This window comes from Cetorhinus maximus, chromosome 13 (genome assembly GCF_964194155.1).
Source record: "Cetorhinus maximus chromosome 13, sCetMax3.hap1.1, whole genome shotgun sequence".
Taxonomy (NCBI): domain Eukaryota; kingdom Metazoa; phylum Chordata; class Chondrichthyes; order Lamniformes; family Cetorhinidae; genus Cetorhinus; species Cetorhinus maximus.
The window spans coordinates 102,788,823-102,933,001 of NC_135891.1; the positions used below are offsets into that span (position 1 = coordinate 102,788,823).

Consider the following 144,179-nt stretch of genomic DNA (forward strand, 5'->3'; position numbering starts at 1 on the left):
GAGAAAGCAAAAGCCAGGATTAGACAGATTCGTAACTTTAGAGTAGAATGCTGAGCAAGAGAATGTTGCAGGCAGTTGATCCAGGCAGCCATTGTTGAATTTTTAAAAAATTTTCAAGCTGGGCCCAATTGTCATTGTAGTGGAAGCCCGCCAAAACCAGCAAGCGGGGGAAATCCGAAACAAAAACAAAAAAATGCTGGAATGACTCAGGGGGCTTGGCAGCATCTGTGGAGAGAGAAAGAGAGTTGAAGTTTCAAGACCGTGTGACTCTCCTTCAGAGTGGGGAAATTCCTTTGTCTCCAAGTGAACGGTGATATCATCTTGAAATTCAGAAAGCTGTGAAGGCAGAACCTACACTTTCTAAAATTTAACCATGGATCAGAATTCCACACTTCCTCATCAGTTTGGAATAATCCAAGGCCCAGATCAATCACAGAATTGGGGACTGTAGTAATTATGGTTTTATTTAGTGTAACGTACATTTAAGAATAATATTGGCTAAGGAAGATCACATGATCGGTAGTAACCAATAGGAGAGTAGCGTGGGCTACCTCAGCAGACAGTGTAGAGTTGGAAGTGAAAGCACACGTGTAGTTGCTGCTGAGTATATTGTAAATAAACTTAATGTTTCTGCCCAAGAAGTGTCTGTAGATCAACTCTATCACTAATATCACAGAATCACAGAATTGTTACGGTTCAGAAGGAGGCCATTCGACCCATCACGTCTGCACCGGCTCTCTGAGCATTTTAACTTAGTGCCAATCTCCTGTCTTTTCCCTGTAACCCTGCACGTTGTTTCTATTTAAATAATCATCCAATGCCCTCTTGAATGCTTCAATTTAAATAATAATATTTAGTAACACAATATAATAATTTAACATATAATACTGATAGCACAACTTGGCCACCCTACAACAGGGTCTTTGGAGGAAAAGATTCCTAAGATACATCATCACTTTAGGTTTAGACAAAAAGTCAGAAGCACTGTAGGTCAACACATTGCTTTACTCAGTAGGCCCACTTGTGGATGACATTATTGCAAAGCAGTAAACCGACTGCTAAATTTGAAGAAGTTCTAAAATTATTTGCTATTATTTTAATCTAAGAAGCAATAAAATACTCAAAAGGGCTAAATTTAACAAGTGAGTGCAGCAGCCATTGACAGGAAAACCTGTCGCTTCATCATTAATGATCTGTACAGGATGGCAGAAGATTATGAATATGGAAACTTAAAATTTTAATTCATCAGGGATAGAATAGTGGTAGGAATGGTGGATGAGATACTTTCTTACCTCATCCAAGCAAAAGAAGATCTAACCCTGGAAGAGGCAATCTAGATAGCTGGAGAGTCAGAACTCAATGAGCAGCACAAAACCATTTTCAGGGGGGAAAATAAATCGTGGTGCAGAAGCCAACCCACAGTTCAGCTAGTTAAGCAACAAAGGCACAGGGACACTACAGACCAGGGAAAGTAATACCTGAACCAGGCAGCAGAGCGACCGTGCCAACACTGTGGAGCAAACCATCCCCAAAGGCAAGATCAATGTCCTGCAATTTTGGCCCAATGCTTTCAGTGCAACAGGAGAGGACACTACGGCAAACTGTCCAAGACAAAAGCTCTGAAAAGCACAGAAGGAGCAAAGATCATCCACTAGGTTGAGACTGCAAGCCCAGAAGACACACAGCCATGCTTCTTGGGTGAGGTCAAAGATCTTGGTTTCTCATTTTGGAATGTGGAAATTTCATTCAATGGCCATTTAACAAATTTTAAATTAGACACAGGAGCCAGCGTACCAGCCCTGTCAGACAAAGAACAATGGCTAAAAGACCTCTGGCTTCGAGCGACAGACGCACCACTCTATAGGCCCAGAGGAATCCAACTTCCAGGCATAGGCATGATTCTGGGCCCACCTAAGGTATATCAGCAAATAAATCTTTGAGCTAATGTACATCATCCATAACGATCCTTCGTCTCTCTTGAGCAGAGATGCTTGTGTAGCCCTAAACCTCCTCAAAACAGCAGAAGATGTCAAGGCAACCACTGCCAGTAACCAAACAGAGCTGCAAGTTCCTAAGAGCTCAAAGAAGAAAGAGTATCCTGGCTGGGACTTAGCTCTGTACTGTCTTATCTCTTTGTGGAGCAGGTTTGTCCATTCTCGTTACAGGTACAGAAAACCTTCAATGGTCAGACCAGCCAACCACCCAGGAGGTAACCATGATGCAAAAGAGAGCAGCCAGCAGTCTGATGAGTCTCAACCTCCAGTTCTGATGACGGTACAGTAGGTCAACGCTGCAACTCCCAGTCAGCAAGCCAAAGTAACAGAAGATGCTGGAACCTGGTTGCAACTGTCCACTGCCGAGAGCGAAATGCAGAGGTGACTGTATCACTAAATCTCATTCTCATCACAGAGGACATTGCTGCGACACATGACAACAACAGAAGCAAAAGAAACAATAAGAAGATGAATACATTGTCTGAACAACCTCAAAACCTACAGGAAGAACCTGCAGTGACAGAGCCTACCACACCTCTGACAGTAGTGCAAACAGGATATGGACGGGTTATAAGGCCTCGAGGCCACCTGAACATTTGAGTTCAAGAACTTGAAGAGGGGAGATGGGGTAGTGGCAATGTAGTAATGACAATGTAGATGTATTATAGTAATAACAATGTAAGACATAAGGTAAACTATAATAATTGAAAATACATTGGATAAAGACTTGGAGGAGGTGTAGTATAAGGGTCTGGCACATTTAGCATTAAGGTGGGACCGAGTGCAGTAACACCCTCACAGTGATGTAAGACATCATATGACACACACCTAGGGTCAGCCTAGTGTTGGACAGAGTTGTGCGTACCAGCAAGCGTGGAGACAGCTCCTAGCTTACATCCTTTGCTGTATATTTGTAAATAGTTCTAAGAGTCAATAAAGATTTACAGTTAACCTACGTGTGACTATGAAGCCTTGTTCAGACCTACTGAACTCTAACCAGCGCCATACAATGAAGATGTTTACTGAACCACCTCCACCTGTTAGTTGCTAAATTATACCCCATCATTCCTGGTTGCAAAGCTTTGACCTGATCTATCAGTTGTAGGATCACATAGAAAATAAGAGCAGGAGTAGGCCATTCAGCCCCTTGAACCTACTCTGCCATTCAACTAGATCATGGCTGATCATCTGCCTCAATACTATTTTCCCATACTATCTTCATATCCCTTGATGTCATTAGTGTCTAGAAATCTACCGATTTCTGTCTTGAACATGCTCAATGATTGAGCTTCCACAGCCCTCTGGGGCAGAGAATTCCAAAAATTCACTTCCCTCTGAGTGAAGCAATTCCTCCTCATCTCAGTCCTAAATGGCTTGCCGCTTTGTCTGAGACGGTGTCCCCTGGTTCTAGACCTCGCTTCCCCATCCCAGCGAAGGAAAACATCTTTTCTGCATCTTGCCTGTCTAGCCCCTTAAGAATTTTGTAAGTTTCAATGAGATCACCTCTCATTCTTCTAAACTCTAGAGAATACAGGTTCTTAGCTCTGTTTGCACTGTTTAGCATGCACGTGGCCCTGTTTGTAGCTTCTGCAGGTCGGTACACTATTGTTCAAGTGCATCTAGTGCTGTTCCCAGCTGCCTCTTCTACACCCCTCAGTGAATCAGGATTGGTTATCTGGCTTGATGGTAATGGAGGAGTGAGGATTACATCAGATCATGAGATTACAGATTGTGGTATAAAATTCTGCTGCTGCTAATGGCTACAGCAGCTTATGGGTGCCCAATTTTGAGCTGGTAAATCTGTTAAATTTAGCTTAGTGGTAGTGCCACATGACACAAGGAAAATTTAATGCAAAATTTTGGGCAGGTCAATGCAGTGGATTTTTGGTGAATTTTGTACTTGGAGATCACCATTTCTGGTTCCACTCTGCAGGGGTTCCAAAATCAACACTGTCACCTCTAATCTTTTTTAATCCTTAAACTGTTGACTGGACAATGGGTACGAAAGTACCCCTAAAATGTAACATTTTCCAAGCTTTCAGTTCACATACCATATAACTGAAATAAAACTATTACAGTAATAAAGATGCTCCCATATAATCTGTAGCTAATTACACTAATATTGGGTATATAGAACTATATACACAATTTCAATTTTAACACACTTTAATTTTGCTTACTTTCTCCTTCCTATTTCTCCTATTCTTTTGTTCTCAACCAGATTTTTCTTCTACCAATTTGTTTTACAATTTTTTCCCTAAAAGGTTAAATTTGAATCCGTTGTGTTTACCCTGCTGTGTCTTACAATGGACTTTTGCACTGAAAACAAGTTTTAAATGGATGAATTGTCATTGGTAACTAACCAACTCCAACAGGCTGTTTTCAGTTAAGTGAAAGCTCAGATACATTGAAGCTTGATCTAATCAAGGCACTGGCACAATCTTTGGCAAGTTTTAACTTGTTGAAGTATGGTAGAAAGTACGCCAACAAACATACTCATCCTTAGTTCGGGCAACTGGCTGGCTGGAGGAGTAAACTCATCTGCAGCAGTGGAAGGGTTAATTAGATCGCTGGTGGAGCAAACATTTTTAAGCGCTTGTCACTGGAATTATTGTATTTCTTGAAATGAGTTTCCATATATTCAGCAGCACAAAAAGTTGGAAACAATTTTGTTTATTGCCCCCAGCAGAATTACAACATATTTAGTGGATTACAGCGAAACCGCAATAATGATGAACAGTACAGCTAAATTGGTCCTTTTAAACTTTAAAAATTGTATCCCCACGTTGGATCCCCCTCTAGCAGTATCTCTAGAATCCATAAGGTGGCTCCAAAGCTCATCAACTGAGAGGCCTAGCCGCCGAATCGGTCTGTGCAATGTCATCATTGTCTTTGTGTGATCAGCTCATAGAGGGTATGCTCGTGTAGTCAAGAGAATAAAGACGACATTGGCTAATTTATGTTCCAAAGCTGCAGTACATTATCATTATGAGTCATTCCATTTAATGGTCTGAACAGTAATTAATTAAACTGAGTAAGAGAGACAATCCACAGCCGCTGGTCTGGGAAGTGACAACCTGCTGCTTGTGCCAGGAGTAATAAACTCAAATCACTGATTGTTTTAAAGGTCTTATTAATAATATAATGTATATCCTTTTGGTGGTTAAATGCCTGTCCACACAGTTTAGACACATGGGGGGGGCGGAGAGTGGAATTTTACACCCCCCCCACCTCCAGGTTAAATTGGTAAAAATATGAAAGCTGGACCAACCCACTGTGAACATGTCTACTTCCCCTTTAACTGGGGAATCAGAGTAACCTGCTTAAGGAAAGTGGACCAGTCCCCAGGGTTTGACAGACATTTAAATTTAACAGCTACAGAACCATAGAACACTACAGCACAGAAAAACAGGCCATTCGGTCCTTCTAGTCTGTGCCGAAATATTATTCCGCTAGTCCCATTGACCTGCACCCAGTCCATAACCCTCCAGACCTCTCCCATCCATGTATCTATCCAATTTATTCTTAAAACTTAAGAGTGAGCCCGCATTTACCACGTCAGATGGCAGCTCGTTCCACACTCTCACCACTCTCTGAGTGAAGAAGTTCCCCCTAATGTTCCCCCTAAACCTTTCCCCTTTCACCCTAAAGCCATGTCCTCTCATGTTTATCTCTTCTAATCTAAGTGGAAAGAGCCTACTCGCATTTACTCTGTCTATACCCCTCATAATTTTGTAAACTTCTATCAAATCTCCCCTCATTCTTCTATGCTCCAAGGAATAAAGTCCTAACCTGTTTAATCTTTCCCTGTAACTCAACTCCTGAAGACCCGGCAACATCCTAGTAAATCTTCTCTGCACCCTCTCAATCTCACTGATATCCTTCCTGTAGTTAGGCGACCAGAACTGCACACAATACTCCAAAGTTGGCCTCACCAATGTCCTATACAACCTCACCATAACATCCCAACTCCTATACTCAATACTTTGATTTACAGGTTGGGTTTCCCAGGGTTTGGGAAACACGGCAGCTGAATGGATGTGAGAAAGACATTTTCCAGCACTGCTTGTTAGCCTAGAGGAACAAGAGTGCCTCCCCCTGGCAACCCGCCCACCCCCACAAGCAAACCTGCTGTGGCTTCCCCATCGCCCTCTGTGAAGTGGTCTCTTCTACCTCGCTTCCCACAATCTCTTCCTATGATCTCTTGCCCCGTCTCCTAATCCACGATTTCTCCTCTGTTTCTTGTTCCCAATCTCTCCCAGCCTCCATGATCTTTCCTCCCCTCTGACTGCCCATGGTGATATCTCCTACCCTGTGATCTCCCCTGTGTTTTCTTCCCCCAACTCCAAGCCCACAATCTCACCCTCTACTCAGTTTCTTCCCTGCTCCGATCTCTCCTAGCCTGGGAACTCTTTCCCTCCCTCCTCGGTGCTGCCTTTCGAGGCTTCAACATCCCACTGTGCTCCCCCCATCTTCTAGATTGCTGGGGACCAGACTCAAAGATCTCCACCCGCTGCCTTTTGCCACAGACTTCCCCACTGTTAAGGTGGTCAGCCTTTCTCTCTGATTGTCTACAGGGTTGGAAATTGAATAAAAACATCCTAATGCAATCCTGTGGTTAAATTCAGCAGTATTCCTGGGTTTTCCAGGTCCATCGGCTGCTAACACATGCCGACGTCTCGTCCCTGCCTAACTGTAAATATCAGGGTCATTGAGTTCATGGACAATGAGAGGAAATCAGCCAAATCTGCAGGTTGGAGTAAATCTAATGAACCACCAAATAGATCAGCAGGTAAATGCACCAGCTGTTGTGGTATTGAGCAGTGCAGCAAGGAAGGGCCGATTTCGTGTCTGTATTGCGTCACTGGTCTCAGATGGGATAAGGAAGGGGCACCCCATATGTAGTGGTCACTGTGATGAGGCCAAAATCAGGCACAAGTTTGATCCCCTCAACTGGAGCCACTGTCGAGGATCAACCATGACTAATGGTCAGTTAGACAAGGTAATGGAAGCCTTTAGGTAGCCTTGGCCTTAGCTAGTTTCTTGAAACAGCTTGAAAAGAAAAAAACTGGGGAAAAGAAGATACATTTGCATAGCCTAAGTTTACAGAGGATCAAAAAGGGCTACAGATAAAATATCTGACTAAATCTGATGCATGCACAAAAATTTAACAGGGGTAATATAATAAATGGGTTTGATTTGTGAAGGTTATAATTGGTGAATTTTGTTTTTAGCTAGGTCCATTGGAGTCAGCGGTTTACAATAGTTCTGAATCTTTATGATGTTATTTCTTTGCAAACTGGAGGAACTTCAATATTACCTCGTGGCTGCAAAGTTCAAATGACAGACTGCATCGTGTTGCAAGAATGGGGAGCCTGCCACGCTTTTTATTTATCATCATTCATCATTCGAATATGTTACATGGATAAGCATTTGCTGTGTATTGTATGAGGGTAGTTTTGTGCAACTGTTTAAATTGCAAAACGTTATGTTATGACACAATAACAGTAAATGACAAGCCGGTAACGTGGACATTTGTTTAAATTTTCCACCTCTAATTTTCTTATCCCACCCCTTCTCTACTAAAGGCAGTAACTCATTCAACTGGCCCGGTTCACTTATTTGTGGTGTGATCTTAACCGAGCTTGATTCTGCCCTTTTGCTCACTTGGACCTGCACCTTGGATGGTTAAATCAGCTGCAAAACTCCTTTGGTTTTATAGCTCAGTGGCTTGGCGGGCTGGATATTTATTCACTAGTCCATCAAGGGGGCTCCTCAGTTTACTGAAATAGATATTTTCATAATGTCCCTATCTTGCAAATGACCCGGTCAGAACTGCCATGGCGTGTTATTGCGAAAGGTTTCATCAGATAATCTTGGAGGTCCGATTGATTTGCCTCCCTGTATATAAGCCACACATTTTGCCACAATATAAAAGGAAAATTACTGAAACAGAAAGAGTAAATGCTGGAAATACACAATATGTTCATCGCTCTTTGAGGGATCTGCTGGATATCTCCAGTATTTTGTTTCTGTTTGACACTTGCAACCTTACTTCTTTTTTAGACCAGTGTTAGACTAACACACTCTTTGACCAAAAAATGAATGGTTCTGAAATAGTTCTCAGAATCTTTTAAATGGAATCTTTTGATAATATGCATATTACAAACCCTGCATCCAAAGCTCCCTTCGAAGATTTGGAAATATGATTGAATTGAAAATTGTCACAGGGCTGCTCCAGACATACCCCTTGGTTCTGTTGAGAAGGCAGCCAGTTTTGGAGAGAACCCTGGTTCCTTTGCAACAGGCTAGTAAATTATTTCTATCACTGAGATAAGGATGTGGATCACAGTCCATCCCTATCTGGAATGATGTTAACTAAAGCCTGGCCCAAAACAAAGATTATTGATAGTTCCATTACACCTCTTAATGATTTCCTGCAACAGAGATCACAATTCAGAAGTACTTCATTAGTTGTAAAGCAATTTGGGACTTGCTGAGGTTGTGAAAGGTGCTATATAAATGTAAATCTTTTTTTTCTTTTTGAGCAATTGCAGACCAGACACTCCATTTCTGCTCAGAGTAGAAAATTTGCACACATTGTCAAAAGTATTTGTCAAACAACTTTGACCAGATAAGGAATCATCCCCTAGCAATATATAAACAAAGGCAAATTGCCATCCTTTGAAACCAGTAGCTATTTTTTCAATCACAGAATAGAATCACAGAATTTCAGAATTTGGCCTGTCATGCCTATGACAGCTCTCTGTGAGAGCAGTTCATCTAGACGCACTCCTCCACCTTTTCCACGTAACCCTGCAAATTTTTCTGTCTTTAAGATAATCATCTAATACCCTTTTGAAAGCCACGATTGAATCTGTCTCCACCACACTCGCAGACGGTGCATTCCAGATGCTAACCACTCACTGCATGAAATAGTTTTTCATCGTAAATGAAAACAGAAAATGCTGGAAAAACTCAGCAGTTCTGGCAGCATCTGTGGAGGGGGAAACAGGGTTAACATTTTGCATCTGTATGACTCTTCTTCAGAGCTTTTTCCCTCATGTTGCCTTTGGCTCAATCACCTTAAATCAGTGCCCCCTGATTCTCAACATTTCTTCCAATGAGAACAGCTTCTCCCGATCTACTCTGTTGACATTCCTTCATGTCTGCATTTTCATCGCTTCCTTTGCACAAAGACAAAACAATGGTTTTCAGAGGGCCGTTAACAGAAGCCCAATTTAAATGAACAACATCTACATGAAAAAAATGAAGCAACTGTTGGCATGTTGTTTGACACGGGAGGCAGTGCATCCCAATTTGATTTAGTATGGATTGTGCAACATAATTGGATTATATGAATGGAAAAAGAGAAGGGCTGCGGAATTGGGCTCTGTAATCTTCCTGGTGCCATGGAAGTCCAAAGCTGTGTAATTGCCAGCTGAAATGCTCCTGGCACATTGTTTCTTTCTTATCAGGGCGCTAGCGCAGGCATATGCTGTATGTGTCTTGTTTAAAGGGCTAACCATCCAACTTTCAGGTGACGAGCTTTTGACGTTCGTTTGCTGCTGCAGTGTCAGTGGAAATATTCCTTTCGAGTTATTAACAGTCACAGATTGCAACTCTTTCGAGTACAATCACAGTTCTTGGTTTCCGGGAGTGGGACATGAACCCACAACCCTCTGATTCAAAGGCGAGGGTGCTATGAACTGAGCCACAGCTGACACCTCCCATGCAGAATAAGTGGGTCTTTTTCAGCTGTGACTAATGAGATACCACAGGGATCAGTGCTTGGGCCCCAGCTATTCACAATATACATCAGTGATTTGGATGAGGGAACCAATTGTAATATTTCCAAGTTTGCTGATGACACGAAACTCGGTGGGAATGTGACTGGTGAGGAGGATGTTAAGAGGCTTCAAGGTAATTTAGACAGGTTAAGTGAGTGGGAAAATACATTGTGTTTTGAATTTACAAGGGTGTGGTGCCGGATCTTGCCAAGACAGTCGGAGGAGTTGGGAGATCTGTCAGGAGAAGGCCTGTTTCAGTGATGGCAGCTTACTTGCAGTCCCTTTAGGGCTGCAGTAAATTGGACATGGAGCCCAGGCAGCAGAGAAGGGAAGCTGTGTGCAGAGGCAGGAGAACAAGGGCTCATCATAGGAGGTCCTACCTACCAAGGATCTCGGGAGCACTTGTACTGCCTCTATCTCAGCCAGGAGCAGGGTCTGAGGTGCTTATTTTTCACCAAGAAGGTGATGATTGAACTGTGCTGCCTCCTGCAACCTGAATTGCAACTGCACAGTAGGGTGAGGATGACACTGCCATTAGCTGTCAAGATTATTGTGGCCCTAAACTCATGAGCTAATGGCTCCTTCCAGGTGGAAGCAGATATTAGCAGCACCTCACAGTTCACCATCATTTGCTGCATTAGTGAGGTGACAGAGGCTCTGTATAGGAGAGGGAACCTCATTGTCTTCTCACTGACTGTGATTCTGTGACTAGAGAGAGTCAGGAGGGGAGAGCACATGGCATTGTGGGATTAACCAATGGTACAGGGTGCAGTCAATTGCAGACAGATGGACTCCACATGGGGAGATGTACTGGAAATGCAAGAGTTACCACTATATTAATGTCCAGCTGATGTGTGGCAATGCCCAGTTGATCCACTTGGTGAATGCCCGCTATCCTGGCACCAACCACAATGCATTCATCCTGTAACAGTCAGGCACACCCGTGAACTTCGACCCTCCACAAGGCACCAGAAACTGGGAAGTCCACTCTACACCCAACTCCTAATTCCTCTCTGCCACCTGACCATGCATGGACAATGCACTTACAATAGGAGCCATGCAGCAATCAGGAACACCATGGAGCAAACAATCAACCTTCAGAAACAATGATTCTGCTGCCTGGGCTACTTGGGGGTGGGGGGAGGGTGATGAGGTTGGAATCCCTCCAGTACTCACGGAGCACATCGCCAACTTTGTGGTGGACTGTTGTGTCATCCACAATGTTGCTATCATGAGGGTGCAGTCCTTGCCATCAGGTTGTTGGAGGCCATCTGAGGAGTACAAAGAGGAGGAGGAAGAACAGGAGGAGGAAGGGAAGAGGCATCCATGACCTCTTTTCTCTGGATAAAAAGCCGACGGTGAACGGATACTCAGACTCTGGTTCCTCTGAGATATTGGCCCCACAACAGTTGTAGCACAAGAGTCCAACTTGCCATTCGTCTTCTACTTAGCATCACAGATTCCTTTTGGCCAAAATCCTGAACTAAAAGCGCCAAGAAAAAGAAAATCCATCATAGCTTTATCCAACAACACATCCAATAATGTTCACCCTTGTGCATTTCCATTGTACCTGTCTTGGTTTTTGTTTTCCTGTTCAAGTGTTCCTATACAATTCTATTCCAGTGGCTGGAGGATAACTGCTGCATTTCATGAGGGAGATTGAAGGACAACCTCGAGCAGTTCTCGGCCTTGTGAGCCTGACTTCGGAATCCTCCCCTTGAACATGAGCGTATAAGAATTGCTGGCTGCAAGTGTCAGATCAAGTGATGGTGCTTCTTCAGAGGAGGTTTGGTGTAGCTCTCACCCTTCCAAACCCATGGCCACTACCACCTAGAAGGGAAAGGGCAGCAGTTAGATGGGAATGCCACCACCTGGAAGTTCCCCTTCAAGCCACTCACCATCCTGACTTGGAAAGATATCGCTGTCCCTTCACTGTTGCTGGGTCAAAATCTTGGAAGCCCCCTTTCTAATAGCACAGTGGGTGTAGCTACACCACATGGACTGCAGCTCACCACCATCTTCTCAAGGGCAATTAGGGATGGGCAATGAATGCTGGCCGAGCCAGTGATGCCCACATCCCATAAAAGGAATAAAAAAACCATTTCTCTGACTGTAATATATATTAAACAGTAGAACATATCTGAAAAACTGATCGGAAAAAGCTTCCGTTTTTGAAAGTAGCAGGGGCCATTCAAACTGACAATATTTAGCAGAGGTTCTAACCCAATATCAGATCACCCTTTGTGATCTGTGGATGTGACAAAGTGAAAAATTGATTTTAACGTGACAAAAGTCAAGTATTTTTGTCCTTGATATTATTGATCTCCATTTTATTCTTATTTCAATATTTCTCAGTCTTGTTGTAGTTCAGTAGTCTGTCTAGAGCCCTCACACAGCAAGGGACTAAAAATTGTGCATTTCAGCAATGAAGATCCAAATAAGTTTAACAATCTTGTACAAGATATAACCAAAACTGTAGTTTAGCACTCGTAATTATGTGCCAATTTCTGTTGAATAGTAAAATTAGATTTTGTAAGCTCCATAATGTGTACCATGGGTAATGTTCACTTAATCTACTATTCTGTGGGCTTATAGCATATATAAAAACAGAAAATGCTGGAAAAACTCAGCAGATCTGACAGCATCTGTGAAGAGGGAAACACAGTTAATATTTCGAGTCTTTGTCACTCTCTCTCCACAGATGCTGCCAGACCTGCTGAGGTTTCCAGCATTTTCTGTTTTTATTTCAGATTTCCAGCACCTGCAGTATTTTGTTTTTATCTTATAACATAAACACGGGCTTCATGTGTCAGCCATGGCTCAGTGGTAGCATTTTCACCTGTGTCAGAAGGTTGTAGATTCAAGCCCCATTCCAGGGGCTTGACATTCAGTGCAGTACTGAAGGAATGCTGCTCCTTTGGAGGTGTTGGCATTGAGTGACACATTAAACCCAATATCTGCCTGCCCTCTCAGGTAAATCCCATGGCACTACTTTGAAGTAAAGATGTGGGGTTCTCCTTGATATCTTGGCCAATATTTATCTCCCAACAAACATCACTATAAACTGCAATGGATAGAAAAACATATGGTTTGCTTCTGATGCAATCATAGATAATGAACAAAACATTTAGTATTTACTCACTCTTCATACAATATATAATTTTAATGTGGTTCATGTACACATCCTTTACATTATACATCTATATCCATTCACTAATTGTTACCCAATCTTTCTTAAATTGTCAATATATTAAAATAAGAATTTGCTCGTCATTGAAATGTGGACAAGACTTTTAAAAAATCTTTCTATTCTTCTCATCTTGCATTTATATAGGTATTTCATTCTTTAAAAAAAAATAGAATTACAGTTTTACAATACAGACCAAAAAAAATCCAAATAACTTTCTAAACTATATAACAAATATTGTCCATTATTTAATGTGCCAGGGAAAGCATTTTCCACATTTTGAAAGAGAAACATAAAGCTGGGTGTTGTTTCATTTCTCTTCTTTTCACAACATTCACAAGAATAATACACACAGTGTAAGTTTAAATTGTTTTTAAAGTGGTGCGAGACACTACTCTATTATATGAACTGAAACACATCCTGTAAGGAATGGATCAACCTTTTGAATCCCAGTGGATCAATTTTTTTAATACTTTTTTCTTTGCTAAACACTACATTATGCAGATGTGCAACAAACAAGCCAATTATATTCTTCCATATCCAACTAGAAGAGATGACCTACATTGCAAATGAAGAAGTGGAAATGAATATATACGACCCGTCAATGAACAGCAAAATCAAAAAAAACACATATTAGCCTCTCCCTCTAACGAATGTTTCAGAAAGAAATTTTCAATATTTTAAATTCAAAAAGTGCTTAAAATCTGGAATCCAGCAAGCAGATCCTTAGCTTACATATGCCCAAACATCTCAAATGTACCCAACATAGGAAAAATAGTACTTTCTACTTTGCTGTTTCAGGAGTTTTCTTAATGCACCTACTTAAAAGGCAATACTGGCCTTCAGGGCATCCATAGCCAATGTGTTGTTTTAGTTTTCCAGATTAGATGCTGCACCAGATATGGGAGGACGGGTTTAGGAAAGGTGTTGGAAACCCTGTACTAGTTCAGAAGTCCCATTCAGTGAAACGAAACACTATCCGTCTTACAATGTTCTGTGCTTGGTCATCTTCCTTCCTTTTTGTGCTCTACGTTCTTAATGGTGGTGAGTCATACTTTAGTTCAGTGGGCACTGATAGCTTTCTAGTACTTTGTTCAAATGACCACATTTGAACCAAGACTGAGAATCCCAGTGGGCTTTACAACTGTCTACACGCACACACCTTCCAGAAGTCAATCAATGAATAACGATTAGGAACGACAGCTGACTTTGTTGATTTTTCTCCTCATTAGTCACAGTAAGTCTCGTCTACCCTGGCAGATGTTGACCAACATACAGGGCTTGAATCTGGGCTGTTTAGGCTCAATTTCACCTCGCTCAGTGCATTTAATTACAGAGCACATCAAAAACTTGGAATGTTCCCTTGTATGTGTTACACACAACCCAATCTGTGACAGATTCCAGAGTAACAATCAGGTTTGTGGCATCTGATTTGCCGTCTTCCATTTCAACTCTCTGTTGATGCCACTTCCTGTGCACAAGTCACTTTCTATGGATCTTCATCACGGCTATTGAACTGCACACATGCAACATATGTCTGCAACCTCCTAGCTGCTAGAATGGGTTCTTTTTCTTCGCTGGCCCCCCTGCAACTCCATCAAAATTTAAAATCACATTTGTGCTGAAAATCCATCACTGTATGTAAAGCTACACGCTATAATTGAACCAATAAATAATTAAATTAAGCAATTTTGCTTGTACATTGTTATATATTATTCCCTTAAAGGGTATCAGTAATGGAAAAAATAGATTACAAGATACACCAAAACAAGCGTGATGCTTCTAAAAGCCAGTTCTTTCAAACATTGTAAGAATGTTCAACCACTCCCGTTACATGTTACGAAGGAATGGGTGTCCCAGAACTTTGCAGGAGTGTGCTAGACACTATACATTGTCTTTGTGGGAAAATTAGGTCATGGATGATGAGTTCCCTTAAGGTTTAGCAATGGTTGTAAATAATATTCGGAAACTATTCTTGATCTGGGATATACTGGGTTGAGCGAGGGGGGTAATATGTCAATTTTCAGTGAGAAAAAGTGCATTTTTAGTTTTAAGGGTGCACACTGATGTCTGTTGAGCATAGATCGGCAGTTAACATGAATTTTATTTTAACCAGTAGTTCAGCTACATTAATTTAGTTTTCTGGGTGCCTACAAAGTCAGAGGCTAAATGTCACTTCATTATTGTGCTCTACGGACTGACGGATGGTATTTCTTGAAGATCACAGCCATCTTACAGCAGACTATAGAGAAACCTTTTCAGAGATTGTGACTGCATTTTTCGTCATTTTGTTAAGGGTTCTTCAGGTTCCCCATAGCCTGGAATAGTTTGGCTCCCTAATAGTAAAATATAGAAACCCTAATGCTTACGCATCTAATATGCTTCTCCAGCAGTTAGCCCAACAGGCCATTTTATGGCTACTATGGGAAACACTGGATTTTATTCTAAGGATAAAATAAAATACATTGCAAAGCTATGACTACTGTCCACTAACATGGTCATAGTGCTAATGGACACCATAACCTTTTAATTATTATTACATGCAGGTGTCATTTTGACCATTTCCTAAAGATATATATTAGTAATATAAACACATACACATTTACATGTATAAGATTTCAGAGTTTTTAATTGCTGGCTTCAGCATTGTTGTAATTTAATTCCAAGGAATTTTGATGCACTCCTTCAAAACTTCACCATGTAGTAGCACCGCTGAAGCAAACATTGCCTGGAAAATAAGTCTAACATCAATGATGAACCACAAGAACAACTCTGAAATCGCTGAAAACTCAGAGTAAAAAGAAACACCCTTCATAAAATATATAAGTTTGCATTACAGATAAAATACTATCTATACTCCTTTAATTCACTGTTCTTTTTACCAGCAGAAACAGATTTTAGACAGAGCGTTGGAAGGTCGGTCTTGCAATTTTGAATTAATTCTGGTCCATGAACACAATGGAGCTGCTTTTAAATGTCATGCACAAGGTTTTTCCACTATTTAGTATCCAGTATTTACATTCTTTTGACTGTTGCGGTGAAACCATATGAAGTGCAATACATTCATCCTAGTGCTATTGCAATTGGTGATACAGGAGTTTAAACCCATTAATTTTATTCACTTTGGGAATGCTGTGTTGCACGGAACTGATAAGTTTAGCTGTTGGTGGAGTCTGGATACTGCATCTCTGTGCTGAATACTTCCTTGTAGAGTGGCGGAAAGTTGTGCACTGTTTGTGGGTGTAGCAATTTGAATAGCTGCAGCTTATCCACATGAAGGTTGCACACTGACTTCACCATAGACAACTTGGAGATCAGCTGTTGAGGAGGAAGAGAAAAGACTGCATTGAGATGTGAGAAAACAGGACGAGCTTCTTGAATATATATCTAAATTATGTCAGAATAGTAGAATTTTTATTTTTAGGCCTCAAGGCCTAGAAATTACTGCTTGGGAGACTAACATATGAAGTCTTGACACTTTCTAATATATTTCTATTATATCCTATCATTCCACTATTTTAAAAGTGATGTGAACACCCTTATTAAAATAGTGAGCAGAGAAATGTGATAAAAAATTTCTAGGCTCAGATGTCATGTTCAAATAAAAAGTATATACTGAGTAAAATTGGACAATTCACTCTTAAATGGTGTTGAATTCACATTGGTTCAGGTACATGTGTGGTCTAAACTGAACCTGATAGGCTGGAAAATATATCAGAGTAATGCAGATTGTGCTGGTAACTGAAGAGTTGGTATTCATTTGGCATAGTCTGCCTGACTTTTTTTGTGGTTTCAATGAGGTCAATTTAACCTAATTCTCCAGAAGGAAGCCCACAGGGTGGAACATTGATTTTATAACCCGCCCAATATCACGCTACACTGACTTCAAAACCGGACAGGATACCAAACCAAAGAATTGCACCAGATTCTGTCAGCTTCCAAATGGACGGGTTAGGTTAAAATCACCTTTTATATCATGGATTTTATACACAAGCAGTGTACGGGCAATAGATCAGCAGAGTAGGCTGACCGACCGCCTGACAGTTCCAACATTGGGCCGATTTGAAGAGTTTGGCCTCATTGGCATAAGGCCGCTGGGACTGTGGGTGGGGAAACAACCTTCTTGGGGCAGCCTGTGGACGTTGGCCTGCTGCAACGCGAGGTGGCCTGGCTGGTGTGGATTTGTCATTGGCGGGGAGTGGGGGGGAGCGGTGCAGCAAGTCATACCACACTCTTTTCGAGGAACCACCACCTTGTTTCTGACAGACTGGAATGCTTAAAATCCCCCCTACACTGCTAACATAGTTATGCATATTTTGGCACGATGTAAGTGTTAACTGAAGACTTTTAGAACCAATTTTTCATTGTTTATGTGAATTGAAACTAATTACATTTGAAACATGGGATTTACAACAGGATGAAATGGTACCAGTTCACTGTAAAACAACCAGTGTATAATCCAGCAGCCTGGACCTCTTGTAGTCCTGTTGAATGTTTTCATGTATGATCCTTTGCAAGAGACATTCACTCAGTTTGACTTATTAAAGCCTGTGAAATATTCAGGATGTCACTTGTTTTACGTTTACTGACATTTTAAAAATAGAACGTGATGGAGATTGTGCTCCAGAGACTGAAGTTAAGTGTACATTGTGTCTAATTTCTTGATTAAAATTGAAAGTTGCCATGATTTTATTGTTATAGCCACTGTGGTCATTATTCACTGAACCATTTTAGTTGTTTACTTTTGATAACTGGACAAATATTTGCAAGTTCCTCAGGAGTGAAATGATTTTCTAATGTTGAATACGGTACATAACGAATCATTTTGTGTGGGATTAGACATGCTAGGCTATTTCAGTTGGCGGTTAGGTTTGTGATGTCAGTTAATTGATGCCGAGTGGATGTGACAGTAAGCAGCATGAATTAAGATAAATTTTCAAGTGCGTAGAGGAAGAGATGATCAGGGAATTCACGGACGTAACAGGCAGCACCGGGGGGATTTTAACTCCCCAAAGCGGTTTTAATGGAGGTGGGTTGGGAGTGCGGGCGACCAATCACTCTCAGGATGTGGGTCGGTCACTAAAACGTTTTCAGGAGGCTGCGTGCCTCTCAAACTTTTATTTTTAACACCCGCTTGCCAGCTTTCCCAGGTCTTGGGAATCCTGGCAGGTGAAAAGTGAGATGTCCCAAATACTAGATGTGCCAACTTTACTACGAATGCTACTTCAGAGATAAGGAGAAGTTTTTCTCTCTCAGAAGGTTGTGCAACTTTGGAACACGCTGCCTCAGAAGGCAGTGGAGGTGGGGCCATTGGATATTTTTAAGGCTGAGGTTGATAGATTCTTGTTAGGCAAGGGAATCAAAGGCTATCGAGGGGGTAGATGGGAATGTGGAATTCGAAACACAAACAGATCAGCCATAATCTTATTGAATGCTCGAGGGGCCGAGGGCCTACTTCTGCTCCTGCTTCTTATGTGCTTATGTACCACCACCACCTCTATTACAACAGCTTGCATTTACATAGCACCTGAATCTAGAAATATGCAGAGCTGCTCTGCCAGATGAAGATTATATTTGGGATTAGGATTACTAGAGTGGAAATAAAAATAGCCATATAATAAATCTTTCTTTAAGAGCTCAATTAATCATTCATTCAGTATTTCACCAAAACAAAATACAAGCCACATAAGAAAAATCCATTGTCTTTGTGTTGTCTAGCCGCTTCTATGAAATGCAGGCTTGGATAAACTGCAATGACCTTTAGCTAAATATAAGAAATATAAATATAAGAAATAATGAAGTCATTATTTTCCAGCCCTTGCATGAAGTCTATATCCTTGCCAAAGATGCCTGTTCTTGTTAAAACTCTCCCACCAGGCCCCCATTTTTTTGAGTATACAGTGGTAAACCAAACTAGTAACAATCTTGATACTCCATTATATACTGAGCTGAACTTCCTACTCCATATCCCTCCCCACCTCAAAGACCATCTACTTCCTCTGTAAGATTGCCTGCTCTGCAAATCTCTCATCCCTTTGTGACCTCAGACTAGCTTATTCCAATACTCTCCTGGCCAGTCTTTCATTCTTCCCCCTCTGTAAACCTTGGGTAATCAAAACCTTTGTTCCCTGTGTTCCATCCTGCACCAAAACCTGCTTGTCAATCTACCCTCACTCGTTTATATTGTCTCCAAGCTCCCCAATGCCTCAGGTTTTAAATTTTCACCTTTTTGTTTCAGACCCCCCCCCCCCGTTGTTGTAACCATCCTCTGGCACTGTAACTTGTCTCTGAACTCTGCTTGCAGTCTTGTCGATTTCTGCCCTTCACTCCACCACTGGCCAATAGGCTTTCAGGCACCTTTCTGAGATTTCAAAACTTTCTCCACACCCTGACTACTTTTCATTCCTTAAAATACATCTCCTTGACCAAGTTTTTGATCACCTCCTGATACCTTTTGGTCTTGCTGGCTCCCTTATGCTTCTGTGATCTACCCTCAAGCAATCTTCTACATTAAGGTGCTATACAAATGCATGGTGTTTGTCTATAGTTGATTGTGCTTAATCGTAGTAATTTCTGCGTTTATGAAACAGATCCGTATACCTTTGATAACTTGTCATCATCCAGGTGATTTTTGTGAATGACGTGTTGCAATGCCTCAAAAATCTTATCCTGTAGCTTCTTGACTTTCCTCGCTTCTGTCAACCATGGTCGGTCTAAAAGAAAGAGGCAAAGTGAGATAAAAACAAAAAACTGCGGATGCTGGAAATCCAAAACAAAAAATAGAAAATACCTGGAAAAACTCAGCAGGTCTGGCAGCATCGGCGGAGAAGAGTACAGTTGACGTTTCGAGTCCTCATGACCCTTCAAGGGTCATGAGGACTCGAAACGTCAACTGTACTCTTCTCCGCCGATGCTGCCAGGCAAAGTGAGACATTATTCCACACCTATTAAAGGAACTGTTTAGAAAGATAATGGTTAGAAGTTCCTCTCGGTCAACAGCGCAAAACTAGTGATATCAGGTTGGCTGCCTGTTATACTCAGTGCCTGTTATTAGTTCCATCGCAGCTAATGGAATGAAATATCAGATGTTACATGGAACAGGCGGCCAACCTGATACTACCCGTTTTGAAGCCACTGCGAGAGAAACATTTCAACCAATGGAATGGCTGCTCATGAAGCCTCTTGCTGGTTTTTTTCTATGGCAAACTTGATGGCTACTCGTCCAACGTAGGGTCTAACACGTGCGGCTCACTTTAAAAAAAGGTCACTAAACATCATTCTGCATTCGTTTGTTTCTTTTTGTTGCTCAGAGCTCCATGCAAACGTTGAAGAAATAGTCAACTTTCAGCTACGACATTACACAAAGCCCCCGTCGGCCTTTGAAAAAGATTCCTTTTTGAAAGTGAAATTCTCGCAACGTCCCACCAAAATTCCTCCTCAGCCAACACCTCCAGAAAAGGTTAACTGGCTTTTCAAACTTGCTGGCCGTTTGTGGGAACTTTCCCGTGTGCAAAATGGATGCCGGGTTTGTCTACGTGACAACCACGACTGCACGTCAAAAAAAAAAATTTGGCAAAGAACACGTTGTGGCCATCGCAGGAATGTGATAAGCCATCTTATAAACTGAAGTTCTTTCTTTAAAGATGTAGCATTAACTTGAGGCTTTGACCTACAATTTCAGTCAACACTATCGTTATTCAGTAGGGTTGCTCCGTTATTGAGATGGTTGCTAGGCGGGTAATGGACAATAACTCAACATAAACAAAAATACCCGGAAAAACTCAGCAGGTCCGACAGCATCTGCGGAGAGGGACACAGTCGACGTTTCGAGTCCGTATGACTCTTCATCAGAACTAAAGAAATATAGAAATGAGATGAAATATAAGCTGGTAGAGGGGGGGTGGGACAGGTAGAGCTCGATAAGGGGCCAATAAATGCTGGCCTAGCCAGCGACACTCACTTCCCTTGAATAATAAAAATTAAGCAAAAGAGGAACAGCAGCCACAAAACAGTTAAAATTTGGAACAACCTTGATCAGAAAGTACCGACAACAAAGAAACTCTTGTCCTCAATTTTATCAGTGCTGGATCAGATCAGTTAATGATTTTTTTGATATGACATTGTCTTAAAGTATTGGTGGGCCAGTTCCCTTGGAATGAAAATACTTGAGTTCTGGACTGATGACATTTCTACTGTCTAACAATTAAGAGATCCAACAACATGACAAGCATTTCTGAGTCTCCTGTTTCCTTCAAACATTTCAACACGTGGTACTCATTTTCCATTTTAAAACAATGAAAATAAATTGTGCAGTGTTTGAAATCCAAGATGTTCATACCAGGGTCCAGCCATCAACTGGATAAACTATCTGATCACACATGAGATAAAATGAGCCAACTTACATCTTCCTTCCACCCTCACCCCACCCCCACTACACATCCCTTTCAAGAAGCACTTTGGCTCCACTGGTCAGGTGGAGCTGTTCAACCAAGGAATCGTGGAAAAGAACCCATTATTTAGTTCAGTATTACTGAGCCAACAGACAGCACCACCAGACGATACACAATGAAACACTTTAAGGTCAGGATACGGCCAACAGTCATTGCATTTTCCAGCTCAATGCTTTAACATCCATATTTTACATACCTGGAGACAATAAGATGCCAGCTGTGAACAATGCAATCTCTTCCTCCGTCAAATGCAGGCAGCACAAGTTTTTTGCCAAGTCAAAGACAATGTTGATCAAATCATCACAACCTGAGGAAAAGGGGAAGCATTAGCCCTGTAAATCCAGCTGCAGAAACTTGTGCAAAATAGATTACGGGTAATGGAGATGCAATCTGTCACCATCATCATACAACAGCTGCAAGAGTAAATTACTTCTGTAGATTCCTAAATCTGAATGAACGACTTAAAGCAACATTTGAGAATCTCCTGAATTTCGAAACTTTTTAAGATAGATTTGGGTCTTCACTCCCTGTGGTGTGCAACGGTCTCAATTTTCCATTCTTGTAGCAGGTGAATTTCTTCATCGTGGGCGAGAGCTGGGAACTTGACCTTATTCCGATTCATCTTACTCCACGACTAAAATGGAAATTCAAATCTAAGGTTTAACCTTATTTTTGTGTCTATACCAATAAGGCAGGTGACGGACTCCTGGCTTGTATTGACTTCCATAGAGGAAGCCTAGGTGCCAATTTGACTCTAAATTTCTATGCTAGTTGCATTTATTTGTGATACCACCCTATTTACATGCGAATCAAATCTTACCCAATGATTTGAAGATCTGTGTGCCTCCATACTTTCCTTCAAAAAACAGCGTATTGTTCAAAGGGTTATATGCTCGACACATTCGAACCAATAAGACCTCAAGGCAACCTAGAACAGGAAGACAGAAAATTCTCTCTCTGATCTCACAAAATTAACACTTTTTAATTTGGAACAGAAACTTCAATGTCTGGTTAGAATTTTCCAGTTTGACAGCAGCATTAAAATAGACATTCCAAACTGAATCTTTAAAACGAGTGGAAAAAATCGCATTAAAAAGTTGGGTTGCTTCAACTTAAAAGGCTATTTATAAGCGTACCTGGGGTAAAAAGGTTAGTTAAAGGTGGTGTGTATCTGACAACTGGGAGAATGGTAGAGAGTCAGTAAGTACTCTCGGGGGTAATTTTAACCCAATCCATCTAATGAAGAGAAATGCTGTATTTACACCCAGCCTGATTTTACTCTCTGTTGAAAGTACAGTGTAGTATTTGGGGGAAGCAGGGTGGGGGGGAGCCATTATTTCTCCCAATCCCATGAGCTTCCTGTTGGTAAAACAGGACCAGCTCCGTCTCTGTTTTCACTGAGGAAGTCGAATGTGGGACCAACTGAAGGAGGAGATGTTAAACATCCACTATTAGAAACCCTCAACGGAAAAGTAGAAAAAAGAGCAAACTAACAAGAGGGCTCAAGTTCACAGTTTTTTTCCAGAAGAGAAAAGATATAAGTTAACAGAAAGTTTTTCTATTCAGAATGTTTTTAGCATAACTTTACTACAAGTTGTCATTGAGGCAGACATGAACGATATTTAAAAATGGAATTGGATTAAGTATTTGAAAAGGAAGAATGTAAAAGAATGAGGGAAGAAATGGTGTTCAAATAAACAGATGGTGCAAGCACAAATAAATGTGCTAAAATTCTAAGATTAACACAATCATGTACATCAGCTCCAATGTTCCTGGTTTGTAAACAGTACATACCCGGCTTGGCCCTCCCATCCACTGACAGGTCTACTATTTTCAAAACCAGGTGTTAAATCCAGTCTGTTTTTTCATTATTATTTGCTTTTCACATCTGCAATTTATTTTGTAACAAAAATAACTTCAGCTCTGAATAGCTCTAATAGCTTATCTCTGACATACCCTAATGCTAGATCTTCCATTTTAAAATTGAATGTTATTATGCAGAGTGTTATCAGTTTTTATGAAGATGCTCTTAAGGACATCCAAATTTTCCACAGACAGTAATATAGCTGCTGTGTTGGTACGTCCCTACATTCTAGAACATTCATGTGGTCTACACATTTACAACTTGCCACTGAAGTGAAGGAAATTTATTACACAGGAGTGTTCGCTGGTGGTTGTTTTGCATTACAGTCTCAAAGGGATAGCTTAAGAAAAACACATCAGTGAGAATGATAATTAAAAACATCTACCTAGCCAGAGCGCAAATTATAAAGTGTAAAGAACATCTGAGAACTGTGCACAGCAGTGTAAATACCATTATTTCACTACAGTTTTTAATTCATAAATCCACACAAATCTTGAAATATATAACTTCTGTTAAAGATAAAAGGTGCAAGGTGCACTTCACCTTTGTAACATTGTTGAATTACTTTTCCCCCCAGATACCAGAAAGGATCATCCACTCTTGCAACTAAGGTCTACTGGACATATCCCTTTTTCTCTGCTTCAGCATCAGTGGTAGGACCTTCAGCCATCACATCCCTCCTTTAAAATTCTGATCCTAAACCTGTCTATCTTGCTCTCTTCCCACCTTCATGAGCTTCCTTAAACCTTTCAATCACCTCCCTGACTTCTGTTCTTCTTCCTGCTCAGGTTCCCTGAGCCCCTTGAAAAAGCATGGAGACATTTTATAAACTGAAAGACACCCAATGGCGCAGTGGTATTGTTGCTGGACTAATAATCCAGAGACCCAGGATAATGCTCTGGGGACCAGGGTTCAAATCCTGCCACAGCAGATGATGGAATCTGAATTCAATAAAAAGCTGGAATTAAAAGTCTAATGATGACCATGAAACCTTTGTCAATTTGTTGTAAAAACCCATCTGGTTCACTAATGCCCTGTAGGGAAGGAAATCTGCTGTCCTTACTCGGTCTGGCCTACATGTGACTCCAGACCCACAGCCATGTGGTTGACTCTTAAATGCCCCCTAAGGAGCAATAAATGCTGACTTAGCCAGTGATGCCCACATCCCATGAATGAATTTTAAAAAAACACTCTAGAAGTGTTATATACTACAATAGGGTCCTTCTGTAGTTACTAGTTTCCTTCCACACCCCCCTCACCCTTTGCAATAGGCTCATCTGGAATAGATATGTATCCTGTACTTAATTATCTTCATTTCTCTGAATCAAGATAATTTGTCTTCGATTGATTAAAACTTTGGGGGAAGAAGCACATTTACAGACATACTCCCTGTCAACTCATAGCAATGAATATTCCAGGAATAACATTTTCATAATTTTCAAGCATAGGCTAAAAATAAACTGGAAAGTAGTCTACTTGATGCTGTTGAGTGGTGAAGCCCTTCATTACAGTCTCTTGAATGATATCCAATAGAGGGCCTGTCATCCCACTTGGATTCATAACTGACCCAGGAGGTGACAATACAGGGTTAGGATTCTTAGTCCCACTCAGGCCCTCAGCTTTACTCCTACTTTGGTGCTACTGTTTTCCGCTGTGGATTTTCATTTGTTGCACACTGCTGCTGGATATTCCTACCAAGTCCCAATGCCCAAATTTCCTAAAAACAATGTTCTGTGCTCATCTCCGCCTCAGAAGGTGGTGGAGGTGGGGGTCATTGAATATTTTTAAGGCAGAGGTAGATACACTCTTGTTAGGCAAGGGAATCAAAGGTTATCGGGGTTAGATGGGAATATGGAAATCGAAACACAAGAAGATCAGCCATGGTCTTATTGAATGGCGGAGCAGGCACGAGGGGCCGAATGGTCTACTCCTGCTCCTATTTCTTATGTTCTTAGTCCCTTGCTATTTTTGTCAGAATAGGATGTGATATGTACCTGCTTTAAGGAGGATGATCTGATCATTCTGACACAGGTCCATGAATCCACTGATCCGCTTGGCAAATTCCACCACATACTGGATCGCATTTGTCACTTGGATTGCACACTGCTGCCACATGGCCTCACAGGACTGTTCAAACACAGAATCAAACTGAGTATACTGTACAAAAGACATCACCAGATTTTACACTGTACATTATACCTGCCAAGCAATACTGACTGGGTGATCAACATGCTTCTTTATCTGTACTTTTAAAAAAAAAAATTAGGTAATTCTTATAATTTAGTATACAATTGTTAGAAATCAAGCTTTTCGCCGCTGTCCAGAAGATATCCTGCAGCAGCAAACAGCAACATCTGGAAACTATCACAACAAAACTCTGTGGTTTAGTTCTACGGGCAGAATTTTTCACTGGTTGGGCGGGCACACGCCCGATACAAACCAGCGTAAAATGACGTGTGATGGCGTTGGGCGAGCATCCTGACGTCATCACACACTTGCGCGATATTTTGGTCGGCGGGCGCGCATGAGAGAGTTGGCAGCCCGCCTGCCAACAATTCACAGGCCTATTAAGGCCATTAAAGTACCAACTGAATTACATTTCTCGCTGCCCATCCCACCTTATGGTGGGACAGGCGGGCGAAAAGGCCAAGCGGCCTTTGGATTTTTTAAGGAGGCCTCGTCCACGGGCGGAATGAGGTTTCCAACAGCAATTAAAAATTAAATAAAAATTTTAACATTTCAGTCATAACACGTCCCTGTTCATGTGACAGAGTCACGAGGGGGCTTGCTTTTTTAACATTTTAAAATTGATTTATTTTTCATTTTAAAAAAATCTTCAGCTCCCTGAGCCAGCTCTGTGCCTCAGGGAGCTTTCATTGCGCACATTCGCACGCATGTGCAAACTTGCACGCTCGCCCTCCTCCCGCCCCCAACCCAAGCAGCACTGAGTGCTGGAGCACACGTTGGGGCCCGATTGCGGGCAGGCTTTCGCAGCCACTCCCGCTCGCCCCCGCCCGACTAGGGGCAAAATCCTGGCCTGTGTTAACAAATCAGGTGCAGTGCAGCCCAGTTCCGCTTGTACTTATTGTGACGATTCCTGTGGCTTTAGTGATTGCAGTAATGGAGCTTAATGCCTGTGCTGCAATGTGACAGCATAAAGAAAGCACTTAAGCAACCCCAACTGTCACAGTGTAATGGCTGAGGCAGAGTTTCCCATTAATTGAATGAGAAAGCAACAACAAGAACTTATATTTAAATAGCACCTTTAACATAATAAAACGTCCCAAGGAACATTATAAAATATGACATAAGGAGACTTCAGATCAGTGGCCAAAAGCTTGGTCAAAGAGGTAAGTTATAAGGAATGTCTTAAAGGAGGAAAGCAGGTATAGCGAGGGTATTCCAGAGCTTCAGGCCAATGATGATTGTAATAGGGGATGCAAACGAGGCCAGAATTAGAAGAATGCAGATATCTTAAGAGGGTTGTGGGGCTGCAGGAGGCTGCAGAGATAGGGAAGGACGAGGGGAGGAATTTGAACACAAGGCTGACAATTTTAAAATCAAGAAGTCGCTTGACTGTAGATCACAGGAACACAGGGGTGACAGGGGAATGGTGCGAGACAAGACATGGCAGCAGAGTTTTGGATGACCTCAAGTTTAGGGAGGGTAGGATGTGGGAGACCAGCCAGGAGCGTATAGGAATAGTTAAGACTAGATAAGCACAGGAATACACTCTCATTACTGTTGATGTATATAAAGGGTAAAAATTAGGAATATAATGTGTTCTTATTGTATTGTCTCTATAAACAGATTCTCGTCCCGGTATAAAATATCTTTCCCCCCCCACCATATTAGTGCGGAGTGAATGAGAATGTGATTTTAAATTAGCCTTTGTGCTTTTAACGGTATGAAGATTTTAACTTTGTAATCGTAGTAATTATTGCTTAAAGTAGGTTCGATCAGTACCTTATTCTGAAAGTTCCTGATTTCCTCCTGTGTATAGGGCTGCCAGGCAAGCTGCTTTAACTCTTCAACTGTGTACTGGCAAGTTTCTGAATGTGATTCCACCACATTCTGCGCTATCTGATCTGGAGAAGAGGATGCAGGTTTTAAAAGGATGGTACGTGACACTTGGCTCAGAACCAGCAATATTCATGAATTTAATCCAATGGATCCTATTTGCAAAACCAAAAAAAAAGGCATTTCTAGGCACTCGTTTTGGTTGCTCTCCTCGGGGGGTCAGGACATAACGTAGCAGAGCATCATACGGCATCCGCTGTTAGTTACGCTTGTCGCTAAACCCTCCAGCTTAAAAAGAATTTTGCCCACAAAGTTGGAAATCCAAGCTGATAACGGCACAAAAACAGAAACAGGGTATCTGCGACTCGGGCGAATAGGGCAACCAAAAAGAAGTCTCATTGGTTAAGGAGAGATCAAGGATTGGAAATTCACTGTCAAATCAGATACAGGAAGAGAAATAAAAAGAGAAATAAAGAAACATTGGGCTAAGGAAGAGAAAACATGCAAATAAAATGACGTCACGGTCCACAATGTGCTCTCAAAATAACGATGAGGCTGGTGCCACTCACCGCTATTTATACCGGGTAAGGAACAAACCAGTAGTTAAGTGCAACAATCCAAATGTTGCTGTCAGAGTTGCGCCACTCTCGTCGATAGCTTTATCAAAATGGCATTTTGCTGCCTGGTTCTCCATTGAAGGTCATGAAATTTTTTATTTCAAGACAGACAAATGAAACCCACCGCGGTTATTTAGGGGGAGGTTTTCAATAGCCAAAGTATACTTCTAATGACATGATAATTGTTCGTTATCTAGCGCTGAAACACAACTGTTACGTGTGGAGTCTCACTCCTTCAGGCTTTGAGTTTTCCAGGGAGATTTTAAAAAAACGTCAAATTTGAAAAAAAGGAATTTTTTCTTATTTTTCCTTTGTGTTTTTTTCTCTCTATTAATCCAACTTTTCTTTTCTTCTCTTTACTTCTCTTTCTGTCCTTGTTTTGATGTGGATTCACCTTCCTTCCCAGTTCTCCATGTGTTTATATTTTAAATGGTTTTCATTGGTTGAGCAGATACCCCAAGCAGCATATTACAGTGGGGGAGGTGCAGACAGGTCATTGCACTGCAACCCCCTCCCACCCAACAGAAGCAACATCAGCGTGGAACTGACTCACTCCATGCCAGCCCGACCCGCAGCCACAATGCACCTTCGGGCGGGCTAAATCGCTTGACAGTGGGACCTCCGCCCCCTCACTGGGGCAGGAAGTTCGGCACCGGGGAACTGCCGGACACTCCGGTGGGCTGGCAGCACCAGGGGCCCCAGCAGCGCCAAGAGCGCATTAGTGGGCACTGCTGGGACTGCAAGCAGGCCCAAGAAGAAGGCCCACCAATCCCGGAGCATGATGTCCGGGGCCTTAAAGCAGAGAGGGTTTAGGCAGCTTAGGGATGGGGGATAGTGCGTTTTATAGAGCAGGAGGGGGCACTATCTTAGGGGGTCTGCCCCACAATGCGCAAAGATCACCCCCTGAAGATAGAACCCCCACCCCCCTTCCTTCACACCCTTTTAAAAGGCCCTTTTAAAGAGACAGCCTTTCCACCCCCGCCCAGCTGCCCATGCCAATTGTATTAAGGCAGCATATTATCGATTATCTTGATTATTTAAATGTGGTGGGCGGGCTGCCAATTTCGGTTACTATCCACCCTCCGGATTATGGGGGTGAGCAGTAAGCTGGTAGTGTTGGCACCCGTTCTATTTTACGTCCCCCCCTACCCTCCACCACTGCCAAAAACACACCTGGCGGCGGCACGTAAAATCCTCTGCTGCTCCCCCTGTTCACTCAGGTCCCAGCTCCCCTTATCTCCCTCGCTGTGCCGTTACCACTTTCAGAGACTCAGTAGGCAAAATCTTCATGAGCTGGAACAAGTCAAACTGACAGCACATACCACAAGACGATGGGCGACAATCTGACCACAACACATTCAGTGCAAGTCACTGGTGACACAGAGTAAAATGCTGTTTTTGCAAAGCTATTGGTGGAGAGGCGGACAGTAGCTTTTGGTTATTGGCACACCTGCTTCCCCCTCCCACTTGAAGCCGCTGTCGCATTTTGCGCATAAGGAACAGAGAAGGCTAATGAGCTCAACGTTACCTCAACAGCAAATTACGGCCCATTATGAAACTTCAATTCCCTAACTTACGATAGTACAGCAGCTCTCCGTTTCAAGTTATTAGTGGGATGCAAGAATATTTGGACAGGATCACTGGAGCACATCTTAATTATTTCAAAGAGAAACATTCATTTCACAATACAGCAGGTAATGGGAAAAAATTGAGGATCTCTCAGGATGAATGAATTAGAATGGACCAAATGGTGTTTCAGAGCTATAAATCTTGTCATCTTGTGAGCAGAATAAGTAGAATGTCAGCCCACATTTCTAGCAGATATCTACATACAGACTTGATAAGGAGTAGTGATACATACCTATCTCTGCCATTGAAATTTCTGTGGTGAGCTGACCATTCTCTGGTGAGGGATACGAGAACAAACTAGGCTCCAGCATGATTTCATATATGGACTCCTGTTTAATATGTTTAATATCATTCACATCTATAGCAGACTGATCAGGAGACGGTTCAGCGGAGGTTGAAAGATCAAAGTTATAAAAACTATTCCCTCCGTCAGGGGTCAGTGGAAAGTCAAACAGGAGTCCGTCTGAGAACGTGCTGCTGATGTCATCCAGATCTCCCAGTCCGCTACTGACACTGTTTGTATAGACTCGTGCAAGTCCCTCGGAATCTTCCTTTGTTGCCAGCTGCTCCTGGTGCTGTTGATGTTTCTGTACCTCTGCGTAGAGGCTGTCACGTTGCTTTTTGGACATGCGACCAAACTTCACAGCTGTAGGAAAGTAAGGGAAAACCCTTATTAGCAATTGTACGGTCACCAATTCCCTTTATTACTAATTGTACAGTCATGTGATTACTAATCCAAGAGTTGTTGCAGGTCCTTAAATGAGAGAAATGCCTTTATTTAAAAAGGAAAAGTATTTCTTAAGAAATCAGCCTATCTTAGTTGTTATTTTGGTCCTCCATTTCTGCTTTTGTTTTGAAAATTCTGTTTCTCCTGATCTTTATTGATTAAAAAAAACAGAATATAAAATGAAACATTACACACTTCCCTTACAATTAAATGACTCCCATTCATCCGGGTGAGAGCAAAACTCTTTGCACCTTTGGCAAACCCACACATTCCAGTTCAGGTGGCGTAAGCTACGCACAGAATAAAGACCCCTTCCCCCCTGTTCCGACATTATGCCTGAATTCCAAGCTTAAAATGAATGAGAGTTGGCAGGATGGAAGACAGACCACTGCTCTCCTTCTGACTGGCAGTAAAAATCAGCAAGAGACATTTTCCGATTACCAAAGGAAGCCAACGAATTGCCTTTTGTTCTGGCAAAACAACTTTCACCCGCTTATTAACCTCCTTTCATTTTAGGGGCTTTGCTTTTTTTTAAATTTGTGAAAATGGACTAAAAATCCCAATACCAAAAGTTACCTTTTTACTAAATTCTGCTGCAGACAATAATTTTAAAAACTGCCAACACGCGAGAGCAGCCGATTTGATTTTTAAAACGAACACTTAAAAGCGGACATCCTTCCAACATTCTTCCAATGCAGACATTTAAAAGAGGGACTGAACAGCGATACAGAAGAGTGGAAAGCAGGGGGCTTAAAAATCAACAGTTTTATCAAATTACGTCTTAATAAAATATAGCAACAAGAAACTGGTGAGAATGCTGCCTATTGCTAAAGCGCATTCCATTGCCCAGTTCCACAGCAACTTTCTATCAGCAGCCTGTCAGTAGTCAAACCCTGATAAACACATTACCGCCCTACCAAGAAAAGCAGTGCTTATATCATGAGGGTGCTCAGGGTTTCTGTTAACGGCAGATAAAAATAACCAATTGGGAAGACTTTGGACTACTGTCCGCTCAATCGCTCACTCATTTGAAGAAATGAAGAAAAGCCAAACTGGACAAATTTCTAAAACGTGCTGCTGCCTGCCGGTGAAATCTACGATGCTGAGGCTTCAAGTGCTGCTTCATTAAAAAAAAAAAGATAATTGGGGAATACATTAAGCCTGGATCGAGGAGGATGAACAGGAAACTGGGGTGTTTGGTTTTATGCCTTGGAATTCAATACTTGAATAAAATTTATAGCTTGACCAGGAATATGTTTACTTGGGTCCAACGTACTGAACTTATACTAGCAGATAGAGACGCGTACAAACCCAACATGATCTAAATCCAAATCTGGCTGTCTCACAAGCAAACCTGAGTCAGTCAGAATGCCAGAATGGAGCCAGGTTCTCACTGAAGTGCTGCCAGTAAGTGTTGCCAATGAGAATCAGTTGAGCAGCTTGTTGGACCTGGGGTCTGTTTTGGGTCCAAAAATCAACAAACTACTTGAAGCATGGCCAATTTACAATTTCCCAATTGTGGATAATTCCTAAAGCACACGCGTACACATTAAAAAAAAAGGTTAGTAACAAATACAGCATTAAGCGAAAAAGACTCAGCCAGTTCCAGTTTTCTCTCTTACCGTCACGTGACATTCCAAGAGTAAGACACTTCTGCAGTCGGCAGTGCTGGCAACGATTCCGATTGGTCCGATCAATCAGGCAATTCCTCTGACGAGGACACGAATACGCAGCGTTATTCTGCTGGCTTCTCCTGAAGAAACCCTGTTTCAGAAAATGAGTTTTTTAAAAAAAAAACTTACAAGACTGTTACTAATAGTGTCAATTTACGATAGCACGCAGCATTTCCATTGCCTCTTGGCTTCAGACCTAGATACTGTCAAGAAATAGCAGATATCCCACTGCTTGGGACCAGTAATTGACACAGGTTCATAACATGTGCCCGCTTTCCATTTATTGATTAAACACCTACGTAACAGTGAAGTGCGCTTCAAAAGTAAAATGAAACCTGCAACTTGTGGATCGCTTAGGGAATGGGGTCTTAGTCTTAGGTCCTCCGGTCCTGTTTGGGACAATGAGCAAGACTCCATCATCAGCCCATTGCAATTTCTTTCACTTCAGCCCAAGTGGTGTCCCACTCTTGAAGGTCCTCCTTAAATGTTCTTCACCAGGTCTTCTTTGGCCAGCCCTATCTTCTGTTTCCATCTGACGGTGTTCATTCTACTGCGACTCTACTGGGGCATATGTCAGGAGGGCAAAATACATGTCCTGCCAGTCTCAGTCGTCTCTCTGTCATGATGTCCCACAGGTGCTTCTGACCAGTTCTCTGTAACACTTATTCATTGGTGATGTTGTCTCCATATGATGCCCAGGATCTTATGTAGGCAGTGCTGATGAAAGACGTCCAACTTACCTGACACCTTTGCTGTTCACTTCCATGTCTGGCATAGACTGCAGCTATGGACATGTAGAGTCGCAGCTTCAGTCCTGTGTTGCTGGTGTTGGAGGCCTGGATTGCATGGAGCCACTGAAAACCAATGCTGCTTTGCCAATTCTTCTGTGGACGTCGATCTCTACATCCCTGGAGATGCTGCTTCCTGGGTAGGGGAAGTGGTCAATGTCCTCGATGTTCTGTTTCCCAATGGCGATGGGAGGGCCTTGTTGCTGTCCAGCCATCACTGTCTTGGTCTTCTTGCAGCTGATGCACAGACCAGCCTTGGCACCGCAGTTCCCAAGACTGGCGGTCATGTCTTAGAAGGCATGCAATTTGTTGGCCGGCAAGGCGATGTCAGCTGTGAAATCCAGGTGGGTCTAACTGGTGTTACTGCCACAGGATTCCAAAATCTGTGCTCACCATTGCCTTCCTCAAGAGGAAAAGGAATGGGGAAAGTAAGTAGCCTTGCCGTACTCCTGTGATGCTGTTGAAGGAGTGTGTGGTGCCCGTGCTGGTCTTGATGCAGCAGCTGGAATCGCAGCATAAGGCTTTGAAGATGTTAATATACTGCTCCAGGATGCCGTACTGTCTTGCAACGTATCAGAGTGACTGCTAATGGACGCTATTAAAAGCCTTCTTGAAAATAAACAAAGTTGATAACAAGTGATCTCTGATGCTACAGGTTCTGCTGTATGGTGTCCCTGAGCATAAAGATCTGCTTGCTGCATGATCTGCCAGTCCGGAAACCTGACTGTAAACGTACTGTCTACTTCTGCTTTCAATCCCTTCAGCAGCACCGTGCTGAAGACCTTGTCAGTTACTGGGAGCAGTGTTGTGCCCTCCAGTTGTTGCAGTCGCTGAGGTTCCCTTTCTTTGGCAGCTTGATGCTTACTCCTTGCCTCCAGTCGTCTGAGATGTCCTGAGCAGTCCAGGGCTTGTTGAGCAGGTTCTTGAGCTCTGTTGTGACAGTGTTCTTGCCACGTTTCAATAGCTTCCAATACGGAATGAGATCAGCTGTCCTTTATTTGCAGCTGTCCTTATTCACAGAGTGGCCATTGTGTGCATTGTAAATATTTTCAGTAGAATGGGGAGCTCTGTCCCCGGAATCCATAGTGGCAGAGAAACTGTTCTATCCTTCGGATAGAGCTGTGCAAGCATTAAATCTCAGAGCTAAAGCGGTTTCTCTGCTACTATGGACGCTGGATAAAGACACCCCCCAAATCCCATAAAAGTCGTTTGTATCACAAAAGCTGTTGCTGCCACCTCGAGCTGACCTGCATCCCCTGTGACTTACAATGGAAAAGGGCTTGGTGCATTGAAAGCAATCCAGAGTTCATCATCTGAGCAGGGACATGTTATTAAATGAAAAATTAAAGTTTTTATTTTATTTGCTTTTGGAAACCTCAGCTCGCCCGTGGGTGAGGTTTCCAAAAAAAATGTAAAGGCCGCTTGGCCTTTTCGCCTGCCCGTCAACTGTTAGGTTGGACGGGCAGCAAAAAGTTTAATTTAATTGATAACTTAATGGCCTTAACAGGCCTTTCAATTGTCGGCAGGCGTGCTGCCAACTCCGGCGCACGCTCGTAGACTGAATTATCGCGCGACTGAGTTGGCATGCTCACCCGACGTCAACGTGCGTCATTTCACGCTTGAGTGGGTCGGGCGGGCAAAAACTTCTGACCTATATTATTGTCACATTGTCTTTATAATGCCGAGCTTTTGCAAGAATTATTCTTTTCTTTAATATATTTTCTCTCATTCCTCTTCCTGTGAACTCCTGGTTCCCATGCATTATTTGTAGCTGAGAGAGGCTCTGACCTGGCTATTCTTAACCAGAGATCTCGGAGGGTTGTCTGGTTGCAGGAGGTTACAGGGGTAGGGAAAGGCAAGGCCCTAAAGAATTCTGAGAGCAGGGATGAGCATTTTAAAATCATGGCATTGCCAAGTTGGGAACCAAAATAGGTCAGCGAGCACAAGGGTGCTGGGTGAACATGACTTGCTGTGAGTAGGCAGCAGAGTTTTAGATATGCTCAGGTTTATGGTAAAATGGGAAGCCTGGCTTTGGAATAGTTAGTGACAAACGTCAAGATGAAATGCTAGCGTAAAACACTGAAAGCTGCACTGTCAGGTGACTTTCAGGTGAGATACTAAACTGAGGCTCCATCTGTCCTCTCCAGTGGACATAAAGATCCCATGGCACAAATTCGAAGAAGAGCAGGGGAGTTATTCCCAGTTAAAAGCAAAAAACTGCGGATGCTGGAAATCCAAAGCAAAAATAAAAGTACCCGGAAAAACTCAGCAGGTCTGACAGCATCTGCGGAGAGTAACACAGTTAATGTTTCGAGTCCGTATGACTCTTCATCAGAACTAAGGAAAAATAGAAGAGAGCTGAAATATAAGCTGGTTTAAGGTGGGGTGGGACAGGTAGAGCTGGATAGAGGTCCAGTGATAGGTGGAGATTGCCAAAAGATGTCATAGACAAAAGGACAAAGAGGTGTTGACGGTGGTGATATTAGCTAAGAAATTTGCTAATAGGTGACATTAAGGGTAGAAAGCAGGACGAGCAAGGTGCAGATAGCCCTAGTGTGGGTGGGGTGAAGGGAAGGGATCGAATAGGCTAAAAGGCAGGGATAAAACAATGGATGGAAATACATTTAAAAATAATGGAAATAGGTGGGAAAAGAAAAATCTATATAAATTATTGGAAAAAAGGGGGGTCGGAAAGGGGGTGGGAATGGAGGAGAGAGTTCATGATCTAAAATTGTTGAACTCAATATTCAGTCCGGAAGGCTGTAAAGTGCCTAGTCGGAAGATGAGGTGCTGTTCCTCCAGTTTGCGTTGAGCTTCACTAGAACATTGCAGCAGGCCAAGGACGGACATGTGAGCATGAGAGCAGGGTGGAGTGTTGAAATAGCAAGCGACAGGGAGGTCTAGGCCATGCTTGCGGACAGACCGAAGGTGCCTTGGCTGCTACCTATCTCTCAAACAACATGACAAAAACAGATGACCTGGTTATTACTTCTTTGCTTTGTGAGAGAGCTTGCTGCGCGCAAATTGGCTACTGTATTTCCCATATTACAACAGTGGCCATACTTCAAAGGTACTTCATTAGCTGTAAAGCACTTTACGGTGTCCGGTGGTCATGAAAGGTGCTATATGAATACAAGTCCGTTTTTTTATTGCCCATTACAATCATCTTTTGTGAGACACTCTCACTCTGTCCGAAACCTTGTGCACAACTAAACTTGACAAGACATGTTAATGTATATGCAGTTATCAGTTATTTTCTCCACATGATCCAGAATGAACAACAGCGTAAGTCAAGATTGAATGATAGCAACTCACACAGAGATAAACTGTTGAACAGTCTTAACTACTGTACAGAAATTCACAAAAACTGAGCATCTTTGAGCCCACAATTTTCCTGTTAGCAATTGGGCAAGTACTTCAAAACAGTTCATAACCACCTGAAGAGCAATGCATGCTGCTGTGGGGAACCAACCCTATTCCTTTTGGACTTCTGTCTTCATGCAATCTGTATGGATGAAAAAAAGTTCTCCTCCATCAGGCTGTGGTTCAGCAACCTAAATCAGTTATCAGGGTCGATAGCATAGAGCAGATCAGATGATTTTGGCAAATTCCAAGTATACGAGCTACAGGTTAATGAACTGAATCAAATCTCGGTTTGTGGTTAGGCTGCAGAATCAACTTTCACATTTTGTATTGCATTGAGAAAAGGAATGGTTATAACAGTAGCTATTTCCCAGCAGAAGCAACTCCACATCACACAGTGCCTGTGACTTGGCACTAATGGAGACTTTTCACCCTAATCCAGTCATATGTTTCTGGTCTCAGAAACATAAAAGATAAAATGCGGCTGCATAGTGTGCTTCACTAAGCTAGAATCAACACAGATTGTGGGCTTCAGTTTTTCAAATGACACAAAATTCATGTCACTCATAAAATCATATAAAAGGAGCACGAATAAGAAAGATGTTTTTAAGGTGATCAGGAAGCGTTGCAACAACATCAGAAGATTTCAGGCTGATGTCCACTATTGTCAAGTTCAACCCTCCAAGTGCGCCTCCTGGTTCCACATTGAAATGGTAAACTGCTGTTGGCCATTGCCCTCCTGCGCCAATTTTTTTACCTTCCCCCCCAGGTACAATGCCAGTATCCCCATTGGCTAATTTTTTTATCATCTTGATAGCCTCTTGGGGAGCAACTGGCATCCCAAGCACGCCAGTCATGTCCCAATGATGTAAGAGGAGCACAAAGACTTGGAGGACAGATTGATAAGCTGGTAGGAATCCTAGGTTATCTAATGCGGCATAGCATCCAAACGTAAGAACGTAATACTAAATCTGTACAAGTCATTAGATATGGCTCAGTTTTAATACTGTACCCAGCTGATCATCTTACTTTAGAAAGGATGCTAAGGCCTTCTAGAGCCCCAGGAGGGATTCAGTATAATATTAGGAATGAGAAATGACAAAAGAATGGAACCTCTGCATTAGAACAGAGAATATTATTAGATTTTCTCTCAGAGGTGCTCAAAATTACGAGACACTTTGCTCAGGTAAAACTGGGCAATATTACTCTCGTGAGCCCAAGCTAGAGAGCATGAACTGAAGATTGCTACATAAAATTCAGGAGATCTTAAGAGAATTTTTTTGCATGTGGTCGGGGGAGGTGGTGCTGTTGAGCGGAAGCAGAAACCATAGTAGCTTTTACATGGGAAGTGGGTAACTATTTGAAAATGAACCATTTGAAAAGGATGTGGGAAAAGCGCAGGGGAATGGGTCTAATTAGACAGCTTTTTCAAAGGTACAGGTGAAATTGTCACGTTCTGCAACTCTTTATTTTCAGGCTCCAACTAATCTGGGTCCTTCCCTCCTGACTAAGAAAGCTGAACAGAGAAATGGCAGGGAAGGTGCAGTTATAAATTAGGAGGGATTAAATATGTGCTTTAGTCTCACTTACTTTACATCCTTCACAAGTGATGACTCCATAGTGGATTCCTGAAGACTTATCTCCACAGATTTTGCATGGTATCACTTCTATTTGGGCTGAAACGAAGAGAATGAAAAAAAAAAGGTAAATCAATGAAGTGATAATTTCTTAATGAATTAAACGTAGTGACAAATCGAGCAAGCATTTTCTAAGCAGGAATTAATTTTTCTGCATCTCCAAATGTTCCTCGGGAAATTACACTGAATCACTCTGAGCCCTTTATCCAGGGGGTCACGAACATGCATTTTTCCTGCATTTGAAAAACAAGCTTTGAATTATTTAGCCCGCAATTTCAAGCCACTGATCCCAGGCAGTACAGATACCGTAGGTTAGGAAAAATATACAACCTACTGCCCGGGAATGAGCATAGCCTGTATACCCATTACATTTACAAAGAAGTGTCTCCACTCTGGTGTGTGTATTGGAATCCATTTTAGAGTGAACTTTGAAATACAAGCCCAGAGTGTGTAAAAACTTCCCTCCTCTGCCTACAGACTTTATAGTGGTATGAAAGCAATATTTGCACCTTCGCCACAATGCTCCTATATGGGCAACAAGAGCAATAGTGTGGTAATGCAACAACACAGAACTGGCATGCACCTTTCGCTTGAATAGATTTGAAGGGAGGACATTTTGACATCCTGCAGATAAGCTTTGGGTCATAAAAGTAGAAAGGAAAACAAATTTTGGAAGTTTACAACTTCCCATTACCCAAACACAATGTTAAAAAGCTGATCGCCCTTTGAATTTGAGAAGACTGCAAGCCACAGATATGACGAACATGGTTGTTTGTTCTCCGATGATACAGACTTGAGCAAATTAAATACTATAGTTTCTTGTTAGAAACTGTTCAATATTTCCACAGCAAATATATTTTCAACTAAGACAGTTTTGTTCTGAGAATACAAATACCCCTTGTGCATTATTAAAGCAATGCATGATACCAAGTCATATGCCTTTACTTTGTTTACTTCTGACATAGTTCTTTGTATATTTTTTTTTTCACACACTCTATTTAGTGCAATCCTAACAGTTTATGTTCTAAAATACGTCAGTAATTTTGCAATTGTCCGCATGATCACAAATAGGAAATATATTTTTAACTGTACTGGTAAACAAAATGTAAAGTATAGACTGTCTGACGATATGTTTCTTGGGGGTGGGGGGAGTAGGTGGAGGGTACGAATGTTAATAACGATGGGCGTGTGACTCAGGTGCAACATCGCACTGAGATTGGATTTGCACAGGTAACAGAGCGAGGTGAAAGGAGGGGTCAGTAGTAAGGTGACTGGCTGTAAAGACAGTCGAGACATTCTAACAATACAAACAAAACATTCCAAGTTCTGGAGGTCCGAGAATGAAAACGGAAAAAGCTGAAAACACTCAGGTCAGGAAGAAACCATGAAAAGAATCGGCAGGGGACATTGCAAGCCATTTGCCCTTCCTCAAGCTACTCCATTCCTAAATGAACCTGGACCTGTACTGGACAGAGATTAAATAGAAATAAGTGAACTGAATCAGACACACTAGGATATGTTAATATTGATCTTCTTTCTACCTGCATTCTCTACATAATAACAGTGATTGCGCCTCCAAAATAAACCACTCGTTGTTATATGTTACTGGGGTGTCCCGTGGACATGACAAGATATAAAATAAATGCAATCTCTTCCTTTTACTCTAATGGCATAGACCATTTATAAACGGATAGCTCAGCTATACAAATTCACGTCTGTTCCCAATCAGCTGGGCTTGGTGACAGCAGCTGGTAGGGTTGCTACATTTGGTCTCAGTGACTTAGATCAGGAAGGAACAATAAATGTTCAAAAAAATGAAAGATGGCATGGATCCTCCTCCCTTGCCTATTACCAGTTTGACAGAGATTCTGAAAGAAAGGAGAGGAACTTATACCTTATCTGAAGGGAGGGAACTATTTAGAATATCAGCAATAAGGTAAGTTGAGTGAACAACAATTTAGTGAGAACGGGGTCAAGGGAGCTGGAAGTGGGTATCATGGACAAGATATACCTGGTGGTGACTTTGCCTCCCATTTACTTTCATGTAAGGGGGATGTGGGTTCAGGGATACTTGTTTCCAGCCAGTGAAGATAGAGGACCACTTTTTCAGGTTCACTTGCTATCTTAAGGTTGATTTTGAGTAACTGCAAGCAAGTGCTTTGGCACAACACAGTTTACCTTGTTGCCAAACCCCTCCTTATTCTTTTCAACCTTTCTTGACACCAGTCTCAAATATGTCTGATATGCCTGTTGGGACAAGCACAGATATCTTGCTGCTTGCCTCTGACAAGTATATTAGATTGGTCTCATTACCCTGTATTGAAAAGACTCAAGATCATTGCAATAGCCTGCAGCTCAACTCTGGATTTGGAAATGAACAACCTTCCCTGTTGTGAATCCAATTTTTTTTTAGCATATATGCAATAGCAGCTTGGAAGGTAAAACCTAGCTGATTATTTGTTTTCAGAAGCACATTCTATAGGCAATTCAGACTGATATATCATATTAGTGTGATATCTCTCTAATGCTCCAATTTTGTTATAGTAGAAATAGCCTTTGAGAAATTACTCCAGTTCAGATGTTGAAACATCAAATATATTTTTTAAATAATTTTAATTCACAATCAAAGGTTTAGGACAAGTGGATATGGAACGTAACATAATAACAATCTGACTTAATTGTTTCATGGGTCTCTCAACTCAATAAGATTGTTGGTGATTTTCTACTTTAACTCCATCTTCCCACACTATTCCCATATCCCTTCAATATCCAAAAAATGTATCAATCTCTGTCCTAAATATATAACTTTTCTCAGGATTTAAGTTACATTTACAGGGGAACATTGATTGCTCATGCCTAGCTGGACCAAAAAGACATTTGGGTCAAAGCTTGAAACTGCCGTGGAGGCGGGACCAGAGCAGGTCAGGGCTGCAATTTCCTGCCAATGTCCTAGCGTGCCAATTTGCCGGCCTCCTTCCACGTCCAGGCCCCTTTTTAAACATACTGGTTTGCCGGGGTGATGGCTACGAGTCCGCAAGCGGAGGGTCCATTAAGGCCATCACGCAAATACCGTCTGGAATTTTCCAGGCACCAGTCGGCTCTCCCCACTTGCCATCGCTGAGGCAGAATCCCAGCAAATGAGTGAAGGCGGCCTCCCAGTGTCATAGTGGGGAAGGAGCCAGGACTTCAGCTAGCATTTTTAACTCCCACCATGGAGCTGTGGCCTCTTTTTATTCTTAAAGTTTTTTAAAAGTCTTCTCTTCCGCTACCTACACTGGCAGCTCCCGTCGTCATTGTACTGACCCTCCAGCTTCAGAACCCATTCTCCGTCCTTAATTGGATGGCCAGTGTGCATCCTAGCTATTAACTGGCCCGCACTTCAAAACCTGCTTTAGGCATTAGACGCCAACGGGGTGTCAGGGCCCAGAAATACGCCCGATGTCAGGGTCGCGACCCCAGAACTAAAATTCAGTCCATTAAGTGTCAATTACAGCTGGTGGCAGGCGTGGATCAGACTGGGGTGAGGTGGATCGGTTTACCACAATTGGAAAGCTTTTTACCATCATTTTTTCCTAGAGTCTGCCAGCAAGTTGCCAGATTTATTGAATTTAAATTTCACCATTTGTCAGAGTGGGATTTGAACTCATGACCTCTGGGTTGATAAGACCTGTATCATAGCCAAAACATGGGGCAGAATATGGAGCTCGGCGGGTGGGCGGGCGTGTGCCGGACCAGGCTGAGCACAAAATGACGCGCGATCACATCAGGCGAGTGTCCCGATGTCACCACGTGGTCCGGCAATATTTCGTTCGGCAGCGCGCCCGCCAATAACTAAAAGGCTTATTAAGGCCATTAAAAAGGTAATTCCTTCCAAATTTACGTTGTCCATCCAACCTAACGGTTGGCGGGCAGGCAAAAACACCAAGCGGCCTTTGCACTTTTTAGGAAACCTCATCCTCGGGCAGGATGAGGTTTCCTAAAGCAAATAAAAATAAAATAAAAATTTCACACTTGAATTAAAAACATGTCCCTGCTCAGGTGACAGATTCGCATGAGGGGACACGTTTTATATGACATTTTTATTCTCTTCATTAGCTTTTTTTTTAAACAGCGCCTCATCTCTCTGAGGCAGCGCCGTGCCTCAGGGAGATCAAAGCGCTCTGTCGGGCGCATGCGTGAAGTTTGCGCTAGGCCCGCTCGCCTTCCTCTCTCTCTCTCTCTGCCCCCCACCCCGCACAGGCAATGCTGAGCACTGCCACTCGTGTTCCTCACTGGGGTCTTAATTGGCCGGCCAGCGTGAAATCGCGGTGCGGCGCCAATCGCGGGCGGCTGTCAGCTTCCCGACTGCACCCCCACCCCCCCCACCGAGCACCCCACCCAGGGCAAAATTCTGCCCCTGGTACTTTAGTGATTATCAGCCGGAAAGCAGGAAGTGTTATCCATCTGTGCCTACATTATTGAAAAACCACAGCTCACTGTAGAATCAAAAGGTGCTTCATTATGTAATAAAGACAGAAAGTGCTGGAAATGCTCAGCATGTCAGGCAACATCATTGATGAGAGAGAAATAGAGTTAACATCTCAGAACAATTCTGATGAAAAGGTTATGAACCTGGAATGGTAACTCTCTCCCTCCATCCACAGAGGCTGCCTGACCTGCTGAGCGTTTCCAGCACCCCCTGTCTTTCTTTCACATTTCCAGCATCCACAGTGTTTTGCTCTTGTATTAGTATTTTGTTATTTGCATGAATTTTCTGCCTCACTTTTGGAATATCCTGGCCATCAAACAGCAGCTCTAAGCTAGTTAACTAGCAATTCTAGCCGTGTTACACAAGGTGCTGAAATACGATCTGTAAACATTCTGCATCTAACGCGTGATTTTGTCCATCAGACTCTGGTAGAAGCCGAATAACTTGCTACAGTCGCAAAGCCTCTTAAAGCTGGAAAGAATTTCCTGCCGCCTCCTTCTAACCCGAAACTTACTTGTTGCTGCAATTGCCTTGCTCCAGCTAACTTTCATACTTTACAGCCACCAATAATCACTGTGATTTGTACATTTCAGAAACTTTTCCAGAGAATATATTGAGCACTATCCTTAGAAAAATGGACAGACCGGGTTAATCAAGATCATACTCTAGGCCCCTAACTATCCATGAACAACTCCATGGGTGATCCCTTGGCCAAAGTTTTCCGTTTGGCGGGTGGGCGGAGCAGGTGCTGATGCGGGCGCCGCCATTTTGCGCGGGCAGGCCAATTAAGGCCCGCCCAGCGCATTTTTGACTCCTGTGGAGAGCGGGAGTCTGAAGTTTGCGCTGGGCGTGTACAGACCAGCGGGTCCAATGGCGACCCGGCAGTCTGTATAAGTAAAGGCCTGGCGATCTCCTGTAGGCTGTCCTCTATGGCCAGCTGCAGGTGGCACTGCAGGGGGTCTGCACAGCAGATCAATGTTGAGGGAAGGCCAGAGGAGGAGGGCAGGCTGCAGGGTAGGCCAACGGCCAATGTGCCCCTCACTTTTCTGATGATTGCCTTGCTGCCCTGCTCGAGGAGGTGGTAGCACGGCGGGAGGTGCTGTTTCCCCAGGATGGGAGCAAGAGATCCCCCCCACATGACGAAACGTGCCTGGGAGGAGGTGGTGAGCTCCAGCTCCCGCGACGTGGTGCGACACACCTGGATCCAGTGCCACAAGCGCTTCAATGATTTGTTGCGCTCTGGAAGGGTGAGCGCCATGTTGGCATTGGGCATTTAACCCAGCAGGTAGCCTTAGCCTTTGAGCCTCCCCCCCCTGAGTCTTACTGTCGTGACTGCAGTGAATCATGTTGGGCATTTTTCCTACGCTGGGTGGACAAGCAGATAGTGCCCATGCTTAGATCAGCCTCAGTGGTTCATGAGAAGATGGGTTCTCCCCGCACCATGTGTTGGTCTTAGTCGCACTTGAGTAGTCTGGGGGCAACCGACAGGAGATGCAGCTAGGCGCATGCTCAGAGCTCCAACACATGTCCTATTCATGGTGGATTGTGGAAGGGGAGCCTCAAGGTCTCGTGGCCAAGAGCCATCTGCTGCCCTCAATGCTGCATGTAGTTGCGCCCCCTTGCTATGGGAGCAAAGACCGTGTGTTTCTGAAAGTGATGGATGCAGAATGTGTCCAAGGTGGCAGAGGAGGAACTGGAGGCCTGAAATGGGCCAGTGTGGTTAGGGTGCAGCGTGCGCATGCAGAGTCCATGTGCAATTAGCCACAATGAATGGTCTTCTCTGTTTTGCAGGAGAAAAATGTGCATATTGTGTGTATGAACATTCGCCCACTGGAGGCGGCCAGGCCCAGCTGGTGATTTTAAGCCGTTTTGAGCAGGAGGCCCTGGAGCTTGAAAGGCGCCATGCACCCACATTAACAGGTGTCGGTGAGGCTGGGGTGGAGTGGCCAGGTATTTCAGATCCACAGTCACATCTGCTCTGTCTTCCCCACCATCCATAGCACTGATGATTGTTTGAATCGTTATTGTAGCAACATTGCTCATTCACAGACTGATAGAGTCAGACGTGTGGGTCATAGACAAAGGTCCCTCAGCCCTTCGAAGATGCGTATGTCCAGCACTTTCCAAAGTCGCCTTATCCCATTTCTGACCACTATCCCCTTGGCCTTGAATCCAATGGCATCGCAACTACACACCCAAATACTTATCACATGTTAGGGCTTCTGCATCCACCACCCTTACAGCCAGTGCGTCCCACATTACTGTGTGCAAAAGTTCCTCATCACCTCACCTGTCAACCTCATGCCCCTTACCTTAAATCAATGTCACCAGGTTACTCATCCCTCCGCCAAGGGGAAAAGTTCCTTTCTGTCGACCCTATCTATGCTCCTCATAATGTTATAAAGCTCAATAATGTCACCCCTCAATCCCCTCTGCTCCAGGGGAAGTATCCCCAGTTTATGCTGTGTCTTCATAACTCCAACTCTCCAGCCCAGCCAGCATCCTGGTCAGCGACCTCTGCACTCTCTCCACTCCAATCACATCCCTCCCATGAAGCGCTGATCACAAATGCACACAGAACTATAGCTGTGGCCTCGGCAGCGTTTTCTGCACTTGCAACATGACCTCCCTGTTCCTACATTCTATTCCTTGGCTAATAAAGGCAAGTATGGCTTTTTACCTTGTTAAACGCCTTATGTACCTGTCCCGCTACCTTAATGGGCCTGTCGATATGCCCAGCAAGGTCCCTCTGATCCTCCTTACTTTCCACAGTCCTACCATTTCTCATGAATTCCCGTACCTTGTTTCTCCTGCCCAGGTGCATCACCTCACACTTATCCACATAACATTCCATTTGGCGTTCCTTAGGCCATCTGACCAGCCCGTCTGTATCCACCTGTAATGTTTGGGGCTCCTCCTGACTATTGGCCACCCCACCAATATTCGTCTCCATAGGTTTTGGAAGGTTTAGCGCATAATGAGCCTGGGGGGAAAGGGATGAAGTGTGTCACTGTGTGCACACTAACTGATCCACTGCCCTTGTTGTTATTTTCAGCATCATCAGAGCCTGTCCACCAGGCTCCATTACAGATGCCGCCTCTCACACCTGAGGGTCGTGAACTGTCACCAGCGTCACACCATTTCTGTGAGGCAGGCACCAGCGCAGATACTAGCACATCTGTGGGAATGGTAACATCGGCTAGTGTCCTGGGGCACAGTGGAGAGGGCACTTCACACTCACTGGAGGAGCTGGCAGGGACAGAGAGTGCCCATGGCGCCAGCAGCCAGAGGACTGCAGGGGACCAGGCACATGCTCAGTCGGTGCCTGATGATGTGCCTCTGGAGTCGTCCGCGACGCAGCAGCTGCAGGAAATGCGGCCGCGTGTGCGGGAGCATCTGGGGGAGATACATGAGGTTATGCTTGGCTTGGTGTCCGTGGTGGAGGAGTCTACGTGGAGCATCAGTGATGCAATGAGCCTCATGTCAGAGCATCATGCTTCCTCCATGGAGAGAGTGACGACTCTTGTGGAGAGGGGCTTCCAGGAAAACAAGCAGCTTCTCCTGAAGTTATGCTCGGACCTGCAAGCCCTCACAGAGCCAGTGGCCACAGCTGGTCAGTGCCAGTGTGGGAGATGTTCTGGGCACCAAGTTTCCCAGCTCGGTGCCCATCCACCTGCGGTGAGCAGGGAGGTCCGAAGCAACCTCACGTTGGCGCAGCAGCTGCCTGTCGACTCTGCGGGCTCCTCTCAGGGCGCTCCGGGTGAGGGCGGCAGCTCCTCCGCCCCTCTCCCAGTGAGCGTTTCATCCGGTGAGGCTGCAGCGACTGAGGAGATGTCAGCTGTGGAACTGGCAGCTCCCTCCCAGGCGGGGCCAGCACAGGCTCCACGGGCCAGAGGACGCCCATTGAGGCTAACAGGACAGCAGAGTCAGCAGGCTGTCTCAGATGCCACTCCGAGCGATGGGGCGGCACCAAGACGTAGCACCCGGAAACGTAAACATAAGGCACCTTAGGCACACCACGGGTTTCTCACTGGTGCTTTTGTGTTGGCCCGAGATTAGGGAATTTTTTTTTTTTGCAGTTGTAAAAATGTTTTGGATTCATTTTGTTGGATCATATGATAGATCAAAACAAAATCCCGATGTGTTCCCATGGCTGAGGGTGGCTCCTTTGTTCTGCATTTGTATGTTTTACATACACATCATGAGTGTTTGAGTGGACATTGGGTTTATGTCCAAACCCTTAGTTGCAGATGATGAAGTGGCAGATTTCGCACTGAGGTGCCAAGTATGGAAGTGCCAGGCAAGGCTGGTCCTCCTGATCCATTTGTGTGGAGCTAGCTGAACCACACCCTCAATGTCTCTCTCTCCACCCCCCCCACCCCCCCCGCCCCCCCACCCACCTTAAACCAATTTATATTTCTCCCTTCTTCTAACTATGCTCCAGTTCTGCCGAAGGGCCATGAAGGCTCGAAACGTTAACTGATTTCTTCTCCGCCGATGCTGCCAGACCTGCTGAGTTTTTCCAGGTAATTCTGTTTTTGTTTTGGATTTCCAGCATCCGCAGTAGCTTTTAGCTTTTTGTTTTTAGCTGAAGGTTCATTGGATTAAAGTCTCCCGGGTGTCCGTGTCTCCTTGGTGTAGTCCCAGGTCAGCATTCAGCCCCTCATCATTCCCCTGTGCTTCCTCATCCTCAGACTCACTGCTGGACTCATCGTGTGCAGCCGCATCCACTGCGTTAATGTCTTCATCGTCCACTGTGTTCCCCCTTTCCAGCGCAAGATTGTGGAGAGTGCAGCATGCAACCATTATCACTGAGACACGATCTGGAGGGTACTGGAGTGCGCCCCCCGAGCGGTCCAGACATCGGAAGTGCATCTTGAGAAGATCGATGGCTCTCCACCACAGCCCTTGTGGTGCCGTGGCTCCTATTGCACCACTGCTCAGCTTCTGTTCTTGGATGGTGGAGAGGCGTCATGAGCCACCTTCTGAGGGGATAGCCCTTGTCACCCAGCAGCCATCCATCCAGTCGGGTTGGAGCACTGAAGAGCCTCGGCACCTGGGAGTGTCTGAGGATGTAGGCGTCGTGGAAGCTGCCTGGGTACCTTGCACAGACTTGTAGAATCAGCATTCTGTGGTCACACACTATCTGCACGTTCATGGAGTGGAAGCCCTTCCTGTTGACGAAGGCACCAGGCTCACCTGCTGGTGCCTTGATGGCCACATGTGTACAGTCTATAGCACCCTGGACACGGGGGAAGCCAGCAATGGCCGCGAAGCCTCTGGCTCGCTGTGTCTGGCTGGCATTGTCCCAGTGGAAGTGGATGAAGGTCAATGCCCGTCTGAACAAAGCGTCTGTAACCTGCTTGACACAAGTGTGGACAGCTGATTGGGAGACACCACAAATATCACCCACCGAGCCCTGGAAGGAGCCAGAGGCATAGACGTTGAGGGCAACTGTGACCTTCAGAGCCACTGGCATGGGGTGTCCGCCCACACAGTTAGGAGAGATCTCAGGGCCAATCATCTGACAATGATCTCCCTTGACAGTCGGAGCCTCCTTCGGCATTGCACCTCAGACATATTGAGGTAGCTGCTTCACTGTCTGTAAACCCTGGCAGCAGGATAGTGGCGTTGTCTGCAGCTCCTTCCACCTTGGACTACCTCTTGGCCCTGCGCCCCTTGTGCCTGCGCCTGTCCTCCCAAAGGTGGCTCCCCTGGAGGCTGATTGTCCACTCCTGGCCTCCTCCTTATTCTAGCCCTCCCTTCCTCCTCAGAGGAGCTGCCTCCAGTGGACATGTCAGAACCCATACCCAGGCTAAAGGGAGGCCCCCGGAAAGCTGCAGGCCCGATAAAGATGACTGACTGCAGAGTGCTGACCTGAAGGTTCAAAGGACAGAGAAAGCTGCTGGAATTCGTTCTGAACTACTGCAGATCACACAGGCCAGTTTAAAAAACTTTCTGCCATAAGTACTCACAGACCAGATTGACAACCCCACTGAGCCTTCTTATCCCGCCCATGGATGAGTTTTATTAAAATGTCTCTTACCCGCCTGCCCATTGCGCCAAGCCGAAGATCGCATGGGCGCCTGAAAATCAGCGTTGATTGCCGATTTAAGGGCCTTAACTAGCCTGTTAATTAATGGCGGGTGCGCGTTGAGCTTCATCACTCGCCCGCCCAGCGAAATATCGCGATGGCGCGCAGTGACGTCGGGACGCTCGCCCGATATCGCCGCGTGTCATTTTACACACTGACGTGTGGAGCCTGCCCCCTACACGTCACCCAGAAAATTCTGCCCCATGAGTTACTCGCAAATAAGATGAACAGTAAATGTCACAGCAAATATAAATCAGATTTCAAGAAAATCTCAAACAATCCTGAAGTTCAGATATACATTAGTATAATGTACAGATTGTGATGCTTAAATTAAGGGTAAGGGTGGAACATTCTTTTAAGCTCTCCGGACTTGGACCTAACACCAGTTTTTGTAGTCAAGTTCAACATAATACTTTCTGCTTAAAGTAGTCTTTGCTAGTCTTTGACTCATTAGGTTGGGGTATATTTACTTGAGGTTATATTAAGAGGGAATAAATAAGTGCCAGATGTAAACAGAACACATTTGAAAGATTTACTTTCCCGACAACTACGTGACCTCAGTATCTGGGACACAAGTCACTAAGAAGTTGCTCTAAGCAACAGCATATTTTCAGTTAACTGAAATTATTAGAAGCAATTAATTGTACAGAGTACAAGTTTAACCCTGCCCAAACCATATTAAACTCTATATTTAAATTATACTGGGTGACCTTTTCTTGTTTATATTTTATTTTACAAATTCAATATTCTTATATTCATGGCCTGAGGAACTAAACCAAATCAATGTTGGTTGAGGTTCCCTTCTGTCTCAATGCTGTATATCGAGACTTATATTTAACTCCACAATCCCCAGAAAAAACAAACATGAAACAAAGATCAATTTTAAGAAGGAGTGAAGGAAACATCCAATAAGTTGTAGTTTTAGAGCACGTTTAACATAGTGAATGCCTGATGGTTCTTCACACGAGCGTAATGAGACAAATACTGACACACAGCCAAAGAACATTAGGAATCGTTAGAATTGATGTGCAAAGGCTTGGTCATAGGGGGGGATTTTGAGGTGCATCCTAGAAGAGGAGAGAGCAAGAGCAAGAGACAAAGGGCTTTAGGTAGGGAATCCCAGAACTTGGATGGCTGAAGACAGCTACCGCTGGTGGGATGAGAAAACGTGGGGAGGTCAGAGGGCCAAAGTTTGAGAATCGCAGAGTCCTTTGTAGATTCTGGGCCTGGAGGAGGTGACAGGAATTAGGAGGGGCAAAGCCATGGAGGAATTTGAGTGTGAGGATGAGGATTTTAAAACCAAAGTGTTGCTGAGCCAGGAGACAAAATAGGTCCGCAAATGGGCAGGTGGGGCCTAGTTAGGGTTTTGGGTGAACTTGGGTTTAAAGAGCGCGGAAGATCGGGAGATAGGCTAGGAGCACATTAGAATAGCTGAGCTTGAGGGTAAGAAAAGCATGGATGAGGGGTGCAGCTGCAGCTGGACAGAGTCAGGCAATATTATAGAGGTCCAAATAGGCAGTCAAGCTGATGGAGAGGATATGGTGCCAGAGACTCAGCTTATGGTCACAAATAGGATGCCATAGCCTTTTAAAAATGTCTCACATATAAAATTTTATCAAATGTCTTTTCAGAATACATGCTACATCTTCTGGATCGTGCTTACCCTATCTTTTTAGTTATTTTCTTACAGAATTGTTCTTTATAAATCCATGCTAATTACTCCTTAGGGCACTATGGTCTTTATATAAGCACTAATAGCATCTTGTATAATGGTCTTCAACATTTGCGCCAGGACTGATGTTACAAGTCAAGACCAAAGATACAAGCTGAAAAAAAATGACCTTCTGATGAAGAAAAACAAAATTGCTTTAAAAAAAAACCTCACAGCAAGATGAACAGGTAAATAAAAATAACAGGAAACTACAAAGGAAACAAAAATATTTCCTGTTCAGTATTACAGGTCTTGTCTTAAAAACAAATTTCACAGCCTATTTTGCTGAAAATGCAGAAGGAATTTTCTTACAAGGGCACATGATCAGGTAGCCAATTATTTCCAGAATTTCTCCATTTTTTACAAATGTGGTTTCAAACTTTTTAACGTTCGGATGGAAATAGATTAGGAATGGATTTTCTGAAATCGAGACTATGCAGATATACATTGCAGATTTTATAGACAACCAACTCTATTATAGTCGGACCACTTGAAAGCTGACAAAGACTAGAAATGAACATTTTCTTGATGAATTCATATTGACGTGTACAGTTAAAAGTATTCTGTATTTCAAACAAAACTACAAGGTTTGCTTTTATTATTTTTAAAAAATTTAAACAGGAGCTTCAGTCTCAAGACGGAGCATGAACATTAGTTGTGAATTACATTTAGCGCTGTAGGACGGAGGTCTGAGTGTGCAGGACTTTTACAGGACTTATTGGTAAAGCCTAAAATCTATAAAATTCTGCCTGCATCTGAATCACACTGCTCTTTGGAAAATGTTACTGCAGGATCAAAAGAGATTTAACGGCATTACTGGAAAGTGCTAAGCTAGCTTTGCTGAGATTATTTCGTACAGAGACCCTTCTTCAAGATTTGGAAGGCATTAATATTCTGCATGAGAATACACAATTAAATCTCAATACAGTAATACAAAGCAAAATGCTGCGGATGCTGGAAACCTGAAATATAAAACAGAAACTGCTGGAATGGTCAGGACAGTATCTGTGGAGAAAGAAACAAAGTTAACATTTCAGGACCATGACTTTTCATCAAAGCAGTAGCACTACGGGAAAAAAACCTTTCATACTGATTTATCATTACTTCCCATTATCCTTTCTCAGCATAGTGCTTACAGCTATTTTGATGTAACTACTATATAATTCAAGGGAAAAAAAAGTGAAGTTACACCCATATGTATTTATTGGCAGTTGACATTTGATTAAACCTGCAAACATATATCTCATCATTATCTACATGTCATCAAACAAGTTTTTCCAGCTTTTTCTCGAGATGTGCAGCAATGCCCTCTTGATGAACATAGTCAACTTTGAAGCAGTGCTGGGCTGTATTTCCTGCTCGTTTTTGTGCAGAAATATACATTAAACACTTAGCATAAACGTCTACTGGAGAAAACAGAATATCAAGTTTACCTCCTGCTCTATATTAGTAACTTCAACAAGTTGATACTTACAGTGGGATGGGTTCTTCATTTCAAAATTGCACTCAATACTCCTCTTAAACCATATCTAGCCATTTACAAGCAGTACCTGCCACCCTCTATTTCCCATCATGCAGGGCAAAGCAGTGCTTATACTAATAGGATTTAACACGAAAGCTCTATTCAGCTTCTTTCAAACTGCATTACTCAGCTTTCAATTCCACAACATATCTAATGATCGGCCCTAAACCAAACTCAACAGCAATGTTTTGTTCAGGTTTTTTTTAAAAAAAACTTTCAGACCCTGGAGGCGTATTACCAAATGCACCTGCAATCGCTTCCTTCTATCTTACATAGTCATTCTAGTCACTTGGTCTGCAACCTGATTCTGAAGGTAATTTTCTCCTTCTAGTCCAGTTGCGAAGTCATTGAAAATGAGTGACAATGAAAGAGCTCTGAAAAGCTGAATCATTTCGCCTGGCAGTAACGCAACTCCCAACTATAAATGGTTACTTGCCAAGTTTAAAAAAAAAAGGAAAAAAAAAAATCAATTCTCAAGACATATGGAAGAAATGTTTTCAATCTCTAAATGAAAAAGCAAAACGCTGGCAATAGTGATCAATTAAGGTCTTTGAGACGAACCTAATTGGCTGAATCGCTGTTAGTTCATAACTAATAGAAGCTGACCATAAAATGAACTAGAGAAAATTTTAAACACTGATTTTCAAAACCTCATCTGAATGGAAAAATATTTTTTTTCCCAGAAATATATTTAAGTATACTGGACATGGGTTGTTTCTACATTTTTCCTGAACACACCTTTGTCTAACAGCCTCTCTTCATAATGAATTCTGATATGGCCTGTGAAAATCTGAAAGGCCAATTAATTTACTGCTGACTTAATGGTAGATAACTTTTCACTCATTACTCTTCCAATTTGTCACACAGATCAATGGAAGCCAAAGTGTCTGGGTAAAAGGTACACTAATTTGGTCGCCATTTATCTTTATGCACTTTTGCAAGGATTAATTCCACTTCGGCCAGAGGAGACAGGTCAGTCTGAAGATTGACCTTTCTTTCTCATACTGCAAGATTCAAACTAGACTGGCCAATTGAAAGAAAATGGAGATTGATTCAGAGCCTAATCTAAAATGTGAAGCAATGTGGAAAATTGCCATTTCAGGTTACACTCAAAGTTTCTTTGTTTTATCAGTGGTAACTACCCAGTTAGCCTATTCTTGATAAAATTAAGCTCCTGACAGGTAACATATTGAAAAATTTAAACTAGAACATGAATGAAACTGTGCTACCTGTGCAGTATATAATAATTAAGATTGTCCAATTCCTATAAATTAGTTAACTTACTGCAATGCTTAGTCATTAAGACATATTTGGTACTGATAACCCATCCAACTTGGCTCTAAGTGTGCCCAACTTATATCTTTACCAGTGACCAGGTCAAAGTTTACAGGTCAGGGGAGGTCCTGTGATTTCAATGCTTTCGCCAGGCCAGGGAACGCCGCTCTTTCCTCTGTAAAAGCAAGAAAGTGTGGCTTGAGAGCCCCAGGCAGTCCCCCAGTCCCGATTCCACCCCCCACTATCCCCCCACCCCACTGGCACCCAGGAAACATGTCAGAGGTTCTAGTGCTGTAACGGTGACCCAAGACCCCACTTCAAGGCCTACCTATGCTGACCCAACTCCCGAAGGTGAGAGGCAGACAGAGGCTCCAGATCTAGAAGGGGGTCATTCCAGAAATTTGGGACGCAAGGTCAGGACCAAATATACCCAGGTCCCTGTAGACTCCTGTTGGAAAGGCTGCAAATTTTTGGGGCCTGAAAAATGGCACCATAGATAATTACTCAAGTTGCAATTAAACTGAATAAAGCTACTAACTAAAATCTCAACTAACAGCAGATAAATAAAGCTTTTTCCCATGACTATTCATATATCATTTAAAAATAAGTGCCTGGGGGCAGGGTTGGGTGGGGGGGAGGGGTGGTAAGTCCTCCTCTATGGCAGCAGGGGGACAGTAAATCAGGCCTACGAACATATGAATTAGGGGTCGTTGTCCGCTCAGCCCCTCGAGCTTGCTCCGCCATCCAATAAGATCATAGATGATCCGACTGTAACCTCAACCCCACATTCCTGCCCATCCCCAATAACCTTTCACCCCTTTATTAGCCAAGAATCTATCTAGCTCGGTCTTAAAAACATTCAAAGGGGAGAGAGGGAGAGTCGGGGCCTGTGCTTTCTCGAGCATGCGCACGCAAAAATCTCCCTGAGGCATAGAGCTGCCTCAGGGAGATTAATTTCATTCCGAAAAATTGGAATAAGGAACAAATGAAATTACTCAGACATGTCCCCTCATGTGACATTCTCACACGAGCTAGGGCATGTCTATGAATTTAATCATAAACACATTTTATTTAATTAATAAACACTTCATGAAACCTCATCCCGCCTGTGGATGAGGTTCCATGAAAAATGCAAAGGCCGCCTGGGCTCTTCGCCTGCCCCCCCCAGCCTTAAGGTTGGACGGGCAGCCCTGACAAGTACTTTAATTACATCATTAATGGCCTTAACAGGCCTTTGATAGTTTGGTGGGTGCGCAGCTGACTCCGGTGCACGCCTGCTGAACTGAAGATCGGAATGACGCGCGGTGACATCAGGACGCCCAACGTCACCGCGCGTCATTTTACCTGTCGGTGTGCGGGGCCCGTGCCCACACACGCTGAACAGAAGACTTTGGCCAAAGACTCTGCTTCCACCGCCTTTTGAGGAAGAGAGTTCCAAATACTCACTACCTCAGAGAAAAAAATTTCTCCTCATCTCTGTCTTAAATGAACGACTCCTTATTTTTAAACAGTGACACCTAGTTCTAGATGCTCCCACAAGAGGGAACATCCTCTCCACATCCACCCTGTCAAGACCCTTGGGATCTTAAAGGTTTCAATCGAGTCGCCTCTTACTCTTCCTAAATTCCAGCCTAACCTGTCACCTTCCCGCTTCTGCCCTGATTAAGTCTGTGGTGGGAGGTCTGTGAATGGTCTTCCCTCCCTGCCGCCAATTGAGGACCTTAAGTGGGCAATTAATTCACACTTTAGGGCCTCATTGTCGTTGCTGATATTCACCCAGCATCTTGCATGGGACTCACCATATGGGAAGCCCAGAAAGTAAATCTTTCCAGGGTTTCTTGCTGGGATGGGGGTGGGGTGGTGCTGGAGGCAGGGTGTGAAGGGGGATTGGAGGATGGCTCATTCAGTGGGCACACTGCCTGATCGAGGGACTCAGCATTGGGAAGGGGAGACCCGCAGAGAGCCACACCCCTGCCCTTGCTGCTGACTTACCCGCTCCCTCCCCACCACATCATGACCCCTACTCCATCTCCCTCCATCACTCACGTGTGCATCGGTGATCCTGGGCCCCAGGTGGGTGTAGTAGCAGGAGCAGCCACCACCTTCCCTTGTCCTCGATCATGGGGAAGGCCCACTACTGCCCAGTTAAGTACCTGATTGGCACTTAATTCAGCTAAGCCTACTCTTAAGAAGCATTGCAGGGCTCTCACCAGCTCTCCAGCAAGCGGGCAAGACCCTCGTTGTCTCCATTAAATACTGTGCCTGATAAGCATACACAACTTCAAATCATTGAAGGGCAATGCTGGCCACTTAAAGCCAGTGAACCCTGTGAAAGAACTTTCATTAAATGTTCTTAGTTAATAAAAACACTTCAGTTCAAGAAGAAACTTTATATTTTTCAACATGGCACATGAGAAACCTTGTACCAATTTTGTGAAAAACAATCAAGCTGAATGACACCACTAGAACGGAATTAAATGAGACTGCCCTTATTACTACTGAGGACAAGCCTCCTGCAAAATTCTGAAGACAATTTTCCAAACTTAGTGTTCCTCAGTGCTAAATTATTTATTGTCTGAACTTAGCATTGGCAAGAACAGGTTTAGTGCTGATGTAAACGTAATGTCTTGTTCCACAAGCTAATGATGTATGTATGTACCGAATGCATTTGTGACTCAAGTCACTACTTTAAAGTGCTATTTACTGTATCTGACTGCAAACTCATTATATGGTCTTTGATGTGACACCTATCCAGTCATATAATAATTCGCAAACAATCCAACCCTTCCAAACTCAGGTAAGGGCACTGACTCCAACTAACAAGGACCTTTAGTTAGACAGGACTCCTTGTTTACCCTTCCCACCTAAAGCCCTGGGTTCACTGCCAAACCACGTGCTCAGTGGTTAAGGGCACACTGTTGCCAGTGTGTGCTTAGCTATATTTTCCTTGTAGTATATTTTCTCTCAAGTATGTTGCAGTCAATGTACAATTCTTCACAAAATTTTAGGCAGGATTTTATGTCCCGCGGGGGGGGCGGGGTGAGCATGCCAGACCCGAGCGGGCATAACATCACACGTGACGATGTTAGGCGAATGTCCTGACGTCATTATGTACTCGCGCGATATTTTGGTCGGCGGGTACATGCGGGAATCAGCAGCGCACCTGCCGACAATTAAGAGGCCTATTAAGGCCCTTAGCCAAATAACTGAAAGCTATTTTTCGCTGCCCATCCAACCTTATGGTTGGCGGGAGGGTGAGTTAACCAGGAGGCCTTTGATTTTTAATGAAACCTCGTCCACGGGCGGGATGAGGTTTCCAGCAATAATCAAAAAAAAAACATTTTTACACATAATTTTTAAAATGTCTCTGTTCATGTGACCGAGTCACATGTGGGGACATTTTTCTCTCTTTTTTAAAAATGTTGATTTTTGAGTCCACAATTCTTCAGCTCCCTGGTGCAGCTCTGTGCCATGGGGGAGCTAACAGTGCGCGCTCCGCCGCACATGTGCTGACTTCAGCGCTCGCCCTCCTCCCGCCCCCCCCACCCCTTGCAGCGCCGAGCTCCTCAGTGCGCCTTTCCCGCTGGATGGCCGTTAATTGGAAATCGCGGTCAGGGGCCGATCACGGGCAGCGGACTGTTTCCTGGCTGCACTTGGGACCACCTGCCCGACAACTGGAAAATCCTGCCGGTGAGCCTGGATGTGTACTCTAGAACGCTCAAGAAAATCTTTACAAAAATTAACGTAGGAATAGATCTGCATTGCCATATAACTAATATGTTTCAGCTTGGACTAAGAGGAGGTTATTGAACTTTATTTACCTTCAATGTCCTTCATATTTCCCATTCTAATTGGTAACATCACGTAATTCCCTGGGGAGGTCCAGATCAGCTGGTGCAGTGGGACAATATCCTTTCACCTCTGGGACACCAGCCCAAGTTCAGCCTGAACTGATGGAATGTAAATGCTCTGTCTGCCACCTTCATGGTTCCTATGGTTAAATCAGCTTGCTCAGTCTCAAACCAGTTCCTATGGAAAGTCCAGCTCTATTGCACAAAACTCCTCAACTATTGCAGCATCAGAGTCCAGGTCGATGGCTGCTCTGGAAAATGGAAGGTACTACAGTTTCATAAGTAGGGTCTGATTTTCAGGAGATTTGGGTTAGCTTAGTGTAGAATGAGCACCCTGCAAATAGTCCATGGGCTGAATTTTCCCCCCATTGTGGGGGGGAGGGGGGGTGTTGTGTGGGGCTGGGCGGGAGTGAGAGCAAACCCGAACGGCGCCCCCCCAATCGGGTGTGTGCCGCCATTTTACACGGGCCCCGCCCCCGCTCGCCGACCGGAAAATTCTTCTCCCACGTCATCCCTGGCCTGGAAATATCTGACACTACCAGAGGGTATAAAAAACACACACAATATAGATATTAGTCACACTGATAGTCACCAGAACAGCTGAACTGAAATGGGTTTTTTTTTGGGCTCAGACATAAAATTGGTATGCCAACAATAAGATTTGATCAGAATAAATAAAAGTTTAAACAAGCCACTTAGGCAGCGCCACAGTTAAGCAAGCCTAGTTTTTGTTTAGGGCATGGTCAAACTTTAAAAGTAATCATCAAGGGCGAAATGTTTAGCTTAGCAGGCGGGCGCGTGCCCGACCCACTCGAGCGTAAAGTGACAGGCGGCGATGTCGGGCGAGCGTCCCAACGTCAAAGCACAGTTGGGCGATAGTTTGGTCTAGCGGGTGTGCGCCGGAGTTAAAGAATCAATTAACTCAAATCTTTCACTGCCCATCCGACCTTACAGTCGACAGGCGGGCAAAAAGGTCAAGCGGCCTCTGCATCGTTTTGGAACCCTCAGGCGGGATGAGGTTTCCAAAAGCAAAATAAAAATAAAAGTTTTTAAATTTTAATTAATGACATGTCCCTGCGCGTGTGGCAGAGTCGCATGGGGGCGCATGTTTTATTACGTTTATCAATCCTTTATTTTTAAACAAGAAGAACTCTTCATTTCATGCGCGCGAGTGTGTATGTGCTTCAGGATGCCTCAGGGAGATTCTGAAGTGTGTACGGGCACACATGTGCCAAGTTTGTGCTTGTCCTGCTTCCCCCCCCCCTCCCCCACACAGACAGCGCTGAGCGCTGCTGCTCACCTTTCACGCTGGGCGAGCGTTAACTGGCGTGAAATTGCCTTCCGGCCTCAATCGTGGGTGGCAGTCGCCGAGCTCACCCAACAAGGGCAAGGTTCTGCCCCAAGTTATTAACGAAATGCGTAAGCCTTATGGATGCCAACCACAAGAGGTGATATTTTATCGACTGCACAATATGACAATGGTCAACTAAAAATAGACCATATAAAAACCTGGATTTAGCTATTCCAGGCAGGAGAAATGTAGTTTGAACTTTTGTTTCTGTGTCTATTGTAGCTGTATCAGCAAAGTATTCCCCATCACAAAGCTAAGCGAAAAAAAGCAACAGTGGCTTCATCCCTTTGATGAGCCAAATTATGTAAGCAATGGACAGCAGACAAGTTTAACACTGCAACCAGTTCCTCTGGAACTCCCTAATGGCTTGGTGGGTAATGTGTCACATGAGGCGTCACTGAGGCACACAGATCAGGGCTGAAATGTTCAAATGCCCAAATCCGTGTTGAGTTAGCCAGTCCTAAAGCAAGAGGCAGTGGGCATGTTTCAAGTGGCTTTAATGCCCCCAAGCTAGGGAGCAAAGCAGACTCTGTTAGAGTTCCAGCTGGTCCAATGACCCCTTTTGGAAGTGTGAAGGTATCGGGTACAGTCAGGATTGAGTTTCTCTATGATAACCCCCGCTGCTGGATAATCTGATACGTAACTATTGTCCAAACCGGCAAATAAAGAGCAGGAACTTGGGCAAGGTCCCAGAAATGAGAAATAAAATCTTGGACAAATCTTTTAAGAGAATGAGAATAAGAAGGGGTGTGTGGGGGAGAGGGGGTGGGGGGTGCATAGAAGATAAGTGCAGTAAAAGAAAAGATTGCCCTAACAGATCCATGCTCTGACAAACTTGGTTATTTCAAAGTTTATTTTATTTTGGCACAATCTACAACAGAGTTGGAAGAAAACAACTTTCATTGCTGTATAAAACGGCCTAATTTATCCGCTCTTCCTCCTCTAAATTGTTTTAGGCTTGAAATAACCTTTTTTGTGATTTCAGAAAATAGCGCATAGGGAAAAGATGCAGCAAAACTGATAAGAAGCACCCCCTGAAACACAAACATTTGCTGCAAGTCCTTGCCTGTGCTGAGCATCAGCAGAATTCAGCGGCAGGTGAAACAGCAAAACCACAAGCATTGCTAGCAGCTTCATGAACAGCAGGGCCCAGACAAAGAAATTCAGACCTTGGAGCAAGACAAGTTACAAAATGTTTTCATTTTTAAAATGTACGCATAGTTAAGTGAATTTTCTCTGTCCACCTTATAGTATGCTGTAAGATTTACTGTAGGAAATCAAAATGACACAAGGATGTAAAGATGCCTTTTTAAATTCAGTCTTTATGTTAACCACATCGTCTGAAACCACACACTTCTAAAGAGGCCAACTTGTATCACACCAAGTCATTACTAATTTTTATGTGATTCAAATGTACAATTTTCTAGTTTTATCACCCTTTTAGCTATTTAGATCCAGTATACTATTCCCAATTGTTACACTATGTCTCACACTATTACTTAGCCAGTACATTGGAAACTTATGCAAGAAAACAAACCACAAATTATTTTTTTAAAAATGAGTAGACTTACATGAGGACATCTTATATTGCCCATGTGCTGCAATATAAAGTATTGAGTGCTTCCTATTTATTTAATTTGATCACCTTCCTTGATGTGTACAACCACAGTGCAGTTACAAAAAGTGTACTGTGGTGAGCACTTCCTTTAATTCAACAATAAGCAGAAGTTATGCATATTTATTTACAGGCTAGGTGGATGAACCACAGTCATGTGGTGTGCTGGATTTCTTACACAACTATTTGAAGCCATTTTGCTATAATTTATTATCCAATTTGAACAGAGTGGGTAGTGGGCTTGCACATTATGCTTTCACCTCTTGATTTGAATCCAACCTGAATGAGAAGATGATAATCTTCATTCTCTGTTGGTTGTAAAGGTCACTTGAGAAATGAGTTCGTGGACAGTGTCAACCCACAGTCTGGTGAATTAAACAGCAAGTGCTCAGAATTCACCACAATTTTACTATCTTACTCAACAGGACATGAGGATCACTAATGTAGGAAGTAGGGTTTTAATTTGCAGCTGGCTATGTTATGAAGGGACCATGATTAAGTACACTAGTATTGATAGCCCCTGACTTTAACAAGCTCAGAAATTCACCCAATTATTGCAGGAAATTCAATGATATATTTACTGTTTGCAGAGCTCAGATCATGTTGACATGACTTAAGCCTCTTTAGAAAGCAGAGCTATTCTCACAGTCATGGAGTTGAAGGACATAAAGGAAGGAAAAGACTTGTATTTATAAAACTACCCTTCACAGGATATCTGAAAGTGCCTTACATCCAATTAAATATTTTTGAAGTGTAATTACTGTTGTAACAAAGAAAGAATGCACAGAGAGGAGCCACAGCCAGCAGTGAGATATATGACTGAATAATTGGTTTGGGTGATATCGGTTAAGGAATAAATGCCAGCCAGCACACTGGGAGATTTCCCCAGCTCATCTTCAAATAATGCCATGGGACTCCTTATGTCAACCAATGTTCCTCAGGTTGGCATGATATTTGAAAGATGGCACCTTCAACAGTGCAACACTCTCTCAGTACTGCACCACAGCATCAGCCTGAATTATGTGCTCAAGGCTCTGGAATAGGTCTCGAACCTACAACAACGGACTCAGACGTGAGAGTGCGAATAAAAGAGGTGCGGCTGTGGTCAGATGCTGGTTACAAAAAAAAACTGCTCCCCTTTTCTCGATGCTAATATTCCCTTATGGAATTAGTGGCGTAAGTCTGTGAACAGGAAGAGGCCATTCAGCCCAACTTGCCCATTACATTTTGTTAGATTTCAATCTTGTGGTCCTGGACATTCAGTTTCAATCTCCTCTTTCTTCACAAAATATATCTAGTTATCTCTCAACCAGATTTATGTTATTTATTACAGTGGGTAAATTATTCCAGGTATCTAGTAAGCTGCATGGAAATGCTCTACATAAATTCCCTACTTATGACTATGTTCCTAACTTTTAAATTACTTTGAATCCTGTCAAGTGCGAACAATCTGACTTGTTATTTTCTAACAAAGTTAGAATGTAACTTTCTTAATCATTCAGTGCCGCTTACATTTCCTATCGGTGGATCATCCTGGTTATGCTGTACTCCTCTCAATAGCTGTAATATCTCCTATGATGTTGTGATCAATACTTCACAGAGCATTAACCAGTGTCAAGCTCCAAGTCCTAATATCCCTGTGAAGTACCTTGGAATGTTTTACGACATTAAAATTTGCTGTGTAAATTCAAGTTTTTGTTGCCAAATGTATTAATAACATAATTCTCAATTGGTTTTCGGTCCTTTAGGGAATGAAACTGAATGCATTGCACTGAGCTGACATGGCTCAGAAATGTATTTCCTGATTCAACATGCTTCATAAATTTCCAGACAAGATATTTACTCCTTTCTTTAAAAAAGGACATTATTTCTATAATTTACATGTTTGGAAATCCCCTTGATGTCATCCATGGTTCACTTGAGTCAGCAGGTTGTGCATTCAAGTCTCACTCCAGAAACACAAGTACATGTTGTAGGTTGACACGTCAGTGCCACTGAGGGACTGTGGGAATGTTGGGTGTGCCATCTTTCGGATGGAGACGTTAAACCAAGTCTCTTTCTGCCCTCTCAGGGAGATGTAGAAGATCCTATGGTCCTATCCAAAGAAGAACAGGAGATTGCTTCCAGGTGTCCTGGCCAACATTTATCCCACAACTGGTCTCTATTTCATTGCTCTGAGAGATCCTGCTGTATGCTAAATTGGTTACCATGTTTCTTGACAACAATGAACGCACTTCAAAAGTACCCGATTGGCAGTAAAATGCTTTGGGACTTTCTCATGTTGTGCAAAATGCTACACTAATGCAAGTTCTTTCTTTCTTATAATTCAGAGAGGTTTTCAGCAACTTAAGTATTTCTTTATTTCTTTTTGCTCCTCTATTTAAATGTTAATTTTAATCATTTATTTTATTCCAGCAATCTTCCTCCTGTCATTAAACCTCCTCCTCCTAATTTTACAGCAAACTTTCATAAGCGTCAAACTTGAACCATCGAAGAGAGGAAAAAAAAAGCTATTGGGCTAATTTATTGTCAATTGGTTTATTTTTATAAGTGAGTGAGTATCTGCAGATTATATGGGCAAATTAAATATGAAGGAAGGATGGAAAGAAAAATCAAGCACTGTAATTATTATTTTCTATTTATTTCTAAAGAAAAACTCCATGGGGGAGGAATTTGTTCTTGTGCAGACTTATGTTGATTTTCTAGAGGCCGGTGGCCTTGATATCTTTGAATAATGGCAAGCAGCTAATGGCCCACAGTGAATCGCGGCAAGTCTGTGTGGCACTGCAAATTAATTTCTCCTTCCATTCAAGTATTTTTCTCTCCTCTATTCACATCATTATTTCCCAAGTTAGGAGGCCACTCAGCTCAGCTAATCCTAGGGCTCTGCCAGCGAGATTCTTGAATCAATTGCCAGAATGAAAGACTTGCATTTATGTAGTGCCTTTCGCAATCTCAGGACATGCCAAAGTGGCTTTACAGCCAATTGATTATTTTTTGATGTGTAATCGCTGCTGTAATGTGGAAAAGAACCAATGGTCTGAAGGTGTACAAGAGTTATCCAGTGATTCAGTATCCATAATGAAAGTCAATAAATATCTTGAACAACTCAGTGGAAAATGCACATCTGTGTTGTAATGTACCTGTATAAATTGGTGTCCAGGAAGGGTTGAGATTAAGCACATGGACAATTGCTGTGATACAGAGATGTATTACTCCAAGTGCTGTGATACAGAGATGTATTACTCCAAGTGCTGTGATACAGAGATGTATTACTCCAAGTGCTGTGATACAGAGATGTATTACTCCAAGTGCTGTGATACAGAGATGTATTACTCCAAGTGCAGTGATACAGAGATGTATTACTCCAAGTGCAGTGATACAGAGATGTATTACTCCAAGTGCAGTGATACAGAAATGTATTACTCCAAGTGCAGTGATACAGAGATGTATTACTCCAAGTGCTGTGATACAGAGATGTATTTCTCCAAGTGCAGTGATACAGAGATGTATTACTCCAAGTGCTGTGATACAGAGATGTATTACTCCAAGTGCTGTGATACAGAGATGTATTACTCTAAGTGCAGTGATACAGAGATGTATTACTCCAAGTGCAGTGATACAGAGATGTATTACTCCAAGTGCTGTGATACAGAGATGTATTACTTAAAGTGCAGTGATACAGAGATGTATTACTCCAAGTGCTGTGATACAGAGATGTATTACTCCAAGTGCCGTGATACAGAGATGTATTACTCCAAGTGCAGTGATACAGAGATGTATTACTCCAAGTGCTGTGATACAAAGATGTATTACTCCAAGTGCGGTGATACAGAGATGTATTACTTCATCGCTGTGCAGAGTACTGAATGGTAGGAAAGAGCTTGCCTTTTCTAATTCTTAACATAAATGAGTTTCCAACATTTTCTTTACTGCGACGCTATCTGAGGAACCAGAAAAGTCAATTGTAAGCTAGAATGGAAGCAAGGGATGGGATGTCTTGTCTACTTTCTGGCAACTGTTTCAAGGGCTTCAGTACAGATAGTTTGGAACAGATAACTTCAGTGCCAGAGAACGGAGGGGAGAAAATCTATTGGAAAATATGGATTTAAAAAAGATAAAATACCAAGATGAAAAGAATTAAAAAAGCAATTTGATGTAGATCTGAGCCATAGAGGCATCGTGGTCTTAGGTCTGCTCCCTAATCAGTGCTGAGGTTTTGTTTTGAGTATGCCTCTGTTAAGCACACGGGCAGTTTACTACATGATCTAAATACAACCTATCGACAATGAGTGGACACACCTCAGCTTGGGCAGTGGTGGGAACAAAATCGATTTCAGTGTCCCACAAAAAAAAATCAATGGGAATATTGCCCACAGGTCATCAACACTTACTGTCTAGCCACCTGGGAGAGGTTCAGGCAGCTACCAACTCCTGTGGATCCATCCTCCAAAACAGGGAATAATCTCGAGAGCGCAAATTCCGATGGCAAAGTGATCAGGAAACTGGGTGCTTCGTAAACAAAGTGCTAAAGTTGGAAACTTAATGCAAGTGGGATCTTGGTGCAGAGCAGGAAAAGGAAATGCTCCAGTTTATTTTTTTTTTACCTCCAGTAGCTGATCGGAATGGCTCAGGGAGTTTAATAATAATAGTGCATCAGCGAATAAGACCCACATAAAGCATAGCGAGAAAAAAATAAAATGAAAGGCTCTTTATCTGAATGTAAGGTGGTCTTGTGGTGCAGTGGGTAGTGTCCCTGTCTCTGAGCCAGAAGCTCTGGGTTTAAGTCCCACTCCAGGACTTACTTGATGACCAAGGAAGGTTCATAATGTGGCAAAACTAGTTGATAATCAACTTGTAAATACTTCCAATGGCAGATGGTAAAAGGGGAGAGATTTCTGGTCAGCCATGTGATGGAAGGAAATTGGAGTCTCAACCATGACTATCCAAAGCTCCAGATTCCAACATGCATGTAAAAGTGTATGCTGCCACCACAACTCGCACTCTTTTGGGTGGGTGGGGGGAAAGTGGGGGATGGTGGAGAGCTGTGGTGGTGCAGTTAGCTGAATGGCAGGTGTGGATCACATTGGTGCCAACAGCATGGAGTTCGATTTCCGTTCTGGCTAGGATGGATTCAGGACCTGCCTCCTTGATCCAGCCATGGTGGAGGTCACGGCTCTGTGGATCGGACTTGCCTTTGGGCAGGGAGCTCAAGAAGAATAAGAACCTGAATGCTTGAAACAATCATATTAAGATGGACAGACTAGCTACACAAATAGAGGTGAATGATTTGATATAAATCGCCATCACAGAATCCATTGTTGCAAGGTGACCAAGGTTGGGAAATAAATATTCCACATACATATTTTGAAAAGACAGGTAGAATGGAAAAGGATGAGTAGCCCTGACACTAAAGGATGACATAAGGACAATACTAATAAAGAATCTGAACTCAAATCAGGAAGTAGAATTAATATAGGTGTTGAGTGATTAGGAATAAAAAGTGGTAGAAAACACAGGTGTGGGTAATGTAAAGCTCCTTAACAATAGTTATAACGTTGAACAGAGCATTAAGCGAAGAATAATTGGAGCTTGTGGGGAACTTTAATTTTTGTATAGACTGAACACATCAAACTGACCAAGATAGTCTAGAAGATTAGTTTGCAGAGTTTTTTTTGTGAATTCCTCCCGGAAAAAGAAATTGCAAGACCCAGCGAGGGACAAATTTATTTTAGATCTAGTATTGTTTAACAAGGCAGGGTTAATTAGTAATCGCAGTCAAAGGTCCTCTGGAAAAAACTGGTCCTAACACAACTGAATTCTACATTAAATATAAGAGCGACATATAGAGCCCAAGACAAGAATCTTTAAACTTAAAAAAAGTCAATTATGCAGGTCTGAGGAAAGAGCTGGCTAAGATTGATTGGGGTAAATAGACTGAAAAGCATAATGGTAAATAACAGTAGGAAACATTAAAAGGATTTAAAGTTTTCCACAAAAGTACATTACATTAAAAAGGCAAAAACTGGGCGAGGAAGATCCATCCGTGGCAAACTAGGGAAATTAGGGATAGTATCAGATTAAGGGAAGAGGTTTATAATGTTATGAAGAGTAGCAGTGAGGCTGCGGATTGGGAGAGATGTAGAAACCAGCAAAGGGTGACCAAAAAGTTGAAAGATAGAGGGAAATTAAATGAAAGTAAACGAGTCAGGAATATAACAAATGGATCAAAAACAGAAATTGCTGGAAAAACTCAGCAGGTCCAACAGCATCTGTGGAGAGAAAAACAGAGTTGACGTTTCAAGTCCGTATGACTCCTCTACTTCATACGGACTCGAAACGTTTAACTTTGTCTTTCTCTCCACAGATGCTGTTGGACCTGCTGAGTTTTCACAGCATTTTCTGTTTTTGTTTCAGATTTCCAGCATCCGCATTATTATGCTTTTATATAAAAATGGATTGTTGGAGCTTTTACAAGTATATAAAAGGGAGGTAGCTAAAATAAACATTGGCCCTTTAGAGGCAGAGACAGGTGAAATTATCCTTGGAATTGAGGAAATGGCAGAGTCACTGAACAAATATTTTGTGTCTGTTTTCACAGTGGAAGACAGAAATGACATTCCAGAAATAGAGGGTAACCAAGGGACTGATCAGAGAGAAGAACTTCAAATATTTATCCACAGTGAAAAAGTATCAGAGAAACTTAAGGAACCTGATCACTACACCCTAGGCATCTAAAAGAGGTAGCTGCAGAGGCAGATTTTCCAAAATTCCCTAGATTCTAGAATGGTCTCAGCAGATTGGAAGTTTGAAAATCAGAGACCAATATCCAAGAAAGGAGAGAAAAAAAAACAGGGAATTAAAAGGTCAGTTAGTCTGACGTTGGTTGCCAGGGAAATGTTGGGAATCATTTTTTTAATTCATTTATGGGATGTGGGCGTTGCTGGCTAGCACAACATTTATTGTCCATCCCTAGTTGCCCGTGGGAAGGTGGTGGTGAGCTGCCTTCTTGAACTGCTGCTGTCCATGTGGTGTAGGTACACCCACAGTGCTGTTAGGGAGAAAGTGCCTGGATTTTGCCTCAGCGACAGTGAAGGAATGACTATATATTTCCAAGTCAGGATGGTGAGTGGCTTGGAGGGGAACTTCCAGGTGGTGGTGCTCCCATATGTCTGCTGCCCTTGTCCTTCTAGATGGTAGTGGTCGCGGGTTTGGAAGGTCCTGTCTAAGGAGCCTTGGTGAGTTCCTGCAGTGCATCTTGTAGATGGTACACACACTGCTGCTACTGTGCCTCAATGTGGAGGGAGTGAATGTTTGTGGATGGGGTGCCAATCAAGCGGGCTGTTTTCTCTTGGATGGTGTCAAGCTTCTTGAGTGTTGTTGGAGCTGCACCCATCCAGGCAAGGGGAGAGTTTCCATCACACTCCTAACTTGTGCCTTGTTGATGGTGGACAGGCTTTGGGGAGTCAGGAGATGAGTCACTCACCTCAGGATTCCAAGTCTCTGACATGCTCTTGTAGCCACAATATTTATATGGCTAGTCCAGTTCAGTTTCTGGTCGATGGTAATCCCAGGATGTTGATAGTGGGATCTGTTGTTAAGGAAGTCTTAACAACGCACTTAGAGTCAATATGAGTTTGCAAAAGGGAAATCATGTTTGAAAAATTTAATAGTTTTTTTTTTGAGCATGTAACTAGTAGGTTAGATAAAGGGTAGAGAGTAGATGTGGTAAACTTGGATTTCCAAAAGCTATTCAGTAGTTGCCTAATAAAAGGTTAATTTGCAAGATAAGAGTTCATGGAGGTGGGGTAATACATTAGCATGGATGGAGGACTGATTAATAGACAGAAACCAGAAATTAGGGATAAATGGGGCATTTTCAGGTTGGCAGGTTGTAACAATGGAGTGCCATAAGGATTAATGCTGGGCCTCAGCTATATACAATCTATGATTTAGACAAACAGACTAAGAGTAATGCATCTAAACTTGCTGATGATGCAAAGCTAAGTGGAAATATAAGCTGTGAAGGTACAAAGAGCATGGAAAGAGACATAGGCAGGTAAAGCAAGTGGGCAGGTGTGAGGTTATTCAGTTTGGTTGTAAGAATAGGGTAGAAAAGCAAAATAGTTTTTATAAGGCATGAAACTTTTAAATGTTGATGATCAGAGAGACTTGTCCGTTCTCGTACTAGGAACACAAGAATTTAAGACCACAATCAGATCAGCCATGATCTTCAATGGAGGAGCAGGTTCAAGGGGCTGAATGGTCTATTTCTGCACCTACTTATGTTCTTATCTCATTGAAACATACAAGATTCTGAAGGGGCTCGACAGGGTGGACACAGAGACTGCTTCCCCTAGCTGGGGAGTCAAGAACATGGAGGCACAGCCTCAGGATATGGAGTCAATCGTTTAGGTCAGAAATTAGGAAAAATTTCTTCCCCCAGAGGGATGTGAGCCTTTGGAATTCTCTACCACAAGGGGCTGTGATACTCCATCATTGAGTATGTTCAAGACTGAGATAGACAGACCTCAGGGGAATCAGGGGATATGGGGTGCGGGTGGAGAAGTGGTATTCCGGCAGAAGATCAGCCATGATCATATTGAATGGCGGAGCAGGGACAAAGGGCCACATGGTCTACTCCTGCTCCTATTTCTTACGTTCTTATCTTCAGCAGTGTAAAAGCGGGAGAGAAAACAAAATTAACCGGACATTCCTCTTCAACACAGTACAGTCCACTATGTAGGTCGGAATTATATTGAGCAATATTCCCTTAAACTTTGCTCACAATCCCAAAATCCATACCTATGGAATTTGATACTTTCTAACCTCACCATGGTCAAGCTTCTCATTTACTTTTCAGTGAAAAGTGGGGCAGGCAAGATAAATAATACATTTAGTACCTGATGATCTAAGTTCAATGTGGATAGACTTCAAATAGACCACAAAAGCAGTACGCAATATGCAAATATAATCTTCAAACACTGATGCGCTTGAAAAACTGCAAAATTTACAATTTGTGCTGCTGAGTCAAGTCTTTATTAATTATTAATGAAACACGGGCTGGGTGGGGAGGCTGGGGGGCGGCTTCTCATTCAAAAGATGACAATCTTCTCCCACTGCTAAAATTTTACACCCTGAAGTAAATTACAGTTGTGATTTAGTAAGTGAAAGAGGTAAAACAGCAACTACATACAGGTGACAAAGTGTTACAGCACCTAGAGGAACAACTGTGACATGGTGAGTTAGCAATTCCTCCATCACGCTCCAAATTAATTGCAGCTGTTTTAATTCTCATTTAACTCCAGAAATGCAGATGAAAGTTGGGAATTTTGGGATGAGTGTATACACACGATTCTATTTCCCGCTGCATTTCAGCATGATGTTGGGTGGGGCAGGTTAAATTTGAGACCTCACCTCACAAGTCCAATGACCTGGCCGCAGTGTCTATCCAGAACCACGTTCAGGAGGTTCAAACCATCTTTAGGTTTGGATCGCAAGTGAATTTTTTTTGGCAAGCTGTGCCTTAGGCCTGGATTTTTACCGGGTCTGGTTGACTCAAGAGCCCTTTAAAAATGGCAGCTGGATACCTGATTTCAGGATTCCCGACCTCATTCCTGGGGCTTCCGATTTTCGGGAGTGCCTTTTAAGGGTGTGGGTTAGTTCAGGTCATAAGCCTGAAAGGCCAGTTTTTCAAAAGGGTTGTGGTTGATGGCACCTCAGATGTGTTGTGGACCATAGTCTGCAAGAGGGGATTTTTTTAAAAGTTCCTCCTCATGCCCCCATGCCAAGTTATGCCCCCTCCCACTCCCTATGGCCATCATGCCCATGCCAAGCTTGGCCTTAGATAAAAAAATGGACAGAAGAGCTGAGCTCCCGAGGTGAGGCGAGAGTGACTGCCCTTAATATCAAGGCAGCATTTGACCGTGTGTGACTTCAAGGAGCCCTAGCAAAACTGGAGTCAATGGGAATCGGGGGGGAAAACTCCGCTGGTTGGAGTCATACCCAGCACAAAGGAAGATGGTTGTGATTATTGGAGGCCAGTTATCTCAGCTCCAGGACACCACTGCAGGAGTTCCTCAGAGTAGTGTCCTTGGCCCAGCCATCTTCAGCTGCTGCAGCAATGACCTTCCTTCCATCATAGGGACAGAAGTGGGGATGTTCGCTGATGATTGCACAATGTTCAGCACCATTTGCGACTCCTCAGATACTGAAGCAGTCCATGATATCAATGATAGTCAACTACAGCAAGACCTGGACAATATCCAGGCTTGGGCTAACAAGTGGCAAGTAACAGTCGCACCAGCCAAGTGCCAGGCAATGACTATCACCAGCAAGAGAGAATCCAACCATCGCCTCTTGATGTTCAATGGCATTACCATCACTGAATCCCCCACTATCAACATCCTGGGGGTTACCATTGACCAGAAATGGAACTGGTCTAGCCATATAAATACTGTGGCTACAAGAGCAGGTCAGAGGCTGGGAATCCTGCGATGAATAACTCACCTCCTGACTCCCCAAAGCCTGTCCACCATCTACAAGACACAGGTCAGGAATGTGGTGGAATATTCTCCACTTGCCTGGATGAGTGCAGCTCCCACAACACTCAAGAAGCTTGACACTGTCCAGGACAAAGCAGCCCGCTTGATTGGCAACACATCCACAGACATTCACTCCCTCCACCACCAATGCATAGTAGCAGCAGCGTGTACCATCTACAAGATGCACTGCAGGAATTCACCAAGGCTCCTTCGACAGCACCTTCCAAACCCACGGCCACTACCATCTAGAAGGACAAGGGCAGCAGATAGATGGGAACACCACCACCTGGAAGTTCTCCTCCACGTCACTCACCATCCTGACATGGAAATTATCGCCGTTCCTTCACTGTCGCTGGGTCAAAATCCTGAATCTCCCTTCCTAACAGCACTGTGGGTGAACCTACACCACATGGACTGCAGCTGTTCAAGATGCAAGCTCACCACTACCTTCTCAAGGGCAACAAATGCTGGCCTAACCAGTGAAGCCCACATATCGTGAATGAATAAAACAAAGCTAAGGCACTTCCACGTCCATTCACCCACTATACACTGTATGGAACCAATGAACCCTACAGCGATAGTAGGATGTGTAAATAAAGCTTTTTTTTTTAAAGTCACTGATTGATAACTTTCCACTTACTTTAAAAAAAAATCCTATTTACTACAGCCCAATAACAGTGTCAATGTTTTCTCTGGGGCTCAGGAGTTTTAGCACTCTAACGTCTAGGTTCTCAGCCAAGAATACATAATAAACCTTCGCTGAGAGCCCAGAAATCTATTAGCCTGTTGAAACACTTGAGCCTCAGAGAAAAGACTGCCTGATTGACAGCTCTGGCCCTCTTACCTATGCTGTTAGTTTCACAAAGTTTATTTACACAAGATAAAGAGGTTTCAAGTGCTTGCAGTTTCAGCTACTGAAACTATAAAGGGTCTGGATGGTCGATACTAATATTGGGCTGTAGCAAATGGGAGTTTTTTTTTTTAAACAAAGGAAGTGGAAAGTTATCAATGAATGACTTAATTTATTTTTTTACAGGTCCCACCATCACTATAGGGTTCATTGGCTTTATGCAGTGCTTAGTGGGGAAATAGGCATGGAAGTGCCTTTGCCTGGCATGGGGGGGGCATGTGGAGGGTGAGGGGGTGTGAGGGTGAGGACTGGAGGGCTTGTTTTTATTTTAACCGGGATGAAGTCCCACAATACCAAGGAGGGCCTTTTAAGCAGCCCACCTCCTCACCCTGTTTGAACCTCTCCCTGGCTCGGGCTGCAGCCCATTCCCGCTCCCGCTCCTCCCACGTGGAGAAATCACATCTTTGCGGGCACTTCCTCCCAAGGCTGGCGGGCTGAGCTGGGAATTTTCCCCGACTTCCGCTACCCACCTCGAGGATGAAAATCCAGGCCTCAGTGCGTATTTTGACATCTGGGGGACTGATTGACGGGATGTGGTCAGCTACTCATTCTGGCAGCAAAAAGGCAAACTTTTCCTCATCTCACAACTCGGCTTCAAGTAGTTCTAGGGATTCACCCTTTTCATACTTTTAACTACCCCATATACCTCAAAGGGATCACCTCTTGGGCACTTCCACTCAAGGTTGAAAAGCACAAGCCTCCACCGTTGTTCCTCACAAGCCTTCACCGTTGTTGACTCAAACCACTGACACAGAAGATCGAGCTCCTGATTCTTTGTAGCGTTTCCAGGACCTGAATGTGCCGTTGGAATCACTGTAACCAGATTTGGACACAATGGGCTGGTAGCCCAAGGCAGCGGGAACCACAAGTGTCTGGGCCCACGCAGGAGAAGGCCTGGGTCAGGTTCCTCATGGTGGGAACGCCTCTCCCGATGAAGTTGGAGGGGGTTGACATGGAGTTCCTAGCTGCTGCCGGTGGACTGTTAATGAGGCTCACTAACGAGAATATTGATATCCATTATCCCTGAGGCCACCACAATTTAGTGGTGCCTCAAGGAGTGAACAGCCACACACACCTTTCCCTCGGCCTCGGAAAGCTGCCCATGTCGTGTTTACCCGTAGCCTCCTGGGGGTTTGTCTCTCGGTATCAGGCACTAGGGAAGTGGGGGAAGCGGGTGCTGAAGGCTGCCCCCTTTCTCTTGCCTCCCAACCTTCCCACTCACCCTCAGGGCTGGGGTCCCACGATATTCCTGGTCCTCTGGCGGGTGCAGTGCCACCAACAGCCAGCGCTCCTGCTGGCACCGAGTAGCAGCAGCAGCCAGTCTCCAATTGGCTGGAAGCCCCTGGCGGGCAGAACTTCCACTGCCGAGGGTCTCTACTGTGGGGAGGCCTGATGGTGGTCTCAAGTGCCTGAAGGGTGCTTCCATTGGGCTTTCTTCACAGATTTGACAGGGGTTCCCCGTCGCTTTTCCAATTGGTGGACAAGACCCCCCCTCCCCCCATCGGCTCCACAAAATCCAGCTCAGGATTCAAGGTGTGTTCTGTCCAAAGGACTGTCCGTGACTTTGAATTTATATTCTGTTTGGTCCGTATATTTGATTGCTGTGTAGAACTTGATGAGCATTCAGTCTGCTACATCTCTCAATATTTTTAAGACAGAGCTAGATAGGTTCTTGATTAACAAGGGGGTGAAAGGTTATCGGGGGTGGGCGGGAGGTTACAAGCAGATCAGCCATGACCTTACTGGATGGCAGAGCAGGCTCGAGGGGCCGAGTGGCCTACTTCAGCTCCAAATTCGTATGTAATTTAACCCTAAGCTATTTAAACACTATTTATGCACTATGTCACCCATTTTCCCTTCCCACATGCGGTACTTTACATTTGCCCACATCTGCCATTGCCCATCCACAGATTTAATCCAAATGACTGGTGATTTCCGAGCTGCCTCCTCTAATCCCATTGTCCCATCCACTTCGGCATCTTCTTCAGGTTTGACCAATTGTGGGCTTTGAGTTTCTGAATCCAAGTCAGTGGTGTGATCCTAACACCACTTCTGGGCACCCCATTTACATTCCCCCAACATAGCTAGTCAGCGTTTCCAATGCTAGTGCCTTATTCATTCCCGAGATTCCTAGGTTCTTACAATTTTGAGCTTAATGAATGGTGTTGGCTTAATGGTAAGACACCAGGCGTTGACTCAGAAGGCCCAGGGTTCAAACCCGGTTCCTATCAGTCTTGAGAAGTGGAGATCAGACACCTGGCTCTGAATTCTGGGCTGATGCCCAGAGGGTATTCATTCCCAACAGGGATGGCCTGCCCCTCATCACAGGTGTTGTTAGAATCCAGAAAATCCTCCTGCTGTACAGAACTAACCGACCTATCGGATGGTAAAGATGGTTATGGCAACAGAAAGACTGCTAACGTTGCCGCCTGCCAAACTGTTAATCAACCTGCAAATCCTTCCATTGCTTCAGACTATTTCCTAAGAGAAGAGAGTCAAGATATGAAAACAACTACTGACAGTAAAATCATAAAGTGGATGTTAAATGAACATTAATTGTATTGCTGTAAACCTCCAGGCTTCTTTTCACAAAGCATTTTCTATAGCAGATAGTAAAACAACTTCAATGTCCTAAACACTTGGATAATCACTTTGCTATTAATTGTCTATTTTACAATTTTTTCAATTGTGTCTGGAACTTCATCACTTATTATTTACCTAGTGAGCGCGTTTCATTATTTTGAGGCAATTTAAAAATAGAGTATGGCCTAAAACATACACATCGATAGTCGTACAAGATATTATTGGAAATACATGCATGTGATCTCTCTTAATGGATTCATCACCACTTTGCAACCTACTGCTCTTCTACACAATCTTAGATGAGATTAATCATTTTTACAGGGCATCTGTAAATACCTTTGCGTTGAGCACAGAAAGTAACTGCTGAATGGCCTTGCTAGGTTTTGTTTACACTGCATGCATATAGCGGTTAGTGCTCACTAACAACTACATAGGCAGAACTGACACACAATTAACAAACTAGTTTTTTTTTTACAAAAAGCCAATGCATTTACCAGTACACCAATTTAGAAAGTCATAGATAATGATCTCAAATTATATCTGAAGTGAGCTTGCGGGAGATGACAACTTTAGTACATTAAAATTCTCCTTATTGTTTTCAAATCTGTTCAGGGCCTTGTCCCTGCCTGTCTCTGTAATGTCCTACAGACCCACAACTTTCAGGATTATCTGTGCTCCTTTACTTCTTGCTTCTTGAGCATCCTTGATTTTAAGTACACTATCATTGGTGGCTGTGCCTTCAGCTGCTAAGTTCTGGAATTCCCTCCCCAGACCACTATACTTCTCTTTCCTCCTTTTAGATGCTCCTTAAAACCCACTTCTTTGATGAAGTTTTTGGTCATTTGCTCTAATATCTTGTGGCTCTGTGTCAAATTTGGCATTGTAACACTCCCGTGAAGCGCCTTCACATTGCTGTAATGATAATCCCAATGGATCAGCTGATACTTTTCATTCACATCTTATTCATTATCAGTTCTTGACTAATTTCCCACCTTGTATTGTGAAACATAACAGTTCATTATGAGCTGCATTTCCCGGAGAACTTGCATTGTATTCTAGCCTCATAACTGATGGCCTCTGTCTCCAATTCACAGCCTGTTGGACAATGTCTCCTCGATGGTGGAAACCGAAACAGCATCATATAGTAAGGTTTGAGCTGTGCTGCACCTCCCCCTCAGCCACCCTGTCGTGTACATTGATAGATCAAGTAGGTGAATCTAATTGATAGCCTTATTCATCTCAACATTTGTCCATTAGGCTGCTACTATTCAAAAATCATTCATTAAGATCAAAACTGCCCAAAAATTCAGCAGCCATAATAGAGATGTGTATAAATGAAATACTAAAAAAAACACGTTTGTGCACCCGAGTCATCATTTCAGAATTCAAGCTCTCTCACAAACCTTGCAGTTTTCTTCATTAGACCATTGATATTCCTAATGGGGTAGGTGCTAGGTACCACAAGTGCGAAGTCATTATTGTAATGCTTCAGTTATGTTCTGCCTTCATCTACGGAAGTGATTTTTAGTTGTAAGATGAAGTTTGCTGTACTCCCATAATTTTTAATTCTGCCACAATTCTTAGAGATTAGGACTAGGTACTCTTTGCAGGTGAAAGCTTTTGCAATTTTGCCGGGCTTGAAATTGTCCAAAAATTGTAAACATGAAAAAGGTGTGAATTTTCATGAGGTTGGCCAACTTGTCCAGTCTGAGAAAGGTTAGGCAGACAGGTGTATTGCTGGCACCTGGGGTGGTGCATCATTGATGTTACTCAGTCGGTCGATTACTTAAACTTTAACCTAGGCTGCAAGGAGTTTCTGTGGTGAAGAAACAAACTCTACCCATGCTCTGTTTAAAATGAACTTTCTGACAACTGGCTCCAAAGCCTCTGAAGCAATGACCACAAACAAGTCGCTATCACATCACCATCTTAGCACTGGGTCATATAACCTGCCGGAGGAGAAAAATCTAACCAAACAACAGAAAAAAAACTGGAATATGAAAACAAAGACAGCAGTCAGCTTTGAAACTGCACCTCAGGCTTGGCTTGAGATTGGTGCTGCAATTCAGGTGTTCCATGAAAAACATCGAGGCAGGGAAGGAGTATCAGCTATGGTGAATTCAAGAGGACTTTTGTTTTAATTTAGTTATACACCCTTGACTTCAGCTATTTTCCATGTCAATGGTGAGAACGGCAACCTGAAACTGTCATACACAGCACCCACAAACCAAAGAGATAAGTGGCCGACTGGCACAGAGAGAGATGTGAATTACTTGGCGTGCACAGAAACCACACACAGTCTTTTCAAAACTGAGTGGCAAAGGAAGTAAATAGCTTTTTAAAATGTCAACTCGGCTGTTTTGCTTCTTAGAGTATGGCCACAAGAAGAAAGCGTTCTTGCAGCCAGCGTTTCTACTTCAACAAGAGAGATAACTTGCTGCGAGTAGATAATTACATCTGATCCTTTGTACTGCTCTTTTTCTTGAAAACTGCTTACCCTTTAAAGGGAAAATTTTGCTACATTAGATACTACTTAGATGATCCAGCTCCGTTAGAGTGGCATTGTAACAAGATGAATGTCTCTTGAGTGTCGTCAAAATGTAAAAAATGGTTTTAAAACTGCACAAAATAAAATCTGAAAGTAAGAGGTTGTCAGAGAGAAGGGCCAAAAGCGGTAAAGTTACTTTACAACTTATCTTGATCTGATTAAAAAGGTGGTAAGGCAACACTACAGCTGTTAAAAACTGTACAAACTGTACATTGATGATCCAACTGTTTCATGACTGTGGCTGTCCAAGTGCAGAAGCTCACTAAAATCTATTTACTTTCACCACACCGTTCTGTGGCTCAACACTTAAGCAGCTAAAACACTCGTTTCGTACTGGTTTGTAAAGCATTGGGCGTGGAGGGTTTCCCCCTGTAGCCTCCTAACTGGTGAATTCTCGCTCTAAGGTGGGCAGTTTGAAGGCCAAGAGACACCGAGGTGGGTGGGGTGGGAGGGTGGGGAAAGGAATGAAAAAAAATCACGTAAGTCAACATCTGCAGAAACAGCTCAGAAGTGGCACTGGCAGAAATCTTCAACTAGGTCACCACTTAGTCAGATTAGACAGGAGTGCTCAAGCATTTATTGTGTGTGCTAAAAATGTCCTTTTCCAAATCTCTAGGGCTACAAAATTCAAACAGGACAAATCAGTGAATTAGAAATAAGTGCAAAGAGAACAGAATTGCTTGGGCTGCATGGTCCAGATTGACGGAATTCACAAGCATCAGGACTACAGTATTGGGGAAAAAGGGCTCTTTAGAAAAAAAGATAGTAAAGGACTCCTGTTGGTTATGTCAATCTTGTCTGGAAGATTAATACTGTGCAGCAAATCAGCCCTGTGTTGCAGTATCACACCAATGGAATAGCAGAGTTTTGAAACACTTGTGCTACTTTCCATCCTGATCCATTAAAGTTACGGATGATTGGTATTCCCCTATTTGGACATGAACCAAACTAACATACCAACTTCTGCAGATCCAGGGCTGAATGTATGGCTGTACTAAGAAAAATCAGGCAGAACGCCTGTAGTAATAATAGCCTGCTCAGAAAGCAAGGGCTGATGAGTCATCCTGTCTCCCAGAACAATCTCTACTTGCACGAGTGACAGCAGGAGAGAGCAGCATCAGTTTACTGAACATCATTGGGCAGGAATGGAGATGGTGCTTCAGGTAGACAGTATTTAAGGTACTGAATTTTAACCCTGGTATTTAATTAATTGGAAACAAAAGTTGTCCATTCATTAATTGTTTGGTGGTTAAAACAGCCAGTTAGACATGACTTGCCCGAAGGATGCACTACATTGTCTACCACAATCAAAGAAAGCTTTTCGAGCATACTAAATGAAGTTTCCAGAACCTTTGAAACATTTTAGTAAGAAAAGAGACAATGTTGCATATTAATAACATGGGGTGCAATTTAAGTATTGCACACTAGGTGGTGTTAAATACCAATTCTGATCATGTGGAAAAAAAGCAATAAACAAGGTTACAGCAATGCATATAATCTGTAGTCATTGTTACCCTCTTCACAGGAGGATAACCGGGGAAGCTTTATATATTTGCAAATCGATGGAAGGTTCCAAGTTCAGTTTAAGAAATCTCTATGCATAAACATTATGGCTACTGTGGGGAAGGATGGGAAACGAGCTGAAATACAATTAGGTCAGAATATGAATTGACAACAGATAACAAAAATTATAATTAAAATTGATTCCATGTGTACGGGAGATGACAGAGGAAAATAAATTAAGTTTTACTTTAGAAAATATGGCCCTCTGTGCACTCACATTTGTTAAAAGGTCCTGCACCCCTCCCCTTGGCCATTTTCCCTTCTCTCGGTCCCATAACAAATAAAACCAAGGAACATAAATAGAAAAAATGAAAATAATACTCTCATCTCTCTGGAAAGTTATGATCAGAAATTGAGCTTAATAGTGCTTTTTTTGGGTGCTCCAAGTGCCTTAGAGTTCCAAAGTTGCGCCTGTGGCACATTTGCAGACTTATATTTGGGGGGTGAGGTGCGCTGGATGCCATACTGGTGCAATTTTAGCTGATGGGAAGTGTACGTTTGCTGTAGGCATTGGCATTATGACCTGCCTGCTCTGCAATCAGCACACATCACTGATTTGATGCCACTACTGCCATTCTTGAGCCTCACTATTCCAGCCAACACCCTCTCTTAACCCACACAACATCCCGCCTGCCATCAGTAATGAATCCCTTTAAATAGCATTATCTACAGGTTCGCGGATAACTGATTTCTTCTGGCTGTTGCTACAATTGTTCAAGTGCTGCTTCCTGTTGCAAGTTGCAAAAGTCCACGTGAGTGGTGCAACACATGCTTAAGAACTTTTTTGCTGACTCCAAGGCTTCTGCATAACCATTGGCTTCCAGGCATTCCCTTTGGAATACTGCAAAACTTTGAGAAATTACAGGTCCTGCAAAGCGGGACAAGCTGTTGGAAGAGGGGGGGGGGAGGAGGGGGAAGAGAGAAGGGCTTTCATCAGGGGGGCCATAGCTGCCAGGGTGCTCTGGGAACAACTCTCCGAGCTGAACCTCAACGAGGGGAAATATGCAAGATGGCTGTACTTCATTAAGGACATCCCCACTGAAATCTGCCTCCTGCTGCAACCACAAGTGCAACCTCAGGGTATGGCAAAGACTGCATTGCCCGTGGCTGTGAAAGTGATTGTGAAAATGTTTATATGTCTAGCTCCTCCCAGGCTGGAGCTGGAGATAGATGAAACGTCTCGCTTTCTGCCATTCACTGATGCTTAACAGAGGTCAAATGAGGCTCTCTATCCAAAGACAGCTCCCTTGCCAAAGAGAAGCAGGAAGACTGAGCAACGTGACTTCATCAGGATTGTAAGCTTTCCTACGGTGCAGGGTGCTATTGGCTGCAAAACCTCGCTTTGGGTGCACAACGTACATAATAGGAAAGCCGTGCTACCGCACGAAATGCGATAGAGCAGCCCACTGGTGTGCTGAAACAACACTTCCCCTACATGGACTGTTCTGGAGGAGCAAATGTAGATGTCAAGATTTGTGATGGTCTGCTCCATGCTTCATAACTTTGTCATCTTGAGGGGGAAACCCTTGCCACCAGCAATACCACAGGCAGCTGAGGAGCAGAAGCGTGAAGGAGAAAGAGGAAAAGGGAGACAGGAGGCAACCTAGTCAGCCCCTTTCTGCCTGCGTTGTGTGGGAAGAACTTAACAGAATATGATACAGGTAAATGCAATCCGAATTCTCCATCGACCAACAGTCTCACACCCTATCTACCTTCTGTCACTGACCATCAGAGCATCCATTTGGTCACAACACAAAAAGGAAAAAAGCACAAATAAATATTTCAAACCAAATTTACACTTGAAATCCGGTTAGATTGCATACAAAATTGACTACTACTAATCACTACTGTGCCTATCTCTTGTTGCCTATCTTCTAAAAGCCTTTGCCTGTCCTAGTGCTCCTACACAGTGCTAGCCCAATGGCTGCAGAATGACTGGGGGAAAACTACATGGTTAGCATCTTCTCAATCAGTTGATTCTATAAAACCTGCTGATCAGAAAGATGGAGCTCTTACTTTCCTGAGTGATCAATCTGTCATTGGAGAACAACCTCGAGCAGCTAGAAAATTCAGCTTCAAAATGCCCCATCTCGACATGGACAGCAGCAGCATGGACCCCCCCTGCCCAACAAGCAACAGCAAGGGCACTGGCAGTGTGGGATGATGAATGTTGTATCCCTGAGAGAGGACAGCAGGTTTCTGCTCCATGGGGCAACACATCAGCAATCCTAAGGTTTTTTTTTTATATTCATTGACAGCATGTGGGTGTAGCTGGCTAGTTCAGCGTTAATTGCTTGTCCTTAATTGCCCTTGAGAAGGTGATAGTGAGCTGCAGTCCCTGTGATATAGGTACACCTACAGTGTAGTTAGGGAGGAAGTTCCAGGATTTTGACCCAGCGACAGTGAAGGAACGGCCGATATATTTCCAAGTCAGGATGGTGAGTGACTTGGAAGGGAACTTGCAGGTGGTGGTGTTCCCATGTGTCTGCTGCCCTTGTCCTTCCAGATTGTAGGAGCTGCCGAAGGAGCCTTGGGTAAGTTCCTGCAGTGCATCTTGTAGATGGTACACACTGCTGCTACTATACATTGGTGGTGGAGGGAGTGAATGTTTGTGGAAGAGGTGTCAAGCAAGCGGGCTGCTTTGTCCTGGATGGTGTCAAGTGGAGAGTGTTCCATCACACTCCTGACTTGTAGATGGGGGACAGGCTTTGGGGAGTCAGGTGGTGAGTTACTCACCATAGAATTCCTAGCCTCTGACCTGCTCTTGTAGCCCCAGCTATACGGCTAGTCCAGTTCAGTTTCTGGTCTGATGGAAGGAAGGTCATTGATGAAGCAGCTAAAGATGGTTGGGCCTAGGACACTACCCTGAGGAACTCCTGCAGTGATGTCCTGGAACTGAGATGATTGACCTCCAACAACCACAACCATTTTCCTTTTGCTAGGTATGACTCCAACCAGCAGAGAGTTTTCTCCGATTCCCAGATCCTCCGATCCTACCTGTTAGAGGACAAATTGCTGGATCGCTCTGACCACCCTGCCAACCCCTTTGCACACTATAAGCAACAGCCATGATAGCAGTCTGACCTCACGGGACAGCAAGCTGACCCTGTATGGCAACAATCTGAACTTCTGCTGCAGCACTGAGGCACTAGTTGGCTTGTGCTGGTCTTGCAATGGAAGCTGTAACATCGGCCATCAGGCACTGCATCATGATTGGGTCCACAGGTGTGTGGACAGACCTGAGCGTCACTTCCTTGCTGGCAAAGGTGGACTTCACACTCTGTACAAAACCTTGTTGTGACATTCCCCTTTCTTTCCCACGTCTGATTCTCTCCAACTACATCTACTCCAGAGACAATGCACCTTCTCTCTTGGCTGACCAAGGTGTCAGCTGTGGCTCAGTTCATAGCACACTCGCCTTTGAATCAGAGAGTTGTGGGTTCATGTCCCACTCCCGGAAAACCAAGAACTGTGATTGTACTCGAAAGAAGTTGCAATCTGTGACTGTTGGTAACTCGAAAGAGTTTCCCTCTTGGATGTAAAGCTTAGCTTTATGTGGTGCTAGCCACGCACGGTAATGGCTCCCAGCTGAAGCCCCTGGCCGATGAACAGTGCAGTTAGTCCTGGCCATACACAGAGATCATTCAAATGATCAGAGAGCACAGAGTTAATGTGCTGCTTGCATTGCAATCAATTAACTTGTGTTAATCTAATGATCCCTGTGCCTATTTTCAGGGGCTTTCCAATTTAGTCCCCTTGGGTTTTATATGGCTCAATGTGACTTGTCCTTTCATTAAAAAAAATCACAGGTAAAATCAGCAGAGGTACAAAGGTTCAGTAGTTGAAAAACACGCCTGTGTGTAATCTATTTTCACAGTTGTGATTCCTAGTCAGGACTGGACTAGTGAAGAAGTCTCTTGTCATGGATTTTTAGTTTTGGAATTTCATTTCTGGGTTCATGCTGTGGAATCATTATGGAATTCTGTAAACTGATATTTTCAAAGGTTTTGCCATAGAGTTAGCTACATCTTTAACATAAAATACATGATAAAGGAATACCTGGCGCAACTGATGCTTGATCTGGTACAATTAACCCAAGTCATTATTCCAAAAGGGAAAGGAAATGGCATAATTTGGATTCATTATGCACAATAAGGTTTTGCAGACAACAATTTGATCACATTATTGTTCAGGCTGAAGGATTCTTGTGAATTACTTTGTTTGACAGTGCTTACACCTTCTTCTGCCATCTTACCTTTTATAAGCCACTTTAAAAAAGTTATTCATAGTTTCCAGTTCTCACACAAAGTTAAAACAGAGACAAGTTATTTCCAGTAAATTGACAATAAGCAGCAGTTCACAGACCTTCAACAACAGTTTCAGGAATTGAAAATTACCTCTGATTTTTTTTTTGGGGGGGGGGGAAATGCAGGGGAAGTTCTGAAAATACAATTCACTACAGAACTCCCCCTCACAACCCCAAGTAAATGCCATTGTTGGGTATGAATATCTAAAGCAAGTTAAATTCCACCACAGTATATTCCATTTCTGATAACAGGTTTCTGTTACACTTCTGCTGGGCACTGTATATGCTTGTAAGCAACATAGTATCTTTTGCAAAATCTAACTGTATCAATTGAAGTTGAGTATAAACAGATGGAGGGTATTGATTGGATGGTTACTTGAGCACATATAAAGAGACACCTACTGACACAGGGAGCAGAATCTTCTTCCCTCCCACATGGTGATTTAATCAGCCGGGAGGATGGCATGTGGTGGCCCCCACCATCTTCTCACCTCCACCCCACTTAAGTCCGTGATGGGAAAGCCCATCGACAGGCTTTCTGCCCTGCTGCCAATTGAGGCCCTTAAGTGGGTAATTAATGTCTACTTAAAAAAGTCCTTAACCCATTGCCAGTGGTATTAAACCAGCAGTGGGCAGGGGTTCACCATGGGGAATGCACAAGCACCAACTCCTGCAGGGCTGCTTCCAAGTTCCCGAGGGTGGGGGGGAGGAAGGTCCCTTGTTCAAAGGTGCTCAGTGCCTGATTGGGGGACATGGAATTGGTAAGAGGGAAGAGTGCTGAGAGCCACCTCTTACCCTTGCTGCCGACCTCCCTCCCCCCGGCAACTTCCACCCCCCCCACCGCTATCATTCACTTCTGGGATCCAGTGATGATCCAGGGCTCCAGGTGAGTGCCATATCGGCAGCAGCCATGATCTCCCCAGTGGCGCTGCCGTAGAATAGAGCTGCCGGTGTCTGATTGGCTGGCAGCTCTTGCTGGGCAGGACTTTCACCCCCAGGGTTCTTGATTCCGCAGTAAGGTCCTCGCTGGCCTGTCAAGTGCCTGAGTAGCATAAGGCATGGAAGGCCTTCCCTAAAAGAGGTGGCACGGTGTTCTTACCAGCTCTCCAGCCAGCACCCATCACAAGATTCCACCAGGGGGTGGGTCGTGTGAGGAGATATAAACCTGTAATGGTTTACTCTGTGACTAAGTCTATTCCAGCTGAAAACTGGCTCTGGTTTCTTCCTTCACCAACTGTCTATCAGGATTATAACACAAGTACCATTTGTCAGAGCATTAGGTCTGTGCTGCGAACATATCTCAATGCATTAAAAGAATGGGGCAAGTATGGTGTTATCCATATGGACAAGATTAACATTACGTATAAATACAGGGGACAGAACTAAAGCTTGTGAAGAAAGAAAAAGATTTTGATATTATCGTGCAAAACGTGCTAATAGTTCATATCCAATGTTGGGAAGCTATATGCAAAGCCAATGGGGTAGCAGTTGCATTCACAGGACTATTCAATATACAAGAAAACCTACCATTTTTTCCCTTGTACAAAACCTTGGTTAAGCCTCATTTTAGAATACCAGGGTAGGAATGTAGCTTGGGTGGAATTGCATTACTGTATACATCAATGGAACTGATTATCAGGTGGAGTGTGTAACAGGTGCCTAATGTGATATTGCCCCTTTTACAATGCAGTACTACCCAAGATGAACTTCTAACCCTTTTTCTAACCCTTTGCGTCCAGTTTGGGTCCACACACACACACACACACACACAGTGGAGGGTTTTATGGTTTTGGAAACATTTCAGAGGAGGGCCATGAGATTGATTCCTAGTGAAAAGATATTATTAACCCAGTTAGCTTGGTCTTTAGGGCAGTATTTCCTCAGGGGCTGTTTGATTGAGGTCTATAAAATAATAAAGGGTTTAGATTCCATCCATAATGACAAAATTATTTCAGTTAGATAGATTGGATAGGTTACAAAGGTAGAACTAGGTTAAATATTAGGTGGTTTGTCTTTTCTCAGAGAATTGCTGAACTTTGGATCAAGCACTGTTTCAGTATATACTTCAAAAGGAACTGGCCCTATTGTGGCTGGGGCAGAGAGCAAGAGGCAAGTGCCAACTAATCTGAAGTGTAATAAATGCAATCTGTTGGACTAGTTTTGATTGCCAGGGGAGGGGTTGGAGAGGAAAAGATTTTCCCTGCTTCCCTCCCAAGCGACCTTGGATTTTTAATCTACTTTTCCGCCTCTCCCAGCAGTTTACGTGGCTCTTTATAGATAGTGAATGTCTGTTCAAAATACGTCCATATCATGACCGTATGGTCGAGCTGGGTATTTCCTGTCTGATATTTTGTTACGTTCTCAGTCACATGATCAACAAGCTATCTGCAAGGTCACAACTTGCATGTATTAATGTCACTTAACAACTTAAAAGATTTGCATCAGTTGGCTTGTATTTGTTCCATAGTTTTCCCTCATAAAGGACCAGGGGCAGCATATTGCAGGGCTCCCAGAAGCAAACTCAGCACCGAGCCGGCTCACTCCATGCCAGCTGACCCACAGTGAATAACGCACCATTAGCGGAGCTTAAATTCCCCTTCACTGGGGAAGTTCCACCCTCAGGAACTCTTGGCCAATCGGATTGGTTGGTAGCTCCAGCAATCCCAGCAGCACCAAGTGGCGCATTAGTGGGCATTGCCAGGACTGCAAGCAGGCCTAAGAAGGCAGCCCATGGATGCCAGAGCCAGGTAAGTCTGGGATCTTGGGCAGGGTGAGTTTGGACAATTTAGGGAGGGGGTGGTGGGCTTTTATAGAGCAAGTAGGTAGGTAGGTAGAAAGAAAGAAAGCAGGGGCAAATGGATATCACCCTCCCCCCCTGTAGATTGTACTCCCCTTCCTTCCCGCCCTTTTAAAAAGATGGCCTGCCCAATCCCGCCCAACGGCCCATGCCAACCATATTATGGCAGGACCAGCGCATTATGAGGCTCAGTTGGCTTGTTAATAAGCTCAACTGGTCCTTGATTATTTATTTAAATATGGCAGGCAGGCTGCTGATTTTGACACCCGCTCACCACTGTCCCCCCCCATATTATGGGTGTGAATGGGAAGGTGGTGGTGGGGTTGGCACCTTTCCTATTTTACATGCGCTGCCCACTAAAAAATCACACCCGGTGGGTTTTCTTTTAAACAAGATAAATGGTAATGATGGCAAGTCTCCAGAGATGGACAGGACAGATGTTCACAACAAAAACAAAAATACCTGGAAAAACTCAGCAGGTCCGACAGCATCTGCGGAGTGGGATACAGTTAACGTTTCGAGCCCGAATGACTCTTCAGAAGAGTCATTCGGACTCGAAACGTTAACTGCATCCCTCTCCATAGATGCCGTCGGACCTGCTGAGTTTTTCCAGGTATTTTTGTTTTTGTTCTAGATTTCCAGTATCCGCAGTATTTTGCTTTTATCCAGATGTTTACAACTTGTGCATCTTTAGTGAACTGACATACTAAAGCATGCGGGCATCAGCAAACTGCTGGTTACCTGTAACTCAGCCTCAATGGGCAGCTCTGTGAATTTGGCCATAGCTTTTGCAATCCAAATAATGACTCCAAATCTACATAACAAATAAATGAGACATTTTACAGTAATACCAAAAATGTATGGCAAAACAATTTGCCATGGCTTGATTTTGCTGGCAAGTGAACTAGCCACTGTGGTTTATTCACTGGGCTATTTAGATTAAGACAATTTAATTCAGCCCCAAAAGATCCAAAGTAAAACTGTCATTACTACCCAGAGTGTTGTTTTCCTTTTGTTATCAAATTTAGAAATATAGTTCTGTCAAATCCATGTTAAAAAAATAAAATTTTAAGTCGAGATTCACTTATGTTGTGAAAAACTAGCTTCTTTGTGGCTCAGTTGCCTTGCATTCATTTTACTGCTTTTCTGTCATAAAGATCGTACTTTTGGTAGAAGCTCTTATGGAAGTTTCTGTGAGGGGTAGTGAAGACATTGTACCAAAATAATGCATTTTACAAAATAAACCCACTGGCTTTAGCATGCATATGAGAGTCAACTTTTCATTAGAAATCAAAAAGGAGTTTGTCATTCACTTCCAATCATTCAGCTATTGTGAAAATATATATTTTTTTAAGCTTTACTTTTCCTTTCTCAATATCCACTCAGAAAACCCGTGACCCCGGTATTTACAGGGAGGGCACAGGGGAGTCTAGAAACAGCCAAAGAACCCAGCCAAACTCGGAACACTGAGGTCATGCCGAATTTAGCAGTATATGTGGCAGGTTAGTGAGACACTGCCACTTTTTAATTTTTAACCCCAACTGATTCTCTCCCGCCTATAGTTGGGTTGGGGTTGAACTTTCAGGCCTCAACTCTTTGACGGAATAAACCGAGGGAAAGTGACTCTCATCTGAATAGTGCATTCAAAAAAAAAGTACAAGCATTTAACATCTTTTACTGAATACAGGGCAACAATGACTAAGCTTTTGAAGTACTTAATTAGTTGTAAAGCGCTTTGGGATGTCCTGAGGTTATGATAAAATGCTAAATAAATCCAAGTATTTCTTTCAAATTTCCAGTTCTATATTCTGTACCCTGTAATTGAATTCCATATGTCATAACAAATGATTTCTTTATTGCTTGCTTTCATCCAGAATGCACGTAGCTGTCCATTAAAAAGGCATCTTTCCAGAAAAATAATTTATTTTGCTAATTGTGCACTGGCTGTTAAACACATGGTAATTTTACTCTGAAAACTTTACATTCCCATTACAATGAATTGCCCATCACCCAAAATGTTTGGTAACATGAAATATGCACTTTTGATAAATGTGCAAAGTATCACTAAATTCTAATTTTACAGAATTTCTTGGGTCACTATTTAATAAATTAAAAATGTTTTGTGTTGATTTTTCAGTATAACTTCAGAGATGAATACTGCTAAAGTGATTAAGTCTATAGGGTTAAAATTAGCTCAGCTTTGAAGGACGATGAGAAAAAGCCCCAAGAAAAGAAGTCACAATATAAAGAACTGAAATTAATCCTGGTTGAGGAACCATAAACACAAATCATAATTATTGCTGACTTCAATCACACTTGAACCACCAATGAGAATTCGTAAAGCTATGCGCCAAGTTTTAGTTTTTTTTTTAAATGATATAAAAAACGTCAAACCGAAGTATTAGAAAGGTCTCATATATATTTTAAAAAGAGACCACATCTAGATTTCATTCAGAATACAGCGACGCGGGAATAAACAAGTCTGTCAAAATATATTTTTGAATATACATAAATTAGTAAACACCTTCCAGAGATTGATTTAGACTGTCAATTGTCAGTCATTTGTGAATGATGCTACGGTAATGAGCTACCAATCGGTAGGTGCAGTGTGCAGTGACAGTTCCATTGTAGGCAAAAGCATTGCAAATCCATGCCAGAACAGATTAGATTTCGATTACCAGGACCTCCATTTTGGTTCTGGCTCAAACCTGATTTCCCATTCATGAAGACAGACGTTCACTTCTCATCAATGCAAGAGTATCTCCTTACGCTGTGCTGGTTCCTTATAGATAAGTGGCCTTCTGAATGCTGTTAAAAATATTTGATCCCTGCCTTTACTATCTTGTTTATCATCTGACACCATAAATTTCTGTTCAAAAATCTTGCCAAGCTACTCCCTACCCTAAATGGGTAGAACACGAGTATAATGGAACGGAGACAGCAACATGTGAGAAACTCAGCCTGGTACCTGTATCATCCAATTCTGTGCAAGGTGTCTTGCAGCTTGTACGGAACCAAAACTTTGATGGGAAAAAGATAAAACTTCATCCCAAAACAAATTTCACAAAGAAACAACTCCTCACAGCCAACACACTACTCTTGGTACATTACCTCAGCAAATGTCTATTTTTAACGGAAAACATTCTTTCTCTCCTGCCAATCTGAATGCTTTTAGATGAGGGTCAAACTGTCTTCAGAATCAAGGCTGCTAGTTTTTGATTTCTTTTATAACCAAATGTTTGAAAGATCTATCAAAAGGGCCTGCTGCTATAGATTTCTCCTGCTGCAGATTAACTCAGTTTACCGGGCCTCCATTTCAAAAAAAAGTTTTCAAATTACAGCCCTTTTTACACCAGAAAAGCAAAACTGCTGAGATCTGCGTGTCCATTTTTCTGATAATTGACAGTGCTCCGAAGAAAATCTTTCCAACAACTTTGACAAAATCCCTGACTCTAGTTACATGGCTGCAGCTCTGATTTTATTTTCCATGAACAGCTGTGGCAGAAGTGAGCTATTTTTCTAAATTATGCTCAAAGAGGAGCCCTAGCAAGTGAGAGTTCACTTTAGTAAGGGAACATGTCGTGTTCTCAGACTTCAGTATGTCAATCTACACAATTTCCCAATGCCAATAGCAATTGATCATTGTGTAAAAGCTTCAGAGCACCAAGAATTAATATTCATTCTTGGCATGCTGCATATACACTTTAAAAAAAGTCAATTAAGAAAAATAAAACACCAAAGGCTGAGTGGTAGCACTGATACAGTGTACATTGGCAATTGCTATATTCTTTGAAAGTGGTAATTTTTATTTTTAACACTGTCAACAAATTAAATTCAATATTCAAAAGTTAATTAACTAGCATGAGATGGCAGAAGGTGGATAAGAAAAAGGTTCAAGCTGTCAGACCAAAAGAAAAACAAAACAAAAACTGGAAAAATACAGTACATCATCCCAATGGAATCATCTGTGTAATGCTAAATATCTCCACAATAAATGTATCAGTAACAGACCAACCTTGGCTGGGTTCTGACTACATGGTTATATAACCAATGACATGGCAACACTCCATTTTTATCTTAACCATCTGTGCAATTCTGGTGCTCGTGCAGAATCTGACTCCACCCTAGTTCTGCACTGACCGACTCTATAGAAGGCGTTGATGGTTTGTTTAATATGTTTGGTTCTAAAAGCCGTCAATCAGTTGCATTTGATGCAGTGAACTTTGAAATCTGAACAGCTCCAGAACAGAACAGACTTGAAGAGCAAACACTGTGGTTAAACCCTGGTATTGAGATTTTTAAAACATGCTAGTACAGAATGAAATGGCATTCTGATTAGATAATTTGCCCCAAAATCTGGTGCACAAATCACCAAATTTTGCAACTTGTATTTTATTTTAAAAATGTGACTTCTGCATTCTGACATCTATTGTCCTACTTTGTACAGGCGAGCAGCTATATACTACTGAAGAGACTCCAGTTTAATTAGGCACTTCAAATCATACTTGAAGACCTAAGGTCAATTAATTTTTCAATTAATGTAGCACAAGTTGTTTTTTCACATCCTTGGTGTTCAGGTAGTAAGGAAAAATTTCAATATTGGTGATGTAATCTAAATATGCTCCACAAAAAAGGAATGGCAGAAAAGGTAATGGCACTGATTTCAGAATAAGTTACTACATGCTCTAGTTTCTCGTTGCCAGGTGTCTTTCAGGCCATGAGGTGAAGGCTCTCGCAAATGATGTAATATTTACATTTGGGAAAGGGGAGGGTTAAAGTGGAGAAGTCTAAAGCAGATCCATTCACTCCCCAATCGAACGATACTTTGTGTGAAAGAACCACATCTGGTGGGTTGAAAAGACGGGCAAGAGGGAGAGGGATTATAAATCCTAGTTTACAGACTCTATGAATTTCAAAAATCTACGATTCTGCTCATGTATCATCTTCCCTATGTCTTGCAGCTGGTATAAAATAGAATATGTATATTCTGAACATGCAGTTCACTTTGAAAGTGCTTTTCATTTGTTACTCTGAGTAAAACATCAAATGGAAAATCAAAATGCACTAAATCCAACATTTAAATACCATGGTTATCTCAAAGTAGCTTAATGTCTTCACTCCCGGAAATCTAATTAGAGCCTTTCCTTCTCTAACATTTAGATTTTATTCACACCTATTGCACGTCACATCAGATGGAGTCGAAACCAACAGGGCTCCATATGCCTCCCCAGCAGAGGATTATAACAGCCATTCTCTTAGGATCGCCAACCATGCAGCATCCTACATTTTGCACCACCCATTATTCTGATAGTATTGCTATAGTCAGAAAATAATTAGAACTGTGCCGCTGATGGGAAAATTCACAGGGTGCCCAAATGTAGCAACTAAAGGTGCTCAGGCAATGTACCAACACCTACAAATGCCTTCTTCATTCTATCCATCTTCTTACCCTTCATTTTATGTTGGATGCCTGTGATCTTAAAAGTGTACAACTACATAACAGATGCACAGACCATACGATTGTACAAACAGTGAGTTAGGAATTTTCCCAAATTCTCAAAGTATTTTCCCCAAAAGGTGTCCACATATTTTACACTGAACATTATCAAAATTTGTTCAGTAGGATACAAAATAATGGAGAATGCTGGGCAGGTCAGTCAGTACCTGGAACAGAAACCAAGGTAACATTTCAGGCTCCGATGATGCTTACTTTCTTATATTCTGACTTCAGTTTCAGATTTCTAAAATCCATTGTTTTGTTTTTTAACTTCAGATTTTGTTTTAAAAATGTAACAAGAGATACCAAACATGGTTAAATCTTTGCCTTTTCTGAGAAGTACGTATAAATAAATGGTATTTGTGCACGACTCTCTCTCTCCTTCCCAGGATATGAACAAAGATTGAAGTTAGACTGCACACCCAATCCTATGACTGGTGATGAACGCTGTTGGACTCCTGGTAAACCAGTGGTGCAATTACTAAAGTCCAGCGCTAATCAATATTATTTTTAATATACAGTTGAGGAAATTGAGGGTGGAAACTCCTTGAACTTTGATTGCTTTGAAAATAAAGTCACGCTGAGGAGACATTTACTCCATTCTGTACGAGAAAGCTGCAGTAGGCACGTCAGTTACAGTATGTAGGTGTATGTTTTTCTTTGTCTGCTCTGATTGTGTACATCATTGTTCGGTACACACAAGGACTGAGATACACAGGAGCACTTAAGCGACCCCCACCCCGCATCCACACATCCCTCTCTCACCCCACCACACACCCTTCCTCGGACTGATCCCCTCTGACAGATCTAGGTCACTGGGACGCTCTCGCAGTCTGACAGCTGATCAGCACACACCGCCTCGCCTTGATGCAGTGCACACGCCGAAATGATCATTTCAAATAAACCCCTGCAAAAAGTACGCCATTGCAAAAACGTGCACACACAGACATCAGAAGTACATTTTAAAACCAAACGGAACTGCACGGGATGAGCACACCTACAGGCAAATAAACAAAAGTTCCAGATCAAAACAGATCAGTAGAATAGCAACGTCCTTGCAGATGAGACAAAGTTTACAACCCGCAGGTTTTACATCCAATATTACAGGCGAACTTTGTAACCCGCTCCATTCAAATATAGATATATAAATATATATATAAATCTGGAAATCAGCAGTGACCTGGGTTGCAAGGATGCAAGGTGAATAATCAGCAAGAACAACCCCTTTAATGCAAAGACAACAGAATTGGATTAAACCTACATGGGGGTAAAATATACAGAATGGGTCGCGCCTTAAGTGAAATGCAAACGGACAGTTTACCAAAAAGCAGCAAAAGGCTGACAGCTCGCTCCAGACACCAAAACTAGTGAGTGAGGAAATAAAACAAATTAAGGCTCATCCTGAGAGGTAGAGCCGCGGACTAAAAGCGTCGGGACTTCAAACTTAAATCCTGTGACTATTTATCACAGGGAATTTGCGGGATTGGACCCACAGGCGCTGGCGTTAAACCATCTCCCCGCTCTGGGGGGGTGGGGGGGAAACAGCAAATAAACTACAAACTCTCCTCAAACGCACAGAATCGAAAGTAAACGTTTTGTATTAAAGTTTCTTTTTTTTAAAAAAAGGAGGAAATCGCCCCCCCCCCCAGCATTGCTGGGCTTACCTCTCATGTCTGGTATTTGCCGGGTGATCTCCTGGATCCAGGGGGGGGGGTGTTCAGGTGGAAAGGGGAATAAAACACTAACAGGGAGAGCTCGGAGCCAGTCTCCCCCGCGCTGGTTTGTTTGCTCAGTTTGATGTGAGGGATGGAGCTGGGGACGGACTCTCTCTCTCTCTCTCTCTCTCACCAATTCCAACCCCAAACTCTCGCCCACTTCTCAGCGGCCGCGGGCGGCATGTGCAACCTTCACATGATTCGCCTCTCCAGCCGCACTCGCTCCGCCTTCGCCTCCTCCTATCTTTACCGGGAGCCGCTCCCCCCCTTTCCATGGACCTATTACCACACAGCTCACCCACTCGGCACCATCTCCTCACACCCCCCCCCCCCCAAACCCGGGCTGGCAGCCGGTGTCCCCCCCCCCCCTCCCGTTCAGACACTTCTCTGTCACCTCCCTTCATCCCTTCCACCCTCGTCCTCTCCCTCTTGCCCCCTACAACTTGCCTTCCCTCCCGCCCCCATCTTCCCTCCTCCCCCTCTCCCCCCCTTGTCCGCCTCCCCTGCCCCCTCCTCCTCCCCCCTGTCCCCCCCACCCATCTCCCCCATTCTACCCACCCATCTCCCCCATTCCACCCCTTCTCTCACTGTTCCCCCTCCCTCTCCCTCGTCCCCCCCTCCCTCTCCCTCGTCCCCCCCTCCCTCTCCCTCGTCCCCCCCTCCCTCACTTGCTCGCCCTCCTTCCCCACCCCCCCCACCTCATCCACCCTCATCCCCTGCCTCGTTCGCCAACCTTCTTCCTCCCCCCCCCCACAACCCCGGCAGCCCTCCTTCCCCCTCTCTTACCCTCCCCCACTCTCTTGCCATCCTTGCCCCCCCACCAACTCCCTTGTCCTCCAAGTCCCTTTCCCTCCTTGCCCCCCCCCACTCCCTTGCCCCTCCCCCCTCTCCCTTGGCCCCTCCACTCCCTTGCCTTCCTTGGCCACCCCCCCACTTCCTTGCCCTCCCCCACTTCCTTGCCCTCCTTGGCCACACCCCACCAGTCCCTTGCTACGCTAGGAGAAAAAATGATTTTTATGTTTAAAGGAAACTTGTTACCATAGTAGCAACTTTTTGGATACAATCAAGGAAGTCAAATGTTACCTGTGAACTTTTGTAATATCCTACAGTAAAATTGTTTTCACAAGGACCTGAGATGTGTTTTTAATGTTCGCTTAAATGGCAAGTGATGCTTGTATTTATTTCTATATCCTGGAAGTTCATGTGATTAGATTTAACATGATATTTACCTGAAAGGCAGTAATCAAAGCCAGTTTTATTGTTTAAAACCATTGCAAATCGTGTGATTTCCACGTTGAAAGGCAAGTGATCACATTGACAGCGATTTGGAAGAATCTTTTAAATCACATGAGTATTCATATCAAAGGCTCCATTCCTGAGAACACCCCGACCAAAACTGGAACTGGAGGTGAAGATCAGTCAAGTCCCGCCTGTGCTTTTAATTGGCCCAATACGAATTTGTTTTTTGAGATTTAAGTAAACTAATAAATTGGAGGAAATAAAACACTGCACAATTACTTGTCGGCATGTGGCACAGTACAAAGTGATTGCAGACACATTTTGCCAGGTATCGGAGCACCTTTTCCTCCAGTCAGATCTTTATGTATTGCAAATTCATATTTCATCAATCATAGTTAAATAGCAAGTTTCAGTCACAGGCTGAAACCAACGTCTTTATAATCATAACACTGTTGAACATAGAAAGACAAACCGCTGCCCAAATTTTCTTGGCAGCGCTGAGTGCAAAGTGCCCATTGTTTCCCAATGCAGAGATCAAAGGTAAGTGAATAACCAGTGCACAGCAGTGATTACAATTTACTCCCAGAGTTTCAGATTGTTATCAACTACAGTGGAGAAAATGGTTTGATTTATAACCATCAATTAAACACTGGTGATATGCATTCACTTTTGGATAGCATAGCTTTTATCTATACAGTAGACTTTCTAGGATTAGCTTTACTTAAATTGTAGATTTTGATTCTCATCTCAGTGAATACCAATTGTCGGTGCATTCTGAGACACTAACTGCAGAGCAACATGCAAAGCAGGCAATAATGATTTCTGATCATTGCAATTAATCATATAACAAGCAACAATGATCACCAGAAATTATAATAAATTAAAAGCAAAAAACTGCAGATGCTGGAAATCCAAAACAAAAATAAATATAAAAATAAATATAAATCCAAAACAAAAATAAAAATAAAAATAAAAACTGTGTTCCTCTCCGCAGGTGCTGTCAGACCTGCTGAGTTTCACCAGAAATTATGGTCAGTATAGCATGCATATTTGATATTTCTGTTCTTAGGGTTAAAGTACTACAAATGTAGAAATACAAGTTTATTGCTGAAAAAGAGACATGCTATCAAAGCTTTTTGTCTTGCACTCATCAGGACAGCTCACAAGAAATTACCAACAGTAAAGGGGAACAACAATGTATGCTGCATGAGAATGGAGAATGCAGCATGGAATAGTTTACTGCACAACTTTGATCACATTCAAACAAAATCACATCAAAAAGCACGTCCCTTTAGCTGATTGTAACAGGCTAAGTACTGTCCATACCCAATACTTGCTAAACAATCCTGATTGTGCTAAGAATTACGCTGAAACCAACTTAAGATAGTCAGGTTCTCAGCATAGCTCACTTACACATGCTAGAGGCCACGTATATTCACACACAGGGCCCTATCTTTTGCAGACAGAAGGAACATGTCCACACATTGCGTCTTTTTCAACTAAACAAAAGCTTGGGGAACAATCACTTCCTGGTTCATTCCCCAGGGCAATGCCTTGACTTATCATAGTTGATCCGCTCGATTTGAATTTGAACAAAGCTGGGCAGTTAACTGGTCCATGCTGCATTCTCCATGGCGATGCCTCCACCAATCAGAATCCACCTGCCAACCAATCAGCACTCTCTTCTCATGCAGTATAAATTGTCGTTCTTGCGAGCTGTCCTGATGTGTGCAAGACAAAAAGTTTTGATAGCATGTCTCTTATTTCATCAATACACAAGTTCAATACTACCAAATGACTTTAACTAAAAGTTTACATTTGAAAGCATTCAAAAGTTAATGTGATGTCTATAAGGGCAATTTCATAATTATATGGTGCCTTATAACATCATTGAAGTATCTTAGCAGGCTTCTCAATTAATCACTTTTGAGATGCAATGACTGTTTTGAAGGAAAAAGAGAGTTTCAACTCAGGTGACTATTAAACCCCTGAGTGCCAATGGTTTCCAAAGACTATCATAAATAAGGAATATAATTCTGCCTGACCTCACATCTTGTGTGCAATATGAGTTCTGAAATGTTTTACTCACAGTTCAAGATTAGTTTATTGAAGGAGGAATCAACAGTGCAAAGTCTTCCCAAACAAATAGATGCCTGTTAAATATCGCCAGGAATCTAAGGTGACACTCTAGGAGGCTGACTTTTCATCCCTTTGATATTGATTTGAATCCAGCCCAAATTCATGGCATAAAAGTCGTCTCACTTTGTAAGTTGGGGGGACCCTAAGAAGATTTGAGTTGTATCAATATAATTTCCATTGGGTGCAAGCCTACAGTAAAAAGAAATTGCAGATAATTCAGCAACATGAGACTAAATTAGCAGTGCCATTTACACCAGTGCTAGGATGACTGGTGTGAGAAATGGAAATATATTGGCTCTCATTTAAGCAATGACGTGATTTTTTAAAATCTTGTTTTTAAATCCCTCCATGGCCTCGCTCTTCCCTATCTCAGCAATCTCTTCCAGCCCGACAATCCCCTGAGATCCATGCTTCTCCAATTCCGGCCTCTTGAGTATCCCTGATTTGAATCACTTCATCATTTGCGGTCTTCTGTTCAGCTGCCAAGGCCTAAAATTCTGGAATTCTCTTCCTAAACATTGTCTACCTCTCATTTCTCCTTTAAGATGCTCCTACATCTATGACTGAGATTTTGGTCATCTGCCCTAATGGTCTTGTGAAGTACCTTGGGACATTTTATTCCATTAAAGGTGCTATATATATGTGTTGTGCTTTGTACCACATTATTGGAGTCATATCCCATAGACCGATGAATAGGGGTACATTATTGGCACAATGATGAAGGCAATTCACCTTACCTAATCCCAAACAGCACTAGGATTGAGTGGGAGTGCTTAATGCTGACACAGGTTCTTACCCCAGCAGTGAAAATACTTGAACTCGCATAAATGTATCTTTGGATGATCGTCAGATTAAAGCTAAGATTTACTAATAGTAAGGAGGTAAATCTACATCAAAGTCACTGTTACATTTTACACCTTAGACTAACTTGCTTAAAGTTGTTTTGAAGTCCATTGGGGCAATTTACCTGGATACTTTTGGTGCTAAAAACCCTCTAAGGTGGGTGAGGTGGGGGTCTTGGCTGAAATGTTGGTTTAGCCTGCATTTAGCACATGACACCATCTTGGCAAAGGAGTTGAATCTTGTGCTTGAAGCAGCCATCCAGAGGATTGTTTTAAGGTATGATTGACACTTAAATTGCCTGTTAGCACTCATTAGGAGGCTGCATGGCATTTTGGTGGATAGCACTTGACCGAGTGCCCTCTCCTGACAGTGACCGGCTGATTGGGAGTAACCAAGTTGTTTCTGAGAATTCTTACTTAAAAGTATATCACCTTTTACTGCTCACTTACTGCTGGAGAATCAAAGAGGGCTTTTGAAATACATTGGAGTGGTTTCTGTGATGCTTTGTCAAGACTTCACCAACATTTATTCTGGAAATGCACCTAAAAAAGAACAGTGCCGTGCTTCTCCCCCTTATTGGAATTTGTATAAGAGTCACCTGGAGAAAGGGGTGTCTGGCCATGAGCATTTTGCTAAGGGTGCCCTTTAGCCTCCAGGGGGAACGGGAGAAGGACATGAGGCCATGCAGAGCAGCACCAGCTGCTGCAGAAGAGAAGGACAGGGGGGGCAAGATGGATCCCTCCCATCACTCCACTTCCCCACCCCAACCTTGCAGGTATAGAATGTCCTTCCTCCTCTGAACTTGACTCACTAGGACCATTTCTGAGCACCTGTGCACCCTCTCACTCAGTCCCTGAAACATGCTGCTCAGCCAGAACACTGCAGTGGAGGTGGTTGAGTGGAACCCACATATTTTTTGAGGGAAAAATATACTTTATTCATAAAATATCTGAAGAACATTACAAAACATTTCAAAATGGCCATCACAAAAAGCGCAATCATATTCAACTTTTCTACATAGATCATGAGATGCTTTCACAGATGAGATGAGCCTTACAGGCATTTCAACATGGTCATTACAGACAGTCAATGCAATGTATTCAAGTTATCGACATAAATCATGTTGCACTCTGAGGTGCTCCAATACAATTATGATACATTTAGTATTCACTGCATACATTCCTTGTGAGTCATACAGCCCGAGGGGTCTATACAATTCCCAGCCCCTCGGTGCACTTAGACAGTGGCCTTTCCCCATTGCGCCTTTGCGGCGGCTGCCCCAAGCTTTAGTGCGTCCCTCAACACGTAGTCCTGGACCTTGGAATGTGCCAGTCTGCAACACTCGGTCGGGGACAGCTCTTTGCACTGGAAGACCAACAAGTTTCGGGCAGACCAAAGAGCGTCTTTCACTGAGTTGTTGATCCTCCAGCTGCAGTTGATGTCTGTCTCGGGTGTGACCCTGGGAACAGCCCATAGAGCACAGAGTCCTGTGTCACAGAACTGCTCGGGATGAACCTCGACAGAAACCACCGCATCTCTCTCCAAATCTTCTTTGCAAAGGCACAATCCACAAGGAGGTGAACCACGGTCTCGTCCCCACCACAGCCACCTCGAGGGCAACGTGCAGAGGGGGTGAGACTCCTGGTGTGTAGGAAGGATGTGACGGGGAGGGCCTTTCTCACCACCAGCCAAGCTACATCTTGGTACTTGTTGGAAAGTTCTGGCGATGAGGCATTCTGCCAAATGACTTTGACAGTCTGCTCGGGGAGCCATCTGATAGGATCCACCATCTCCTTTTGCTGCAGGGCCTCTAGGATGTTACGTGCTGATCACTGCCTGATGGACTTGTGGTCTAAGGTGTTTCTCTGCATAAATTTTTCCATGAGGGACAGATGGTACGGCACGGTCCAACTACTTGGAGCATTCCGCGGCAGCGTGGCCAGACCCATCCTTCGCAACAGCGGGGACAGGTAGAACCTCAGCACGTAGTGACACTTGGTGTTTGTGTACCGAGGTTCTACACACAGTTTGATGTAGCCATGCACAAGTGGAACCCCACGTATACTGCCTCATGAAAATTCTATCTTATCGGTGCTGGTGTAAACCTGCTGGTGTCTGTTTTAGTACCTCCAGGCACGTTCACATTGGTAATGGTAATCAGTATTTAGGACTAAAATTGTGCACTAAAACCAGACCTTCAACCATTTAATCCTTATTAGCACAGCAGCCATTCAGCACATATTTTCACCCTTTCACCAAAATAACCCCAATGTACTGTGAAGCCATAAAAAAAGGACGCTAAAGGAGAAATGTAAAACAAGATGACCATTTTAGTACATGAACTGTAAGGGTGCAAGGAAGTCTGATTCCATCCAAATTCCAACCATCTTCTGCTAATATGTATTTTCTAAGTTAGCTACTTGGCTTCACAGTTGATGGCATCTAACTATATTGGAGTTGATTTGGATGCTTCCAGATGCCTGCCCGTATAAATTAGCTGTTGCACATGTCAGAAAAATTCCAACAACTGTATAGGGAGCTCAAGAATGCTGGACACCGGACTTCATTCTCTCTGTCAGATGCAGGGCACATTATACAGTCTCTGCTTTGAGTTGAGTACACCATGCCCTTTCCCCACAAGTTTTCCCATCAGCACGGCAAGCGTACCAATTATACATTGGACAATAATTTGAGAACTGTAGCTGGAATTTTACACATTCATACATTGCCCTACTGATCACCAGGGTGCAGCCACTTAACACCTCTCCAGATGGACTGACGTGATAAACCTGACAATAAACATCAACCCGCCTGGCCGCTGGGAGGTCGCAAGCAGATTCTGTGTCTATCGCGACCTCCACAATGCAGTGAACTCGCCTCCACTCTGCCGGGAGTCCAGGCTGCTCCCTGGACACCAGCACCAACACTGGCTAAGAATAGTAGGCCACGAACCTGGCTGACCCGATTGTTCTTGGATAAAGGCTTGTTTCGGTGCGGGGTGCATGTAGAATGGAGGAATGGACAGAGAATAGAAAACAAAAGGGTTTCAAAATAAAACTACCGGACAGAGGACAGGCCAATTGAAAACCGAACTGTCCAGTATAAAACTGGATGCAAGTCCACTGTACCACTGTAAATCAGTCTAGTATTTGAAGGAAGGAGGATAATTTCTTACTGTTGCATCATAGTTAATAATAGTTTGCAGTGGAAAAGGAAAGTGGGCAGATATCTGGCAATTGTTTCAGAAAGTGCTTGATAGATTTTTGGATAATTTGAACAGTTGAGTTTATTGTCCTTTTGGAATAATATGCATAGTAAAGTAGACGGAGATCCTATACAACAACCAGTAAGGGGAGAGCAGAGGTAGAAACATAGGAAATTTCTGTATAATTCGCCATTGCGCGTCCTCTGTGGAAATAATGGATATATTTAGCATATACTGGACCAGTTTTATCAATGTCAGTGCAGAGACTGACACTGATTTCTTAGACTTAAGACTTAACATTAAATGTTTTCTACAGCACAGTTGTGTCTACACTTCCAAAGTACTCCACTGGCATTTTGAAATCACTCTAGTTAAGATTTTGCATTGTATCAAACACTATTACTGACCAAGTAAATTGTCATGTAATACCCTCCTACTCAGCATGCAAATGTGGATAAATATTTTGGGTGATACAAAATAAATTGGAACATAGTGCTTGATACTAAAACTCTTTAGGCACAATAATGCATACTTAGAAATACAAATCATGTGAGAAAGAAAGGAATAGATGAAATGTAAGCCTGGAGATATGTATGTTAATAAATTGGCATTATTCAGTGTTATATTATTAATGCATAATCCCCCGAAGATGTAATAATTAACATTGTGGTTTCATAGTGTACAACATTCAATGTATTTATTTATATAATATATATATTTATTTTTGGGGCTGGTTAGCTCTGTTGGTTGGGTGGCAAGTGTGTGGTTCAGAATAATGCCAACAGGGTGGGTTCAATTCCCGTTCTGGCTGAGGTAGGCTCCTTGCCCTGTACCTGAGAGTGGAAGGCAATGGTAAACCACCATTGCCGAAAACTGCTAAGAAAACAACTTAGGCTGAAGCATCAGCAGACAATGATTAAAGGACCAGCCTTTGGGCAGAGCCTGCACACTCTCCCAAATATTTATTATATAAATAAATATATTGAAGGTTGTACGCTGTGATGAAGGGAGGAACCAGCAGCTGACAGGAGGAACAATGGGTGAGCAGGCAGAAACATGCATGGATGAATATTTTTTAATGCATCACGTGAATCACAGAATTGTTACAGCACAGAAGGAGGCCATTCAGCCTGTCGGGTCTGCATCGGTTCTCTGAATGAGCAATTCACCTGGTGCTATTTCCCTGCCTTCTCCCTTTAACCCTGCACATTTTTCAGGTAATAGTTCAATTCCCTCTTAAACACCTCGATTAAACCTGCCTCCACCACACTCTCAGGCAGCGTGTTCTTGACCTTAAACACTCACCATGTAAAACAGTTTCTCCTCATGTCTCCATTACTTCTTTTGCCAATTGCCTTAAATTTGTGCCCTCTCGTTCTTGCACTTGTCTCACCGAGCTGAACACGGTGTTGGTTATGATAAGGTCCTCGTCAGACAGAGTTGATAACTTCAAGGAAATGTTGAGGGTGACATTTATGATGCAAAAAGAGCCAGATTATAAATTGATTTAAAATATATTAGCTTTCAAAAGAGATTTGTGCAAATACTGATTTTTCTTAATAAAAGCGGATGCTGGAAGTCTTAAATAAAAACCGAAAATGCTAGAAAAACTCAGCAGGTCGGGCAGCAACTGTGGAGAGAGAAACAAAGTTAACGTTTTGAGTCTGTATGATTCTTCTTCAAAGCTGAAACGTTAACTCTGTTTCTCTCTCCACAGATGCTGTCAGACCTGCTGAGTTTTCCCAGCATTTTCTGTTTTTATTACTGATTTTTCTTATTCTGTTCAGGAATGTGGGTGTTGCTGGCCAAACCAGCATTTATTGCCCGAACCTAACCGCCCTTGAGAAGGTGCTTGTCAGCCACCTTCTTTTACCTCTTCAGTCCATGGTACACCCACAGTGCTTTTAGGAAGGGAGTTCCATGAATTTGACCCAGCGACAGTGAAGGAATGGTGTTACAGTTCGAAGCCAGGATGGTGCGTGGCTTGGAGGGGGACTTGTAGGTGGTGGTGTTCCCATGGATCTGCGGCCCTTGCCCACTGAAGTGATAGAAGGTGCTGTCGAAGGAGCTTTGGTGAGTTGTTTACAGTGCATCTTGTAGGTGGTACACACTGCTGCCATGGTGCATCACTGGCGGAAGGAATGAATGTTGAAGGTGATGGATGGGATGCCAATCAAGCAGGGCTGCTTTGTCCTGGATGGCGTCAAGCTTCTTGAGTGTTTTGGGAGCTGCATTCCACCAGGCATGGAGAGGATTCCATCACACTCCTGACTTGCGCCTTGTAGATGGTGGACAGGCTTTGGGGAGTCAGGAAGTGTTACTTGCCACGGAATTCCCAGTCTCTGACTTGCTCTTGTAGCCACAGTATTTATGTGGCTGGTCCAGTTCAATTTCCGTCAATGCTAACCCCCAGGCTGTTGAAAGGGGGGGATTCAGCGACAATAATTCCATTCAATGTCAAGGGGAGATGGTTGGATTCTCTCCTGTGTGGCATGAATGTTACTTGCAACTTATTAGCCTAAGCCTGAATGTTGTCCATGTCTTGCTGCATATGGACATGGACTGTTTCAGTATCTGAGGAATTATGAATAGCCCTGAACATCGTACAATTAACAATGAACATCCCACTTCTGATCTTATTATGGAGGAAAGGTCTTTGATGAAGCAGCTGAAGATAATTGGGCCTAGGACACTGAGGAACTCCTGCGGTGATGTTCTGGGACTGAGATGAATGACCTCCAAGAACCACAACCATCTTCCTTTTTACTAGGTATTACTCCAACCAGTGGAGAGTTTTACTGCTGATTTCCATTGACTCCAGTTTTGCTAGGGTTCCTTGATGCCACACTCAGTCAGTTGCTCTCACCTCACCTCATCTCTGGGATTCATCTCATGTTTGACCAAGGCTGTAATGAGGTCAAGTGCTGAGTGGCCCTGGCGGAACCCAAACTGAGTGTCAGTGAGCAGGTTATTGGTGACTATGTGCCACCTGATAGCACTGTTGACGACACCTTCCATGACTTTGCTTTAAGATCATACCTTAAAACCAAAATAAGTGAATCCAATTCGAAACAAGTGAGATTTGACAATTTGAATATACCTAGTGGAAATGGCTCTGGCTGATAATATTGAAAGCAATGTTTTTTCCCAACTCTTTAAAGGGTTTAAAATACAAGCACATGGGACATATAATTCATCTGCGGTTTAACTTATGGTTAGTGACAATGCTAGAATAATGCACCAAGTAATTTCATGCAAATCCATTGCCCACTCTCTACCCCTCAGTGACTAAAATAGTTTTGAAGCCACCTAATTATCATTTTACACATGAAAAATGTTCCCTGAATATTAATGAGAAAATTAATATGATATGCATTTGTTAAGGAGCTGGTCAGTAAGGTGTCCAGTTGATAAAAGAAATGCTTAGCCCTGAGTATGTGATGATTTGTTAAAATGAAAAATTAATATTGGGTTGTAAACAACTTACATTGGCCTTCTGCAGGGCAGTAATGAAGGGCGGAATTTTCCATTACTGAGACTAAGTGCGGTGGTGGGCGCTAGCCCCACTGGCTGCAATGGTGGGAACTCACGCCCAATTCCACGCTTGGAGGGTTATTAATTATTCACAGATGCGTATCGGTCCGATACGATACTTGGGAGTGATTCATCTGCTCGCCATCAGCTGGCTGGTTCGAAGGTCCAGGCACTATATTTAAAGGCCAGTTCGACACACAATCTCATTCGCTCCAGCCCGTCAGAGATGTCTTGCAGCCAGAAGAAGGGCGGCCAAGAGCCTCAAGAAGAAGGCAGCACCTCACTTCACCCACCAGGCCCTCCAGGCCTTGATCAGAGGGGTGCAGACGCACAGGCAAGTGCTCTATCCCAGGGATGTCTGCAGGAAGTGCAGCAGCCTCACCTCTCCAGCCCGGGAGGCTGTCGCAGAGCAGGTCAGTGCGCCTGGCAACTGCACCCAAAATGCCACCCAGTGCAGGAAAAGGATGAATGATCACATCCGCTCCACCAGAGTAATTCATCCTTCAACTCCCCCAATATCAAACTCTCACCAAGGCAGCATGCACTCAAACGCCTACCCTCTTCAGGGATCTCACGCAACCATTAGCGGGGGACAGATATCAACATCATTCTCTCACCGAGACTTTCACAACACCACCATCCCAACTAATATGTAGCTCACATTCCATCCTCTGGCTCTTCTGGGGAGGGGTCACCACACACAGGGGATATGCATCTCACCCAACCTCTGATCCATCCCTTCTCATCACATGCCTTTCTTCTTCATACAGGCTAAGCTGATGCACAACAGGCACAAGAGATTACAGACCTGGGGAGGGACAAGTCGACATCATTGTCCTCACTGAATTTGAGGAGGCTGCAGCTGAGCTGGCTGGGTAGGACGGGGATCACTCCAGTGGGGAAGGGGGGGATTGGGTCTCCCAGCACCTAGTACGGATCACAGCTCCATCACCTCATCAAATCCTGACAATGACAGTGAGTCACGTGCAGTCTTGTCTAGCTCATGATCATTAACTGAAACTCTATTTTCTATTTTCTAGGCATCAGCAGATCGAGGCCCCCAAGCCAGTCCAGCACCTGTGCGAGCCCCCAGACAACTTCCAAAGAGGAAGCTCTGGAAGAACCATCATGGCGCTCACATGACTGTCAGGAAGATATAATAATTCTCTTAATGCTATTGGAATTTATTGTAAAATAGTGGTATCTGTGTCTGAGTGTGTGTGTGAGTGTGTGACTTAATTGGGTTAAAGGCAACTGGTCTGAAGGCTTTGATGTAAACAAAGTAAACATGGGGTGAAAAGTAAGTCTTTTGGAAGAATTTAAAGATTCAATTCCTTCAGTAGTGAGAACTCATGTGGAGGAACAGAGGGTTCCAAGGGTAAGACAAGCAGCAGAGAGAGCTGATAATTATGAGTTAGTTCATAGAGCTAAACCTATTTTTCATCACCCTTTTAAATCAGAAAAGGATAGAAAGTGGGAAGGTGAAAGGAAGGTGGGTAGTCAGGGATTAGAAGAAGTGAGTGGAAATTCGCAGCAAGTTTTTCTCAGAATAAACAGGAAGGTGCTGAGAGTAGAGTGATGTTCAAAAATTGAGGTGTTTTTATTGTAATAAAGTTGGACATACAAAATCTGTGTGCTAGAAAGTGCAGGGAAAATCTGTTGGAATTATAGGGGTGCAGAAAAGTTCTGGAAGTAAAAGTACTGTGGGTTCTGAGGTTCAGGCACAAGAGAAACCAGTGGTTTGTGTACAGGTAAAACAGGAAGAATCAGTGAAAGGTAAAGAAGTGGGAATGTGTTCACAATTTACCCAAGAGAATTCTGAGGAGCAGGTTGCAGAAATATTTAAAGATTTTGTGTGTGAAGGGAAAGTCATTCCATGTGTACAGGGTGGAGTAGGTAAAGATGTTAAAAATAGAGACACAGGGGCTAATCAATGCTTAATAGTGATATTTGTTGTTCAGAGGGAGTACTGCAGGAACAGGTGATAATAAGTGGGGTTCATGGGGATGCGAAACCTATTCCATTGTAGAAGATAAATTTAAAAGGGCAGGATTTTTACCTCGTTGGTCGGGTGGGCCCAGGAACGGCCGTGAAACCAACCACCGCCCACAATTGGGCCACGGCCACAATTTCACATTGGCTGGTCAAATAACGGCCAGCCAACATGAAAGGCGCGCTCAGAGCCTCAGCGCTGCCGAGATGGGGGCAGGAGGAGTGCGAGTGCTGAAGTGTGCGCATGCAGACCTCACGCTTGTCCACACCAGTTGCAAGCATCTCAAACTTGTTTGACAATTGCAAAGTATGAGGCTCTTCCACTATTGTCTGTCGGTCCCTTTACCTGCCTCACTTACAGGCACACCTTCTTGGATGCAATGGGGAAAGGTCGCACAGAGCTGCCTCAGGGAGTTGAAGATTTTTAACATTAGAAAGAAAAATTTTATAAATAAAGAAAACATGTCCCCTCATGTGGTTCTGTCACATAAGCAGGAACATGTTAAAAATGAGTTTTAAAATTTTTTATTGTGTTTTATTTACTGTCCGAAACCTCATCCTGCCCGTGGATGAGGTTTTGTTTAAAAGCAAATGCCGCCTGGCCTATTCGCCCACCAGCCAACTGAACGGTTGGATGGGCAGTGAAAAATTCCATTTAATTAATTGATTAAGGGCCTTAATAGGCCTCTTAATTGTTGGCAGGCGCACTGCCACCTCTTGTGCACGCCCACCGAGTGAAATATCGAGAGAGTATGTGATGATGTTGGAACGCTTGCCCGACATCATCGCGCACTATTCCACTCCCATTCGGGTTGGGCGCATGCCTGCCCACGGAACAAACATTTCTGACCAAAGAGTAAGTGGAAAACAGGTGAGGTGATTGTTGGAGTAATGGAAAAATTGCCCATTGCAGGGTTTCAGTTTATTCTGAGTAATGTTATAGCTGAATCACAGATGTGGGTGATGCTTATGGTAGTTGAGTAGCCTGTAGAGGTGCCTTAAACAGAAGTGTTGCAGAGAGAGCATCCTGGATTGTTTCCAGATTGTGATAACGAGATCATAGGCTCAGAGGTTGAAACAAGAACAGGATGTTGAAAGGCAGGGAGAAGGTGTGAAAATCCAATTAGCTGACACTGTGTTTGATAAGGTTGTTCAGGAAGAAAGATTGGAAGGCAATTCAGCTGAAGTGTTTAACTCAAGGAGGTTAGTAGAGTTAGAGAAAAAGGACTTGCAAATAAAACATTTATATCGGACAGCTTACTCAGAAACAGAGGCAAAACCTATTACTTCCATTTAAGGAAGTAATGAACAGTTTGGGAATAAAGCAATTGAAGTCAACAGCTTATCATCCAGAGTCACAGTGAGCTTTGGAAAGATGGCATCAAACTCTAAAAACTATGAAGAGAGTGTAAAGTCAGAATTATCCACAGGATTGAAATAGGGGAATTCCATTCTTGCCGTTTGCTATCAGGGACTCTGCTAATGCATCGACTGGTTTCAGTCCTTTTGAACTAGTTTATGGTCATGAGGTAAGGGGACCACTGAAATTGATTCATGAGAAATTGGTGGGTCAAAATTCAGAAACTATTCTCCTGGATTGTGTATCAAGTTTCAGAGAGTGATTGGACAAAGCATATGAGTTATCTAGGAAACATTTAAAGATATCACAGCAAGTGATGAAAGTGAAAGCAGACAGGAAAGGTACCACTCATAGTTTTGTTGATGAGAGAAAGTGTTCGTTCTGTTACCAGTACTGGGTGACTCATTAAAGGCAGGGTTTAGTGGGCCTTACAGTATTGAAAAATAATTGAGTGAAGTATATTGTTTAATAAATACTCCAGATAGAAGAAAGAAGCAGAGGGGTGTCATGTAAATATGCTTAAAAATACTTTGATGTGGAAGAGGGCCAAAAGGAGGTGTTAGTGGTAGTAGATAATGAGAAAGAAGTAGAAATGCAGTATTCTGAGATTTATTTTCCTCTAATCAAATTGGATAATGAGGGGGTAGTTGAAAATTTAAGTGTAAAATTGCATTACTTTCTGGACAAGTGTCAAAGTGATTTGAAAAACTATTGCAGTCACACAAACCTATTTGTGGAAATAAGGTGGAGAGGACAGATTTAACCAAACATGATGTGTCTGTAGAAATTTCGTCATCGATAAGGCAACATCCTTATAGATTAAATCTGGCAAAGTTATCACAAGTACAGAAACAAATAGAATTCATGCTTCAAAATGACAGTATTGAGTCTAGTTGCAGTAACTGAAGTTCACCTATTGTACTGGTACCAAAACCAGATGGAACACAAAGATGGTGTGTGGACTATCAAAAGATGAATGTGGTGACAAAAGTGGATTCATATCCTATACCATGGTTGGAAGATTGTACTGAGAAAGTGGGACAATCAAAATTTATCGCAAAGATTGACTTGCTAAAAGGGTATTGGCAAGTACCATTATCGGAGAAAGCAAGGGAGATGTCGGCTTTTGTGACGCCAGATGCATATATCAGTTTAAAGTCATGATGTTTGGTATGAAAAATGCACCTGCAACATTTCAGAGATGACAAACAACGTAATTGCGGGGCTGAGCAATTGTGCTGTTTATATTGATGACCTGATAGTTTTCAGTCAGACGTGGAAGGAGCATTTACAACACCTGGAAGAATTATTTACTTGATTACAAGTTGTGGGAGGAGCATTTACAACATCTGGAAGAATTATTTACTTGAATACAAGAAATTAATTTGGTGGAGAATTTGGCTAAAAGTGAATTTGCAAAAGCACAAGTTATGTATCTAGGCCATACCATTGGACATGGTAAGGTGGCTCCGAGACATGTGAAAGTCAAGGCTATTTTGGATTGCCTGCAACAAAACGAGAAGTTTTGAGATTTCTGGGCATGAGTGGGTTTTATCAGAAATTTGCACCAAATTTTAGCAGTGCAGTTGCTCCACTGGCTGAACAATCAAAAAAGAGCAATACGTTTCAATGTTCACAAGGCATTTGACAATTTGAAAACTGTATTAACTACGACACCAGTTTTGGCAGTACCCAATTACGCCAAGCAATTTAAGTTGGCCGTTGACGCCAGTGATATAGGCATTGGGGCCGTACTGTTACAAGGTGAAAATGGAATTGAAAAACTGATAGGGTATTTTTCACGAAAGTTGAATGTACAATGGGGAAGATATTCAACGATCGAAAAGGAAACTTTGAGTTTGGTGTTAGCGTTGCAGCATTTTGAAATTTAAGTGGCAAACAATTCGTCAGAAATAATTGCTTATGCAGAACACAATTCTTTAAAGTTTCTGGACAAATTGAGGCAAAAGTGCAAGGCTATTCAGATGGAATTTATTACTGCAACCATTTAATCTACAGATTATACATGTAGCTGGATGAGAAAATCTGATTGCAGATGCTTTATCAAGGGTTTGAAGCTTAAAGGGAAAATTGGACATTTAAAAACCTGGGCACTGAGCTGAAATGATTTCTGTTGATACGAAGGATTTGTACATATATTGTTATGTTAATACATACATCTGGTAATGTAATAGCAGAAGTATATAGATAAGTATAGGATATGCCCTCACTTATTTCAAGGTTTAGCCCTCCTCCCACCCAGTGATAGTGTCCCACTGTGAGATTCACATTCCTGTGATGTCAGCCTTAGTTGAACTAGTCTCCGCACCCTTGTGTGATGTCAGGGAGATGTGTTTAAATCTTTATTGGAAATATGTGATGTAAGCATTTCTAACCCTTCTTCCTGAAGGAACACCATTGAGTGAGGGCAGTTCATCGGTGTTAAGTTCCAATAGTTGTTTAGAAATGAAGACTGAAACCAAGACAGACTCCTTCAGACAGATTTTTATAGCTTGTCATAAAACTCTTCACAGACAGAACTGGTCTCAGCTGTTATCCCTTTTATACAACCAAATGGATACTTAGTTAGACAACCTAATAATTAGCAGTTGAACTTCTTTAACTGTTTCCTTCCCTGACAGATTCCCCTCTTCTTAAAAAGAAAGTAACCCTGCGTTTATATAATCACACAAAAAAATGATAACAAACATCAACATATATTTTTCATTCAATAAATTGACCTTATTCCCCTCCTTAAAAATAAATAAAAACACATATGACCACACAAATTTTTCCTGTGAAAAAGATGTCCCTCTTTGAGGATCTCTAGTTACTTCTTGAAGCTCGCTCCTCTTTTGGTGAAGCCATCAGACAATCGGTAGCTGCTATCAATCCTTTTGACCTTGGCAAGCTCCTTTTTCTTGAGCATCTGTTTTAAGCTCGCAATGTCAATTCGCAATCCCTTCTCGTTAACGCACTTTGTAGAGCGAACCTTTCCCCCAATGTGACTTGTTATCTATAAGATATTCGATAGGTACCGTTCCTGAATACCCTTTTCCATTTAAAACTTCTGCCAGTATCTTTGATATAAAGAATGCCATATCTACTGCCTCCACAATCTTTTTGATTCCCATGCCAGGGCCAGCATTTGCCTTGATCCCCCATGAGAAATATTATAAATCCTCCCGCACTCGAAAATCCATCACATAGATTTGCGTAAGACGCATCACTGAACACAAAAACTTTAATTTTTCTAACATCGCCCAACAATATAGTATATAGATAAGTATAGGAGATGCCCTCACTTATTTCAAGTTTTAGCCCTCCTCCCAGCCAGTGATAGTGTCCCATTGTAAGATTCACATTCCTGTGATGTCAGCCTTATTTCAAAACGCACTGCTCCATTTTTAATTGTGTCAATGTTTGGTTTGCTCTAATGATTTCTTCAACCTTGGGATTGTTCATTTTAGTGCTCAATTCCAAAACATCAAAACTGACGTCTGGCTTTGTTTGTTTGCCTAGCCAGTTGAGTTGCCCAAATAGACTTCTGAGTTCCTCTTTTTCTGTTTCAGAAGCTGCTGTCTTTTTCTGGGAGGCCCAACCACAACTAATTGCAATGAGATTGACATTCTGTAAATAGGATTGCTGATGTAAAAGGACGTGTGATCTGCTCTGCCTGATTTCCAATCCAATGTACTTAAATGCACCAGAAGCCGGACTTCCAATTTTAAACTCTGTTCTGAGCCCATTAATGACTGTTGTTTCAAATTCGCTACGACCACCCCACAAAAAATCATCCACATGCATCATAAAGATGCCTGAAAGTTTCTCTCCATGGTGCCAATAAAACATTGCCGGGTCTGCTTCCAACTGAAGACAGCTCAACTTTAACAAAACTGACCTCACTGAGAAATACCAAACTCTGGAGGCATTATTTAAACCGTATACACATTTATTTAGCTTCCAAAGAGTTCCTTCTACGTTTGGTGCCTCTTTTGGTGGACGGAGAACAACTTCCCTTTGAAGTTGGTGTCCTTGCACAAAAGCAACTTTAAGAACATAAGAACTAGAAGCAGGAATAGGCAATTCAGCCCCACGAGCCTGCCCCGCCATTCAATACGATCATGGCTGATCTCATTTCGGCCTCAACCCCAATTTCGCGCCCTCAATGGACTTACATTCCCAAGCATTTGTAGCAAATAGAGCTAAAAAGATCTTCAGCATAACTTTCCCTGCCGTAGGTCAATCTACTCTTATAGCCTGGTCACTCAATTTTTCTTCCAGCTTTCGTGCCACCAGCCTGGCTTTAGCTTTATAAGTCCCAGCAGGAACCCTTCCTTGTAACAATATATATTTCACCACATTTTTATTTCTCTTTAGTTCTGAAGAAGTCATACGGACTCGAAACGTGAACTCTGTCTTTCTCTCCACAGATGCTGCCAGGCCTGCTGAGTTTTTCCAGCGTTTTCTGTTGTTGTTGATGTAGATCTTGCTGTTTGGCATCCTTTATTAATTTATTGTCCAATTTGTTTGAAGCTACTAAGACTTCTCGATCACATGGGCTTCTGCTCCTAGTAGCGTTACCAGTCTGTGCCATATTCCTTGACCTTGTTAAGCTGCGCCCTCCATCCTGCCTTCTATCCCACTCCGGATGTTACTGTTTGATCTCCCTCTCCCATTTATAGATGTTCTTGCAACAGTTCATGACCTCTTCCTAGAGACATGTTAACTCCCACGCCCACTGTCTAAACTGATACTGCGTTTCCATGCCTTCTATTTTTGTACATGTTCCAAATCTATAGGCCTAACCTCCTGCCCTTTCTATTTTACATTTAACCAGTTTTATATTTTCCAGTAGCCTTCCCTGTTCTATCTACAATTGTCGCATCCCGCCATTGACTGGCCCCTTCTGGCAAGTATGTAACTTTAGTGCCAGCTTTTGGCAGTTGTCCTCCAGGACAAATCGCTCCATCTTCTTTGTCCAAATTGCTGTCTCCATCTTCAGACACCCTGTCAACTTCAGCTAACTGGTCCTCACAGCCATGCAGCATATGGGTGTGAGAAGTACATGGTTCCTCGTCCCTTCCTACTCTTTCCAGACACACAAATTTGTAACACAAAAACAGAATTACCTGGAAAAACTCAGCAGGTCTGCCAGCATTGGTGGAGAAGAAATCAGTTAACGTTTCGAGTCCTCATGACCCTTCGGCAGAACTGAGTATAGTTAGGAGAGAGGTGAAATATAAGCTGGTCTAAGGTGGGGGGGCGGGGGGAGAGAGAAGTTGAGGGTGGGGTGGTTTAGGGATAAGCAGGCAGTGATAGGAGCAGATAATCAAAAGATGTCACAGGTAAAAGGATCAAAGAGGTGTTGAAGGTGGTGATATTATCTAAGAAAAGTGCTAATTAAGAATGGAAGGCAGGATACTCAAGGTACAGCTCTAGTGGGGGTGGGGTGGAGGAGTGGACCAGGGTGTCCTCCATCACCCCCTACTCCTCAACCCCCACCTATGGCACCTCCCCATGCCCATGCAGAAGATGCAACACCTGCCCCTTCACTTCCTCTCTCCTCACCGTCCAAGGGCCCAAACACTCCTTTCAAGTGAAGCAGCATTTCACTTGCATTTCCCCTAACTTAGTCTACTGCATTCGTTGCTCCCAATGCGGTCTCCTCTACATTGGAGAGACCAAATGCAAACTGGGCGACCGCTTTGCAGAACACCTGCGGTCTGTCCGCAAGAAAGACCCAAACCTCCCTGTCGCTTGCCATTTTAACACTCCACCCTGTTCTCTTGCCCACATGTCTGTCCTTGGCTTGCTGCATTGTTCCAGTGAAGCCCAACGCAAACTGGAGGAACAGCACTTCATCTTCCGACTAGGCACTTTACAGCCTTCGGGGCTGAATATCGAATTCAACAACTTTAGATCTTAAACTCCCCCTCCCCCCATCCCCACCCCGTTTCTCCCCCCTCCCTTTTTTTTCAATAATTTATATAGATTCTTCTTTTCCCACCTATTTCCATTATTTTTAAATCTAAAACTAAAACTTTGTTAGTCTTTCCACCCCACCCCCACTAGAGCTGTACCTTGAGTATCCTGCCTTCCATTCTTAATTAGCACTTTTCTTAGATAATATCACCACCTTCAACACCTCTTTGATCCTTTTACCTGTGACATCTTTTGATTATCTGCTCCTATCACTGCTTGCTTATCCCTAAACCACCCCACCCTCAACTTCTCTCTCCCCCCGCCCCCCCACCTTAGACCAGCTTATATTTCACCTTTCTCCTAACTATACTCAGTTCTGCCGAAGGGTCATGAGGACTCGAAACGTTAACTGATTTCTTCTCCACCAATGCTGCCAGACCTGCTGAGTTTTTCAAGGTAATTCTGTTTTTGTTTTGGATTTCCAGCATCCGCAGTAGCTTTTAGCTTTTTGTTTTTATCACAGAAATTTGTCATCTGCACCAACTAACCTTGATGAGTGTACCCAAATAGTCTGGTTCCCATGTTGTAAAAGGACTGTTTTACCGTCTTTGCCTATAATCTTTCCCGGAACTTTCCACTTATTAAGCCCTTCTCTTTTATAGTATAGCATGTCTCCCCGATTGAAAATAGTTTCCAATGGTTGTACATTGTATCTTAGAGCTCGCCGAATTCTTTCTGGAACTTAGGCTTTAAAGAACACTCTTCTACCCGCGTGTAGTGCATTTAAATGCTCAGAAAAGGTAGAGCTAATCATAGTTCCTTCCCAAGCTGGGGGACAATCACTCAGGACTGAAGGAATTTTTGGGTTTCTACCAAAAACCAACTGATATGGATTATAGCCCCCAACTATCTGCAGTGAATTCTTGGCCTGGACAACCCATGCTAGAGCTGATGTTAATTTACGGCTTGGTCTATCTGCCAATATTTTATGAAACATCTCACCTATAACCGCATGATTCCTTTCACACACTCTGTTACTAAAGGGCCTTTCAGCTGTGGTGTTCATAACTATGATATTCATGTTTTCGCACATATCCTGAACTCACCATTAACAAATCCCCCGCCCCCCATTATCAGTGAGGAATTTTGCTGGTGGCCTCAATCCAGACCCTATCCACTGCTCCATTACCTGATCCAATTATTTTCTTTTCTTTACTGTATATGATTGTCGACTGGCTAAACTTTGTTGCCAAATTTACGAAATGTAAAATAAAAATGTTACTTTCTTTATCTCACACATTTAAATCCATCGCCACGACTTCATTGAAATCCCTTGCTAAAGGTTGATTCACTATCGGCCATGACAGTGTCCTTCTGTATTTCTCACATATATCACACCTATCGCTTATCTCCTCTATAAGTTTAGTGTACTCTTCATCCCTTAGCAAAATTTTTATTCTTTGCGAAGGATGGTGGGAAAACCGATGCAATTTTAACACAATTTGTTTTTTGTTTTCCAAATTTCTATTCCCTGACACTAATAACACTTCTTTAACCTCCTTAGTAGAAAAGTTAGGTTTCATTAAAGGAATACAATAGCGTCAGATTATGTAAATTGTAAATCCACAGGTTTTCCAAATGCAATAGCCTTGTCATTTTCTATGTCCAGCTTCATTTGCGCTTTCGTCATTGATGGTCTGCTCAACAGTAATGGTATTTCACTAGACACTACATCCGTGCTGATGAAATGATTGACTCCAGCTATCTTACAGGGAATCGCTACCTTTTTTGAAGGTTTTAGGATATTATCATCTCCAAATCTAAAACTGGTGGAACTCTCAAATTCCTTAACCTTGGTCCGATCCTTGTCATTTAAGGAGTCCGGGTAGCATTTTAACCAACCTATTCCACAGACTGTAGACATGCATCCACTATCTAGCACCGCACGGTTAAAGGGCACTGCCACCAAGACATTCATCACCGGACTGAAACTTTTTGTAATTAATACAATGCCCTCTCTTTGGTCAATATCTCTATCTTCTTCTGAGTCTTCTGTCTCATGCTTAATTTCAAAAACTTTACTATATCGTTTAGGACAGTTCATTGCATTATGGTATTTTAAATCACATGTAAAACACCGATTGACCACACCCTGGGCATTTCTGGGATTCATTCTTTTGTCATAAATCGCTAATTCTTTTCTCTTGCCATAATTGTCCAAGGTGCTTCTGTCCTCATTGTTTCTAGTTACAAATCTCCTTTCGTACTGACGCCTCTGTCCTGTTTCTAAATGATCTCGCCATCCCGTTAACACTGTATCCTCCATTTCCTGTGCTGCGTTTGGCTGCAGTAGAGAGCTTCAGTTGGAGATTGGTGATTGAGGGAGTTTAAGGGTTAAATTCTATCTAAAGTCTAGTCTTTCTTTAATTTAGCAATGAATTAAAAGTTGCTGTTAGGGTTGGAAGGGAGTTTTAGTCCAGCCTTAAAACAGGGCTCATACAGGCTCTGCTTGCAAAGGTAACTAGTTAATTAGATAACTGGCTTAATCAGATTTTCAGAGGCTAGGTTCAGAGAGTATAAAAGTAGGCTATCTTATATTGCCGACTTTTTCTGCACTGCAGTGTTGTGTTTGGCTGCAGTAGTGAGTTTCAGCTGGAGATTGGTGACCGAGGGAGCTTAAGGGTTAAATTCTATCTAAAGTCTAGTCTTTCTTTAATTTCGCAATTAACTAAAAGCTGTTGTTCGGGTTGGAAGAAGGTGAGTTTTAGACCGGAGAGGAGAGGCCAGTGAGAGCGGTATAAAAGGGCCCAAAAAACAGAGGCCGAGACCAGAGAGGAGACCTCTCAGGACCCTCAGGCGGTGGAGTTTGAAGTGACGTCATGATTCCAAAAGTGACACGATGCAGGGGAGGCAGCTGATTGGCAAGTAGGATCAGGTGAGTACTTCTACTAATTAAACTGCTGCAGTCCATTAGCTTAAACAAAATAAGGTGAGGACTTTGGACTGTAGTGGGAGTGTTTGGTGTGGAATAAGGCCCCTAGCATAGTTAGTATTCTTTAAAGGGAGTAACTAATGAGCTTAATCTAAAGGGAAGTCATGGCCACAGAGCTCGCACACTTGATATGCTCCTCCTGTGCTATGTGGGAAGTCATGGACACTTCCAGTGTCCCTGGCGACCATGTGTGCAGGAAGTGTGTCCAGCTGCAGCTACTAGCTAACTGCATTTTGGAGCTGGAGCTGCGGGCGGATTCACTGTGGAGCATCTGTGATGCTGAGATTGTCGTGGACAGCACGGTCAGTGAGGTGATCACATCGCAGGTAAAGACTGAACAAGGGGATGGGTGACCATCAGGCAGAGTGGAGGAAGGCAGGTAGTGCAGGAGTCCCCTGTGGCCACCCACCTCTCTAACAGATATACTGTTTTGGATACTGTTGGGGGAGATGACTTCTCAGGGGAAAGCAGCAGGAGCCAAGTCCATGGCCACGGGCGGCTCTGCTGCACAAGAGGGGAGGAAGGAGAGTGGCAGGGCTATAGTGATAGGGGATTCAATAGTAAGGGGAACAGACAGGCGTTTCTGCGGTTGCAAAAGAGACTCCAGGATTGCATGTTGCCTCCTTGGTGCCAGGGTCAAGGATGTCTCAGAGAGGCTGCAGGGCATTCTGAAGGGGGAGGGCCAATACATTGAGGAACCAACTAGAGAGCAGGTTATCCTAGCCTGTGTATTGTGCAATGAGACAGGATTAATTAACAATCTTGGGGAAGAGCGACCATAAAATGATAGAATTGTCCATTAATATAGAGAGTGAAGAAGTTGAATCCAAAACTAGGGTCTTGAATCTAAATAAAGGGAACTACAAGGGTATGAGGTGCAAGTTGGCAATGATGGATTGGGGAACCTCACTAAAAGGTTTGACAGTGGATAGGCAATGGCTAATATTTAATGAACGTATACATGAATTACAACAATAATTCATTCCTGTCTGGTGCAAAAATAATACTGGAAAGGGGCTCAACCACGGATTACGAAATAAATTAGGGATAGCATTTGATCCAAAGAGGAGACATATAAAATTGCCAGAAAAAGCAGCAAGCCTGAGGATTGGCAGCAGTTTAGAATTCAGCAAAAGTGGACAAAAAGAATGATCAAGAAAGGGAAAATGGAGTGAGAGTAAACTTGCAGGGAACATTAAAAAAAATGACTGTAAAAGCTTCTATAAATATGTGAAGAGAAAAAGATTAGCAAAGACAAATGTGGGTCCCTTACAGTCAGAAACGGGGGGAAATTATAATGGGGAACAAATAAATTGAACACACCATTTGGTTCTGTCTTCCCAAAAGAGAACAATTTCCAGGAAATGTTAGGGAACCAAGGGTCTAGTGAGAGGGAGGAATTGAAGAAAATCAGTATTAGTAAAAAAAATGGTGCTCAAGAAATTAATGGCTGAAAGGCTGAAAAATCCCCAGGGCCTGATAATCTACATCCCAGAGTATTATAGGAAGTGGCCCTGGAAATATTGGATGCATTTGTGGTCATCTTCCAAAATTCTATGAATTTTGACTCTGACTATGACTCTGAAACAGTTCCTACAGATTGGAGGGTGGCAAATGTAGCCCCACTATTTAAAAAAGGAGGGAGAGGTAAAAAACAGAATTACAGACCAGTTAGCCTAACATCAGTAGTGGGGAAAATGCTAGAGTCTATTATAAAAGATGTGGTAACAGAACACTTGGAAAGCATTAGCTAGATTAGACAAAGTTTGCATGGGTTTATGAAAGGGAAATCATGCTTAACTAATCTACTGGAGTTTTTTGAGGGTGTAAGTAGTAGAATAGATAAGGGAGAACCAGTGGATGTGGTGTATTTGGATTTCAGGAAGGCTTTTGATAATGTCCTACATAAGAGGCTAGTGGGCAAAATTAAAGCAAATGGGATCGGGGGTAATATACTGGCATGGATTGAGAATTGGTTGACAGACCGGAAACAGAGAGTGGGAATAAATGGATCTTTTTCCGGATGGCAGGCGGTGACTAGTGGTGTACCACAGGGATCAGTGCTTGGGCCCCAGCAATTCACGATATATATAAATGACTTGGATGAGGAAACCAAATACAATATTTCCAAGTTTGCTGATGACATAAAACTAGGCGGGTTGTGAGTTATGGGGAGGATGCAAGGAGGCTTCAGGGCAATTTAGACAAGTTGTGCATGTGTAGGCAAACACATAGCAGATGCAGTATAACGTGGATAAATGTGAAGTTATATGCTTCGGTGTGAAAAACAGAAAGGCAGAGTATTATTTAAGTGGTGATATATTGGGAAATGTGGATATACAAAGGGATCTGGGTGTCCTTGTATACCAGTCAATGAAAGTAAACAGGTGCAGCAAGCAATTAAGAAGGCAAATGGTATGTTGGCCTTCATTGCAAGAGGATTTGAGTTCAGAAATAGGGATGTCTTACTGCAGTTATTCAAGGCTTTGGTGAGACAGAGTATTGCATGCAGTTTTGGTCTCCCTACCTAAGGAAGGATATACTTGCCATAGAGTGAGTGCAGCAAAGGTTCACTAGGCTGATAGCAGGGATGGCAGGACTGTTGTACGAGGAGAGATTGGGTCAACTGGGCCTGTATTCACTAGAGTTTAGAAGAATGAGGGGGGATCTGATTGAAGAGTGTAAAATTCTAACAGGGATAGACAGACTAGATGCAGGGAGGACGTTTCCCCTGGTTGGGGAGTCTAGAACCAAGGGCCGCAGTCTCAGAATACAGGCAGGCCATTTAGGACTGAGATGAGGAAACATTTCTTCACTCAGAGGGTGGTCAAGCTGTGGAATTCTCTCCCACAGAGGCTGTGGAGGCCGGGTCATTGAGTATATTCAAGAAAGAAATTGATAATTTTTTGGATATTAGGGGCATCAAGGGGCATGGAGAGAAAGCGGGAATATGGCATTGAGATAGAGGATCAGCCATGATCATATTGAATTGCGGAGCAGGCTTGAAGGGCCAAATGGCCTACTCCTGCTCCTAGTTCCTATGTTTCCTGCCTTATGGCCGAATGGCTCATTTGTGCCGTGAATGCTGCCGGTAAGGAATGTTTTCCAAGGAATTTTTTTTCAGAGTTTTTGATATCTGTTCTAGCAGCGTGTGCTGTTCTGCAAACTTAAACTCGCGTCAAAACTAGAAGCCATGTTCACATTCGATACTCTGGCACAGTCTAATAACTTGAACGCCAGCACTGATTGGGGAATTTCTAGGCAGAACTTGTGCAATCTTGCAGAGAGTCTACTGAATTCCATTATGTAATCTTCTGTGGAATTTGCTCCCAACTTTCTAAATATGTCAAAATCGGACCATGCTTCATAAACACTTAATAAATCATCTTTTTGATAGATCTTATCCATAAAATCTAATAAAGTTTCCAAACCTTCATCTGTGTCTAAATGCTCAGGCTCCAACTCTGAAAATGCTTTGCATCTTATTTTGCTTTCATATGGTAGCAAAAGTGCCAAAGCCATCCTTTGTTTTTGCAAAGACGTAACCTGTGTCCACATGGTTACTTCATTTTCCATTGGTCATATGGCTGACCCTCAGGAAACATCGGTGGATAATCATACCCCGACACTCAACATTTTGATTCAGCCGTTTTTTGGGTTTATTTTTTGAGTGACTCAAAACCACTCTGTTCTTAAAGTTAACTCCAAATACAAACTTTTGTGTAAAGAAAGCTTAGTTTCCAATCTTCTTACTAACAAGCAGGAACCGTCCTCTGCTACCACTGTTAAGTTCCAATAATTGTTTAGAAATGAAGACTGAAACGAAGACAGACTCCTTCAGAGTTTTATTGCTTGTCATAAAACTCTCCACAGACAGAACTAGTCTCAGCTGTTGTCCCTTTTATACAACCAAATGGTACTTAGTTAAACAACCTAATAATTAGCAATTGAACTTCTTTAACTGTTTCCTTCCCTAATAATCAGCATTGATATTCTAGCGGCAGTTGAGCCTCCTCAATGGTAAAGTGGCAGAAGAAAAGACATGCACAGGAGGAGGAGATCCACAGGCATGTCCACATCTCAATCACAGCAGCGTTTGCATCATTAGATGGCGGTGAAGCCAGTGAATCTTGCAGCTATCTTCGTCCAGAACAAACTTGATATAATGATGGGCCTTCCTGTAAATGGCATCTGTGACCTCCTTTATGCATCGATGTGTTGCGGACTGAGAGAGGCTGCATAGGTCTCCTGTTGATCCTTGGAAAGAACCAGAGGAAAAGAAATTTCACGCTTTTGTCACCTTCAAAGCCACTGGCCTCCAACACCACGTGGCATCAAGTCTTCATGAAGAATGTGGCATTTGTGATGTACCAGAGCTCGGGACAAGCACAGATGTGCATGGCATTGTCTCTCACTCATTTGAAAATAGGAGACTCTTCCACGATAACCCCTAAGTCTGACGCATCGCCCCCGTGTCTTGGTCTCTCCTTCTGACCTGCCTGTTCATGCTCTGACTCTGCTTGACCATGTCCCTCCTGGTGGAGCTGCAGGCGGAGTCGCCTCTCCCCCCTTCACCTCCTCCATTGCACTAGGACCTTGACAAAGACAGCATTGAGCCCTGGATCCATATGTGCTTTTGTCTTCTCGCTGAAAGGAAACATTGAAGATATTAATGATTCAAGGAGCAAGAAAGTGAAGCTCAGAAGATGACATGTTTGGAAACTGTAACAGCCCATAGTTCCTCCTGCCCTACCTGCATGGTGGCTGATGCCGCCTTGTCCCTGAGACACTAGCACACACATTGAGGTGACCAAGGTGGAATCACAAATATGTAAAATCTTCAGCCATGCATGGGATGCTAAAGTTTAATTGAGATGAGTGACCCAACCTAGCTCTGTGCTCAAATCTCTGATGTGGAATATTAATGACTAATCAGTTGCTCATGCTCAATGAGTGGATGCCCTTTGGCCAGTTAGGAGTGTCACATTTCGTGAACACATGACAGACCTTCATTGATGGAAACAAAAAACTACTGTGGATGCTGGAAATCCAAAACAAAAACAGAATTACCTGGAAAAACTCAGTAGGTCTGGCAGCATCAGCGGAGAAGAAAAGAGTTGACGTTTTGAGTCCTCATGACCCTTCAACAGAACTGAGTAATATCAGGAGAGGGGTGAAATATAAGCTGGTTTAAGGTGGGGGGTGTGGGCGGAGAGAAGTTGGGGGGTGGTGGGTGTGGTTGTAGGGACAAGCAAGCAGTGATAGGAGCAGATAATCAAAAGATGTCACAGACAAAGGAACAAAGCGGTGTTAAAGGTGGTAATATTATCTAAGAGAATGTGCTAATTAAGAATGGATGGCAGGACACTCAAGGTATAGCTCTAGTGGGGGTGGGGTGGAAAGACTGACAGGGCATTACGGGTATAGATTTAAAAATAATGGAAATAGGTGGGAAAAGAAAAATCTATATAAATTATTGGAAAAAACAAAAGGGAGGGGAAAGAAACGGAAAGGGGGTAGAGATGGAGGAAGAAGTTCAAGATCTAAAGTTGTTGAAATCAATATTCAGTCCGGAAGGCTGTAAAGTGCCTAGTCGGAAGATGAGGTGCTGTTCCTCCAGTTTATATTGGGCTTCACTGGAACCATGCAGCAAGCCAAGGACAGACATGTGGACAAGAGAGTAGGGTGGAGTGTTAAAATGGCAAGCGACAGGGAGGTTTGGGTCTTTCTTGCGGACAGACTGCAGGTGTTCTGCAAAACGGTCGCCCAGTTTACGTTTGGTCTCTCCAATGTAGAGGAGACCGCTACATTGTACATTGTACATCTACTCCCTCCTCCTTCCCCACCCCCTTTCCGTTTCTTCCCCCTCCCTTTTGTTTTTTCCAATAATTTATATAGATTTTTCTTTTCACACCTATTTCCATTATTTTTAAATCTATACCTGTAATGCCCTGTCAGTCTTTCCAACCCACCCCCACTAGAGCTGTACCTTGAGGGTCCTGCCATCCATTCTTAATTAGCACATTCTCTTAGATAATATCACCACCTTCAACACCGCTTTGTTCCTTTGTCTGTGACATCTTTTGATTATCTGCTCCTATCACTGCTTGCTTGTCCCTACAACCACACCACCCCTACCAACTTCTCTCCCCCGACCTTAAACCAGCTTATATTTCACCCCTCTCCTAATATTACTCAGTTCTGTTGAAGGGTCATGAGTACTCGAAACGTCGACTCTTTTCTTCTCCGCCGATGCTGCCAGACCTGCTGAGTTTTTCCAGGTAATTCTGTTTTTGTTTCTTCATTGATGGAATGCCACACATGATACAGCTCTGCCTCCTTCACTATTGCCCGCATTCCCAAATTCTACATTCTTGTGTTATGCTTGAGATCCAGCGATTGTGATGTGAAGCCACTGAGTTCTGAATAGCCCTTTAACAGTGTTAATGAAGCCATTGGCTTTCAGTAGCTTTCATCGCAAGGAGGTCTTCCTCCTATCTTCCTAAGCAGACCCCTGCTCACTCCTGCAGCAACAAGAGGTTAGAGAGTGACCGCAGAAAGGCCCACTTGTGTTCTCCCTTCCTCCTCACTGCCTTTCCACAGCCTTCCCTCCCCGTTGCCCACCTCGTCTTCATCAACCTCACCGTTGCCTCACAGCCCACCCGCCCGGTGAAGTACTAGCTTCTGATTAATACCATGAGTACATTTTTGCATGAGTATCACAGCACAGGGGTGTTCCTCGGGACAATGTGGGCGAAGAGCAGGAGGTGACCAATCCTACAGCCCCAGCAGTGTGGCGTTCATCGCAACAAGACCGGCGCGGCGCTATGGCAGGTAGGCTATGTATGTTTCACTCACCTCAAAGTTACCAGCGCACTGAGGTGCGGGTTGTGCACGCCACCCCTTTTCAAATGGGTTTGAGGCTGACGTGATTTCCCACCGACGTGATGCAAGATTGGAGGGCCTGACAAAATCCTGGTCAGCGGCTGTTTTAATGAGCTTTCATGACATGTCAATGAATGCAAATGGCGTTCATGCCACTAGTCGGCGGGATAACCGACCCACCATGAACCCACCCCTGGGCGAAGTGCTAACTGTTTTTACGTCGGTGGATTTCTGACTTTTTGTCTGTTGCTGGATTCTCCGCTCCCGTCCGCCAAAAACCAACCGCGGGATGGGAAAATTCCACCCGAAGAATCCGACAAGGACCAGAAAGACAAAAAGAATAGATGTTCAAAATAATTTCTATGTTTAGTTCACCAGCCAAGGGGAACATCTTAACACTTCCCCTCCTACAACTGGACATGAATGGGTTGTGGGGGCAATAGAAATTACACTAAAGTACATACTGTCTAGTTGCCATTTTCTTTCTGCCTCCCACCATTTTGTCTGCTGAACTTTCTAGTCAGCAAAGATCCTTGCCAAAGGCAGGTGAGACCCTCATGAATAGATTGCCAATTTGGATTCTAGGATGGAATTAAGAGCCTTACTCAATATTAACAACAAAAACCAGAACTCTTCTCCATTGCCTATAACACTGGATAAAGCTTAGTGGATTAGTTCCATAGGTAGCCGGGTGCAGTATTTAAAGAAATATTCAGCTGCAGGCACTCAGATAATTGGCGTCTGTATAAGAGGGAGCTTTATTGGGATTTTAACATTAGATATTGTTTGTTTCTGATTAATTACTTTCCTTGCTCATCCTGAAAAAGCAGATAAAGGCTTATTACGGGTGCCTTTTTGCTGAATTGTACTGTGTGACGAAGATGAAGAGAAGAAGAGTAGCAACATCAACAGCAGCAGTAGAGATCTCACCATCAAAGAAAAGAAGCAGGTGCATGTGCCTGTGTGTCATAAGCAGCTAACAGGGGTGAATAAAGAAAGCCTAAACCCAGTGAACAAGGTCTGTAGACTCAAATCTAAATCCTTGAGGAGCAGTGCATAAGAAGGCTTCACTTCTCCAGGTAGGCTGCTGTTGATCTTTGCAGCCTCCTACAAGAAGACCTTCTGCCTGCTGGGCCACTGGGCAATGCCTTGCCAATGGCTGTATAAGTGTCCACTGCCCTGAACTTCCTTGCCTCAGGACACTTCCAGGCTACTACTGGGAACAGGGAGGTCACCACTACATTATTTGCCAGGGCAAATCTGTACATTGTTTTTCCTATCGATGAACATAAGAACATAAGAAATAGGAACAGGAGTAGACCATTCGGCCCCTCCAGCCTGCTCCGCCATTCAATAAGATCATGACTGATCTTCCTGTGTTTTGATTCCCAAATTCTCATCTAACCCCGATAACCTTTGATTCCCTTGCCTAACAAGAATCTATCCACCTCTGCCTTAAAAATATTCAATGATCCCACCTCCATCACCTTCTGAGGCAGAGAGTTCCAAAGTTGCACAACCCTCTGAGAGAAAAAAATTCTCCTCATTTCTGATCTAAAAGGGCGACCCCTAATTTTAAAACAGTGCCCCCTATCTCTGGATTTACCCACAAGAGGAAACATCCTTTCAACGTCCACCTTGTCAAGGCTGTTCAGGATCTTGTATACTTCAGTCAAATCACCCCTCACTCTTCTAAACTCCAGTTTGTCCAAACTTTCCTCATAAGACAACCCACTCATTCCAGGTATCAATCTAGTAAGCCTCCTTTGAACCGCCTCCAATGCATTTACATCCTTCCTTAAGAGACCAAAACTGCACACAGTATTTGAGATGCGACCTCACCAATGCCCTGTATAACTGAAGCATAACATCCTTACTTTTATGTTCAATCCCTCTCATAATAAAGGATAGCATTCCATTAGCCTTCTTAATTACTTGCTGTACCTGCATACTAACCTTTTGTGACTCATGAACTAGAACACCTAGATCCCTCTACATCTCAGAATTATGCAGCTGTTCTCCATTTAAGTAATACTCTGCTTTTTTGTTCTTCCTGCCAAAGTGAACAACTTCACATTTTCCCACATTAAACTCCATTTGCCAGATCTTTGCCCACTCACTCAGCCTATTTATATCCATCTGCAACCTCCTCATGTCCTCTTCACAACATACTTTCCTACCTATCTTTGTGTCATCTGCAAATTTAGCCACCATGTCTTCACTCCCCTCATCTAAGTCATTGATGTAAATTGTAAAAAGTTGAGGCCCCAGCACAGACCCCTGTGGGACTCCACTCGTCACATCCTGCCAATCAGAAAAAGATCCATTTATGCACACTCTCTGCTTTCTGCCAGCCAGCCAATCTTCTATCCATACTAATATGTTACCCACTAAACCATGTGCTTTTATTTTCCGTAATAATTTTGATGTGGTGCCTTATCAGATGCCTTCCGGAAATCCAAGTGCAGCACGTCTACAAGCTTCCCTTTATCCATTACTCATGTTACTCCTTCAAAAATCTCCAATAAATTGGTTAAACATGATTTTCCTTTTCCTTTCACAAAACCATGCTGACTCTTCCCTGAATACTCTGAAATATCCTCTTCAGAAAACAGTCAAAGCGAGATAGCCTTGGGGTTTGCAACAATGGTTGGTTTCCCTCAAGTGCTGGAGACTACTAATTGTAATCATTTTGTACTCAAAGCACCAGGAGACCAGCCAGGAGCTTTTATTAAAAGGAAATGGTTTCACACTATTAATGTGCAGTGGGGCACCCGGCAATGTACTCCAGTGAACTGTCTCCTGAGTTGTCCCAGGCACCACTATGTCCTCTTGCTTATTCGTGCTGAGCTTTACTAAGTGTAGTCTCCTCTAACTTGCTTTCTACTCCATTCGGGTGCTTATCTCTGCCCTGGTGCTTTGGAGGGATGGAATGCTTATCGTTGATTCTTCATCATGAGGGACGCTCTCCTCTGTGGTGCCTTCTTCAGGAGATTCTTGATGCCGAGTAAGGCCTAGCGGAAAAGGACAAGAGTTAGGATAGCAATAGGAGGCTTGACAAAAGCACGTGAAAGAACTTGATCTGACTGATTAAGTTTTTGAAGTTGATCACAATGGAAGGATGATACAACTCTGTGCCAGGTTCCCAGGAAGCTGTCACAATTGCATTTATCCTACGGCAGTTAAACATCCTACCACTTTTCCACCTTACCAAGAATGTCTGAGGATGGCAGCTTGAGGAAAAGGACAAGAGTTAGGATAGCAATGAGAGGCTGGACAAAAGCAAGTGAAAGACTTGATCTAACCGATTACGTTTCTCAAGTTGGCTAAAGATGCAATTGCTTTTTGTACATTAAGGGGTACAGATGATAAGCAGTCATCCCATGTTGGGTGCTACTTCCCTCTCTTATTTCTCTCTCTCCAGTTGTGATATATAAATTTAATCATTTACTTCAGTACAATGGAACTACACATTGATATTTTTAATATTCATCCTTTTAATGATTATAAAACATTTTACACTTACATGACCAATAAAATATTGCAGGTATGATTAACCTTTCAGGAATGCTATTGACATGTAATAGCAAGTTGAGCAAGTGTTTTCATTGCTGAGAGAATTTACTGCACTGGGTGGAGAGTTGTGGGTATGTTAATTGCTCTCAATGTCCTTTCAGGCTGAGTATCATTGTAAACTGGCACCAAGCATTAAGAACAGGTTGTAGGTATAGCCTCTGGGACTTATGAGGCTCCTATCCAATTATCATATGTGATTCAAATTGAAGTTTCATCCCTGTTAAGCTTGTGTATATTTTCTCAAATCACATAAAACCAGGGTTTAAAAAATGTTCCGCATAGTGTAACTAAATCCTAAAATAGCTCCAACCAATTTTTTTGTTGAATCACATCGCATGTGGTGACGAAGTCCCATCTTCACATTGAGGATATCCTCCATGAGTGCAGCTCCAACAACATTCAAGAAGCTTAACACCATCCAGGACAAAACAGGCCGCTTGATTGGCACCATATTCACCACCTTGAACATCCACTCCCTCCACCACTGACGCACCACGGGAGCAGGATGTACCATCTATAAGATGCACTGCAGCAACTGACCAAGACTCTTTTGACAGCTCCTAGAAGGACAAGGCCAGCAGATGCATGGGAACACCACCACCTACAAGTTCCCCTCCAAGTCACACATCATTCTGATTTGGAACTATATCGCCGTTCCTTCAGCATCTCGAGGTCAAAATCCTGGAACTCCCTAACAGCACTGTGGTGTTCCCACAACAAATGGACTGCAGCAGTTCAAGAAGGCAGCTCACCACCACCTTCTCAAGGACAAGCGACACCCACACCCCATGAAAGAATTAAAAATAAATTACAGAGGGTGCTTTAGTGGAAAGTGAGGTAAAAGGATTAATCTTATGGAACTTTGTTTCCAGCAGCGGTTCACTGAATGAAACTTATAGCACGCCCAGTAAAGCAGTTCCATATTTTAACGAACTTTGGGATTGTGGTGGAGGTTACATTGTGGCGTGATGACATCGCGTTAGTGACTTGAAAACCATCGAGGTGACTCCTTGCTAGATTTCCTATTTTTCCAGTGGACCTTGCCCAGCCACTGAATGTGCCTGCTTAAAAATGGTCACATGACTGATTTTGTGGCCTGACCTGTTCAAACGGTTTTCTTAAAGGGAGATTATTGTGTCATAATTTTAAAATAAATTTTAATTTTTTTCAGTATTAGCAATCAGATTTGTCTGAATGCATGAGTTGATTTTGCAGGATAATATGCTAGTTTGTACTTCTGGGTTGATTTTTAAAAATTCTTTCATGGGATGTGGATGTTGCTGGCAAGGCCAGTAGTTATTGCCGATCCCTAATTGCCCCTTGAGAAGGTGATGCTGAACTGCATTTTTGACCTGCTGCAATCCATCTGGTGTAAGTACACCCACGGCACTGTCAAGTTCCAGATTTTTGACACAGCGACAGTGAAAGGCAACATAGTTCCAAGGCAGGATGGTGTGTGGCTTGAGGGGGGTGGGGGGCGGGTGGTGGGTGGGGAGGTGAACTTGCAGGTGGTGGCATTCCCATGTATCTTTTACCCCTTGTCCTTCTAGATGGTAGAGGTCAAGGGTTTGGAAGGCGCCGTTGAAGGAGGCTCAGCGAGTTGTTGCCATTCATCTGTTTCTGTCAATAATTTTCTCATTGCTGTTGGTTACTGCCATTGGGATATCACCATACAAAGCGATGAGGATAGGAATTCCTTTGGGGGTTCTAATAGCTCTGCATGTTTCAATGTGGAGGTAGTAAATGTGGGTGCAAAGATATTTTGGGCATTTTGTCCACACTCTTTACTACCCCAGAATAATGTTTAAAGACACCCCACCACACCAAGTGCACACATCACAGTAGCCTTTTCTATCTCTATATCACCAGAGAGAATGTGACACAGTGATATCACCCAATGCAAGGTGCACAGGAGCAACTTATACCTCACCATGGGCATTCATTAAATGTGTGTGCTACTGGAGCCTTCCAAATCGCCACCAGTCATGTATTTAATCGGTCTACTATCACAGACGTATTAAGCATTTGCGAGCAGCAACATATTCATCACTTTTCCTATATAAAGGAGCTTCCAGCTTGATAGGGTTACAGATTAGTCTCCGAGCATTGCAGCAAGGTCTAACTCACAGCATGGGCTGCTGAACCTACCTGCCTCTTCTGAAATGACACATACCTCAACCCTCCTTGCAGCCTTCCTTTAAATAAATCCTGCCCCACTCAGTCATTTGTCTTCACATTCCATTTGGGTCTCCACATAGGATTTTCTTTAAGTTCGTTTTTGCGTGCCACGTCTTCATGTTTCCCCCAGTTTTGGCCAAGGCTGATAAATGTGAAATATTATAAACACAGAAACCACAATCTCATTGCACCCCCAACCTCTACCCCTAGAACTACCTACCTTTAGGTGCACTCATCCCTTTAAATTTGTGCTGCTCGTTAGATTTTGTGCACGTCAGTAGTCTAGCTTCTGGGAGAATATGCAAAACTGGGCGCTGCCAGTTCAGCATGTGCTGGCGCAAATTTTGTTGGTCTCACAAAATCAAGGCTAAAATGTGAGTTGATGAATGACATGAAAGACAGTTGCTGAGCATGCTTCAATGTGGGGTAGTCACAGCTGAACAAACAAACAGATGTCCCTGCTGAAGTTCCATATCAGCATTCCATATGCATCATTATTCTTGAAAATGACTCATTACAGGGAATTGTGTCATTGTTGCACTCCATTCTGACATCACAAAGAATTTGAGCTAAAACACTGGGAAATCACAGGGGATAAGAGTTTCCAAGAAACCCATGTAAATGAATGGCTTGGAGGGATTTTTTAAGAACACTATAGGATAAGTTTAGTGAACCTGTGCTCCTAGCAAACATCGACATTGGAAAGGAGTACAGGTAAAAGATAGCCCTGTAATATTGTAGCGCCAATTCTCTGACTTGTATTGCCTTCGAGTGATGCTCTTTGTTGAGATCACAGAATTGCTGAATTTACCCATATTCCTGCTAAAGAAAAAGCCGCCATAACACAATAATATTTTGACTGACCTATGTTGGATGGATGAGAGTATTGCCTCGTGTTCAGATTGCTCTAATCTGATTCATAAAAACATAAATAGCAGCAGGAGTAGGCCATACTGTGCATCAAGCCTGCTTCACCATTCAATAAGATCCATGACTAAACTTCTACCTCAACTCCACTTTCTTGCCCTATCCCATATCCCTTAGTTCCAAAAAGCTATCACTCCCAGTCTTGAATATGCTTATCGACTGAACATCCACCGGTCTCCGTGTAGAGAATTCCAACGATTCATAACCTGCCAGGTGAAGAGGTTTCTCCTCATCTCTAAATGGTCAACTTCTTATCTTGAGATTGTGACTGCTAGCCTGGATTTTCCAGCTAGGGGAATCAGCCTTTCAGCATTATCTTGCCAAACTTTCTAAGAATGTTATACATTGAATGAGATCATCTGTCATTCCTTTGAACTCCAGAGAATACAAGGTCCATTCTAATGAATCTCTTCTCATCAGGCAGTCATCTCATCCTAGGAATAGAGAACCTTCATTGTATCCCCTCTAACGCAAATATATCATTCCTTAGATAAGGAGATCCAAAAGTACACAGTACTCTAGGTGTGGACCCACCAAAGCCCCAAATGTAGCAAGACTTCCTTATGCTTACTCTGAACCTTTTGCAATAAAGGCTAACACAACATGTGGATAAAGGCAAAATACAGTGGATGCTGGAAATTTGAAATAAAAACAGAAAGGTCTGGAAAAACTCAGCAGGTCTGGCAGCATCTGATTTAACATTTTGAGGCCTTATGACTTGAGTAGAAATGTGATCGATTTTATACTGTGTAAGAGGGGATGGAGCATGTGGAGAAAAATAAAAGGTCAGGGATAGGTGGGAGCTAGGAAGAAATTTAACAAAGATATCATGGACAGAGGACAAAGGGAGATTTAATGGCAGTGTTAAAGACTAAAGGAGGTGCTGATAGTGGCATAAAGGTAAGATGGCAGAATGTGTTAATAGCAGAGTGAATGCAGAGGCTGGTGAGGTGAAAAGTGAGGACAAGGGGACCTTATCAGGTTCTGGGAGGGAGGGAAAGGGGTGAGGGCAGAGGTGTGGGAGATGGGTCAGATATGGTTGAGGGCCCTGTCAACTACAATAGGGGGAACCTTCTGTTAAGTAAAAAGGAAGACCTGTCAGAAGCGCTGTTTTGGAAGGTAGCATCATGGGAACAGATGCGACGGAGGTGGACGAACTGGGAGAATGGGATGGAGTGCTTACAGGAAACAGGGTGTGAGGAGCTGATGCGAGGTAGCTGTGGGAGTCGGTAGGCTTGTAATGAATATTGGTAGACAGTCTATCACCAGAAGTGGAGACAGAAAGCTCAAGGAAGGGATGGGAAGTGTTGGGTATGGATCATGTGAAAGTGAGATAGGGGTGGAAATTGGGAGCAAAAATCAATAAATTTTTCCAGGTCCAGTGGAGAGCATGAAGTGGCATCGATACAATCATCGATGTATTGGGAAAAGAGTTCTGGGAGGGGGCCTGAGTAAGAAGCTTCACATTCAAAGGATCATCCTCTGCCATTTCCGGCAACTCCAGCATGATTTCAATGGAGATGTCAAATGAAAATAAATGATGTACTAGCTAAGAAATCTGCAAGGGCGTTCTCTACCACTGTTTACTTTCATAAGCAATTTTCTCCCTCTTTATTAGTCATCTGCTGCTGGTTTCTAAAAAACGTTCCCAATCCTCTGGCCTACCACTAGTTTTCGCCACTTTCTATGCCTTCGTTTTTGATTGGATACTCTCCTTGACCACCTTTGTTAACCACGGGTGGTTCATCTTTCTCTCAAGTCCTTCTTTTTGACCAGGATAAATTTTTGCTGAGCGTTATGAAATAGCTGCTTAAATGTTTGCCTCTGCTCATCCACTGACCTTCCCCTTAATCTATTTTCCCAGCCCGCTTTAGAGAACTCTTTCTTCATGCCTCTGTAATAGCCCTTATTTAAGTTGAGGACACTGGTTTGAATCTGAGTTGCTCGCCCTGAAACTGAATTTGAAAGCCTACCATGTTGTGATCGCTACCCCCGAGAGGATCTTTAACTATGATATCTCTTATTAATCCCACCTCGTTATGCATTACTAGATCTAAAATAGCCTGTTCCCAGGTAGGCTCTGCAATGTATTGCTCTAAGAAACAATCCCTGATGCACTCTACAAATTCATCTTCCTTGTTACCCCTGCCAATCTGATTTGTCCAGTCAATATGCAGATTAAAATCACCCATGACAATTGTAGTGCCCTTCTTACACATCTCCATTGTTTCCCGATTTATACATTGTCCTACAGTAAGGGGGCTATAGACGACTCCCACCCATGACTTCTTCCTCTTGCTATTCCTTATTTCCAACCAAACTGATTCCACATCACAATCTTTTGCACCTATATCACTACTTACCACTGCACGGATACCTTCCTTTATTAACAAAGCTACCCCACCTCCTTTTCCTTTTTGCCTATTTTTCCAGAATGTCGAATACCTTGAATATTAAGTTCCCAGTCTTCGTCACCCTGCAACCATGTCTCTGTAATAGCTATCAAGTCATATCCATTTATTTCTATTTGTACCGGCAACTCATTTATCTTGTTACAAATGCTGCGTGCATTCAGATAAAGAGCCTTAAGCTTTGACTTTTTACCATTATTATTCATTCTGGTTCTAATTTATATGGCACTCTTCTACTTATATTTTCTGCCCCTTCCTGTCACACTTTGATTATCATTCGCATCTTCACTACCCTGCACCTCTACTCTCTCGATTATTTTTGATTTTCTAAACTTCTCTTCAGTTGAACCCCGCTCCCCAATTAAATAGTTTAAAGCCCTATCTACAACCCGAGTTATACAATTCGCCAGGACACTGGTCCCAGCATGGTTGAAATGAAGCCTGTCCCAACGGAATAGCTCTCTCCTTCCCCAGTACTGGTGCCAGTGCCCCATAAGTGTTACTCATGTCCTCAAATTCACTCCTTCCTTGCAGTAGGTTATGGTTTGTTATACCCTTTACTTTTAAATGCACTAAATCATGTTCGACAATAATTCCGCTGTTGTAAGTTGCTCTCTAGCACCTCATATGTGAAACTGGGCCAGAATCAGGCTTTGCAGCAGAAGCTGCTGCAAAGTTAGCCCGGGGCAAACGCCTGAAGATGTTGGCCTGATGCTTGCTCCAATTTGAATCTCTAGTTTCACTTCCATAAGGACCGGCCAGCTACAAACGACAACCAGGCATCTCGGTGCATCAAGCCAACTGAGATCCTCGTAAAATCAGGCAGCTCAGTTGCAGGTCGTTCCTGAGGGGGAGGAGGTGAATGAAGGTGGTGGGCAGGCGGGTAATGGGTGCAGAATACTCCTACTCCACCTGGCTCCATATTAAACTAAGCAAAGATAAAAATAAACTAACCTTTCCATCAGGAATCCCTTTAAGGACGCTGGTTAGGCCACAGTAGACCTGGAAAAATTGCACTTAGAATGCACGGCACATGTTTCATCTGGTGTCTGACAAATTTAAGAGTGGGGTCCTCAGTCAGGCATTAGGCCTCACTTAACATAGTCTAAGGGCCAAATGCCTTTTTCTGGCAGATGCCTGCTAGATGCACTGAAGTCTCCAGCTTCCAATTTGGTAACTGTTGTACTCTGGTGAGAGGGACTGGAGCAGAATAAAACTAGCTGAAATCCCCTCATCATTCAGGGCCACAAGAATTTTGTGTGTCATCCCATTTGATAAGCCTGACTCTTTTCTAACGAGAGTGTTTAAACGGCAGCCAGCAATGGAAAATTGGGGGTATGAGATCAAATATTTAAGGCTCTAGTTTCTCAAACACTAACTGAATAGAGCCTTCAAGAGCAATTTAAAACATTAGCAGAATATTGGAACAGTATAACTAAAGTATTTCATATTACAGAAACAATGCAAATAAAATCAACAAGTTATTCTGTATCACAGAACCATAGGAGTATACGGAACAGGAGTATAAGCAATAAAAATCCAACTTCCTATATTTTGGAAGGCACAGTTTATCCCTCGGCGTAACTATTTTCTATTTGCTCAAGTACTTTCAGGCAGCTCTGCTGTTCTTGTCTCTGCCTCTTCGCATCCCTGATTCCTTTAAACAGATCAGGTCCACTCCATCAGTAGCTTCCCATCATGCTGATGGCTGGAATTTTGTGTCCCCCGTTGGCGTCGGGCGTCATGGCGGGCGTGAGTGGACAATATGGCGGGAAGGCCAAAAAATCGGTTTCACAACGCCGTGAAACCAGTTTGCAATCATCTGCTCCACCAGCCAATGGTGAGCTGCGTTTCCCGTCACCGGGCGTCGAGAACGTGATTTTAATACATCTGCATATAATTATAATCCCTGCCCCGGGGAATTATCCCCCCCACCCCCACGTGCTGGATCATCTGGGCACATTGGCATGGTGTGTTTAACAACAGCAGCGTTTAAAAGGTGTGCTCCTTGTGAGCTGCACTTTGAGGGGGAACCCGGGAGGTGAGTGCACTGTAACGTTGCGCAGTGCTCGCGAGGGTCATCCGTTCGACTTCACGTTGAGGCGCCGCGCATTCGGGCGAGGGGACCAGGCAAGTCGCTATATCCCAGCTGGCTGACAGTGCGGTGCCGGGCCAAGGGCTGCACTGTGATTGGAGCGAGCTGGGTGGCAGGAGGGGTTTGGTGCAAGGCAGCACTGTCTGATGCGAGTTGTGGGGGGGCAAGGCAGCGCGGTCTGATTGGTAGTGCACAAGCAGATGCCGGGGTGGGGTGGGGGGGGTGGGGGGGGTGGGGGGAGGGAAGTGGTCACGCATTAGGGAAACCTTGTATAAAGTGACAATTCCTCCACAGCTGAGACAGTTCAGGTGCAGTCACGTTGCCATGCTTGGAGTTGGGCTTCTAGTTTATCCATCCTCTCAAGCAATGTGGAGGCATCAACCTGTCACCTAATGCTCCAGAACCTTTCACCCCTCGGGCACAAACTGCAAATGAATAAGCGTTTTAGTGGACTGCAGAACAATTGGACAACTAAGAAAATTGTACAATCTCCTTACAAAAGGTGACCATGGAGCAGTCACTGGTGGAGGAGCTCACAGCCCCTTTGTCATGAAGAGATTAATGTTTGTAATGTTATTAGAAATTATTTTTTAAAATAGAGTTTTGTGGTGCCTGTGTCTATGTGTGTGTGTGTGTGTGTCTTAATTGGATTAAAGCCAGCTAGTCTGGATGCTTTGATGTATAGAAAGAAGCAGGTTTGAAATGATAATTAGATAAACATGGGGAAGTTTAGAAATATAGGTGTCTAGGGGGCAATTTGCATTTTTAAATAAAGCATTCAAAAGAATGGGCGAATCCTTGCACCTAGCTAGAAGACGCCAAGCAATGTGCTTTTTTCTTTCAGCTGACTAATAAATTGGTGGAATCAAAAGATGTTTTTGTTAGAAGAGGTTAAATTAAAAACCAGTAATATAATGGGAAATTTACATTCAAAGGAAAAGCTAGGTATAAACAAAAAAGAGTATATGTGTGTAAGGCAGAGGCATATAAGATCTAACCAGCCTGTGCACCTGCAACTGTGTCTGCAAGGAACCTCATTTTGAATTTGTAAGCTCAAATGCGCTTTGCCTGGGGTCTTTAAATCCATGAGTTTTACTGTTGCCTTAACGGGGGTGTAACTGAGAGCCTGATTAATTAGGGGATTTTTGTAGTTATTATAGTAATAATTTTGTAGACATATGTATGTGCTTACAATTTTTCTTGTATTATTAAATGTTTAATTTAGTTTTATAAAAAAACCTCTTGAGACTCTGTGGTCTTATTAATACTGAATTCAAAACCTGCATCTCGAAACATACAAATTGAGAAAATGGATTATGACAGTTGTTTCAAGCTTCCCTCTGGGATTTGAGCAGCTCAGCCTTTATCATCGGCTGTGTCATAATACCCTTGCAATGCCATCATCCAGGTTTGGACCAGTCTCCCCCATGGTTCTAGCTAACAGCGCAGCCTTGCAGTGTGGGTTAGGAGAATGCCTGCGCCTGAGCTGAGAGCACAGCATTCCATCCATTGGGTGAAACTGTCGCTGATCGGCAGCCATGCAACGCACTAAATTCTGGCCATCCCAAGTGGTGGCCTGCACTTTCCGGCATGTGTTAAAGGCCCTTCATACTTACCCAAGAGAGGTTCTTAGTACATCCATGCTAACCCACGCATCTCTCTCTTTCATCCTGCAGGAGGAGTACATCAGGAGCATGGGGCCTGGTGAACTAGCTGTATGCCTCATGGTTTTCTGAGAGTGGAGATGAAGGAGAAGAGAGCGACGGAGGTACCTGGCTGGACAGATGGAGGAGCAGCACCTTCAAAAAGAAGGGGAGGCTGGAGCTCCTGTGCACACCGTCGCAGGTCAGCACCCAGCTAGACTCAGGGTCTATAGGTGGCGCATGTCATTCATGCAGATGACCAAGAACCAGTGTCATCGAAGACTGCGCAAGTCCAGGGAACTGGTCGGTCACGCCTGCCCCCTGCGGCAGGATCTGGTGCCAGGGGGACATGGAGGGCATCCACTGCCAGTGGCCATGAAAGTGACTGTGGCGCTCAATGTTTACACCAGTGGCTCCCTTCAGGGCTCCGCAGGTGACCTCTGTGGGATATCGCAAGCTTGCACATACAAATGTACCCAGGAGGTCACAGACTCCAGATTCACGAAGGCACACAACTTTGTGCATTTCAACCAGGATCAGGAAAGCCAGGAAGCAAGAGCACTAGGATTTTTTCAGATCTCAGGTTTTCCACAGGTGCAGGGTGCCATCGACTGCACTCACATTGCACTCAGATCTCTGTGGCAACAAGTGGTCAACTAGGTCAACCACAATGGCTTCCACTTGCTGAATGTTCAACTGGTGTGCAACATACATTCTCAGATCCCTGACGTCTTCCAGGGTCCACAGAGGCTGCAGGGTTGGCTCTACAGGGACAAGGGCTACCCACAGAGGCCGTGGCTGATGACAACCGTGCGGCAGCCTCAGGCTGCAGCAGAGAGAAGGTACAACGAGGCTCATGCTGCAACTCACACTTTGGTGGAGCCAGTCATTGGGATGTTGAAAATGAGGATCCGGTGCCTGGACAGGTGGAGCCCTGCAATATAATCCACAGAAGATGTTACGCATCACCATCTCCTGCTGCGCCCCTCACAACCTAGCGCTGCAATGGGGAGAGGAGCTGGCTGAGGAGGAGATGGAGGAGCTGCACATCTCCTCCAACGAGGAGGACGTCAACAGGGGTGAGGGTGAGAAGGTTCTCGAAGCCGAGGATGCCGGCAATGAGGCCATTGCACTGACCAGATGAGACAGGTGTGCTCGGGAGGCCCTCATAGCTGCTAGATTCTTGGAGGAGGATGATGACTCCATAGATCCTCACATTGCACCTGTGAATGTTTGACTCCTGTCTGGCTGATGGCAGTGCACATACTCTCTGTGATATGGCTCATGTCATGGAGATGCAGCGGATGCCCATAGTCCCTACATTCCAGGAGGATGATGACGAAATGCAGTGGAGACACTCTATAGATCCTCACATAGCCTCTGTGAATGTCTGACCCCTGCCTGGCTGATGGCACCTCGCTTGCGCTCTGTGAACAGGGTCATATCCTGGAGATGCAGCGGGGAAACCAACTTCTCCTGATCCTATGGCATCCTTTGTGAGCTGAACCCTTCAGGACCACACTCTCACCGGACACAGATGCTGATGAGATTGGGGGGGCGTCAGTCATACCTCAAAGGTGCTGAGGGCACACAGAGAGAATGATGGAACTCTGTGCCACCTGGCCAGGGCATTCTGGCAGCAATGATAAGCCCCATCGAGGTGCAGGCATGACTAATGTGCCCTGTGGCTGTGAGGACACACCCTCAGTTTGCTGGAGAGGTTGCACAGAGCACAGGGATGAGGCTCTGGACTGAGACACGTGTATTTATATTGTACAGGGACCAAGGTTTCACATCTGAGTAACACAAACACTGCTCATCATAACAAGGAGCAAGGAGACATTTTTAGGAGTTTATTTACAATGGTGAACATTATGTACAAGTGATTAATACCTGTGCCCAGGCTGTGCGACTACATCTTCTTCACCTTGATGGGCATCCTCTGGAGGACCAAGACCTGGAGGCCACAGCCTGCTGTGTGGCAGTGTCACCCTCCTTGGCCTGTGGAGCTAGAATTGCTGGGGTCACAGGAGAGGGGAGTCGGATGGGCCGGACACTCCCAGAGACACCTGGGTGGATAGCTCCGGGATGTGCACCTGCTGATCTCCCTTCCTATGGGTACCTCAGAGCCCCTGCCAGACTCCTTGATGAAGAGGGGAAGTTGTAATGAGACCGAGCTACCCCGCACCCTTCTCGCGTACACACTGTTGGAGGCCAACTATGGCATCAGCGATCGAGTTCAGCCCACGCAGCAGTTGAGGACCCAGGTCCTGGACCAAAGTCTCCATGGTGGTCGCCATCCTACCAGTGTTGACCTCAGTGCATTGGCATGCTGGCGCTATCACCTCGGGCTGAAGGCGGACGTACTCCTCCATCATGTCTTGTAATCTGAGGAGTGCAGCGGACATCCCTTCGTGATGTTCCTGAGCTTGCCTTTGTAGCTCCAGCAACTGAGGTATGACTGAGTCCAGAGGCTCATCACCTGACTTGGACTCAGCAGGTTTCTTGGCTCCAGCAGTCCTCCAAATTCCAGACACCTGGGAAATCCCTGCTGCCGCCTGCTGTAGATCAGACAGTGCGATGTGTTCACCAGATTGTGACCCTGAGGCTGTTCTAGAGCTAGGTCCCATTGAGGTGTGTGTCTCTGCGCTGGTGGTGGGTGTGGGTGTGCACTTTGACGGGACTTCAATGAGAGTGTCATCAGATTCTTCTTCTGTGGTTTCTATGGGGCTTGAGTCGAAGACCTGGGTCATGGTCCCGCTAGGCTGCTTCCCAGATGTGCCTGTGAAAGCAAAGAGAGATAATTAGTGCATGACAGTGGCCTGTGGAACAGGGGGACTGACTCACAGCATGGTTGTCTGATGGATGTTGCACTGCTAGATTCTGAATTTGTTGAGCACCGTCAACCTCACCGTCAGCACAGGAATTGTCCAGATTGTCGCTGGCCAGCTGGATGACTCTATTTTAAAAGTCTGTGAGGACCTTGATGTCAATCATTCCTCCACCAGTTAGTGACCTCTCCCTTTTATTGTGTGCCAGCTTGTCCTGCATGAAGACAGATGGAGAGAGTGTAAGCAGGATGCCTGCCAGGCCAGATGAGAAGGATGCTTGGCATGTGTGGGTGGTGAGTGGTGCCATGGACGGGATGAGGACACAATCCGCAGGGCAGATGAAGGTGTGAATGAGAGAGTGAATGGTGATGTCTCTTGAAGTGGCAGTGAATGAGATCCCTGTGGATGCGTGATGGGTTTGTGAGTGTGTGAGTTGAGAGTGATGAGAAGAGTGACTTACCCTGGCGGAATGGAACAGATTATTTATCCTCTTCCTGCACGGGATGGCGGTAATCTTTTGTAGGGCATTGGCGCTGACCACCACTGCCACCGCCTCCCATGCTGGGTTGGTGACCTTGCTTACTGGTCTCCACCCAGAGCGGGATAGAGGACCTCGCAGTAGTAGGCCTCCACTGGTGTTCAAGGGAGGTGTCGCTAATTCTGTGGGCAGCAGGTTTCCTCCCTTTTGCAGCCATCAAATTCCCAGCAGCTCCCTATCCCTTGAAGAGTGCTAGCTCTGTGCATGGGCGTCCTTTAAATGTGGCGCCCGGTTTGCTGAAGGCTTGAGGTGACGGTGGGGCAGGCAAATCGGAGGCTTCCCTGCCAGCAAGCCAACGTGTTTCCTGGGAATGCAGAATTAATGGGAAAGGAATGGGATGATACGATGTGAAAAGCCACCATTGAAGCTGGCGAGCAAAACATCCTTTTGCCCGCCCGCTACCGCACTTTGTGGAAATCTGGGACAATTCCACCATATCTCTCTTGTTTTAAGTGCAAGCCAATCCATAACCAATCAAGTTTGAAGAAGTTCATCAGTGAGTAGCATAGCCAGGGACCTCCCATCTTAATTCTTCATCAAATGTCTTCCTACTCACTTTATGACATTGCATTTTTTTAAACACTTCTCCTTAAATTTTTATCCACTCCACCGAGGGAATAATTTAGTTTTGAGTAAATATTTAACATGGATCTCTGCAATTGAAGAAGTCTTTAACACTCTCAGTTATACCGTGCTTCTTGGAATCTCCCCAGTTATGGCAAGCCACAACTTGATCACTTCATAACTGCATTTGAATTTTAAATTCATGAAGCTATTTGAGCACCAAGTGCTATTTTATTACAAAACAAAAACAGAAACAGAAATACCTGGAAAAACTCAGCAGGTCTGGCAGCATCGGCAGAGAAGAGCACAGCTGACGTTTCGAGTCCTCATGATTTATTACAATTGGGTTACTAGTATATTTATTTGCATTACTTCTTACTAAGATTTAAAAGAAAGTGTAAGCATGTCGTTGGACAACAAAGAGTAAGAAAAACTGCTTCAGCCGCATCCGTGCCAGAGAACAGGCTGTAAATGTGGTACGACTGCATGATGAGTATTCAGTCTGTAGACATGGCAATGGTGGGAATGGAGAGGTTCTTGTACTGAGAGATAAATTTTACCTGCCACCAGTGTGTGAAAACAAGTTTTATTTTAGAGACAATCGCATAAGCCATGTATTAACTTAAGAACTTCCCTTTCAAAGGCTTATTCTTTGTGACCAAAGGTTACTTAACATGATGTGGAAAAGCTTGGTGCAGATGAAAAATGTGCAAATAGAATGTGTTATGTAAATTACGAGTTTTTTTAAAATGAAATTCTCTCTTTCATGCCTAACGGCATGAGACAACCCATTTCTTCCAACATTTTACATCCAGCAGATTGTACTCTTGGGCTTTTCCATAAGGAAGACCCTTTTAAAATAATTATTGTAGGTTATTCTTAATTAGCAATTGGTTCTTCATTCTTATGCCTAGTAGCACACAAGGCAGACAAAGCTCATGCTTATATCGCTTTCCATAGAAATTTCCTGAGGAGTGCGTCTCCACATCAGGCATGACTGACCGAGAGAACCTCCCACTCTTACCACCTGCCAAAGACACATTGGAAGAATTCGCAGGTTGATAATCAACCTGTTTGGCCACCTAATGAACACACCTTCAATGTGCATCAAGTCCTGAACTGGGGCTCAAACCCAGAGCTTCTGGCTCAGAGGCAGGGATACTACCCGCTGCGCCACAGACACTGCCTGAAGACCCATTTTATGTGGGCAGGCCATTAGCCTGACTCACAACTCCTTACCGTCTGAAGGGAGGAGGACCAGCTGAATGTGATGGCTGGTTCCCTACTCCATTCTTATTGGCTGTCACCCCATTCTTCAGAAGCCAGAGCCCTGGTCTCATTCTCCCATTAGAAGCATGTACCCTGCTGGATATCAAGCCAGTAATCAGAGATCGGAACTCTCATCTCCGGTCGCTGCAGGTTACAGTCTGACGTACAAGGACTATTGTGGATGTGAAGATTGAGGTTATTAGTTCATTGTATCTCAGACTGTAAGCCAGGAGCAGCTGCTCTTCTCATTTGGATCCCATATGGGTCACTGGATGAAATTACATTTTCTGTATTTGCTTATGTGGTCTAACATGAAAACAATCAAAGAACTGTTATATAAACCTGTCTCCATGCAATTTACCATTTCAACAACAATCTCCGTTTATATAATATTATCTAACATAGTAAAACGTCCTTTGGTACTTCACAGGAGCATAATCAGTCATGAATTGAGACAGAGCCAAAGAAGGGGGGATTAGGATGGATCCTAAAAGCTTGTTCAAAGAGGGAGGTATTAGGACTGTCTTAAGATGTTGAATAGAGGTGGCTACATTTAGGCAGAAAATTCCAGAGGTTAGGGAAGCAGCAGTCCTGCCCTGCTGCCAGCCTTACAAACTCCACCTTCCATCATTGATGAGGGGCAAGAGCAGAAGCCACACCCCTGCCAACAGCAGCAGTGGGAGCAACACCAGCAGTGGTGCCAGCTGCCTCTCCTCAGTTGCATGCTCCTCCACAGGGCAGATGGGATGTTCCAACTAGAAGAAGGCGAGGCCCCCAACACAGGGTCTGCAGGCAGAGGACCCGCCCTCTCAATATGTCTGAGTGCTGAAGCTTCAGGACACTCAGACTCTCATGGCAGGTCATTACTGACATCTGCAGCCTCCTGGAATAAGGCCTCTTTCCTAGTCAAGCAGGTGGGAACTGCTGACGGGGTTTCTGTCACTGGAGGGCCCCACCAGAACCTTTGTCAGGTAGTGTGCTGTCTTCTGCTGTAAGGACAGATAGCAGAGAGGTGTAAGTGTTCAATGGTTTTGGTGCAGAGGAGGAAAGGTCACTATTTCTGGAGGGTGACTGTGAAGCAAGGGTGTGAGAAGGCAATGGGATGAGTGTGATGGGGATGTGAGGTGTCTGCAGGGAAATGAATGAGTGGAGCTGCAAGGTGTATTGACTAGACTAGTGCTGTGCCATTGCAAGTCAGAGTGTGGGGCCTGGCACCTGAGTAACACCATTGTGTCTGCACCCACATGACATGGACTGAGGCACAGTCCTTGTGGAGTTGAAGTCCCACCTTTACATTGAGGATACCTTCCATCGTGTTGTGTGGCACTGCCACTGTGCTAAGTGGGATAGATTTCGAACAGATCTAGCAACTCAAGACTGGGCATCCATGAGGGGCCGTGGGGAATCAGCAGCAGCAGAATTGTACTCGAACACAACCTGTAAACTCATGGTCCTGCATATCCCCCACTCTACCATTACCGTCAAGCCAGGGGATCAGCCCTGGTTCAATGAGGAGTGCAGGAGGGCATGTCAGGAGCAGCACCAGGCATACCTAAAAATGAGATGTCAGCCTGGTGAAGCCATAACACAGGAGTACTTACATGCCAAGCAGCATAAGCACCAAGTGATAGACAGAGATAAGTGATCCCACAACTGCCAAATCAGATCTAAGCTCTGCAGTCCTGGCACATCCAGTTGTGAATGGTGGTGGACAATTAAACAACTCACTGGGGTAGGAGGCTGCACAAATATCCCCATCCTCAATGATGGGGGAGCCCAGCAGATCAGTGCAAAAGATAAGGCTGAAGCATTTGCAACATTCTTCAGACAGAAGTGCTGAGTGGATGATCTATCTCAGCCTCCTCTGGAGGTCCCCAGCATCACAGATGCCAGTCTTCAGCCAATTCGATTTATTCCATGTGATATCAAGTAATGGCTGAAGGCACTGGATACTGCAAAGGCTATGGGCCCTGACAATATTCCAGCAATAGTACTGAAGACTCGTGCTCCAGAACTTGTTGTGCCCTAGCCAAGCTGTTCCAGTACAGCTCCAACACTGGCATCTAACTGGCTATATGGAAAATTGCCCAGGTATGTCCTGTACACAAAAAGCAGGACAAATCCAACTGGCCAATTACCTCCCCATCAGTCTACTCTTGATCATCAGTAAAGTAATGGAAATGGTCATCAACAGTGCTATCAAGTGGCACTTGCTTAGCAATAACCTGCTCACTGTCCAGTTTGGGTTTCACCAGGGCTACTCAGCTCCTGACCTCATTACAGCCTTGGCTCAAACATGGACAAAAGAGATGAACTCCCAAGGTGAGTTGAGAGTGACTGCCCTTGAAATCAAGGCAGCATTTGACAGTGTGTGGCATCAAGGAGCCCTAGCAAAACTGGAGTCAATGGGAATCAGGGAAAACTCTGCATTGGTTGGAATCATGCCAAGCATAAAGGAAGATGGTTGATGTTGTTGGAGGTCAATCATCTCAGCTCCAGGACATCACTGCAGGAGTTCCTCAGGGTAGTGTCCGAGGCCCAACCCATCTTCAGCTGCTTCATCAATAACCTTCCTTCCAGCATAAGGTCAGAAGTGGGGATGTTCGCTGATGATTGTACAATGTTCAACACCATTTGAGACTCCTCAGATACTGAAACAGTCCATGTCCAAATGCAGCAAGACCTGGGCAATATCCAGGCTTGGACTGGTAAGCGGCAAGTAACATTCGTGTCACACAAGTGTCAGGCAATGACCATCTCCAACAAGAGAGAATCTAACCATCGCCCTTTCACGTTCAATGGTATTACCATCATTGAATACCCCACTATCAACATCCTGGGGGTTACCATTGACCAGAAACTGAACTGAACCAGCCGTATAAATACTGGGGCTACAAGAGCAGTTCAGAGGCTAAGAATCCTGTGAAAAGTAACTCACCTCCTGACTCCCCAAAGCCTGTCCACCATCTACAAGGCACAAGTCAGGAGTGTGATGGAATACTCCCCACTTGCCTGGATGAGTGCAGCTCCCACAACACTCAAGAAGCTTGACACCATCCAGGACAAAGCAGCCCACTTGATTGGCACCACATCCACAAACATTCACTCTCTCCACCACTGATGCATAGTAGCAGCAGTGTGTACCATCTACAAATTGCACTGCAGGAATTCACCAAGGTTCCTTAGACAGCACCTTCTAAACCCATGACCACTACCATCTAGAAGGACAAGGTCAGCAGGTAGATGGGAACACCAGCACCTGGGAGTTCCCCTCCAAGTCACTCACTATCCTGACTTGGAAATACATCACCATTCCTTCACTACTGCTGGGTCAAAATCCTGGAACTCCTTTCCTAACAGCACTGTGTGTGTACCTACACCACATGGACTGCAGCAGTTCAAGAAGGCAGCTCACCACCACCTTCTCAAGGGCAACTGAGGATGGGCATTAAATGCTGGCCCAGCCAGCGAAGCCCGCATCACATGAATGAATTAAAAAAAAGTTTCTGGTCAATACTAATTCCCCAGGAAGTTGATAGTGAGGGATTCAGTGATGGTAATGTCATTGAATATCAAGGGGTGATGGTTAGATTCTCTCTGGCTGGAGGTGGTCATTGCCTGGCACTTGTATGGCGCAGATGTTACTTGACAATTGTCAGCCCAAACGTCGATATTGTCCAGGTCTTGCTGCATTTTGACATGAACTGCTTCTGGATCTGAGGGGTCGCGAATGGTGCTGAACATTGTGCAATCATCAGCGAACATCCCCACTTCTGACCTTATGATGGAAGGAAGGTCATTGACGAAGCAACTGAAGATGGTTGGGCCTAGGACACTACCCTGAGGAACTCCTGCAGTGAAGTCCTGGAACTGAGATGACTGACTAACAACAACCACAACTATCTTCCTTTGTGCTAGATATGACTCCAACTAGTGGAGAGCTT

At 43.5% G+C, this 144,179-nt stretch overlaps 1 protein-coding gene across 3 annotated transcripts; it reads right to left on the minus strand.

Annotated features, from left to right (window-relative positions):
* Positions 1-12,928: 12,928 nt before the first annotated feature.
* Positions 12,929-92,066, minus strand: LOC144688900 (nuclear receptor ROR-beta-like). Of its 3 annotated transcripts, none has more exons than XM_078555923.1 (10): positions 92,039-92,066; positions 37,693-37,778; positions 31,901-32,042; positions 29,784-30,197; positions 27,252-27,373; positions 25,280-25,412; positions 22,242-22,349; positions 21,618-21,728; positions 19,572-19,684; positions 12,929-16,289 (listed from the first exon to the last, which is right to left on the minus strand). In XM_078555923.1, the coding sequence occupies exons 1-10, from the start codon at positions 92,043-92,045 to the stop codon at positions 16,128-16,130; spliced, it is 1,398 nt and encodes a 465-aa protein (XP_078412049.1). In that variant the 5' UTR covers positions 92,046-92,066; the 3' UTR covers positions 12,929-16,127. The 3 variants fall into 3 exon arrangements, with proteins under 3 accessions (XP_078412049.1, XP_078412048.1, XP_078412047.1); XM_078555922.1 differs by lacking the exon at positions 92,039-92,066 and adding an exon at positions 59,583-59,605; XM_078555921.1 differs by lacking the exon at positions 92,039-92,066 and adding an exon at positions 51,487-51,689.
* Between the last annotated feature and the right edge of the window lie 52,113 nt (positions 92,067-144,179).

Bases quoted from the DNA above. Each gene is read 5' to 3' on its own strand.
- LOC144688900 (XM_078555921.1), bottom strand. The intron at 27,374-29,783 runs GTATGTATCACT...CCTCTTCTCCAG, and splicing joins AATTTCAATGGCAGAGATAG to ATCAGATAGCGCAGAATGTG. The intron at 22,350-25,279 runs GTACATATCACA...TTCCTGTTCTAG, and splicing joins GATCATCCTCCTTAAAGCAG to GTTGCCTTGAGGTCTTATTG.